Here is a 144,179-nt window from a genome sequence, read left to right as displayed (position 1 = left end):
TCAAAGTGGGGTTGGCAACCCCCTGCTGCAATGCCCTGCCTGCCTTTTAACATGGCTGCTCCAAATTACTTTATAGACTTGACCCTTCACTGCAAAGAGAGGTTTGAGAAATAAGTAAGAAGATCCTCTACTCTTTCCTGCATATTCTGTGGGCTACTATAAACTGCCTTTGACAGCCAATCCAATTCCAGTGAGTAATACTTGACAGAGAGAAAGCACGCACTTGCAGGCTGTAGAATGAGAACAACAGCAATTGAAGCCACACTTCCCAATATGTGAATTCTCTTTTACCACTATTGGGCAAGAAACAAACCATCAGGCAAATAACAAGGTGCATCATCAGTGGGTTTAAGGGGGTTGAGCTGACCACCTGGAACTACTGTTGTTGCTTCTATGGATGTAAGGGACTGGTGTCAGAGGTAAATGAAATGCAAATAGAAAAAGAAAAAGAAAAGATAGTGATTATTTCCCAAATACAATACCGTATCAACCACAACAAGATTCCTATGAGTAAGACAGAAAACTCCACATCCCACAACCAGTCAGGGTTCCTAACCAAAACTAAAAAAAATTCTGGCAGCCAGTCAGCCAAGGTCACAGAAATCCCCATGCAGCACAACCTGACCTGGGGGTTGCAGTTAGTGCAGAATGCTATGGCACAATTGTTGACATGAGAGAGACTCTATCAGCACATACTGCTCTGAAATCTGCACTTGTTGCCGATTTGCTACCAGGCCAAGTTTAAGGTGCGCTTTCCATGTTACGGGTTCTACATAGTACTTGTTCTGCTCGTGTAAGCAATCAATCTTTCAGTGTAGCAGTACCTACGCTTTGGAATTGCCTGCCTATTTAGATTAGGGAGGCACTTCATTGTACTAATTTTGTCACTTTCTAAAAACATTTTTGTTTAGGCAAGCCTACCCAGGCATGTAGAAATGATTATGTTTTTCATCTGTTTTTAACTCATTGTTGGTTTTATTATTTTGAATGTTTTTAAATACCTGTCTTTAACTGTTTTTGCCAAAAGATTTATTGCTTTAATTTCTCCTATAAAGCACTTTGAGGGGTGTTTTTTTTACAATAAAGCAGTATATAAATGTTGTAAATAAAATACATAAATAAATTTTAGAGTCACTGTGGCCCTTGGGTCTCTTTCCTCTTTTAGGCACAAAGGAATCTGCCTTATACCAAGTCAGGCCATTTGATGCCATCTAGCTCAATCTTTATGACATGGACTAGCATTGGTTCTCCAGGACTTCAGGCAATAGTCTCTTCCAGAGATGGAATTGTGGACCTCATGCTAAGCATGTGTCCTACCAGTGAGCTACAGCCTTGTTTAAAAAGTATTTTTTTAATTGTTCTTTTCAATTCACTAACGAATGCACAGCATACTAGGGCAGATCCACACCATGCATTTAAAGCACATTCAATATACATTTGAAGCACATGAATCCCACCTCAGAATCATGGGAACTGTAGCTTGTTAAGGGTAGTGGGAACTATAACTGTGAAGGGGAAACTACACTTCCCAGGATTCTTTGGGGAAAGGCATGCCCTTTAAATGCAAGTTGATGTGCTTTAAATGTATTATGTGGATCTGCATTACTTTATAAACTTTGCATATAAACCATTTTAATTAAATATTAAAATGAAAATAAGCTATAAAGTTTACTGGGTGACCATGGGCTACACACCATCTCTCAGCCTAATCTGCCTCTCAGGGTGAAAACAATGGGGGGGGTGCATGACCATCACAAGGAAGAAGGGCACACTTAAAATGTAAAGGAAATAATAAAAATGATTTGTAAATAATAATTTACAACCATAGTGTGAAATCAGATACATATCGAGACATAGTAAGAAGAAATATTTATATAAGCATGAATGTCAAAGATGTTTATTTACCCAACCTGTAAAGATATTTATAGTGCAATCCTATGCATGTTTACTCAGAAGCAAGTCCCAATGTGTTTAATGGGGCTTACTCAGACAGGCAAGCATGTACAGGACTGCAGTACAGGAACTTCAGTCTCCCAGTCCAAAATTCAGACTCATTACACTTTAAGCTGTTTTGCAACGGTATTATACTTGTTTTATGATTATCGGATTTTAAATGGCTTTATTTCTTCTTGTGAGCTGCCTTGGTTTCCAGCTGTACCTCACAGGGTTGTTGGAAATATTGCACATACACACACACTGGAGATTAAAAATACATATACCCCATATCATAATTTATTGTCAAAACCAGTTGGCCATTGCAGAACATTTTTTTAAAGTATTAGTTTCCTGTCAAATAAAAGCAGTGACACCCTGCCTAAATGCTTTTTTAAAAAAAGGATTGGAGGGGGAGAGAAAGATTTACAACACACCCCTTTTCCATGTTCACTCAAAAGTCTCATTGATTTTCAGCACAATCCTAACCATGTCTACTCAAAAGTAAGTCCTACTGAATTCATTGGGGTTAACTCCCAGGTATGTAGAATTAGCATTCTCCCAGAGAAGCTTCATATTGGGAAGGTTTTCAAAACAAGTTATGAATAAGACAAATAAACTGTCCTCTTCAACAGTAAAATGTAGTAGACTTCCGGGAAGGGTGACTTCGCTTGTGCCTGCTTTTGGGACGGGCTCCCGCCTCAAAAGAAGCTTATTCAGATATAAATCAGTCAGAACATTTTTTTTGACTGACGAAATTTCTCCCGGGCAGGGAGAAACGTAGAGATCAACCTCAAAAGCCTGTTTTTGTTGGGAGGACTGGATTTCATTAATTTATGAGACAAGGTCCAGCCAACAATGCCGGACGGACTTCCGAACAAGCTCTATCTGTTTAAGCGATACGTTTATCTTTTCTTTAAAGAGAGAACGGACTAACAGGCAAGCACCCTTCTTTCTATTATTTTTTTTTACTTGGTCTAAATTGTTGCAGCAAAAGGAGATTTGTCAGATTGATCGGCTTTGGACAACTTCTGGGTGAGCTATAACTCTTCTCTGTTATTCACGAAATTAACAGCTTATCTCTGTTTCTGTCGCAAAAAGCTGTCCTGGAAGTGCATTCTAAAGATATAAACAGAAGAGGGATTTCTATTCCTGATTTCTATTCCGAGGAATATTATATTGTCTGGGACTATTCTCTTTTTGGTCTATTTTATTTTGATGAATCTGCTTCTTCACGACGCCACTAACTGTTTTGATGCTGGGAACTAAATTTGTTTTGCGTTCTTGAACATAGAGAGATAAGGCAGGCTGCTCTGTTTATACTGTGATGTCATCAAGCCTGGAATATTAACCCAATTGTTGCTGAAATAAGAAGTGGTTCTTCTTTATTTTTGTTTTGCTTTGTTTTCGTGGTTTTAAAAATGGCAATCAAGAAAGTGGCTGAGAACCTGGAAGTAACTATGTTTCAGAAAATAATGGATGAGATTGAGATAACGAAACAAACCCTGCGACAGGGTAGTAAGGAGCTGAAAATTGAACTGAGCAAAATGACGCAGGAGCTTAAAGAAATAGGGGATCCTGTGAGAGAGAAGAATGAGATCAGAGATGAGAAAAGAAAAAATAAAGGGAAGATACAAGCCCCGGAGATTGGAACAAATGTGGAATTGGAAAAAGATCTGGAGTTTATGGATTTTAGAAATAAAATCTACTGTTTGGAATTTAACGTTATCTCTGAAGAAATTAATGAAGATATTAGAGATAAAGTTATCAATGGCTTGGATAATCTTTTGGACTGGAATGACGTGATGGAGTTTGATATAGAGAAAATCTATGGAATTAACTGCAGCCATGTGACAATGGAAAAACTCTCAAGAGATGAGCCAGTGCATTCTGTAAAAAAGAAGAACAGAGATATGACTTTACAACAGTATTTCAGCAACTTATTCAGAATGGATGGCAAGAAAATATTTGGGATAGAGGAAATTCCCATCAGACTCTTATTATATGACTATGGCTACGACAGCAAGATTATTATGGAATACTGATAATGGAAGATTGGACACTGAAATTACTGGACTTAACAGGACTATTGGAGATGGAAGATGGAACTAATAGGGATAATGGAATAATGGCTATTGAAATTATTGAACCTAACAGATTTTGATGAGATGGATTAATCGAAATGTTTATTTGGACTATGGTTATGACAATAAGATTATTATAATTATTAACGAGATGGATTAATCGACATGTTTATTTGGAGAAAAATTGATAGATATATTTCTTAAAGAATTGAAACCTCTCTTTGACTTTTTGAGGAAAGAATAAAGTAATGTTTATGAGATTTGATGATTAATTAAGATAACTACTGGAGGAAAGTGATTTTATAATATGATTTAAGAGACAGGATTGTTATATATTGTAGACCTATAACTGATTTGATCTGTGACAAATGGGAAGTCAATATTTTATTTTTTTTGTTTAATTATTTTTGTTTTGTTTTGTTTTTTTGTCTTTGAATGTTTTATGATTTTGTTTTGTATGTTTTATGAAAATTTGAATAAAAATTATTGTAAAATAAAAATAACAGTAAAATGTAGTAAACTTGTAAAAATTTAGTAAACTTCCAGGAAAATTTAAACTTGTTGGACTCCTTAATTAGAAAAGTATAACAATTCAGCATGTACACTTTTTAAAACTTCTGTTCAAAAATTATTTGAAACATAAGATATATAATATGCCATTTTTGCAAGTAATTAAAAAACCTGCATTTTATTATAATTATAACTAAAATTGTTTACTGTGTATGCCCACCACTGTGTATATGATCTTCTGTTGTAGTGCAATCCTATGCCTGTTTACTCAGATGCAAGTCCTAATCCTGTACAGAGAAAGTACTGTTTATGCTGCTGAAGGCTGTATATTTACTGAATTCCTGATATGAGACAAGCAGGAAAAAGAAATTTTTCTCAGAACTTGAAATGGGGTTTAGGTATGGCCTGGGGGTCAACAAATTTTGTCAATCACAACCCTGACTTCACTTATTGGATAAAAACCTGAAAGGGCAGGGATTAGAGCAGCCGGTACTAACAGAAGTTGGGGTGTGTGTGTGTGACATTTTGGTGTATATCTTTTGAACCAGACCACCCCTAGAAACTGAATTTGTTTTAAATGAAAACCAAGAGTCCGGAGACCTGAAGAGGACCCCCAAAAACCGGAGTCCAGGCAAAAACCAGAGATGTGACAACCCTATGCGGAACAGACTTCCTTAAAGAAAGTATCTGCTGGAGGCCTTTGCCTGCAGAGTACTAACTTAGTTATGGAATTTAAAAGAAAACTTAAAAAAAAGAAAAGCCTGTCCTTCTCCAGAAGTGTAAAACGTTAATCTGAATTGTCTGTGTCTTCAGGCAAAGGGTTAAAAATGCAGATGGTGGCAGCTCTGTCTCAGAATGGGTGTCTTTCAGCCTGTCCTAAATTACAGGGGTGCATGGTGCATTTGTTACAAAGTGCAGTACTCTGGCTGTTTCTGCTATATCACAGTGGCTAGCTACCAGAAGAGAAGTTTCATGCATTGCTTTCTCAGAGAAACAGAAATCCTCAGGCTTAGATTATGTACCACATCAGACTATATTATTTTATCACAGTCCCCAGCAGGGCTGAAAATGCATACAAGTCTTCTTTTCATAGTACCAATGCTATTAATTCATTTTCTGAAATATCCCCTCCTGTGACTACATTTCCCCCTCTTTGTTGCTTCTCAGACTGATGAGTAAAAGTGTTATAGATTTAGCAAGGAAAAATATACTTCTTAAATTTTAAATGAATTAATAAATCTTTCTTCACCAGTCTTACTCAAATGATTAAACTATGCAATTTAAAATGTTCAGGCTGACTTGTCCCTTCTGAGTGCAAGTCACTTATTAATATTAGTGTTATTTTGCAAGTGTGAAGAAAATTATTAGAGCCACTTGGATTTGCTTATGACAGAAGTAATTTTTGCTAATGATAAGAGCAAAGATTCCATCTATAAATCTGAGACTAACCCTTTTTGTGCTCAGGAAAATCAAAGTAATTTGGATTCAGATACATGAAAAGAAAGGAGATATATTTCAGCAGAGGCATATCTCAAAACCCGATCATAAATCTCTGTCCAGAGAATCTTAGTCACTGATGCTTTATCACAAAGCAAAAATAAATGCCTCTGCTTCCTTTAAACTTAGCCTAATGATATTTCACCCAGTGAATGAAGCAATGAGCACATCAGCAAAAGCGAGCACTTGAGACCTGTGAACCACACATTGCCCCTCAGGTTATTTGTGTGGTTTGGAAAATACTTGCTACAATCCTGAAAACCACAGGCTTAATTTCTTATGTAAAGTTCTAGTCCTCATTTTTAAAGAGATGTGGATTTGTCAGGAAATTTCCAAGGAGCTCTTCAGTTCCTTTCCCCCACACAAAAAAGGATTAATCAGCCTAGAAAATTTGATAAGATCTCTACTGTCCTCTCTTTAAGTTAGCTAGAACCTCATGCTGCTGCAATGATTAACAGTAAGGCAATGTCTTACTGTTAGGTCATGGGATTTGTTGGGGTACCAGGGTAACAAAATGCTAGTTTCTGGGTTCATGTACTGTCATTGGATTTTGCAGTGGTGGGAACTTGGTGTTAGTCAAGTGTACCTCCTCACAACAAAGATCCTTGAGGAAGTACAGCTGGGATTCCTCCTTTCCTTGTGACATCAGAAAGATAGCTCAAGAACAGATCATTTCAGAGTATTTCAAAAGCTACACCTCTTCCTGTAAGGTGCATCCTGTGGTCCCAAACCCACCTATGTCTTCATCTATGTAGCAAGCATAGTGAAGAAAATGAATTAACATGAAGACACAAACACTGCTACATATACCCACAGACGCACACATTGCACTTCTTAACAAGTGGGTACATAATGACAGCTGAGAGATCAACGAGCCCAGTGCAAGGAGCCCCAAAGCTCTTCCCTGTAATTAAAGAACAAACCTGTTGCCTTTCTGCCATGTCAGTTCAACTGCCTCATTAACATCTCTACTGCACAGCAAGAAATCTACCCCTTGATCAGGGACCTTATTATTTATTTATGATTTTAAAAGAATAATTAGCAGAATGAAAAAGTAGATAGGTGGAGAGGCGATGGAGGAGGAGCCCTGAGCATCTGCTTCCAGAACTTAACACAGGCCACATTCACACCACGCATTTATTCTACTGTTATTCCACTTTAAACGGTAATGGCTTCCCCCAATTCCCAGAGTGGTTTAATAATCAGCCCCTCTTCCCAGGGAACAGAGCTGTTCCCCTCACAGAGCTGCAGCTTGCATAGTTCCCTGGGAAGAGGGATTCCACTGTAGCTCTGTGAGGGGAATATGGTGTCTCCTAAGAACTGTCAGTACTAGGGTTGCTGGGTTCATGGCCTGAGACTAGGGTTGCCAGGTTCTTGGCCTGAGACTGTTCCTGTATCTTTAGGAGAAGAGAAAGTCAGCCAAGTGCAGGTTGCCAGACCCGGCCTCCAAGAGGTCTTCTGTATCTTTAAAAGTTGTGCAGGGGGAAGGGAGAATTCCACCTTGTGGTTTTTCCCGTGACAGTGTTGCAAGAACACCTGCACTTGGCTGACTTTCTCTTCTCCTAAAGATACAGGATCAGTCTCAGGCCCTGAACCTGGCAACCCTAGTCAGCTCCCTTAGCAAACTACACTTCCCAGGATTCTTTGGGGGAAGCTTGATTGTTTAAAGTGGAATAATAGTGGAATAAAAGTATGGTGTGAATGTGGCCACAATTGCAGACAGAGAGCAAAGGCTTCATTCTCAAAGGGCTTGGCTTGGACAGCAGTTCTTCTGATGTTTGAATGGAACTACTTCAGTCATGTGTCTTTCACATAGGGGTCAGGGTTTTAAATACGCATGAAAATACCCATATCTAGCAGATATGCCACCTGGCTTCCAAATCTAATTTCTTCCACTGGAGCAATCACTTATGAGAACCTGCTCATGACTATTGAGAAATAAGCCTAACTGAGTTCAGTGGGACTTACTCCCAGGTAAATGTGTGTAGGATTGCAGTCTGAGTGTATTATTACAACATACTTCCCCTGCCCCCCAAATCCTTTTTTCTCTTTCTGCCTAAACCCTCTTGCCAAATCAGACCAAAGGGCTATCTAGCCCAACCTCCTCTTTCCCACAGTAGCTCAACCGGATGCCTTTGGGAAGCTAGCAAGCAGAACATGAAGGCATGTCTATACATCTCTACTCAGAAGTAAGCCCCACTGAGTTCAATAGGATTTACTCCCAATAAATGCACATAAGATTGCAGCCTGAAATGTTCAGCCCTACAGGCTATTCATCTCAATCACTGTGCTACAGATAACTGCCTCCCTGCCTCCCACTGGTTTGCTTAAAAATATAAAAGTGCAAGATATAAAACTGAAAACTATGCAATCAATCAAAAGTGTTTGTTTTTCCCCTTACATAGAAATCTGTGTATAGGTGGCTCTACCTGAATTGCTTTCTTTTTGGCTTCACATTTTTTCTTTGCATTGACATCTCTCCTTGATGAATCCTACCAAGCTGCTTCACATATTGTTATGGCTGCTGCCTGACCACTACTTTTGTTACATACATTGCTCATTAATAGCTCAGAATGGGCAGGTCGACATCACACCAATGGAAACTAATTGTTAGGAGATTACTGGAAACCCATCATAGAGATTTTATTATGTGTATGCTTTTATTTGGATTCCTGCATTGAGCAGGGGGTTGGACTTGATGGCCTTATAGGCTCCTTCCAACTCTACGGTTCTATGACAGACAGCAGTTTTCCATTTTGTGTGTGTGTGGAGAGAGAGAGAGAGAGAGAGAGAGAGAGCTCATTGAGTAAGCTGACCTGAAAGCATCTTGGGGGTGCAGAGCTTTGAGGATCTGATATAAGGCAGTGCATTTTCATTTTATTTATTTACCTGAAGGTATTTATGTATCATCCTTCCTACAGTTCATTCTTGTGCTGTTGATAGAATTATACTAAAATATACAAAAAAGATTAAAAGTAATAACAACATAATTAGCCCAATAACCCAAATTAAAATAGCAATTTAAACAGGATGTTTTGAAATATAGCATCCTCCCAATATTATTTTAAAATTACAATCCATGACAATGCCTGAAAAAATGAGAATGTCTTAACCTGACACCTAAAAGTTAATAAAGTAGGTGTCAGGCAAGGTCCCTTGGAGTGGGAGTTCAACAAACCAAGGTGCGGCAAGGCCCCTCTCCTGTCTTGCCACCCACTTACCTCTAACAGCACTTTGAGAAAGGACCTCAGTGGAAGAACTTAGTGCTTGCACTGGTTGATAGGTACTGGATGAGTTGTAGAGCTATCTACTATTTACATTTGCTTATGCTCAGCTTTCTTTTTTTCAAAATGCACATAACAAAAGGTTACCAAAAAAATATTAAGTCTTCACTGTTTTCATCCCAAGGAAACCAAACTCTATACAGGAATTCACCACCCAGGGAACCGGGAAGCAGGCAACACTATCTTTATATCAGCCGAGTATGTAACGTGGAATGTAACATCCACATTCCAAATACCTCAAGACTGATTGCCCAGAGTATGGTTTTGTATGGCCCTTGGCTCTGAATCACCTACTGAGTGACCTGGACCTTGAATACAGAACCAGTGTGGAAAGACTGGAAGCATTCAATATACATCCCAATTGCAAAGAAAGGAGATCCCAGGGAATGCAATAATTACTGAACTCTTGCCATAATATCCCATGCAAGTAAAGTATGTGAGGTAGAATGTTAGGTAAAAGCTGCTCTTAAAATACTTGGAAGGAACAAATCACCAGGAACAGATGGCATACCAATAGAGTTGCTACTGAGACTGAATCTGTCCACATTTTGACAAAAATCTGTCAACAAATATGGAAAATATAACAATGGCCCACAGACTGGAAGCGTTCAATATACATCCCAATTCCAAAGAAAGGAGATCTCAGGGAATGCAGCAATTATTGAACTATTGCCTTAATATCCTATGCAAGTAAAGTAATGCTCAAGATTCTACAACAAAGGCTCTTACCATATATGAGCAAGAAATGCCAGATGTCCAAGCTGGATTTAGAAAGGGAAGAGGTACCAGAGATCATATTACAAACAAATGCTGGATAATGGAACGGACCAAGGAATTTCAGAAGAAAATCACCCTGTGCTTTATAGATTACAGCAAAGCCTTTGATTGTGTAGATCATGGAAAACTATGGAATGCTTTAAAAGAAATGGGGGTGTCACAGCATCTGATTGTCCTGATGCGCAACCTATACTCTGGACAAGAGGCTACGGTAAGGACAGAATATGGAGAAACTGATTGGGTGTGAGACAGGGATGTATTTTATCACCCTATTTGTTTAATCTATACGCAGAACATATCATACGGAAAGCGGGATTGGACCAAGATGAAGGAGGTGTGAAAATTGGAGGGAGAAATATCAATAATTTAAGATATGCAGACGATACCATACTACTAGCAGAAACCAGTAATGATTTATTATTTATTATTATTATTATTATTAAATTTTATTTATACCCCTCCTTCCGGCCAAAGGCCCTCAAGGCGGCTTACAAAGAAAAATAAACACAGGTATAAAAATACAATATAAAAATACAATTAAAGCAATGCAATTTACAAGAATTACATTAAATAACAAATAACATTATAATAACAAATAAAATTAAATAACAAATAACATTATCATCATCAGCACCGCCAAGAAAGAGGAGGTGGTGTTAGCGGGGGTAGCAGCTCCCGAGAGGCAGAAGGGCGACAGGCATTCATTACAGTGAAGCTGTCTGCTGTCTCAACATTGTCTTCCTCTCCAGGAGAACAGGAGAGGTGCCGGAGGATTGGAGACGGGCAAACGTCGTCCCACTCTTTAAAAAGGGTAAAAAAGAAGATCCGGGGAATTACAGGCCGGTCAGTCTGACTTCAATACCGGGAAAGATATTAGAACGGATAATAAAAGAGTCCATTGGCAACTATCTAGATGACAATGCTGTGATTAGAAGGAGCCAGCATGGGTTTGTCAAGAAAAAATCCTGTCAAACTAATCTCATCTCTTTTTTTGATCAGGTCACTAGCTTAGTAGATGTTGGAAATGCTGTAGATGTCATCTATCTAGATTTCAGCAAGGCGTTTGACAAAGTCCCCCACGACCTTTTGATTAGCAAACTAGTCAAATGCAGACTACATGGAAATACTGTCAGGTGGATTCACAACTGGTTGGAAAACCGTGCTCAAAGAGTGGTCGTCAGTGGCTCTGCTTCGGACTGGAAGGAGGTCTCGAGTGGAGTGCCACAGGGTTCTGTCCTGGGGCCGATACTCTTCAACATTTTTATCAATGACTTAGATGATGGAGTGGAGGGAAGCCTTATGAAGTTTGCGGATGATACGAAACTGGGAGGGATAGCTAACACAATGGAAGACAGGAATAAAATCCAAAGGGACCTGGATAGACTAGAAAATTGGGCTGAAATTAATAAAATGATATTCAATAAAGACAAATGCAAGATTCTGCATTTAGGCCACAAAAACAAAATGCATGGGTACAGGATGGGAAATACCCGGCTTAGCAGTAGTGCGTGTGAGAAGAACCTTGGAATTGTAGTGGATCGCAAGTTGAACATGACCCAGCAGTGTGATGCTGCGGCAAAAAAGGCAAATGCGGTTTTGGGCTGCATAAACAGAGCTATAGTTTCCAGGTCGAGGGAAGTAATAGTCCCACTATATTCTGCATTAGTCAGGCCTCATCTGGAATACTGCGTTCAGTTCTGGGCGCCTCATTTTAAGAAAGATATAGACAAGTTAGAGCGGGTTCAGAAGAGGGCGACGAGGATGATAGCCGGTATGGAGAACAAGTCTTATGAGGAAAGGTTGAAGGAACTTGGCATGTTCAGTCTGGTGAAGAGAAGGCTGAGGGGTGACATGATTGCACTCTTTAAGTACCTGAAGGGCTGTCACATAGAGGAGGGTACAGATTTGTTCACTGCTGCCCCAGAGGGTAGGACTAGGTCTAATGGTTTTAAGTTGCAGGAGCGTAGATTCAGATTGGACATTAGAAGGAACTTCTTGACAGTAAGGGCAGTTCAGCAATGGAACCGACTGCCTAGGGAGGTGGTGGGATCCCCTTCGCTGGATGTCTTCAAGCAGAGGCTGGACAGCTATCTGCGGGAGATGCTCTAGCTGTGGATTTCCTGCTGTGAGCAGGGGGTTGGACTCGGCCTACAAGGCCCCTTCCAACTCTATGATTCTATGATTCTATGTCCTCGGGCTCACTCAGCTGCTGCTCCCCAGGCTTCTGCTGGTGGTGGTGGTGATGGTTTATGTCGGGGGGTGGCTGCAGCAGCTCGGGCTCGGGGACCTGGCCCTTGCCTGGAGCAGGAGGAGGAGAAGGACGTGACGGCGGCGGCGGCTGTTGTTGAGCAGGAAGCCTCGCACTGGGAGGCCTGCGACAGGGTGTTGTTGGGCAGGAGGCACCAGGCACTTCCCCTCATTCTTTCAGGATGCACCGGATGGCCTGATTAGCTCTTAACACATTTCGGCAGGCAAGGATGACATGCACACCATGGAGTGCAAAAGACTTTGCAGTTTCAAAGTCTATTCCTGAATTTGCTCCAGTGATTATGACCACTTTTCCACTCATATCACGGCCCTGAAGTATTTCCATTGCAGTGGTGTTTCCATCATACTTCTGCTTGGCATTTGGTTTCATTGGATTATCTTCCACTGTAAATGCCAGTCTTGAGTCAAGATATGTTGTCCTTTTGTTTATGTGGTCAACAAAGTAGACTTGTCCATTTTCATCAGTTTCTTGCTCCCACCCATATGACAAATCTCCTGCAACTCGTTTTTGTTTCCCAGATTTAGGATGATCCCACTGAGTTCTCTCTTCCAGATGATTGGCATAATAGACCCAGCCGTCTTTAGTGGTTCTTTCCTCCCAGCCAGGCGGTAGCTCCTCCTCACTGTTGGTGTCGTCCAGCCCCACGTACTTCAGCGCCAGGGCCGGTTCTAAAGGGCGCCCATGTGGGGCACTGGCCCAAGGGCCCCTGGAGCTACAGGGTAACAGGGGGGCCCTCAGCAGCCCCTCTGCTCCCCTTCCATGATCCGTGGTGATCCGGGGCCCCCCATGCCCTCTGCTTACCTGTCTCCTGCCTTTTAATATTGCCCTTAATGAAGATGGCGGCCGCTGTTTCCCTAAAGTACTGAAGCCCCTGCCGCCATCTTAGTTGATGGCACGCACATGTGCCATCAACAAAGATGGCAGCGGAGGCTTCCTCCCCTTAGGGAAACCGCAGCCGCTATCTTGGTTAATGGCAATAGTAAAAGACAGGAGACAGGTAGGTGGGGGTGTGGGGGAGCCACGCGCGAACGCGAATGCAAATACACACACACTGGGCCCAGGGCAAGCGGATGCCCAAGGGCCCTGGCATGCCTGGAGCCAGCCCTGTTCAGCGCCACCATGCCTGCGCCACCCGACATGCTCCACCGCTCGCCGGATCTCTTCCTTTCATTTGAAAGGAATGCTGATGAAAGTTAAAGAGGGAAGCACAAAAGCAGGACTACAACTGAACATCAAGAAGACTAAAGTAATGACAACAGAAGATTCATGTAACTTTAAAGTTGACAATGAGGATGTTGAAGTTGTCAAGGATTATCAATATCTTGGCACAGTCATTAACCAAAATGGAGACAATAGTCAAGAAACCAGAAGGCGGCTAGGACTGGGGAGGGCACCTGTGAGAGAACTAGAAAAGGTCCTCAAATGCAAAGATGTATCACTGAATACTAAATATCATTCAGACCATGGTATTCCCGATTTCTATGTATGGATGTGAAAGTTGGACAGTTAAAAAAATGGATAAGAGAAAAATAAACTCATTTGAAATGTGGTGTTGGAGGCGATCTTTGCGCATACCATGGACTGCGAAAAAGACAAATAATTGGGAGTTAGAACAAATTAAACCAGAACTATCACTATCATTTTTCCATGGATACTTTTCAGCTTGTAAAGCATGAGGATGTGGACAGGATTCTGGGAGAAATGAGGGCCAGTACCTGCTCGCTTGATCCTTGTCCATCCTGGCTAATTAAATCCACCAAATTGGGAGTGGATGGTTGGTTGACATATCTGATTAACACCTCCCTAAGGGAAGGCTCTATGCCAACATTGTTGAAGGAGGCTGTGATTAGACCTTTGTTAAAAAAGCCTTCATTAGATCCTGCGGATCTTAATAACTTAATAACAGTCTCTAATCTCCCCTTTCTTGGCAAAGTGATTGAGAGGGTGGTGACGGCTCAATTCCAAGTTTTCCTGGATGAATCGGATTATCTAGACCCTTTTCAATCAGGCTTCAGGCCTGGTCATGGGACAGAGTCCGCCTTGATCGCCCTGCTTGATGACCTATGCCGAGCATCTGACAGGGGTAGTGCATCCCTGTTGGTGCTGCTGGACCTCTTGGTGGCCTTTGATACCATCAATCATGGTATCCTTCTGAGCCGTCTTCCTGGGATGGGTCTAGCAGACACTGTTCTACAGTGGCTCTGTTCCTACCTGCTGGACAGGACCCAGAAAGTGGTGCTGGGAGACTACTGCTCGACCCCCTGGCCATTGGCTTACAGGGTACTTCAGGGTTCCATTCTGTCTCCTATGCTTTTTAACATTTATATGAAACTGCTGGGAGAAGTCATCCGGAGATTTGGAGTGCAATGTCATAAATATGCTGATGACACTCATCTCTATCTCTCCCTTCCATCTGATGGTGGAAGTGCTCATTCTAAACCGGTGCCTGGAGGTTGTGAAGGGCTGGATGTGTGCTAACAAACTGAAACTTAATCCAGAAAAGACGGAAGTGTTGCTGGCCAAGGGGAAAACTGCCCCAGGGATAGGGTTGCAACCTGTTCGGGATGGGGTTACACTCCCCTTGAAACAGCAGGTCCACAGGTTGGGAGTTCTTCTGGATCCTGCCCTGCTGCTGGAATATCAGGTGGCTGCGGGAGTACTTTTGGCTATCTCAAAATGTTCTACCAGCTGCATCCATTCCTGGAAGCAGCTGACTTGGCCACAATGACTCATGCATTGGTGACATCGAGGCTTGATTACTGTAATGCACTCTACATGGGGCTGCCTTTGAAAACAATTTGGAAACTACAGTTGGTCCAAAATGCAGCAGCCAGAATGTTAACTGGAGCACAGCACAGGGAGCATATCACCCCTGTGCTTTATCGACTCCACTGACTCCCAATTTGTTTCCAAGCCCAATTCAAAGTGCTAGTTTTGACCTTTAGAGACCTATACAGCCTTGGACCAGTGTATTTAAGGGACTGCTTATATCCATATATTCCTAGCCTGGATTTAAGATCATCTGCCTCTGGTCTCCTCTGCGTGCTTGGAATGAAAGAAGTTAGATTGACAGGCATGCGGGAGAGAGCTTTTCAATTGTGGCTCCCAGACTTTGGAATTCCCTGCCCCAAGAAGCCCGCTTTGCTCCCTCCCTGATGGTCTTCTGGAAACTTGTAAAAACTATTTTGTTCCCGAGAGCCTTTGGTTGGGACTGATGGGTCAGTCTGACACTGTTTAAAGTTTTTTATCTTTTAAGTTCTTTTATCTCACTCATATATGTGTATGCACATATATACATGTATGTATGTATGGTTGTATGTGTGTGTATGTGTATGCATAATGCATTTTATGTATTTTAATTGTATGTTATGCATTTCAGTTTACTGTGATGTTTGTGTTTTTATTGTGTATTTTATTATATATGCATGCTATCTTATTGTAGCCGTCCTGAGTGCCCTATTGTGGGCTAGAAGGGTGCGATAGAAATATTTTAAATAAATAAATAATAAATAGAAGCTAAAATGATGAAACTGAACTTATCACACTTTGGACACATCATGACAAGACATGATTCACTAGAAAAGACAATAATGCTGGGGAAAACAGAAGGGAGTAGAAAAAGAGGAAGACCAAACAAGAGATGGATTGATTGCATAAAGGAAGCCACAGACCTGAACTTACAAGATCTGAACAGGGTAGTTTATATCAGATGCTACTGGAGGTCGCTGGTTCATAGGGTCACCATAAGTCATAATTGATTTGAAGGCATATAATAACAACTTACCAAGAAAGCCTTATGTTATTAGTGGGGTAGCCAAGTCAAAAAGATGTCAGGGCTCTTACACCTTTAATTGTTGTGTGGAAGAGTGGATTTCAGCAGGTGTAGCTCTTCTATTAAAGGTGCATGAGTCTTGCCTTCTTTTCCATCTGACCACCCTACTTAATTAGGACTGAAAAGGCTCTGCCCAGCTCCTATGTAAAGTTCTGTTACCCTCAAAGTCTGTCTTCCAGAACTGAGAGACAGACTTTTGCTGTGAGAAGGTAGAACGCTGTTGCCGGAGGAAAAATAGAAATTAATATTATTCACTGAAAAGGAAGACCACATGTACTGTTGGGCCTGCCACCATTGCCCTGCACCACTACAGTAGCAGTTTAAAAATAATTGACCTGCAGAGAAAAAGGCATAATAAAGCCAAACTTAAGTGCCATTAAGTCCAAAAAGGGTAACCACTAAAAGAAATGAAATAAATCACCAAAAAGAAAAACAAACAAACAAGGAAACAAATTTGTATATCATAACTTAATATTTAAGGATAATTTATAGATGCAAATTTAGAAATAATTACTGTTCTTTAAGAGCAATACAATAATTTCACCATAGTCGGGAGGAACTAGATGTCTCTTGTGCCTGGATCACTCTGCTGTCCAGGTGCAACCTGTTGATGAGTGACTTCAGGACCTCTCCTGCTTAGGGTTCTTTGTGTTTAAACTGGACTTTGACCAAACAGCCTTAGAGGTCTCATTCAAATACAGGACTGTTCTCTGTAAAGTGGGCACATGGCCACCCTAACTTCAGATGAGTTCTGAGAAAGAGTTAAGCATAGTTAACTCACAGAAATCAGTAGCACAACCTGAGCCTAAGCATATTTACTTAGAAGTAAGTCCCATTGATTTCAATGGGATTTACTTTCATTTAAGGTTAGAACCTTAAAGATGCTTAAAGCTGGCTGGATCAAGCTCATTCAACATATTTTATTTTATTTGTCAGGCCTATGAATCTTAACTGAGATGATTTCTTGCATTAATCTAAGTGCCATAAAATTAATTGCTAACCTGATTAGATCTTCTACCCCTAAAAAGCCACACAGTCTCCTTTTATTAAACATTGAAATTACCTTCCAAGACCAGACCAGCACTCATCACATTTTATACATAGCATAAAACACCATAGCTTTATTTAACTTTTTGTAATAAACCTTTCAGTTTGTTACGAGAGGTATGCTTAACAATTCTGTATGAAAACATTTTTTCAGTTCAGTGATCATCCAAACATACCCTGTTAAGTGTTGTGATTTAAATGAAAGCACTTTTAATGAGCCATCTGAATTGCTTTTTTTAAAAAAAAAAACCCTTGGTTATCTGAAGCTATTTATGTTAGTGATATCTAGAAGACCTCTTAATTTCTGCCAAGGAAATGGCACAGACAATGAACTCAGGGAGCACATGATACATGCCATTGCTTAATCCAAATACTATTATCACTGTATGCTTCTCCCTATTACACTGTCTCAGTATTCCCCAACCAGGTACCCTCCTGATGTTTAGGACTCAAACTTCCATCAGCCCCAGGCAGCATGGCTAATGGTCAGAGATTATGGGAGTTGTAATCCAAAATATGTGGAAGGCATAGGGTTGCCAGGCTCAGGGCCTGAGACTGATCCTGTATCTTTAGGAGAAGAGAAAGTCAGCCAAGTGCAGGTGTTCTTGCAACACTGTAATGAGAAAAACCACAAGGTGGAATTCTCCCTTCCCCCTGCACAACTTTTAAAGATACAGAAGACCTCTTGGAGGCTGGACCTAGCAACCAAGAGGTCTTCTGTATCTTTAAAAGTTGTGCAGGGGAAAGGGAGAATTCCACCTTGTGGTTTTTCTCATTACAATGTTGCAAGAACACCTGCACTTGGCTGACTTTCTCTTCTCCTAAAGATACAGGATCAGTCACATGCCATGAACCTGGCAACCCTAGGAAGGCACAAGGCTAAAGAAGGATAGACTATTTTGATTATATTTTCCTGCTCTTCAGGAGATATGTTTGTTTTATTTTGAAAATTTATTCACTAATAGGCAAAAAAACTTTGCAGTTTAAGAACATACCTATAGCCAACAGGAATTTCTATTAAACGTTGACCTCCTCTCTGAGATATTGTACTGCCCTACAAATTTGTCAAAATGCAAACACAATTTGGGTTGGTCTTTCACAGTCCAATCCACTTCCTGTGTAGCTTGGAAGAATTTAGTAACATGTGCCTCTGAGCATATGGTGAGGTTACTCCCAGGTAAATCAAATTGGGTATAGGATAGAATTAGGCAAGATAAGGACTGGTTGAAGCTGTACCAATTTGTGGGGGGCGGGACAGAGAAAATATAAAACTCTTTATAGTCAAAGATACATCAATATATGGTTAAGGCAAGTAAAATTTGATGTATGTAATACAAGGACTAACCTGCAATCCAGTACTTGTCTACTCAGGATTAAGTCCCATTAGGTTTAATGGGACTTACTCCCTGGCAAGCGTGTATTCACACTTACCTGGGAGTAAGTCCCATTGAACCCAATAAAGCTTATTTCTGAGTAGACATGTATTGCATTGCAGCCTTAGTTTCCTTTGTTCCCATTTTAATTCTGCCTTCTGTATCTTCACAACAGCCCTGTGAGGTAGATTAGGCTGAGAGTTAGAGACTGGCCCAAGGCAATAAATAAGCAAAACCAATGATGAATAAAAATTTAAAATGTGAAAATGCTCATGCTCGGAGTATTTTTGTCACTCTTTGTCAAGGCTTTATGTGTGGGTTTTTATGTCTGCTGTCTCATAACTTCCTTTTGCCTGAGGATGTCGTATTTCATACTGTTATAGATGTTATTTTTAAAACAAATATTGCCAAAATTCTGTGGTGGTTGGCTTTTTTACTTCTTTGCATGGTTTAGAGGTGGCATTACAGGAGATCAGGCTGTTATGGACAGCTGTGGGGCAGGTAGAAATTAAGTGGAGTAAGCCTTTTTTGTATGAAAATACAATTATGGGAAAAGCTTCACCTGTTAACATTCTATCTGTCAGACATCTTATTACTTGTGTGTGCCCCCATCCCCAGATTTATTTTTGATCTGTGAATGCCATGACCATTGCCATTCCCTCCCCCTGTTTTTATTTGCAACAACCCTGTGAGGTAGCTTAGGCTGAGACAATATATGTACATAAGTGGCAGTTGGTACTTGCAGTTGGTACAGCATTAATAAAGTATAGTTCCTGAAATGTTGAAATGTATTCTGGTGGAGTCCAGTCCTATATATGTCTACTCCCAATTAAGCCTCATTGAGTTAAATGGATAAGTATATAGGATTACAGATTAATTTTTACCTCTGAAAGGAACATAGTGTCAGACATAGAATTTAAGAGACATAGTTTTCTCGATGTGTTTGAAACAGATGGGTAGATGGGAAGGGAGTTGTGTTAATCTAATTGGGTCTTCAACATAGTGCCCTCCAGATGTTGTTGGACTACAACTCCCATCAGTCTCAGATAACATAACGACACTGAAGTTGGTTCCTAGTTCCCAGTTCCTAACTTCCTTGAAAGTTAAAAACACTAAAAAAAGAAAAGTTCACAGCTACAGTAACTCCAAGCCAAAGTTAACATGTCTCTGAACCCCAAAATATATGTTGGGGTGCCCCATATCATATATCACTGTAATCTGGGGACTCTCTCCATCAAGAATAACAACAAATGTATTCAATCAAAATTCTCAGGCTTCTGAAATGCTCATAAATGCATAATGATGTCATAAAATCATAAAAAATAAGTAACTGGGTATGCCCACCCCACAATCTGTTCTGGGCCAGGACAGCTGATACACCCCAGGGAAGGGGAGGGTGTCCTCTGTGAGATGCCAGAGCGTCCCACCTGGCCCAGAGTTTTTTAGGGATAAGGGCATCTATGCACAACTCAAAGTGACAAAAATATGCAGAAAACAATAAGAAACTGGGAGTGCCCACCCAAACATCTGCACTGTGCCAGGCAGTAGTGTAGTGGCAAATTCAGAAGTGCAGGTGATGGAGAATTTTAACCTATGGGATCTTTTGCTTTGGGTCTTTGAAGAAATTTGAAGACACAGGCTTGTAGCAAAAAGGTAGGCCTTTATTCTTTACAAGCATACGCAGGGTCAGTCTCCCTGAGACATCCAGGAGAGAGTGCACTGAGCTTATGGAAAGCATCAGGATGGCATGGGGGCTATTTTCAATTTAACATTGCAGAATGAGAAAATTCCATGCTGGCTATAGAATACAGCCGCGCCTTACAATTGAATTATTCCCAAAGCAGTTTACAACAGGCTGCAGTGATACAACATCCTCCCATTCCCAATATACACCCACAACCAAGCAGCTTTTAGTTGAGGGGTGGGGGGGACCAGTGGTCCTCCAGATGTGGCTGGACTATAATTCGCAACACCTCTGGCCATTGGCCATGCTGGTTGGGGCTAATGGGAGTGACAGTCCAAAAAAATCTGAAGGACTACAAGCTCCCCACCCATGCCTTACTCAATGACTAGTGGATGAAGCCAGAGCATTCTTTCTTTCAGTTCTGCAGTCCAAAGGCAACATGCAGTTAGTCCAGTGTTCTGTCTGGCCGGGGGTGGGGAAGCAAGTTCCCTGCAGTTTTTTCTTCTTTGGCCAATGAATGGGGTCAGGCTGGTCTTCCTCTTGCCGCAATGATCTTCCTGAGAGGCAGAGGGTACAAGTGTAATGCCAAAAATGTATTATTTAATCTCTTGGTGACTTCTGCCTTGTCTTGAAATGTCCAGAAATGCTACATTTCATATAATAAGGAATGAGTAAACTTTTTTTTCCATACAAGTAGCAATATGAATGTTAGTTTTTGTGACAATTTATTTTGATTCAGGAAGCAGCCGCTACCTGTCCTTTAGAAATTAATGTAGCATTGCTGGAAAAAAATAAAATTGTTGTGGGCTTTGGCTAAATGATAAAGTTTTGATTAACTGGAAACTAAAAACTACATGATTTTTTTTGTTGGGAATGTGTATTCATTTACGATAGCTAGAAATCTGTTTTTACTGGCCTACACTGGTCCTTGAATAATTTGTTCAACAATGTTTTGCAAAACTAAGATTGTTTTCTTCATATATGCCTAGCAGTCGTACTATGGCAGCTACATCCTCAAAGTATTAATCAGTTTTAAAAATAAAATAAAATGGTGTTTTATAGCAAGATCACATTGTTCCTGTGCCCCCTAGTGGGTGCTTCCAGTAAATTCAGATGCTTTATTTCTATAAGCATGAATGACTTGTACTTTCATAGGCACTTTCATACCTGAAATATCACTATACTGTTTATCATTTTGACACTTACAAAGCTAATAAAAGTATCAGTTTCAAAGAAGCAACAGCAGGAGTTCCTGACAACAGAATCTTTCCTTGCAGTTTTATATAACTGCAGACCGTGGGAGAGACCAATTGTAACCTGTTCCATTCCAACTTCCTGCCATAATAATTTATATAACAATTTTCCTTGGTGCTTAAAGCACTTCACACAATTAGCTCAATAATAATTACAGAAACTCTGTACTATATGATACAAAAATTGTTTCACTGTATTTAAAATGGGTGAGCTGATGTTGAGAGATGGGCAGAGCAATCCTAACCCCCAGATCTGCTAGCTGAGAATAACTCCATGGCAAACAGAAGCACTAAAAACACATCAAAACATCATAAAAACAGACCCAAAAATACACCAAAACAAAACAAATTTAAAAGGATTTTTAAAAAAAAGCTTTTAAAACATATTTTAAAAAGGGTTAAGAAACATACTGGTTTTTAAAATAAAATAAAATAAAAAGCAATTCCAATACAGACATAGACTGGGATAGGCGTCAACTTAAAAAGCTTGTTGAAAGAGGAAAGTCTTCAAAAGGCGCCGAAAAGATAACAGAGATGACACCTGCTTAATATTTAAGGGGAGGGAATTCCACAGGGTAGGTGCCGCCACACTAAAGGTGCATTTCCTATGTTGTGTGGAACAGAACTCCTGATAAGATGGTATCTGCAGGAGCCCCTCACCTGCAGAGCGCAGTGATTGACTGGGTATATAAGGGATAAGATGGTCTTTCAGGTATCCTGGTCCTGAGCTGTATAGGGCTTTGTACACCAAAACTAGAACCTTGAACTTGGCCTGGTAGCAAATGGGCAGCCAGTGCAATTCTTTCAGTAGCAAGGTGACTTGGCGATACCCTGCCCCAGTGAGCAGTCTCACCACCGTATTTTGCACCAGCTGCAGCTTCCAGACCAACCTCAAGGGCAGCCCCACACAGAGTGTATTACAGTAATCCAGCCTGGAGGTTACCAGTGCGTGGACAACAGTGGTCAGGCTATCCCAGTCCAGAAACGGCCACAGCTGTCTTACCAGCCGAAGCTATGGCTGTTCCTAGACCAGGATAGCTTGGTCCATGCTCTGGTGACTTCCCATCTGGAGTATTGTAGTGTGCTGTATGTGGGGCTGCCCTTGAAGACAGCACCTAGTGTAGAATGTAGCTGCTAGGCTGGTAGGTGGGGCAGTCCAGTACGATCATATATCACCAGTCCCAAAAACTACCAGGCCCAATTCAAGGGGTTAGTATGAGCATACAAAGCTCTAAATGGCTTTGGACTAGGGATGGGATCCACTTGTGGATCATGATCTGTTCAAGTTTTGGTGGATTAGCAGGCCATTCCCTGTTCATTTCCACAAATGTAATGTGTCCAATCCACTTGCCTGGCTCAGAGGAGCTGCTGCTGCCATTGCACCATTCTTTTCTTCTGCCTGTGGGGGCCCTCCTCCCCTGCCGCCTCCCCTGCCACCACCTCTTCCTTTGCTGATTTGTTATTTTGCACAAGGAAAAAATGGTACGGTGGTGGAGGAGGATGCAGGCACATCCTTTTGTTGGGTAAGCAGCAGTGGGGCTCCACGGCAGCAGTGGAAGAACTCTGGGGCCACAGTGGAGTTTTGGCTAGGCTTACTGGGCCAGGGCAAGGAAGTGTGCCCGGCAGTGACAGCTGCAGGCAGGGCTTGCACACTATGTGTCTGTTGAAAAAAAATCTGATGTTGTGGAAAGTCTGCTGCAGCTTCAGGCAAGCATGCTCACTTTGCATGCAGAGCGAGCATGTGAACTATTCAAAATTCTGCTTACAAATCTGAAGTAAGTGGAAGTTTCCTCTATTCCTATTTGGGATCCATGTATCTAAAAGACACTTCCACCACTATCAACCATCTTGGACCCTACAATCAGCAGATGAGGCTTTGTTGGTGGTGCCACCCCTGAGCACTGGCTGGCTTGACCCATGACAGGGCCTTCTCAGTGATGGCTCCCCATTTGTGGAATGCCCTCCCCAGTGAGATGCACCAGTGTCTATCACTGTTGACTTTCAGGAGGGATTTGAAACAATTCATGTTTACCCAGGCATTTGATGGCTTAAGAGAACCACTCTTGGCAATTCGAAGATCACTGGTGGAAGAATACTTTAGCTGTGCTTTTAAAATATTTTAAACTGTTTTTAGAATGCTTTCACTGTGTTTTAGAATGTTTACAATATTTTTAAGTGTAATTGTGTTTAAAATGTTTTAGTCGTGACTTTAGAATGCTTTAAAATGCTTCCCCACCCCCACCCCACCCCCTTGTGCAGTTGTTTGGTTTTTATGTTTGCTGCCCTGGGCTCCTTTGGAAGGGCGGGATATAAATTCAATAAATAAATAAATAAAATCAATGAAAGTCTTATCCTCAGCTGGCAGATGGATATAGCAAGGGGAGGATCGTGAAGTCACAGAGAACAGTGAAGTCAGAGAGAAATGAAATGTAAAGAATTTGTCAGTGTAACAGTGGCATTAATTTGTCAAGAACAATTAACAATGAAGCCCAAGAAGAGTTTTGCCATATGATGAGCTGTTTGTATAGACCAGGGTTCAGTCAAGACAACCCAAGGCTGGACTAAAGGGAGAGGGATATCTGCAATGTAGCACACTTGGTTACCACCTGTGGCTATAAACAGATATGTTCCAGACAACAGGCCAATGGTCACCACCCCAATGCTGGCACCAGTGTGCCTGTCAGTACCTCCTATGGCACCTGTGAGAGGCATCAGTAAATATTTCCACAAAAATTCACTATGCATGAGGGACTGCGATTCCTGCTCTGTTCTTGTTTGCCCTGGCTCATCCTCTCATGCATGCTTCCACAACAGCCATTTTGTGACAGGTGCCCATGACATGTTCTCAAAATTCCAAATGTGCCCACCAAACCAAATATTTGGCAAGCCCTGCAAAAGGCTCTTAGTCCTCCAGAAAGATTTTAATTGTTGATCCAAAATTGAGGAAGGTCTTCATATGTTCCTATGATGGCACAAAGCTTCTATGGCAGTGTCTTTGTCAAGGCTGTATAAGGAACAGAAAGTATTTTTCTAGATAATGAAAATACTTTGGGAACGACGGTACTGAATTCAACAAAACTAAGACCCTATCTGCACTATACATTTGAAGCGGTATACCACTTTAAACGATCATGATTTCCCCCAAAGAATCCTAGGAACTGTAGTTTAAGGGAGCTAAGAGTTCCTAGGAGACATCTATTCTCCTCACAGAGCTAGCATTCCCACAGTTCCCTGGGAAGAGGGATAGATTGTTAAACTGCACTGTGAACTGTAACTTTGTGAAGGGAATTTATTTATTTATTTATTTATTGGACTTGTATACCGCCCCATAGCCAAAGCTCTCTGGGCGGTTTACAGCAATCAAAAACATTAAAACAAATACAAAATTCAAAAACATATTTTAAAAACAATTTAAAACACAATTTTAAAATTCAGAACAATATAAAAACAATTTAAAAACACATGCTAAAATGCCTGGGAGAATAGCGGCCACTGGCTTTTGCTTGGCAAGGAATATACAAAGGTAAAAGATGCACATATTGCTGCACCAGTTTTTCCTTCTGACTTGGCCCATGACTGGCCTGCAGGGCCTGGAAGCTTGCCAGTGGGGGAATGTGACCCTCGTGCCGTACAAAGTTTCCCCACCCCTAAGGAAGCTCATTTGAAGGTCAACTACAATAGAAAGTACCTTACACTTCCAAAGCAAAATAGGAGAAATGCATTTTGTTTTCGGAAATGTACTACCCCGAAGCATCAAAATACTGGGATATTGTTATAGACATCATATATGAAATAATATCATGTAGGTTTAGGAAGGATTTGAAACAAATTTTATTAGGATTCTTTCCAGGCCTGGATGTACAAGAAAGGTTATTTCAAACAAATCTATTAAGAGCAGGATTTGATTTGATTACATTTGATTTCCAGTGTACAATTGGAATGTATTCAAAAACATAGTTTTGTTCAACTAAGTCATATTCAGAGTAGACTCACTAAAATATATGAACTTAAGTTAGACATGTCTTTTAGCTTCAATGGGTCTGCTCTGAGTAAGACTAGCATTGACTACCACCCATAATATTTGATAATAAAAAAGTCTGGTACACAGTAGAAGCAGAGAAATGCCCAAGTACATGAAGGAATGTATGCCATGTCAACTTTTGATGAGTTATTTCTGAGTAGTGTAGAATATTGGAACAGCACATATGGCCATAGTCTGCAACATGTGTTTATATTCTATTAAATGTAATCTCTAAAAAATATTCATGAATACCAATGTATGTGGTTGAGTTTTCATTAAGTTGGTGTGGACATATCTATGGTATGACTGAGATCTTTTGACTTTTCTTGTAAATTTCATATTGTATTTTCTGATCTTCGCTTTATGTGGTAGAGTTTGGTTCATCAACAAATGTAATTTGAAGCAAAATAAACAGTGCTAATGTATATTATGCAAAGAAAAAGAGAGGTTGGAAGTGCTGTCAAACTGTATGATACTTCTTCAGTGCAAAAGGTCACCTTGGAGATACGTGTCTGGAGGCCCAGACATTGTTAGTTCAAAGCGCGGGGCGGGGGGGAAGCAGATAGGCAAATGCATTTCCATTATCTAGCCCTTTATCAATATGTTAGATGCTTTTTATTCACAAGCATACACACATTGCCTGTGGTTTAGGGAGCAGTTGCAGGGTAGTGGTATTGTAGAACACACCATAATCTGCTAATTTCTTGTCATCTTGCAGGACTATGGTGTTTTGGTCAGGTTCCTGCAGAACCAGGTCCTGGTCACAAGCAGAGACGGATCCCTCTTTTTTCATCTCCTCTTTGATCTGCCAGATGGTATAGTAAGGACTGCATAATATAACCTGACGTGCTCCTGTCTGCTCATTCTCCACCTCCACCAGAATGGTTCTGGCTGGCTGGAAGAGAACCAAAATGCTCAACAACCTTTGCCAAAGTTACAAATTTTTAAGCTAGCAGAATCAGATAGCTTGTAGACAAGAGCACTTAAAAACAGGAGACATTAGCAACTCAGTAATTCCATAACCAGGCTGTAATCCTTTGTACAATTATTTTGGAGTTAAGATCCATTGAATGCACTGGGACTTGCTTCTGAGTACAGTACACATGTATAGGACTGTGCTGTTAGGGATGTATGCTACATAGGTGGCTTTTTAACAAACACTGGAGAAACATTCCCAAAAGCTGAATGAAATCCAACCATGTGCAGCATACAGCTATACATTTTTTAATATCAGAAGTTAGGATGCTAAAGGAAGGATGTTGTGACTAAGGGCTCATCTACACGGTGGTTTACTCTGTGTTTGGTGCTACTCATATGTCCTTTAAATTAGCATGGTTCACATGACTTTACTGGCAAACAGAAGCTATCACACAGTTTTACCCCATAAATCCGTAGTAACCCAATCCTCTGATAATACAAAAATGGAAGAAAAAAGGTTTTCAATCCGTATCTCTAGTACTTGCAGACGCTTTGCGCCATTGCTTTTAGGTGGGTGTGTCAATTGTTCCCCTCTCCATGCCCACTATATCCCCCTCTCTTTGTTCGTTTTATTTCCTGTAGGCTGACAAGCAACTTCTGGCTGCTCTCTCCCGTGCTGCCTAGACTTTTTTATGTTGCTGTAAACAATGCCTTATTTTTCTTTTCCCCCTAACTTGTGCGCAAAAGCATAACGCTGCTCAAACAAAGATTTGCATTTCAGCTGTACTGTACAAGTAAAAATACAAATAATCGCACTTCTGGGTTGTTGTTTTAAAATGAAATTTACTGGTAGAACAAACTGAGCATGCTCAGTTGCCAAGTAACCAGAGGGAGTGGAATTGTTAAATTAGAGGGAGTGGTCATTAGGAAACGGCATGATTGATCCTTCCCCTCAGTGGGAACAGAAAACATTGTGTTTGCAGCTGGCATCGAGTCCTTACCATGGACGGTGCAAACAGAAAATGGAGGTAAAAACAGTGTCTTTAGTACAAAGTTATGCTCCTGTGTGGAAAAGCCCTAGGGCAGGACCACAGGTTGAGAATGAGCTCACAGAGAAGTGTTATGTCTGATGCTCCTGGGATGGCTACATGATCCCGTGAGCACTAAGGAACACATAGAAAGATGACATTGGAAAATGTTGTCCACATAATCTTTTTTGGTGTGACCCAGAGCACTTTTTTTTTTAACCTATTTACAGATTTTCTAAAGATTGAACAGAAAACTAAAGGAAGATTTATACATGAGACTCCCCTGTGGGAAATCCTCCATGCAAATATGGCTCTGGTTCACACACTATTTCCTTCATATGAAAATGAGCAAGAGTGAGACTAAGGATTTTTTCATGGGAGACACCAATAACAAAGTTGCTATCCTCAAGGGAGCACCTCTGGAAAATCACACCAATACTTCTATTTTAAATGAGACACGTGTGCTAGACATGTCCACCCACCACAAGATTTGTTTTGGTCCCCAGTGCCCACTTCAGAAACAGTAAGATTTGGATTGACATGCTTTGGAGGTTGTCTGATTTGACTCAGGGCCCGAATCTGAATTCCAATTTGGAAAAAAAATGAAGCTTTATGCCTCCCCCATTCATTATTATGGGGAAATTAAAAAATAGCTATAACTTTCCCCCCTTTTGACAACAGTAGATGAAATTTACAAATATATTAGCTCCTTCTAAGTGGATGTTTGACAAAATTACAGACAAATGGATTCAGGGGTTTTTGTGCGGGCAACCTTTAAAACTTGATTTTTAACAGTAACTTTTTTATTTTTGGCAGGATTCAATTTAATTTGCAGACAGGTGAGCCCCTTCTGTAGGGATCAATTCTGCCTTATTTTAGAAGGATAGATTCAATGGTTTTCTCACAAGAGAGCATTTGCAGTTTTGGGGTGGTTAAAAAAAGATCCACTTAATTTTCCCTATTAATTAGGGACACTACCCCTTGGTAAAAAAATCTGTCACATTACAGACAAATAAATTAAGGGTGTTTTGTTCTAGGCACTTTTAGAGTCGACAGAGGGAAAAACTAAAAGAGATTTGCTTCTCTCCCTGTTGTTTTTGTGGGTAATAATTTTATTATAAAAATGGTATACACTGTAGAGGTGCCTCTGGGAAAGCAACTTGCATCATTTCAGAAGGATGTGGGCATGGTCTTGGGAGTTAGAATGAATGAAAAACAAAACCCAGCTTCAGGCCTGTATTCTACTCAAGTGGCATCAAAAGTTACAGAAACTAAGTGCAACACTGGTTTGACAGGACTGGATGTGTGGGCACAGAGGAATAAGGACATGACTTCTGTCTTGCCAGAAATCTTTCCCTGGCAAACCATCCTTTTAAATATATCCAGGTAGGCAATGAAAATTAACACCAGCTGTGCCAATTAACTTACGTCTACCCAACTCAGCACTACACAAATCTACTTAATACTTTTAATGGAGCAGCAGATATTATACTTCACCATTCAGCTACTGGGAGATCAGTAGAGGTCACACACTCCCTCCTGCATCTAATGTTGGACTGCCGTCACTTACATAGCAAATATGCTTTCCCAGGGGCTGACCTCCTCCCCATTGGTTGTTTCAAAGAGGTCTGCCCAGCCATCTGCCAACCCCAAAGCCCATTTATGGGCTTTCCATCCATCACTACCCAACCGCATGAGTATTTGGCTGGCATGCAGCCCTTCAAGATAAGCACCAGTCATACCTATATTTGGACTTTCTGGGCACATTCCTTATATGGCTCTTCCTGTCTGGCACTGCCTGGTAAGCCCCCACTCCTGAGTCCTGACAGTGTCTATTACCTGGAACCTCCAGCCCCTCCCTATCATGGATGAATGTGTTCCTGTTGGTGCTGCTGGACCTCTCGGAGGCTTTTGATACCATCAGCCATGGTATTCTCCTGGGCCATCTGGCTGGGATGGGATTGGGATGTACCGTTTTATAATGGCTCTGGTCCTACCTGGAGGACAGGTCCCAGAAAGTGATGCTAGGAGACTACTGCTTGACCTGGCCACTGGCCTACAGGATCCCGCAGGGTTCCATCCTGTCTCCCAAGATTTTCAACATCTACAGAAACTGCTGGGAGAGGTCATCCAGAGGTTTGGAGTACAGTGTCATCAACACGTTGCTGACACACAACTCTGTCTCCCTCTACCACCTGACTGCAAGGAGAGAGTGCTCATCCTAAACCGGTGCCTGGAGGCTGTGAAGGGCTAGATGTGGACTAACAAACTGAAACTTAATCCAGACAAGACAGAAGTGTTACTGGTCAAAGGGAAAGCTGTGCCAAGGATAGGGCTGCAACCTGTTCTGGATGGGGTTGCACTCTCCCCCCCCTTGAAGGGGCACGTGTGCAGTTTGGGAGTACTGCTGGATCCTGCCCTGCTGCTTGAGTATCAGGTGGCTGTGATAGCCTGGAGTGCTTTTGGCCAACTGGTCTGCCAGCTGCACCTGTTCCTGGAAGCAGCTGACTTGGCCACAGTGGAACATACGTTGGTGACATTGAGGCTTGATTACTGTATCATGCTCTACATGGGGATGCCTTTGAAAATGGTTCAGAAATTGCAGTTGGTTCAAAATATGGCAGCCACTCCTGCGCTTTATCAACTCCACTGGCTCCCAGTTTGTTTCTGGGCAAATTCAAAGTGTTGCTTTTGACCTTTAAAGCCCTAAACAACCTTGGACTAATGTATCTGAAGGACTGCTTACACCCATAAGTACCTGCCCATGATTTCAGATCATCTGGTTCTGGTCTCCTCTGCATGCCTGGAATGATATTAGACTGGCAGGCAGGTGGGAGACAGGCTTTTCAGTCATGGCTCCCAGGCTTTGGAATACCCTATCCCAAGAAGCCCATTCTGCTTCCTCCCTGATGGTGTTTCGGAGACTTCTGAAAAATTCCAGAGAACCTTTGGGAGGGACTGAAGGTATAGCCTCAAACTGACTTTATTGTTTCCCCCTTTCTAGTTTTACTTCTTGAGTCCTCTTTTAATATCACTCCCCTTGAATCATTAGCTGTATTTTATGCATTTTAATGTTTTTTCTGTTTTTTTATTTATTATGTATAATGGCATTGTGAGCCACCCTGAGTGCTCCATTGTACGGTAGAAGGGTGAATAGAAATCTTTTAAATATAACATAAATTCTAATTACACTGCCTTTAGCCACCCCCTCTTGTGATATCATCCAGTCTTACACAGAATTAACTCTTTACAGGATACAGCTTTAAGGCTTATAACAGTAGCATATGCTTACATCATATAAAAGCATATTATTACACAGTTTCAGACCCTTGTTGAGGCTTCAGATAAGGCATAAATGGATAAATTGCTGGATTCTACCTATCTCAAGGAAATGTAACTTCATTTGACAGTACAATTGCCTAGCATTTTCCAGGCAAGGATCACTAGCAGAATGAGTACAGAAAAGACAAGTACAAGGTGAAACATTACTCCAGCATTGCTTCCCCAAACATTGTTATTGGAGAGCCCTGGTAAAATCATTCCCTCTTATTACAAAGTAGACAAGTCAGTCATAAAAGAACTCTTACTTGCTCCATGCTGGCATTTTCCTTATATGGCAAACTTGGGGAGAAAAGTTTCAATTTTTGCAAACACACAGTCACAGAGCTACCCCCATGGAGACCTCCAGTGTCCTGAAGTGCTTCAGAAGTCTCTGCTTCAGGGACTTCCGGGAAGGGTGACTTAGCCTGTGCCTGCTTTTGAGACGGGCTCCTGCCCCAAAAGAAGCTTATTCAGATATATCAGTCAGATTTTTTCTTTTTTTGACTGATTAAACTTCTCCCGGGTAGGGAGAAACGAAGAGATTAACCTCAAAGCCTATTTTTGTTGGGACGACCAGATCTCATTAATTTATGGGACGAGGTCCAGCCGACGAAGGTGGGACGGATTTTTAACAACAAGCTCTATCTGGAAAAGCGAACGTTCATCTTATCTTCTAAGAGAGAACGCACTAACAGGCAAGCACCCTTCTTTCTATATTTTTCTTTTACTTGACTTAAATTGTTGCTGTTTAAAAGAGATTTGCCAGATTGATCGGTTTTTGACATCTCACTGGGGAGCCATAACTTCTCTCTGCTACTCACTAATTAATAGCTTATCTCTGTTTTTGTTGCAAAAAGCTGTCCTGGATTTGCATTCTAAAGATATACACAGAAGAGGGATTTCTATTCCAGATTTTTATTTTGAAGAATATTATATTGTCTGAGACTACTCTCTTTTTGGTCTATTTTATTTTGACGAATCTGTTTTCTGACGACCGCCATTAATTGTTTCGATCCTGGGAACTGCATTTTGTTTACTTAAGCATGGAGAGATAAGGCTGTCTGCTCTGTTTATACTGTGATGTCACCAAGTTTGGAGTATTAACCCAATTGTTGCTGAAATAAGAAGTGGTTTTCCTATATTTTTCTTTTAAAATGGCAATTAAGAAAGTGGCTGAGAAGCTGGAAATAACTATGTTTCAGAAAATAATGGATGAGATTGAGATAACGAAACAAAACCTGCGACAGGGTTGTAAGGAGCTGAAAATTGAATTGAGTAAAATGAAGCAGGAGATTAAAGATATAGGGGTCCCTGTGAGAGAGGTGACCCTGGAAGGGGTCCCTGTGAGAGAGGAGACCCCGGAGATTGGAACAAACGTGGAACAGGAAAAAGATTTGGAGTCTATGGACTTTAGAAACAAAATTTATTGTTTGGAGACACAGGAGATTAAAGACATAGGGGTCCTTGTGAGAGAGGAGACCCTGGAGACTGGAACAGGGGTCCCTGTGAGAGAGGAGACCCTGGAGACTGGAACAGGGGTCCCTGTGAGAGAGGAGATCCCGGAGATTGGAACAAACGTGGAACAGGAACAAGATTTGGAGTCTATGGACTTTAGAAATAAAATCTATTGTTTGGAACTCAATGTTATCTCTGAAGAAATTAATGAAGATTCTAGAGATAAAGTTATCAATGGCATGGATAATCTTCTGGACTGGAATGATGTGATGGAGCCCAATATAGAGAAAATCTATGGAATTAACTGCAGCCATGTGACAATGGAAAAACTTTCAAGAGATGACCCAGTGTATTTTGAAAAAAAGAACAGAGATATGATTTTACAGCAGTATTTCAGCAACCTATTCAGAATGGATGGCAAGAAAATATTTGGGATAGAGGTAATTCCCATCAGACTCTTACTATATGACTATGGCTTTGACAGCAAGATTATTATGGAATACTGATAATGGAAGATTGGATACTGAAATTACTGGACTTAACAAGACTACTGAAGATGGAAGATGGAAAATGGAACTAATAGGGATAATAGAACAATGGCTACTGAAATTACTGAACCTAACAGATTCTGATGTGATGGATTAATTGAAATGTTTATTTTGACTATGGTTATGACAACAAGATTATCATAATTAGTAATGAGATGGATTAATCGATATGCTTATCTGGAAAAAAAACTGATAGATATATTTCTTAAAGAATTGAAACCTCTCTTTGACTTTTTGTGGAAAGAATAAAGTAATGTTTATGAGATTTGATGATTAAGTAAGATAACTACTGGAGGAAAGTGATTTTATAATATGACTTAAGAGACAGGATTGTTATATATTATAGACTTATAACTGATTTGATCTTTGACAAATGGGAAGTCAATATTTTACTCTTTATTTTTTATTTTTGTTTTTTTTTTCTTTTTTCTTTTTGTTTAACTATTTTTGATTTTGTTTTTTGTCTTTGAATGTTTTATGATTTTGTCTTGTATGTTTTATGAAAATCTGAATAAAAATTATTGAAAAAAAAAAAAGAAGTCTCTGCTTCAGGGTGCTTTGGAGAGTTCCCACATCAGCTTGGACAAGCCCTGAATCTGCCCACAGTGGCCCAACTTAGGTTCTTGATTTAAGATTCATCTGAATCTTTTGCATACTATTAATAATATACTTTAGGATAATTTAAAATCTTTGAATAGCCAACCTGGAAGTGCCAAACATTTTGTCAGAATTGGTCCAATACAGATCTAATTGATGATTTTTTGAGCTGGATATCAGAAGAAACCTCACCTGTCAAGAGGTCTATTCCACACAAAGGGCCTTTCATGTGGCACTACAGGGCCAGCTTTAGGGGGGGTGAGCTGGGCAGTTGGCTGGAGTGCTGAGCTGTGGGGGGGGGAAGGCTGAGCTCAGTGGCCATTTTTTATGTACTGTCTGCATTGAGCTAAGGTGGCAAAAAGCAATTGTCTGTAACCTTTACTTTGAGGTAATGTTACCGAGCACTTCGCACTTCAAAGACTGTAAGCATTATATTAATAATCATTTATATAGAAAGTCAGTGTAGTGGTTAGAGTGTCAGACTGGGACCAGGGAGACCGGGGTTCAAATCCCTGCTCAGCCATAAAGCTCACTGGGTGACCTTGGGCTAGTCACTGACTCTTAGTCTAACCCACCTCACAGGGTTATATGAGGATAAAATTAGGAGAGGGGAACCATGTTCTTATGCCACCTTGAGCTCCTTGGAGGAAAGGTATATAATAATAATAATAATAAAGCTGTAAGAGGTCAGCTGGATACCTTTTTAAATAACAAAGCCCTGAACAACTTAGGACCAGGGTATCTTAGGGACTGCCTGAACCCTTATATCCCAGCTCAATCACTGAGATCATCTGCAGGAGTGGGTTTGGTCTTCTCCAGAGTTGGCAAGGCTCATTTAACATTGACAGGAAATTGAGCCTTCAGTGTCACCAGCCCAGTTGACTGGAATGCTCTTCCAACAGAGGTTCAGCAGGTGCTTTCTGTTTTAACTTTTAAATGCCTGCTGAAAACCTTTCTCTCAGGCATATTCAGTCAATTAAGAAGATGTCTTTTTCCAATAGCTGACCTTTGTTTTTATAGTATTTTTAATGTTTTGTTTTATGATTGTTGTTTAGAAAAAGAAACCTTGCAAACTGCATTGATGTTTTTAACTAAATAGCAGTATACAAATATATTTACAAATAAATAATAAACAACTTTTCTTTATTATTTTTGAAAGATAAAAATAATACATAGTCTAAACTAAAGAATGCTTACCAAAAGATAGGAACTGCTGCAAAACAAAAAATATTAAGAAGTAAAACCTGTGATAGTTTTGCTGTGTTGGATATGAGTTTGAATTTGGAGGAGATAATGCAGGAGCACAACCACCCAATCCCTATTCCCTTATTCCCATGTAAGAAAAAATGAAGCACATCTGTCATTCTGCTTGATCCCAGGGCAAGGAGGAGCTGCAGGCAAGAATTCTCACATGTGGCCCCCATCTTGGTACACACATGCCTGGTCCTTGTAGGGGGCAGCAGCGGGGGGGGGCCTCATCACACCTGCGCCAGGCACCATAAACCCTGTGGGTGGCCCTGCAAAACTGACAATGGGGAGTGGGAATCAAAGGCATTCTATTTATCTTTAGTCCAGCCCTGTGTGGTAGCACCTACACTTCAGAACTCTCTCCTGTTGTGTATCAGACAGGTGCCTTCTCTACTTATCCCAGCTGGTACCTATATTAGATTTGAATTGATTTTAGTTATGTGCTGTTGGTTTTTTTAAACTATATCACATATATAACAGGTTGTTTTTTTTAAAAAAAAGTGTTGGTATATATAAATATTTTAACTGTTTTGATATATGCCGCTGCTTTATATATGTCTTTATTATATTGTAAATCGCTTCAAGATGCCTCATGGGAAGTGATTCATAAATTAAATGATGATGATGATGATAGCAACAATACCTTCAAATCCCAGGGCTGAATAGGCTCACCACTGACTTTCTTACAGCAGAACTGTTTCAGGCAGATGGAAGCTTCCTTGGCCAAAAGATCCCAACCTTTTCCCTTGGCTACATCTCCAGTTGGATCTGCAGGATCCATGATCACAGGACTGCAAACACAAACTCATATCATTCTTTTTAAAAAAAATGTTACATGAACTCACAGAAAAATAACAAACAGAAAATACTCAGTTAATTATCTTATAGCAATAATGCAGATATATATGTATGGATTGGTTATTCCAGTGCATCCTAAGTCTCTTTATTCAATAAGCTGTTTTATGTTTGTCTTCCTTCTTTCACACCAACCATAGTGTAACTTTGGCTATAGGTCAAATTAGGCATCACATTAAGCACATGATTTGTCTTTGCATGCTTGCTTTTTGTTTACTAAGGCTGCAATCCAATACACACTTACTTGGGAGTAAGTTCCATTGAACCCAATGGAGCATACTTCTGAGTAGACATGTATTGGACTGCACTGTAAATAGCATCCTTGGGGTCTCCCAATCAAAATTGGAACAATGATGGGGATGGGTGGGGTGATGGGGTTTAACCCTTTTGCCCCCATCACAGTATGACCCAGATTGCATCCCTCCCTTGCCTCCCACGGCTGCTATCTGTCCTAGGAAGAAATTTGTCACTGATACTAATAGGAGATTTCCTTCCTCAGCAACTAGTAGGGGCAAGAGTGGTGGCAATCTGTCTTAGGGCCACATTAGGGCAAAAGTTAACATTTCTCTTCTTCCACACCATGGCCACACTCCTGTGGATGCTATTTAGAAAACAAAAACCAAGCACCCAAAGACCAGTTGTCTGCTTAATGTCATTTTTAATTTGGCCATAAGTCTCATATTTTGAATAAACCTTCTGTAATGGGGGGGGAGGGCTTTTCTCTCAGCATATGAGCAATTACTATTTTTGTTGCTACTAATAATAGAATTAGAATAATAATCGATAGTAGAATTAAGGAAACTGAAGCCCAGACATATTCTTGAACAGTTCTATGTAAATCTTTCTCCCTCTTAAATTATATGCCTTTATATTTCTCAAATGGTACTCATGAGCTAGCAATCTCATTTGATTACTAGGAATCCCATTTGATTGCACTGAATCAGACCATTGATTGAGATGTTGACTTGAAGTTCAATGGGGTGACTTTACCCCTGAAGGACCAGGTCCGCAGCCTTGGGGTTGTACTTGATTCCAGGCTGTCCATGGAGGCTCAGATTTCGGCAGTGAGCCGGGCAGCCTGGTATCAACTACACCTCATATGAAGGCTGCAACCCTACCTTCCTGTTCATCAGCTCCCACTGGTAGTACATGCCCTGGTCACCTCTCGTTTGGATTACTGTAATGCGCTCTACGTGGGGTTACCCTTGAAAACGGTCCGGAAACTACAACTTATACAAAATGCGGCAGCTCGACTACTTATGAACAGTCGCCGCCGGGATCACATCACACCAGTGTTGTTCGATCTACACTGGCTTCCAGTTGTTTTCCGGGCCCAATTCAAGGTGTTGGTATAACCTTTAAATCCCTATACGGTATCAGCCCAGTTTATCTTACGGAGCGCCTTCAACGCCACCAATTATGCCGCCCGACAAGATCAGCCACACAGGGCCTTCTCTCAATCCCGCCGACAAAAACAGCTAGATTGGTGGGTACTAGAGAGAGGGCATTCTCAGTAGCGGCCCCCACCCTCTGGAACTCCCTCCCACAAGATCTCCGGCACGCCTCTTCCCTAAATACATTTCGTAAAGCTTTAAAGACCTGGCTCTTTCAACAGGCCTTTGGGATTTCCGGGGAGGGTTAATTACTGAGATTGAAATGCCTCCTACCCTGTTTTAATGTTATTGTCTGCTGCTGTATTGTTTTTATACTGTTTTTATATTGTACCATTGTATTTTATCATATTGTGTTTTAACTGCCTTTTACGCCGCCTAGAGTGGCCATTGGCCAGATAGGCGACACAGAAATTAAATTTATTATTATTATTATTATTATTACCACCACAGTAATGTGGGTCTCAGGCAGGTCACATTGCCAGGACATGCCAGGGATTTAACCTGGGACCTTTTGCATGCAAAGCATGTGTTCTACCACTGAGCTATGGCCCTTTACCAAAGAATGGCTGCATTTGTCATTCTTCATATAGTGATGGGCACTATACAACAGGAGACCATGATATGTGTTTAACCACCCTTCTACATGGAAAGTCCAAGAGCAGTGTGTGTGCTAGCTAGGAAAGTAATTACATTTTCCCTACAACAAAACATTGCAGATCAAGTGCTGGGGAACCCCTCCCCAAAACCCCATAATAGTAACAGAAGCATGGGTCCACAGCAACTGTGCATTTGTTGTGCTGAAAGTGTCATCTAGAAAAGCCTCCTCTCTCCCACCTTTAATCCCTGAGACATACCTTCTGGGTGCCTTTTCCTTGGGAGGTTTAGACAACTGCCACCAGCAAATTTTACAATGCCCAAGAAGCAGATCCGGACTGGAGCTTAACAAGGTATGACTCTACTATTAGGCAGAGGGGGGTGGCTGCCTGAGCGAAGGCCTGAGTGGCGGCAAAGGGCTCAGCTCAGTGGCAGAGCATCCCCTTTGCATGTGGAAGGTCCCCAGTTCAATCCCTGGCATCTCCAGGTAGGGCTGGGCATGTCTTCAGCCTGAAACCCTGGAGAGCCACTGCCAATCAGCATAGACAACACTGAGCTAGATGGACTCAACGTTTTGACTCTGTATAAGGCAGCTTCCTATGTTCCTAAGGTGTTGGAGAACACAGCTAAAAGGGCTCCACAACCTGCCCTGTGCTGTCCTTGGGAGAAGGCTATCCCATTGCCAGTGGTGAGATTCAGCTACCAGTCTGATCGGCCTCTTTTGCCCTTTGCCTCAAGCAGCAAAATGGTTTGGGCAGGCCCTGAAACCCCCTCCATGTTGGGCTGGTGATCAGTAGGCATTACTGTCTCTAGTAGTTTTCCATGAAGCCTGCAAGTGTGAAGACGTAACTGTGGTTAAGGGGGAGTTATGTCTATGTTCTGTCTGGGAACGGACTGCCAGGGTCGTTGCTATGGTAGCCATCTGATAACAGCTGGGAAAGTTGTAACAGAGTCTATGTGAGTTGCAGCTCTTCTGAATTATGCCTCTGAGCTGAGAGGCTGTCTTTTGTGTTTATCTATGGAGAGAGATGTACCAGAAGAGGGGTGACTGAAGAATCTCTACATGTATTTACTCTTAAGCCTCTGGCCTTAATGTCTTAATAAAGACTCTTAACATGCTCTGAAGACGTTTTCTTGCTCAACTTAACTCCAACGTAATGTATGCTGTTTCACACAACAACGCACACAAGCCAACACTCCATACACGGAAACTGCATACAGCCTATAAAGGCTCCGGCTGGGCAGTCTTGGGCCTTGATCTCAACCTATGGTTTCCTCTTCTGGTGGGAGATGCTGAGCTCAGGTATCCAAATGCAGTTGTTGCAGATGGCTTCATGTGTGTAGGCTACACCAGTGCACTGAAGAGGAAATAACAGGCAACTTGATGATGTCTTCAGCTAAGCTACAGCCAGTATATGTAAGAAAGGATAATAAGAGAAGAAGAACAATGTTCTTACCGTGGTCCCCTCAGTTTTTCTTTCACATATGGCCCTATGATGGAGTCCTCAAGACTGTAATACTCCGTCCAATAGAGGCAGAGATCTTGAAAATGAACCAACAATTGCATCACTGTGCAAAACCCTTCTGCGGTGTTGAATTGCTCTGCCCTGCATGTCCCTTCCTCCCAAGCATAGATGGTCAACAGCTCCAGGGCAAACTTGTAGGGTAGAGAGGATGATGGGTTCCTTTCTTTGAGATGCTGTTAAAAACAAAAAGATGAGACCCCTGAACTGAATCAGAGAATACTTCATATTATTGCTTTTTCATCCTAATCAGCCATCATCCTACTGACAGTGAGCATTGCACAATATTTTATATCTATATATATGGACATGCACGTGAACAACTGTGTACCCTCTCACTAGCCAGGCAATTATCTCTCTGGGCTTATTGCAATAAGGATTAGGGTGCACACTGGAGGCTGCGCATACACCATACATTTGAAGCACATCCCCTTACAAGAATCATGGGAACTGTAGTGGTGGGAATTGTAGGTCAGTGTGTTGGCAGGCTGGCTATGAGCCTATAAACCTGAGAGACAGTCCGCCCCAACATGGCCTATATGATTTTTAAAATGGCTTCAGTTTGGTTCATTTTACAAAGATGCTGCTTGAGACCTGATGGAAAAAGTAGCTGAAAGAGTTAAGTCTATCATTTCAGCCGAGAGGATGTTACCAGTCATATGCACGGGACATGACCTTTGGCAATCCGATCAATGCAATCCCAAAAGTAATTGTAAAAGTTTGGCCCTCAAAAGTGGAGCCCATTGTTCAGATCTTATCAAGCTAGCTAAAAGGTGAATGCCACCACCTGTCTTCACAAAAGAAAAGCCCATTACCCTGACCATACGACTCATAATAGGTATGGAAATTAAGGAACGACACCTGCCTGAGCCAATCAATTCTGTATTCTCCTTTGAGGCTTTTGTCCAGAAAGGTATAAAAAATTGACTCCTAGAAACATGTTCTGGGTCCTGGTTGCCCAGTTCCACTATGAAATCACCTGCTGAATGGCTGTTCTGGGCTCTGGGTCTTGGTCACCCACCCTGCTGAATATCACTCTACCTCAAATCGCCTGCTGAATCACTTAGCCAGTCAGAACCCAGAGACTCTCCCTGCTCTACCTTCACGGTCGCTGGACCCCTGCCTGCTGAAACAGAGGCTCCTACTTGCTGAAGCTGCTTCAAAAGCTCTTTTCAGGGCTCCACTACTTTTCCTGCATTGCTCTGGACCTTTGCTAGCCAAAGCAGAGATCCAAGAAGCCATTTCAGGACCCCTGCCTGCTGCATTGGCTGTTCCCTGGTGTGACAGGAATCTCAATGGGCTCCAGTTCTATTTCTAGATTGCCCCATCAGGGCTGGGAAAGGTATATCTCGCTCTCTATCCTGTCTTCTGGAGGTCCTTTCCCTACAAATTGTAACCTCCACATCTGCTACCTCTGCCTATCTTTGACTGTGTGCGTGTGACTGTTTCAGAAGCCATGCTCTGGTCCTCCCTGCCCAGCTGCGCATGACTGAGGCCTAGTCTGCAAAGTGAGCCCAGAGAGAGAGAGAAAGGGCAGGCTAGTGTACCTTCCTCAGTTGTCCTGAACTCCCCCCTTCTCCTCTTGTGCCTGATGTACTTACTCCTTTGTGTGTGTGTGTGTGTGTGTGTGTGTGTGTGTTGTTGCTATGTGCCTTCAAGCAGATAATGACTTATGATGACCCTATGAATCAGTGACCTCCAATAGCATCTGTTATAAACTACCCTGTTCAGATCTTGTAAGTTCAGGTCTGTGGCTTCCTTTATGGAATCAATCCATCTCTTGTTTAGTCTTCCTCTTTTTCTACTCACTTCTGTTTTCCCCGGCATTATGGGCTTTTCTAGTGAATCATGCCTTCTCATGATGTGTCCAAAGTATGATAATGTCAGTTTCATCATTTTAACTTCCAGTGATAGTTCTCGTTTGATTTGTTCTAACACCCAATTATTTGTCTTTTAAATCATTGTTATTTCTCCCTCCAGTTTTCACAACTCCTTCATCTTGGTCCAATCCTGCTTTCCGTATGATCTGTGTATAGATTAAACAAATAGGGTGATAAAATACATCCCTGTCTCACACCCTTTCCGATGCGGAACCAATTGGTTTCTCCATATTCTGTCCTTACAGTAGCTTCTTGTCCAGAGTATAGGTTGCACATCAGGGCAATCAGATGCTGTGGCACCCCCATTTCTTTTAAAGCATTTCATAGTTTTTCATGATCTACACAGTCAAAGGCTTTGTTGTAATCTATAAAGCACAGCATGATTTCCTTCTGAAATTCCTTGGTCCATTCCGTTAAAGGTTTGCAATATGATTTCTGGTGCCTCTTCCCTTTCTGAATCCAGCTTGGACATCTGGCATTTCTTGCTCCATATATGGTAAGAGTCTTTGTTGTAGAATCTTGAGCATTACTTTACCTGCATGGGATATTAAAGCAATAGTTCGATAATTACTACATTCCCTGGGATCTCCTTTTTTTGGAATTGGGATGTATATTGAACGCTTCCAGTATGTGGGCCATTGTTTTCCATATTTGTTGACAAATTTTTGTCAAAATTTGGACAGAATCAGTTTCAGTAACTTGTAGTAACTCTATGGGTATGCCATCTGTTCCTGGTGATTTGTTCCTTCCAATTATTTTAAGAGCAGCTTTCACCTCACATTCTAAAATTTCTGGTTCTTCATCATACGGTTCCTCCGTGAATGAATCTGTCATCCTGGCATCTCTTTTATAGAGTTCTTCAGTATATTGCTTCCATCTTCCTTTTATTTCATCTCGGTCAGTCAGTGTGTTCCCCTGTTGATTATTCAACATCCCTACTCTTGGTTTAAATTTCCCTTTCATTTCTGTAATCTTTTGGAATAGGGCTCTTGTCCTCTTCTATTTCTATACAATAACTATTGTAATAGTTCTCTTTGTCCCTATGTAGCAGTCGCTGTATAGTTGCATTTAGGGTTCTGACTGTGTTTCTATCTCCTTTTGCTTCTCTCTATAAGCATTTTAGGAGTTTCTTCAGTCATCCATTGACGGCTTTCTCTCTTTTTAACTAGAGTTATTGTCTTTTTGCATTCTTCCCTGATAATGTGTCTAACTTCACTCCATAGTGCTTCTGGTTCTCTGTCAACTAAGTTTAAAGCCTCAAATCTGTTCATTATTTCATCTTTATATTCTTATGGGATGTTATTGAAATTGTATTTGGGCATTATGATTGCTTTGTTGTTCTTCTTTATGATTAGGTTTATTTAGCTAATTTTCTCACACATATTATTGTTGATGTCCATAGATATGTACTGTTACTGAGCTATTCCCCATTGAAGTGTTAAATGTGTACATTTTGATTCTCTGTGTGTCTATGCACAATAAATATCCCCGTGTTTAAGATAAGGGGAGGGGAGCAAGGGACCAAAGCAAGAGCTGGGGAACCATGTCATCATCCTGATTGTACAGGGGATGGACAGCTCACCTCTTTGCATTTCTTATACCAGTACTTGACCAGCCGCAGCAAATTCTTGAGTTTAGCTGGACAGCGCTTCACAAAATTCCTCTGCAGCTCGGTGAAGCAAGTATTGAACTCACCAGGGTCACCCTTAGCCTGGATCAGATCTCTATAGACCCTGGGACTTGGCTTGAATGTTGATGTTATTTGTCCTGGAGCAGGGAGAAGAAATCAAATGCAGATTTGTTTGTTTATTGATTTGTTGAAATAATTATCACCTGCATTTTCATAAAATATATCAAGGTGGTATACAACATACAAATAAATTCAGTAAAACTATCCATAAATTAAAAACATAGTTAAACATCAACAAAATATTAATAGATACTGGCTGGTTCAAAGAAAGTGCATATTGTGAAGGCCTGTCTAGATAATACACCTAAAAGAAGGCAGTGAGAGTTTCTGCTAAACCTCTACTGGTAGGGAGTTCCACAGGGCAGGGCCCACCACATAGAAGGACTGGTCCCTGATGGAGGCCAACCAAGCCTCAGGAGGGTGGGGAACCACTAGAAGTGGTGAAGGGCCGTAGCTCTGTGGCAGATCATCTGCTTTGCATGCAGAAGATCCCGGGTTCAATCCCCAGCATCTCCAGGTGGGGCTAGGAGAGAATCCTGTCCAAAATCGCGGAGAGTTGTTGCCAGTCAGTGTAGACAGTACTGTTAGATGGAGCAATGGCCTCACTCAGTATAAGGCAGCATCCTGTGTTCCTAAATGCCCCTTCAGAGGTTCTCATTGATCAAGGTGGAGCATAAGCTCTTGCACATGCCCCTTACTGCAAACCTGTTGCACATTATCAGAGCCATCAAGAGCTATGTTGTCCCAGCAATGGCAATTGTGAGTGGGAGGACAGAAAAGCATTTTCCATTTGCCTTCTTGCATGCTGGCTGGAGATGATTGTCTTAACAACATCTGAGGACCCAGTGTTGGAGAAGGCTGTCCCAGAGTATTATCTCTAGATCCTCCCAAGCCCAGTGGCTACTTGAGATCCTCCATTACTGATCCAGGATCCCTTCCCCCAAAATCAACTATTACCCCAGCAGGCTTGTCTTTGCACTGGGAAAGCCTGTCTATCTGTTTCGTTTCTGGCTGCATAGAAAGCGAAACCTTGCAGAGCTAGTAGAGCTTGACTAGACAAAAGGGAGGAGGAACAGGTCACTTTCAAGCAAAGGAATAGTTTTTGTCAACCTTGATAGAACAGATAACCCAGGTAACTGAGGACACTATGGGTGCTCCTAGACTGTCACAATTTTCAGGTGGGATTTGATCACATACCTGCAAATTGAGATTCTACACTTACAGCTAAATGGGAGGTCTTATGTAACAAACCTGCTTCTCCAAAAGATCAGACCTTTTGTAAAAAGGAAAGTGACAGGAAATTGCACTGGAAAATGTGGGATAACATTTGCTCTGCTGAAATGTCATCTAACCTCTTCACAAAAGAATCAGAATGAAAGCTCATTAAAGACTCAACATTGTCTAATCTCCCTGCAGACAAATGAATGCTCAATAAACAGGTCACCTGGAAGTGCTGTGAACGTAAAATTAAGAGATGTACCTTCTCCCCAAAATATGCGGCCCAAATACATTTTGCCTCCCCATCTCAAAGCTGTGCATCAAATTTTGCCTTTAGCACTTGTACCCTGGAGTAAGAGAAATGCTACTAAGAATGCAAGAAATTAAGGTACATACCTAAAAGCTAACCTCTGAGGCCAGAGGAACTAAAAATTAACAAAATTGGCAATGGGTTTTCACCCACTTTACAAGAATATTAAACAATATTGCTGCATTTCTACCAACTTATTTTGACCTTGCTGTGTTTTAAGACAAAACTTTTACAAGATGTTGGAAAATCATTTTGGATGTCTAATTACACATTCTTTCACTAACTCCTTTTTTTCACAAACTTGCTCTTGGAGATGGAGTTTTACTTTGGGGTTATTGGCCAATCAGGCCTGGAGGTCAGGGTTTAGTACAATTTGCAGATTTGGAAGCAGCCAATGAGGAAGTTAGGTTTGAATTTAGTTCATCCAGATGATTTGTTAATTACTGCAGGGGAGAAAAGGATTAACTAACTACCAGAACAGTGATAATTAATTATTACCATTTAGCTGGGCACTTATCAGTCTGGAAGGAAGCATATTGCATTTGAAGACAATACAAGTGTGAGACCACTCTTAGACATCTCTGCTGTTTCCTGGTACAGTATGTGATTAGCTCAATATATTCTCATTGCAGTCTTGGGACAGCTTTATATACAGATAGAAAGGGAATCAAAAGGTCTCCAGAAGTGTTTTTCCATTACATATTATAAAATTCTACTCATCAGATGGCAAGAAATCCAGACAATCAGCTTACCAAGTGGTTTAATGCAAAGTTCTTCAACCTTGAATCCTCAGATGTTGACGGACCATAACTGCCATCATTGCTGACCATTGAACATGCTGTCTGGGGATGATGGGAGTTGTAGTCCAACAACATCTGGGGATGCAAGGTTGAAGAACAGTGGTTTAATGTACAGATTATGTTACCACTCAGCAAATGGTTATCTTTATACACACTGTGCCAGAAACAAAGAGAAGGACCATGATCTGGGCCTCTTACCTAACACATCATATGCTGGCAGGATGTCCACCTCAACAGATTCCTTCTTCTTTCTTGATTGGATGGTGAGTGAGAGTGAACGTGGTGGTCTGCCCATTGACTTTGGGGGAAGTACTTCAACTTTGTAGGCAATACTCTGGCAGTAGTAGCGCAGATTCTTCTCAATGGTGCTGATCACAGACGCGCGCTTCTCTGCCTGATCCTTGTAGCTGGAGAAGCAGTTGAGGAAGATAACCAGATCAGCATCTGAATTGTCATCCAGAGCTGTCCCCTTTGCTGCAGAGCCACCCTGCAACAAAAGTGAAAGTATTTTCTCACTATGTCACAGCATTCAGCCAATGAAAACAGTTGCACTTGTGGAGAAAATTTGGGATAGAAAGCAATTTATAGTGTTCTGTACTGTTTGAATAAAGTTAAGAGTTTGCTTTAGACTTTGCATGCTGAGGTTTGTGATTGACTTCTGCACAAAGCAACAATGGTGAGAAGCATGTGGAAAAGAGAGGGCTGATTTTTAAAAGGTCTTATTACCGAGTATGATCCATCTTATTACTGATCTTTGTAATCCACCCTGGAAGCCTTTTTTGGCTGAAGAGTGGGGTAAAAATACTTTGTTTTTTTTCTGTCAGTAGTATTGTACGTAAAATAAAAATATTGCTGCTTCAGAACAGTGGGGCTTGCTTAGGTTCTTGAAGCAACAAGATATGTTCATAGGTTAGTAAAAGAAAATAGACTCAACAAACCATATATTTTTTTAAATGGCCAGGAAGGGAGTCCCTCTACATGTAAAGGCAACCAGACTGGATGAAACCAGAAGTCCACACAGTCTGGCATCCTGCTTCCCACAATGGCAGCCAGATGCATCAGGAAGCCCATAAGCAAGGTTTAAGGCCATACACCTTTTTCTCTGGTTTGTCTGTCCTCCTTGAGCATAGTTAGAGATAGATTACCTCTGAACCTGGAGAAAGAAAAGTGTCCATCAATGGATATTAGGGCCAGATTGCTGTATGGAACTTCCAGGTTCTGTGAATAAGCTGAAGCTGTGGAGGCTACAATAGGAAAGAGCGCTTAGTCTCACATACTTTGTCTATTCACTGTTAAATGGATAGGTAAGCCAGCCGCCCACAACACACGATGTGCTATGTGAAGATTTTGAGGACATGATCAATGACTTTGTAGCAGCAAAGGCAAGAAAAGGCCAATGATAAGGAAAGGCTTCTGCTTTGCAGAATGCATTGTCATTGCATCTGATATTAGAGACATACCCACTCACAACCTTTATTTTTATTTATTTTTATTCTGTCCTTTTCTAGTGTGTAATCTGCCATTGTTTTATTATGGCAGTGGTTTTTCAGAACTGTACACAACTTAGATATGAGTATGCATGTGTTGCAGTATACAAATACATTTAATAAAATAACTAAATAAACATTAATTCAATAAGGGTTTTTTTTAAAAAAATTATGCATTCTTTTGGGGAAGTGCACCAGGGCCCCCAGCCACCTTAATCTGGCCTTGCTCTCATCTGGACCATTATCACAACCAAACTCTGACTCAGCACATCCACTTCCTCACCTGCAGAAGATGAAAAGGAGAAAGAGAGCGGCATGTCATCAGCATGCTGAAAACAACTCATTCCAAGCCCTGAATGACCCCATTCATGGAGTCATGTTGATGTTAAACAACATGGGGGACAGAACTGACACACACACACACACACACACACACACACACACACACACACAGGGGACCCAGTACTGGAGAACTCACAGAGCCTCCCCCAGTATACACCAAGCTGAACATTAAGATCCTCTGAGGAGGCCCTGCTGGTTGTTCTATGACCAGCAGATTGCAATTTGGTGACAACCCAGAGGAGGACCTTTTACCTCTGTGATATCACCCGCCCTTTGGAATGTCTTCCTTCAGGTTTTGTGAGGCTGAGACAAAAATGACATTTAAATACCTCTTTAAATGGGACGGTGTAAAAACTGGAACAGGCCGGAACGGGCCCTTTATAAAAGAAATTGATGCCAAAAACACTGGGATGTGTTAGAGACACTTGAGAACAACATTTAGGAACAAAAACCATTCCGATAGGATTTTTATTAACCCTTTAACAACCAAAATGCCCTCTGGAATGGAATGAAACAGCCCGGAATGGCGACTTCCCAGCGAGCCAGACCTCCCAAATTCACCAGTCCCACATGACTACATGGGATGCATGCAATAAGACACAAAACGTCCACAAAAACCACGTTCCGGTACCTGTTCCGGGCTATAATACGCTTTTACGTAAAACAGCCCGGAACGGCGACTTCCCAATGAGCCAGACCTCCCAAATTCACCAGTCCCACATGACATCCCATGTAGTCATGTGGGACTGAGGTCTGGCTCACTGGGAAGTCGCCATTCCGGGCTGTTTCATTCTGTTCCGGAGGGCATTTTGGTTGTTAAAGGGTTAATAAAAATCCTATCGGAATGGTTTTTGTTCCTAAATGTTGTTCTCAAGTGTCTCTAACACATCCCAGTGTTTTTGGCATCAATTTCTTTTATAAAGGGCCCGTTCCGGCCTGTTCCGTTCCATTCCGGCTTTTACACCGTCCCTCTTTAAACCTGTGTGTTCACCCAACCTTTTCTGGACTTTGAATCTTAATTTTCATTTCTCTGTTTTGTACATTGCTCAGTTTCATCTGTGATATACAGTTTTCTTCTATTTTTACTAAATGTTATCGAATGTTAGTTTGTATTTTTATTGTTTTTATGTAAACTGTGTACAGATTTTGATTATATTCAGTGGGATAAACATTTTATAAACAAATACATAAAGAAACAACCTAAAAGAAGAATGGGAAAGAGAGTTGCTGATAGCCTCAAGTGGTCTTTCTAACAGAGGTCTTCAATCTGAGAAGGATCATACTTGGTCAAAACAGACTCACCTTTACCGTTTTGATCACCCTAGCATCCATGGTACACCGCTCTTTCAGGAAAGTGCAAATTCTGTCAACAACCTCTTGAACATTATTGCGAAATTCCCTGCTGGGCTGCAGGTTTTCAGCAATCCAGCCATCAAGGTGCTTAGAGGAGACTTGGTAGAGCTCCATCATTGCTGTCAGGCACAGGCACTATATCCCGTGCTGCTTGTGTAACGCCTTGTATAGCTCAGCCTGGTTGATCTTATCGCCCTTCACAGTTATCACGCCCAAGTCGTTAAGGTGGACCAGACTGTGGCATTTTAGGACTTTCCCTAGGCATGCATTATCAACGAATATAAAAGAAAATGATCGAGATAAAATCACCACATTGAATGTTGTGGAGTGGGATGAATGAAAATTTGCAGTCTCTCTGTGTGAAAAAGGTCCTTTGTTTCTCTCCTTGGGTCAGTAAAAAAAACTGTTAGTATAATAAAAAATACTAAATTTGTCTATACATCATAAAATTATGAAATACAATTAAGGTACATTTGTGTTTCTACGTTCTGGAACTTCTTCTGTTTCTAAATGACAACATATCTGCTGCTTCAGGACACTCAAGAAGACCACCTTAAAGTCTTGCATTCCAAGACATTGACAGATTGGGAAAAGATGCATTACTAGCTCTGCAAGGTTTCGCTTTCTATGCAGCCAGAAACGAAACAGATGGACAGGCTTTCCCAGTGCAAAGACAAGCCTGCTGTGGTAATAGTTGATTTTGGGGGAAGGGATCCTGGATCAGTAATGGAGGATCTCAAGTAGCCACTGGGCTTGGGAGGACCTAGAGATAATACTCTGGGACAGCCTTCTCCAACACTGGGTCCTCAGATGTTGTTAAGACAATCATCTCCAGCCAGCATGGCTGATGCTCAGGAATAAAAAGAACTGGGAACATAGAGCTTTATACTGAGTCAGACCATTGATCCATCCATCTCACTAAGGTCTGCACCGACTGGCAGCAGCTCTCCAGGATTTCACACAGGGTCTCCCCCAGTCCTACCTGGAGGTGCCAGGGACTGAGTCTGGGACTTCTGCATGGAAAGCCAGTGGCGTTTGTCCAAAGGTAGAAGGCTACCCAGCAGAAGAGCTGTCTGGCAGAGCAGAAAATGCTGGGCTAGATGGGGGCAAGGATCCTTTTTGTTATATCATCAAATGCCACTTCTTTGCAAGGCATTCCTAGGAGGCTTGCTAAAGGAAAAATTACCATGTGGCTGATATGATACCTAAAATTCCTGAAATTATTTATTCTTCAACTGCAACAGAAACCCAAGAGTTGAAGCGAAGGCCATCAGCGGTAAAATATGACAGGGATTCTCAGCACCAGAACTTTCAGAGTGAAGTCATTCAAACCTCCCCTCATTCCCTTGGCTTTTGTTCCGTGAATATCCCACTTGAAATAGCTGCTCTTCCCAGGGAGAATACAGGCTCTGGGCCACAGGCACCGCAGCCCAGAGCACCAGAGATATTGAGCACACAGTGCAGAGGGTATTGGTCAGGTTGGCATGAGGGCAGACCTGCAGCAATGCTGCCAGAAGGTAAAATCCCTAGCTCTTGCTTCAGGTAACAAGGAATGCTCTCCTGTGGTCTTTTAATCCAGGCTAATGGTCCACCTGGCGCCATCGATAACACTCTTTCTCTGTCAGGTAAAACCATTTATTTCTCCTGTGCTTTTAACAGCTTATGACAGTTTGTTGGATGATACGTTTTGCTGCTGATCTTTATGGCGGCTGTTTTACTGGACCTGTTGTGTGGTGGTTGTTGTACTGCATTGTTCTTTCTTTTGTACTCTTTCTCCCCCTTGTTTCATTTAAGTTATGCTTTATGTTTTTAAAGCTTTGTAAGCCACTTAGACACTTTTTAATGTAGTGACTAAATTGAATCATACATACATGCATACATAGTCAACCAGCTGCTCTCTCCAGCACCTGTTTCAGCTCTCTCTCATGTCCGTCTGCTTCCCTTGCTGTGGCTGCTGTTATGGCTTCAGCAACAGTGACAGGAGCTCTCTCATTCCACTCCCCAGCCAGTGCCTGATGCTGGTACAGCAGTACGCAAGGCACCAGGAGCACCATTTTCTCCAGCTCTCCAAGAAAAAAACATTTCTCAGCACTCCCACCATGAGATTTACTACCCTAACAGTGCCAGGAGGTGGGGGGGGCTCCCTCCCACCCTCTACTGCTAGAGTTGCACCAAGGTAGATGGGTGGCTCATAGATGGGGCAGGGTTTGGAGGTTGATGGGGCAAGGTTGGGAGGTTGATGGGGCAAGGTTGGAGTAAGGATCAGACCATTTCATGCCTTCTGTTGGGGTCACAATAGGATCTTTTGGGAAATGGCTTGGTTTATACTGAGCTAATCCCATCAGAAGGTTTCTCCCATGATTAATGGCTATGCTGTACTATTCTCAAGCCTTATGGGAATATTGAAATAGTGGCATGATTTAGTACTGGCCTCTCCCATTAAATATGAGTTATGAGTATACGTATAGTATATATGTGTGTGTATATATGTGTGTGTGTGTGTATAGTATTTTATGTATTTTAATTGTATTTTATGTTTTTATGTTATTTTTAATTGTATTTTATGTATTTTAAATTTATTCTAATGTTTTTGTGATTTTACTGTTTACCATTTTATTATGTACATGTTTGATTTTATTTTTGTAAGCCGCCCTGAGTGCCCTATTATAGGGTAGAAGGGCGGGATAGAAATATTTTAAATAATAAATAAATAAATAAGTTTCTGAACATGGAATAAGATCCCTTATTTGAAATGAGATCTGGCACTTCGTTGCCTTCTACTTTTTCACAAACTTTCCCCCAGGCCCATGTTCTGTAAAGTACCTAGCACATGGTACACCTACACACACACGTACACACGGAGAGAGAGAGAGAGAGAGAGAGAGAAGGGGGGGAGGGCACCAAGTTGGGGAAGGCTATTGTAGACAGATCCAACGCATCAGAGGGAGAGGGCCACATGCATTTGCAGCCTGTGTGTGGATGCACATGAGCCCTAAAAAGATTACTTCACCAAACATACAATCTGATTACATTTCTTTTTAACTGAAAAAGAAATTATACACGATTGCATCCCTAAAGGTACAGGAAACTAGTACTGGCTGAGAAAGAACACTCTAGTTAGTACTAAGTGAATGTTGCATAGTAATACCCAGTTTTGAGCATTCAGAGTTTAGTTCTATGTTTTGATTGCATAGGATGGGGTATATTAATACCCCATTAACATAAGAACCAGGGTTGCCACGTTCTATCTCCGAGACTGATCCTGTATCTTTAGGAGAAAAGAAAGTCAGCCAAGTGCAGGTGTTCTTGCAACCCTGTAATGACAAAAACCACAAGGTGGAATTCTCCATTCCCCCTGCACAACTTTTAAAGATACAAAAGACCTCTTGGAGGCTGGGCCTGGCAACCTGCACTTGGCTGACTTTTTCTTCTCCTAAAGATACAGGATCAGTCTCGGGGATTGAACCTGGCAACCCTAATAAGAACCTTCATTTTGAAGTGTTTAATTAGCAGATGGTATAGAAACATCATAACACAGTTTAAGTTATACCTCATATGTAAGGTTAGTTTTAAAACTGTAGCAACTTGATGGGAACTGCTGCATTCTCGATAACATCACGTGCTTCCATCATTCTTTTCAGGGCCCAACTTTCTAACTTCTGAAACTGGATATAGGGTAGCAGTATTACACCATCACCCCCCACCCCCACCCGCCTTCCCAAGTGTAATTAAGAACCTGTCCAGATTTTTGAGGCTGCCATTCTGCTGCAAATGTCATGGCGGAAAGGTAGGTACTTCCCCCAGCTCACACCCCAGGCCCTCCTTGGGTGCATTTCAAAAAATTAGCTGTGCAGATTACTCAGGGGTACACTGCTTCTGTGGTCAGTCATGGGACTCAGCAGGGACCAGTATGGCTGAAGAAGCACCTTTACCACTGCCCTTGTCCCAGCAGACTTAAAGGGCAGAAATGCAGCAGATGAAAGGTTTTCTACCATTGTGATCCCTCTGTGCTTCACCTGCTACATTTTTGCTGGTAAAGGTACAGAAGACCCTGCTCCTGACAGTGGCTTGACATTTCGCAAGTGGGAGAAAACTGTTCACCTTTAAGACTAACAAGTGCATTATGGAATAAGCTTTCATGGACTACAGTTCACTTATTCTAGTAATACATAACAACTTGCCTGACTTCTGTGCCTCTAGGTGATAAATGCATTGCTCTGTGAAACTGTTACCTATTGTACTTTGCTTATTTGGAACTATAAATGAAGAGAGTTTGTGCTGCTTCCACGACAACTGCTCTATTTCTGGAGTCAGGATGAAAGGTAAACATTATGTGAGCACCTAAAAATGCATGCCATGAACTTTTCCATGAGGTTTCTACGTATGGCAACCAGACAAAGTTAAAAATTGCTTTATTGTGTTAATACATTCTCACCACACTGGATCCAGCACACTCTATTGCATGTCTCAAGTAGACCCAGTCACTATTAGAGCCGGTGATCAGTGATTCCAATAGACCACCTTGGCTGAAATCTACACCTTGCTTCCAGCAATTCAGTATGTTCCCCATCGCCTTGACCATTACGATTTCCTGTAGAATTTGTCATGGGCAATAAAATCATTTTGGAATGCAATTATATATATCATACAGGAAATGACAGGTCAAATAGTATCTAGAAATCGTAAAACAGTTCTGTGCATGTTCCATCAGGAAGTTACAAACGTGGACTTTCAATTAGTAGCAACTTTGCTCACAGTAGCAAAAATATGTGTTGTCCAACTTTGGAAGAATAACAACCCCCCTACATTGACAGAATGGTTGAGAAAGATCTGGGAAACAGTCCTAATGATAAAAATGACATATAACAGGAATGAGGCTTACCACCTAAATAAGTTCATAGAGAGATGGGCCTTGTTTATACAATTTTGGAACAATAACGTAACAGGTGAATTAGCTCCATTTAATTAATTTACACCAATATAACAGCTTTCCCCCTCTTTCCTGCATTTAAAAACACATATGTGGTTATAAGATTCTTTCTGTATTTTTATTTTTTTCCTTCTTATTCCCTTTTATATCTATATTTGTAAGATAAGTTATGCTTTATAAGCAAAAGCTGTTGATATTACCTTTTTTTTGTATATCTATGTCAGATCAATGTAATATTTAAAAATTTCTGAAAATAAAAATAATAATTAAAGAATTTGTCATAGGCACATATAGAATATATACAGTAGCACAATAATTACTTGCTGAGGACTCCCGTGGCATTTTTCTGATGTCTTTCTTCAGTGTGGAAACCTTCATGGTCAAAATGCTAAGATTCTAAATTGGGATTTTCAGGTCCTACTACATGATCAATATATCTATTCTTCCTGGACATGGGAGGAGAGGAAAGAAGTGGAACAGAAGAAAAAAAAATAGCATTCACTCATGCCTGCCAAATATCAAGAGCTTCATCCACACATTTCCAGGGCAGTTGTTGTTGGTTTTAACAAGGAAAATAATATAGGGTTAGAAGGTCCTGCCCCTCTGCATCACAGATGGAAAGACTGCTTACACTCAGGTGCTGCTTGAGGGCTTCCCACAGGCATCTGTTTGGCCACTGTGAGAACAGGATACTGGACTAGATGGGCCACTGGCCTGATCCTGAAAGTCTTTTCTTATGTTCTCATGCTTATGGCTGCCTTTTAAACATTAAAATGTAATGTTATAGGGTTGCCAGGCTCAGGGCCTGAGAATGATTCTGTATCTTTAAGAGAAGAGAAAATTCAACCAACTGCAGTTTTTCTTGCAACACCGGAAGGGGAAAAACCACAACGTGAAATTCTCCCTTCCCCTGGCACAACTTTTAAAGATACAGAAGACCTCTTACAGGCTGGGCCTGGCAACCAAGAGGTCTTCTGTATCTTTAAAATTTGTGCAGGGGGAAGGGAGAATTTCACCTTGTGGTTTTTCCTATTACTGCGTTGCAAGAACACCTGCACTTGGCTGAATTTTCTCTTCTCTTAAAGATACAGAATCATTCTCAGGCCCTGAGCCTGGCAACCCTACTTTAATGTTATATAGACACCCCCAAATAAGTGTGCCATATCAATTGAGGAGGGTGTACACATGCGTGGCTGGCTGCTTCCTCCTTTAGTATGCAGAAGACTAAGATACAGGAGTCAAGGGGAAATAGTAAGCTATGCATGGCTGCATCCTTCACAACTGGCATGACTTGTGTTGATTTTGCACAATCTCAGATACGACTCTCCAAAGTTTTAAGCATTATATCTCATGAAACCATTTCTCTTAGGCCCCTTAGTTATTGAAAATGGGGTCAAACATGAGCCTCATACTAAATTACAGCTGTTCCCCATAAGAAAGTGAGGAAGATCACAGTGATGACATTGTTTGGTGAGTTTTCCTTAATGTCATTTCAAGGACTTCAGAAATCCTTACTATATTAAGTCAGTAGTGCCCAATCTCTTTCTATCCTGCTAATTTTCTATGTGCACAGAAATTTTATACAGTGGAGCATTCAACCATACAGTTAAATACCTGCAGCCTGAGATAGTACAGTCTAGGGACAGTATTGCCATGTGATTGGCTCTCTGGAAACTCAGCTATGCTCCCACCTAAAGACCTCAAAGGATCTGATCCTCCCCTAACCTGTTCCCCTGCTGAGCATTCGAATTCTCTCCCATTTACTCACATTCCTGCCTTACAGCTACAGCCATAGTGACAAGTGGCAGTTCTCTCCTCCTTTCTCCAGGGTTGGTGCTGCTGTTCCAGTGAGCCTTGACCACAAGTGCTGGGAAATGTAGCTTTCCCAGAGCGCTGAGCAAACTACATTTCCCAGTTCTCCCTTGTTCTTTGTCCCCAGCCTTGAACAATCAGAGGTGCACAAAGGTCAACTTGGAACATTTATTTAGCTACCATAGCGAATAGGCATGAGTAGACCAAAGATTCTGGAAACATGTGATTCACTTCATTTGTTAAATCAGCAACTCTTCTTGTAACTGGGAGTAGGATGGGTCACAATGCAGCAGGGTCCACTTGTAGAATATCTGAGATTTGTTCCAACTTCCCTGGATTTTCTGCAAAGGAATTTTAGACCATACATAGATGAAAGAGAAAAGCCTGGAGCCAGGGTAGCTTTGCTATCTTAAAGGTACAAGGAAATAAAAGGCAAAGAACAATGTATTTAGTTGTTTGTTTATTTTTTAAAAGTCATGTAGTATCAGGATTCATTACGACTTCAAATGGTCTGGTTGTCTCAGACTTTCCTCACTGGTAGGACAGTTTAGGGGCAGCTCAAACCCAAGAACGTCAGGTATAGAATAAGCTGCTGAGAGCTAGACAGGCTACAAAAGCTTGCTTTCCTTGTATTGAACTTTTGCTGTGAATTTAATAACTAATAATTAGTTTTGCTTTGTTCATGAAGACTGTGGGCCCCAGTTTTGTTTTCTGTTTCACTGGACAGCTGCTTTCAGGTTGACTGGGTAGTGCTGACAATACCCTTTCCTACTGTACTGGGCACTACAGAAACAGCTTCTACACCTTAAGTCACAGAGCAGGTCTGTCTCAGCCACTGCCCAAATCCTAATCCAAGACCACAGTGCCACTACCAGGTCAATACCTACAACCCCCTTGGGACTGAGGCCTCCTGTGTCTGTACAGAACAGGAAGCAGCACAAAGATTGAGGCTTTCCCCGGATCTCTATCTCTAAGGGGCAGATTCACTCCATTTGCAAGACCACATCATTCTTGACCTTCTTCAGAGGTGTCTCACAAGGCAGTTTCAAAATGAGTCAAGATTCAGCAGGTCTTTCTCTGAGTGCCCTCAGTGGGCCTAGCCAGGCTTTTTCCAACTTGGTGCCCTCCAGATGGTTTTGACTACAAGTCCCATCAGCCCCAGCCAACATGACCAATGATCAGAGATGATGGGAGATACAGTCCAAAATGTCTGGAAGATACCAGGTTAGGGAAGGCTGCACTAGTCTTTCAGCTATTGCTCCAGCTAGACTTTGGCTCTTGGGCTTGAGCTCCCAGAGCAGATTGAAGCAGAGAACAAAGCTTTGCGGTGGTGACCTCTCTGGGAGTAATCATGGGAAGCAAATGGCTCTAAGCAAGGGCAGATGGTCACCTCCACTGCTCAACGGGATCCTACATAAATCAGTGTGTCATGACCGGGCCTCAGCTTCAATACTTTACCAGCTCCTTAACTGCACTCTGTGCTGCTGACCTGAAAGATCCTTGTGGCAGGGATATTTCTCTTACTGCCCTGCCATTTGAAGGGATCTCAGACCGATGAAGACTCCCCTAAGGCCCATATACAAATAGGTAAGAGTGAGTAGGAGATATGCCAGGGTCCCTCATCTCTTTCCTGCTGTTAGCATCATCATTGCCACATGCAACGCCTTAACACACACATGTCCAGAAAATTTCAGAAATGTACCCATAGTCCTTTGGGCAACAAGCAGCCCTGATCCTTCAGTCAGAGGCTAAATGCTGGTGGGCCACCTAGGGGTGGATTTACATTCATCAGTAAACAATCTGTTAATAAATACATCAGTGGTTCTGCAGTGTCTCTGGAGGCCAAGAGCACATTGCTGCACTTAATGCACACAAGGCAGGTAGGTTGGGTTATGGAAGAGAGAGACAGGAAAGGGGATAGACACCTTGCTTACTGACAGAGCGTTTGGGGCCAGGAATTCAGCTATCATTGCAAGATGCATCAGGGTGGCTGTCCTTTTTCAGAGGAAGATTCTGAGCACTAATGGAAGCTGCAGAGCTAGAGGGCCTCTCAGTCCCAAGCTTACAGTTTGGCAACCAGCAGATCCTTGAGGGAAAATGAAAAAGAACCACATCTCGTAGTGTATCCTGTCTGGTTTACTTCCCACTGTGCAGGGGCACACAGGATACGGCCTTTCGGTTCCTTTGGTCCCTGGAGACTGCTGCCACCATCTTTGGTTGTGCATTATGGAAAAGGCCAGGGGTGCAGAACCTCCCCCGTCAGGTTCTGTCACTTTGTGCCAGGTTCTGAAGAATGGCACCTAAGTTGCTATGATGACAACACTTCCCCTACAAACTACATATGGAGCAGCAGCCTGGAGCATGGAAAGGAAGCCCTCTCCACCAAACCATGGTCCCGCATCCTTTCCCACCCCTTTCCCCACACTCCCACCCTGCTCCCCTCCCAGCATAGAGGTTGTCCAGTTGTGCTCCACGCAGGTCACCAAATGTCAGTGCTCCGGGGTTCCCTTTCCGCACGGGGCACTTCATGTGTTCTCCGGCTGCGGCCTTTCCGTTTTTCCTCCAGGTGCTTCCACTTGTGACTCTTGGCCTTGACACTGAGCGGAAGGGGCAGTGGTGGCTTCTTCTTGGGCTGGTGGCTCTTGCGGCTCCACAGTTGCTCGCAGACCTGGTCCATGGTGCTGTGGTTGGGATGATCCACTAGCTGTAAGAAATCTTGGTACCAAAGCTTGCGATGGAAGGGTTGTGTGGGTTCCTCTTCCCAGGAGAGGGAGAGAGAGTCGGCCTGCTGGGCATGGATCACTACAAGCTGGAGGTCCAGCAAACTCTGGGTAAAGCCATGCTCCGTGGCATGGCAGTGATAGAGGCCAGCATCTTTGCGCTGCACGTGGCGCAACAGGATTCCCCGCTCCATCTTGATGACCCGGTCATCCAACAACATCTGGAGGTTAACAAACCCAGGGAAAGGGATGTGAGAACAGAACTGAGGAGAGATTGTCAGGATGTGTGAGGGACTGAGATGAGAATAAATGATCCTGGAACCAGGAAGGAGGGTGGTCCCCATCTAGGTACCTGCTTAGAGACAGATCCACTCTATAAGAGTGGGGTCTGAACTGTGCAGTGAGGGTGCAAAGAATCTGGTGAAGGGAATGTTAATGGAGATGGAGGCCTGTGTGTCTTGGCCCACGTATCCCATGAACAGCTTTAGCTGGAATGGGGGGCAGGAAGATACTTGTGAGGCAAGGTGGGTTTGGAAAGGGATTTCCCTCTAAAAAGAAGGCTGAACTAGCTTGAAGTATCATTTGATTCTGCCAGCTTTGTTTCTCATTGTCTACATCAGGGGATGTCATCAAGGTGCCCATGGGCACCAGTGCGCCTGACTGTACCTCTTATGGCACCCACAAACAGTCTCAGCAAACATCCCCTCAAAACGCCACAATGCATGAGAGACTGTTTGCTCTTCCTGCTCAGATCCAGTTGTTTGCCGTGGCTCAGCGTCTCCTACATTGAACGTGCCTCCATAAACAAGGCTACATATCATTGGATGCCAGGACTGGACACCCTCCCTCCCTTCTGTTCTGAACAGAGAAGTACAAAGAGCTTCTCTCTGTGGTGTAGATGCCTTTTCCCCCATTGATGGGTCAGCTGATGGAGGCTCCATGGCAATCTCTCAAACTTCCAAATGTGCCTACTGACCTGAAAAAGTCGGTGACCTTGGTCTATACGTATGCAGCAGCCAAGCTCATACCTCCTTCCGGGGGGCGCTGCTGCTTTTCTGGTATGTCCACACAACCTGGGCCTGCAGTGACTTAGGGAGGCACTCCAGGAAAGTGCTGCTGCCTTCCACGCCGTATAGCTTCTTTTCTGGCACGCTGCTTCGCTGGGGATCTGCACAGAAGCAGCAAGGGACAACATAACTTGTAGTAGCTGAATGTGGTTGTCAGATAGGACAGGCAGGAGGACAAACACATGGATGCTTGCCCAGGCCAGAGGTAAAGGAAGACATGAAGAAATGGACATCTAAACTTCAGATCTCAAGCTGGCTATAAAAAGGGGCAAAATTCCTGGCACTCTTGAGGAAGAATATATGGATCCCCCTACCCCCCAAGAATTTAACAGATCTGTGTATGGAAGGAAGGCATTTCTCCATGGGTACTTGGGCAGATTTCATTTCACCCTTAAGTGGATAGCTAAGCTTTGAACCAGTTCTGCTTTCAGCATGGAGTCTGCTCAGTGCCTGACTGTTCCCCTTCCACCATCTTTTAGCATCAAACATTCCTTATCTTTTAAATTTCTGTACGGAAAAGGAATCGGAATCTAGAAGAAACCAGATTAATGCTCATTCATTGATCCAAGTTAGGGTGCACTGACCACAGCTGCAAAGGAAGACACAGACTCTCCCTTTCTTGGTGCTTTTCTGGGTCTGGCATTAAACCTTGTACGTCAGGTGTGAGAAAAGAGAGAGAGAGAATGTGCGGGGAATAATAGGCATATGTGCTGTGGTGGGAAGGCACAAGTTCTACTGCGTCTAGCACTAATTCAACACAGTATTCAGCAGGGTATGTTGGTATGGTGGGTACCCTGAACTGGGTGTGAGTGCTGCAGAGAGTGTGGGGTTTAGCTGCACTCACCTCCGAAGCAAAATGTATTGGGATCCCCATTTCGCACATCCTGGCGCCGGAATCTCCTGCCAGGAGGGAGGGAATGAAAGAGAAATAAAAAGTGAGCCGAAAGGTTTGCCAGGATCAAAAGGAGGGAGCATTGTACTTCTGAGGTGGGGTGGGATGGGTGATCTCTCCAGAAGGTTAATGTACTCCACAGATGAGCCATGTAGAAAGAGAGCCCTAGAGAGACGGGACCCTACAGTGCACATCCCGGATAGTACTGCTCCTGGAGCATTGTGTCTGGGAGCAGTTACATCCCCACATCTGGATATCAGCAGCTTTCATCCTGTGGGCTCACAGGAGAATGCTCTTAAGCAGGCAAGAAGGGAAACTGGCCCTGCCAAGATGGGGTATGGAGATGATGTCAGGAATTAGGTCCATGCCCCTCTATTTCCTTCGGGCACTACTACTGACTCAGCACTGCTGGAGGCAAGCCAACAGGAGATGGTAAAAACGTCCTCCAAACCAGATCACAACTGCCGTCCTGGGCTCCTACTGGGAGGAAGGTGGGATATAAATTTAATAAATAATTAAATTTAATAAATAAACAAACTGGCTGGCTGGCAGCAAAAGAGTGGGTTCCATTCCCCCTCCCTGCCCTCCCATGAAGATGAAGGCACTGCAGCCTGTTTGCCATACCGCTTGGTGTTGTGCATGTAGCGAGTGCAGCTGGTCCCATCCCAGGCACAGTAGGGGTCTCTAGCCAGGCAGCATTCAGCACAAGCTTTGCCATAGATCCCACAGCGATGCAAGGGCAGCTGGGAAATGGAAGTTCTGGAGCCCAGGTAGAGCTGTTGCTGTTAGAAGACATAGCCACACAGCCCTATGAAGGCCTACGCAGTGTCCGCTGCTGCTTGCCTTAGCGTCACCCCCGATTCAGGCTAACAGCAAGGTCCCCAGCCACTTGAGTGCCACAGTCCAAGAGAGGCTTTCCCAGAGAGACGGAAGCCCAGAGCTCTCCTTGGAACAGGATCTAGCCTGGCCAAGGGGGAAATCTAGGGTAGCATGGTGTCGATTGACAGAAGGAATAGAACAGAAAGGCATCCTTCTTTTCTTTCTCTCTACATCTGTCTGCTAGGTCTTTTGCTGCTGCAACATTCTCCAGAGAAGGACCATCTTGTGCTCCTAAATATGTGCTGCTTTGCGACTGTGCATAAAAGCCTTGGCTGAAGGTGTTAAATGATGGGGGAAATCAGTACAGCCAATAACTCCCAAATCACCAAAAAGGGATGCAGCAGAGGGTCCATCCCATCAACTCTGTAGATGGGGATGCATTCCTCCAGGTGCTGGAAGAGCAGGCAAAGTGGTACTTGAGTATAAGGGCTTGATGGATAAGAAATGGAATTGACAGTTACTTTAAGAAACAAGACAATTCTATTGGTTTTGCTGAGGGGGATCCTGCATCTTTGCTGCTTAAACCAACCACAGAGGGATGTGATAGAGTGATATCCTGAAGAGGGGGGGGGGCAGCCACAGCATCATTGTGAGGACTAGACACCACACCAACCTTCTTGCTTGGAAATATGTATGAACACCAGCCCCTGTTCAGATAGTCTCCCACTACAGATATCTCCCAAAAGCCCTCCCTGCATTCAAACAGACATTTGCTCCTATTCCAATTCCAACTCCATGGCTCCTCAAAGCCCTTCTGTTGTACGACATACCCGCTTGGAGGAGATCTGCATGCTGGTAACTGTAGAAGAGTCCTGCCAATGAGAAAAGAAAATTGTGATGTGAGTGAATTGGTGACAATCAGTACCCCAGTTGCCCCTGTCAAGGATTACTCCTATGCAATCAGGAATCCAAGCATTTTTCACAAGGCACCCAAGTTATTCTCTCTGTTTGTCAGGTGAAGCCCCGAAGACTGGCATCAGAATCACAGTTTTATACAAGAGAGGCATAAGAAGAGCCCTGCTGGCCCATCTAGTCCAGCATCCTGTTTTCACAGTGGCCAACCTATGGGAAACCTGCAAGCAGGACAACACTTTCTTCAATTCTCTAGAGCAGCCTTTCCCAACCAGTGTGCCTCCAGATTTTGTTGGACCACAACTCCCATCAGCCTCAGCCAGCATTGCCAATGGCCAGGAAAGATGGGAGTTGTGGTCCAACAACATCTAGAGGCACACTGGTTGGGAAAGGCTGCTCTAGAGTTTAAAGAAACTCTAAAATGATTAGGCTAGATGGAGCCCCTGAGTAGACACCATATTATTACAGTCCTTTCACTATGCTGTTGTGTTTGGCTCAAAGCCACCCTTCTCCTTTGGGTCATGCTTACCTTAAATACCTGCAGCTCCTCCAGCAGCAGCTCCTCCATGTTTTGCCAGCTGTCCTTGGGTACCGAGACGACCTTCAGGACTGTGCCAATGTCTGCCAGGCAGGAGGAAAAGTGGGACAATTTAGCACAAAAAGAGGGTTGCAGGCAGGCTGATGCTTCCCATGGTCCGAAGGTGTATCTGTTGGCTGGCAGCAGCTCTTCAGGGTTTCAGTGAGGATTGATTCCCAGAACTACCTAGAGATGCCAGGGTTTGAACCTGTCACCTTCTGCATGCAAAGCAGATGCTCTACCACTGAGCTACGTGGAGAATCTGAATTAGGTGCAGCTTTTATATGAGCATTAACACAATCAATTCACTTCTTAAGTATGCTGTGAGATCAGCCTGAGCTCTTGAATTGGCTTAGGGATTGCCTAGAGGGCTGGATAGAAAGACCTAGAGGGCCTGAGGCTTCCTACTGCTGCCCTACATACACAAGTTATTGTGGGGGATACTTGGCTCAGCAATACGACATGTGAGAAGGATCTTGGAATTGTCGTTGATCACAAGCTGAATATGAGCCAACAGTGCGATGTGGCTGCAAAAATGCTATATTAGGCTGCATTAACAGAAGTATAGTCTCCAAAACGTGTGAAGTATTAGTTCCCCTCTATTCAGCACTGGTTAGGCCTCATCTTGAGTACTGTGTCCAGTTCTGGTCTCTGCACTTCAAGAAGGATGCCGACAAACTGGAACAGGTTCAGAGGAGGGCAACAAGGATGACGAGGGGACTGGAAACAAAGCCCTATGAGGAGAAACTGAAAGAACTGGGCATGTTTAGCCTGGAGAAGAGAAGACTGAGGGGAGATATGATAGCACTCTTCAAGTACTTGAAAGGCTGTCACATAGAGGAGGGGCGGGATCTCTTCTTGATCCTCCCAGAGTGCAGGGCACGGAATAACGAGCTCAAGTTGAAGGAAGCCAGATTTTGACTGGACATCAGGAAAAACTTCCTAACTGTTAGAGCCATACGACAATGGAACCAATTACCTAGAGAGGTAGTGGGCTCTCCGACACTGGAGGCATTCAAGAGGCAGCTGGACAGCCATCTGTTGGGAATGCTTTGATTTGGATTCCTGTATTGCACAGGGGGTTGAACCTGATGGCCTTATAGGCCCCTTCCAACTCTACTATTCTATGATTCTATGACATCCAGGGGAATGTACTACAAAGAATGAACTAAGTGTTACCTAGAGTTGTTAGAAAGGGCCTTCAAAATGCCATCCATTTGACCCTTGAACTGTGGGCATCTGGCATGCAGTTGTAAGGAGCAGGTGGGAATTTGGGAGGCCTCTTGTATGCCTTCCCAACTAAAGAGGAGGAGTGCAGACACACCTGTGCCAACAAAAAGGACATCATAGTGGCCGTCGGCAGCAGCCACTCGGTCGACTGCGATGCGGGTGAAGGTGTAGCCCACATTGGTTTGCAGGAAGATGGGTCGCTGGCCATGGGGCAATACCGAGTTGTACATTAATGGGTGGTTGCGGGCAAACTGAATCACATCATCAGGGAAATCCTTGGTGGAACTAAATGTGCCAAAGGTTTTGCTGGGACACTGTGAGAGAGAGAGAAAGAGAAGAGAGGTGAATTGGGACAAAAATGCCCAGGCATGTAAACAGCAGCTTCTCCTAGAAACACCACATCACATCCCTCCATGTATCCCGTGTTACTCTCTTCCTATTCCAATCACATCTCACCATTAATTCTCCCTACCCTTCCAAGCAGCTCTGCTGATGCCTCTTCCCTTTTGACCCTCATTTATTTATTTTCTGAAGGCCCGAAGCCTCACAGAATACTAGCAGAACTCTGCAATCCTGACCCAGAACTCCACAGTCATCCCCCCACCGATCTTTCAGCCCACTCTTCGCTCTATCTAGCCAAGAGCACTCCAAACACAGTGCTCTGTGCATGCCTACAGGCACAATCATCATCATCACCACTGTCATCATGCCACTTGCTCAACAAAATGGCTTCTAAGCAGTTTGAACCTTGCTTCGTTCAAAGTCCAAGGAACGTACCATTCCTGGGCGGGGGTAAGGGACCCGGCCTTGGTATGACACCCACTGATAGTTGGTCCCCTCCTTGTGAGCAAAAGGTCCCAAGAAGGCTCTGCGGATGTCGCTCATGTGGTAGACACAGACAGCAGACCCTTTGAAAACAGTGCTGTGGGAGCAGAGCACAGAGAAACATTAAGAGAAAAGATGAAGAAAGAGGCTGAGAGGGAACAGAGGAGTCATTGGGTGGTGTTCCCTCCAGGATGTTGGGGGGGGGATTTGCCAGAAGGTCAGCCCTGACTAGGATGGGGGAGAAATTTGATTCCGCCTGCATTTAAAGCCAAAGCTATCGAATTCAGCCATCATTCAAAATTCACACTTATCCAAATTTTGCAGTGCAGTTCTCCAATCAAAAAATGTTTACGAACATGCAAAAGTGTGCATAAAAACGAATGTATTAATGAAGATCACATACAACAATGCATCATCTTGGGAGAAATGGCTTGCAAAAATTTGTACATTAGTCAAAATGCATACAAAATGAGTTTATTAGGAGAAATTCACACTAAAATGCTTTAGGATTTTCATGAGGATTTTTATAAAAAAAAGTTTGCATTGCTGCAGAAATGTGGAGAACCAAATTTCAGATTGGAAAAATGAGGAAAATTGAAACTGACAAATCTTTCCATCTTAGTCCTAACCTGTGCAGCCTGGTGGGAAAAGGCAGCTTGTCTGAAAGCGAAGTAGGTCGCTGTTATTCTTACCTGGAGGTGGTGAAAACAGCATAGAGCAATGGGTTACGCTTGTCCCTGGTTGGCAGCAAAAAGACATCACCTGAGGAGTGACCAAGCAGAAGAAGAAGAAGAAGAAAAAGAAAAAGGGAAGAAGTCACCGGTCTGCAATGTTCCACCCAGAGCATGTCCATCTCTTTCCCATCCAGTGGAGAGAGTGATCTTGGTTGAGAGTGACCTTTCTATAACCCCCCTACCAAAAACACTCACTGCGGGGAGAGAAATTAAACTCCTGTCGCTTCTCTCTGTTGACCTTATGATAGTTATAAGGCACTAACTCCAATTTAAAGCAAAACAGAACAGACTATAAGATGCAAAAATTCATACTGCCAACCTCTGTAAGGACACAGATTAAGATTTTTTTTCATATATTTAGCAACAAGTCATACAATGGGCCCCTCCCGTTGCCCTTTTTGTTCTGCATTCATGATGATTTTTGCTCACAATGGTGTTGGGACAGTTATACATGATCCCACTTTCAAAATTGTTTGAGCCTGCAAAGGTTTGGGGCTATTTCATTTCAAATTGGTGCATGTCCCATTGCTTCCTGCTGAAATTTATTTATTTATTTATTATTTTATTTATATCCCGCCCTTTCTCCCAGCAGGAGCCCAGGGCGGCAAATGTCATACCACAAATGTTCCAGGGACTTTTTTGTCCTGCTTTTATTGCGTTATAGCAAAAAATAAGTTGTTATAACCTGCCCTGGGACCTTAAAGTGAAGGATGGATGATGATGATGATGATGATGATGATAATGCAAGAGTGCCCCACCAGATGGCAATAATGTGATAACATTGGGGAAGTGTAGCAGAACAACTAATAAAGCAGAATTGTGTGGACAGCTCAGTATAAATGTACAGCTAACGCACTATTATTAAGTCAATGACAGGTTGCAAAATACACCTGCAAAAAACCACTAGTCTGGATGGGCCCAATGACAATACATTCAGAACATTCAAAATGATCCATGTGCAATGACTTATCCCAAAATAAGATCATATATAAAATGAATAAAATGTGAACTATATATAAAATAGGGACATAAGATCATCAGATGTTAAAACTTGGTTATTTAGACTATAGGACTTGGCTGTAATAGAAAACAAAATAGTAACCTATAGAAAAGCCCATTTGCAAACTGACACTCTTCAAAGGAAGTTGTGTTCTTTTGTTGAGTTTTAGAAGATATAAGTACACGGATTAAAAAAGGTAATAAATTTTTGCTTTAGAATAGAAATTATTGTCTAGATTTAGACTGTTTTCTTAGAAATGTTATAATATTAATTTTAAAAGTCACAAGTTATTCCTCTGGAATCATGAGATTGTTTTTAAAACCATCCAGCAAATGTTTTAGCTCTACATGCTCACGTACATGGCTGCATGCATCACTTGGCTACGCCCTAGAACATAAAAGAGGTTACTGTAGCTCTTTTCTATGACCGTACACAAGGGAGCTAAAACATAATTTCAAGGAGAATCCTTGGAATGTGAGATGTAGGTTCCCCAAGATTAGACTCATGATTCCTCCCCAATCGTCCTTCATTCCATCCCCTTTATCTGCTCGTCTGGTAGCTCCAGACATCATTTGCCTCATATAGGAGGAACACAGGAAGATGCCTTATACTAAGTCAGAACATTAGTCTGTCTAGCTCAGTAATGTCTACACTGACTGGCAGTGGCTCTCCAGGGTTTCAGGTGGGGTTTCCCCCCAGCCCTACCTGGAGATGCCGGGAATTGAACTGGGGACCTTCTACATGCAAAGCAGATGCTCTACCACTGAGCTACCACCCCTCCCCATACCAGACCAGACCTCAATCAGCCACAGTCACTCACGGAGCTGGTCAAAGTGGGTGTCACTCCCATCACTGCCTGGCACCGCGCACACCAGTCGGGCCTTCAGAAATGTGGTCCATTTATTCACCAGGCTCCTCTGCCCACCCATGTCATTCTGCAAGTAGAGGAAGAGGCTTATCAAGGAGGCAGCCAGGGGCAGTGGTGCCCTTGGGTAATTTTAGACTCTGGGTTTCCTTGGTCTTATGGGGACCCCCTCCCCCTCTTAGATGGTAATGTGCATTAGTTCACTCACTTTAAAATGTGGTAAGCTGAATGAGGCCCTGGACGTCTGCCCCAAAGACTTTCCCTATATATACCGCTGGCCAGGGATCCCCTTTCCAGCACTGCTCCTGGAGCCCCAATCTGTCACTTCAGTCTTTCTCCAGCAAGAGTCCCAATCCAGCTGGCCATCTGCTGCTACTGCCACAGAGCAAGATCCACATGAGGAACTGACTTAAGGCTCAGCGAGGAGTTAAACAGGCAGAAAGGCCTATAAACGGGGATGAACTCTAATGCTTTACCACATGGATGATACAGAGTCCCTCTGGCCCTGACAGAAGAGCAACTGTCGTCTGCTTTAACCACCTGAGCTCACTACAAGCAAGCTCATGTGTGTGGACCCTGATGCTGGGCCTCTTCCCACTCAGCCAAAGATGGGCTGACTGACACCAACCACCTGCTCTCATCTGCTTGACTGGTAGCCATCTGACCAGACCTTGCCCCAACTCCCAGGTGCCCTCTCCACCCTCCGCACTAGACTGGAGCAGGCAAAGAGCTCTCACCCGGCAGATCTGACCAATGCGGGCAAAGGTGTGCTTGCCCAATCCCTGGCCTGCTTCCACTGCTGTCTCCCGGAAGAAAAAGAAGATCTTGTCATCATCGGGGTTCTCGCTCTCCGGAATCCAGAAGACATCAACAAATTTGGGCTCTTGGAGCAGACAGACAGGAGAATGTAAGTGCCAAGACAAGGAGGAGGAAAGACAATACAAGGGTGACGTGGGAGATCCATGATCAGGATCTTCTACTCAAAATAAGGAAAGGAAAAAGCTGGTAGCAGCCCTGTGCGGATGCATGAAGAGTCAGATTATTAATCCTTTAGCCCAGCATTGCCTACCATGAGCAAAGTTCTTTCACATCACCTCCTACCTGATCTTTTGATGCAGGTGTGGGGAACCTCTGGCCCTCCAAATGTTGCTGAACTACAAATCCCATAATCACTGGCCATGCTTGCTGGGGCTGATGGGAGTTGTAGTTCAGCAACATCTGGAGAGCCAAAGGTTCCCCACACCAGCTTTAGCAGGATGAATTGAAACTGCCTCTGCGCTATGGTCCTTCCCCTTGAGTGTGAGGCAGAATCCGCCCGAGATCATGGCACAGCAGAGGGTGGGGGAAGAGTTAAACCTCCCCTCTGTTTTTAAATGATGATGATCCCCTGAAATTGCTATTAGCTCCCACATGAGATAAGAGAGACAGATACATATGCTGTATTTTATTTTATTTTTTATGTATTAGATTTATATCCCACCCTTCCTCCTAGTAGGAGCCCAGGGCGGCAAATGTCTCTCTCTAGCACGGACTTGGGTCACATCCACACCATACATATAAAGCACATGGCTTCCCTCAAATAACCCTGCAAACTAGTTTGCGAAGGATGTTGGAAATTGTAACTCTTCAGGGGTAAACTACAGTTTCCAGGATTTTGTGGGGAAAACCTTGACTGTTAAAGTGGTACATATGTGCTTTGAATGTATGGTGTGGGTGTCTTTAAAAGCAACATCGAGTCCTTCTCCCAGGGTGCCACTTCCCTGTTCTTCAAAGCGGCCATATGGGACTGCTAATTTGTGAAACAAAACAAAACCTGTATAAGAACCTAATTGCATCTCTCCCACTCCTTGTCCAGCTTGGCCCTTAGCGAGCAGTATGATGGTCTGAAGAAGTTCAGGAAGCTGCCACTAGATGGCAGTCTCCATTCATAAGTAACTAAATAGCGGGAGAGCATGACTCTGAAGAAGAACCAACAAGAAGAGTTGCAAAGAACTGTAGCTTTCCTTGCCACTTAAATCTTCTCCCAGCCCGACAACCAATGATCCATCAGAGAAAGGAAAGGAGCAACAGGATGAGTGCAAAGAAATAATTGGCTATGCAGTCCCTGTTCCACTCCTGAACCGTTCTCTTCATCCCTGGGATGCTCTTCCCTCCCCAATCACTGACCGTTGAGCCATCGGGAGTCGTGCTGCTCTGTACGGATAGAGGGCCTTGAGCCCAGACTGCGGAAGATTGTGAAGTCACGGCCCATCAGGTCAGTAGCCACACCAGAATAAAGTTCTTCACCTGGCCACCATAGAAGAAGGGAAGGTTAAAAGCCTTCCTGGCTTGGTCAGGCCAATACAGTCCTAGCTCCAGCCACGTATTATTTGTATGCGACAGCATGTCCCAGATGCTCTTTCTTTGGCCCGTGTGCAGGACCACCTTCTCTGAAAGGTCCTCCACTCTTAAAACACAGAAAGCCTCCTGTGCAGACTGGCAATCAGCGAAGGAGCATCTGCCATTCTTGGAGCCTTGCGGAGAGGGTGCTTGGAGCCAGCAGGGAATGTGTCACCACCCCCGCAACTGCATCCTCAGATGACAGGAGCTGCCCCCACATGAGATGGAGGAGGGCAGTATCCACTTTGCATACACAGGAAAAGCCTTAGGGACTCTGAGCATTTGGCTGAGACAAGACCAGAGTGTGTCGGATGAAATTTGGACTTTATTGGCATGTCCACATCTGGGTACTGGGCTTACTTGTTTATTTAAAACATTTTTATACCTCCTTTCATTAAAAATTCCAAGGCAGTATAACACTAAAACCTTTTTTGTTTAAGCAAGCCTGTCCAGACATGTAATTATTATGATGTGCATTTGTTTTTAAAATCTGTTGATTTTATCTATATTTGATCATTTTGTTATGTCCACCATTTCTAAAGTATGTTTTATTGCTATTTTAATGAATATTTTGTAAACTGTTTTATTAAGCAGCATATAACTCTTGCTAAATAAATAAATAAAATAACACATAATACCAATGCAGTAAAAACAATCCATTAAAATCCAACAAATCCAGTAAGTGCAACCACCACAGTAGCCGGACAATTCTCAATGGCGTTGGTATTGATGACCAACAAATAGGTTTTCACAAGGCACTGAAAAGCCAGCAGAGTCAGTGTCTGCTTTATTTCAAAGGGGTGGGGGGAGATGATTCCACAACCTAGATGCCACAACAGATACTTAATGGCCAGGGAAAGAGTATAAACCTTTCTCAATCAATGGCACCTCAAGAAGCGTGCATGTGTATATGTGAGATAAAAAGGCTATGGGTTTTATCCAACTAGGTTTTACTCAGATTAGACTCATTAAATTAATGGACCTAAGTTAGCTGTGTTCATTACTTTCAATGGGTCTACTCTGAGGAGGGCTAACATTGGGTACAATCCTGTATATTTCTTGAACATCCCACAGAATCTCTCTGTTGTTCTTATTATTGATTTGTGGGCTTGGTCATTTACCTGCCAGCACTGAAGCAGCCATGTGATGTGGATCATAGGGACTCTTGCCTTTGCCATCCTCTAAGCTCTTCAGGTCCAGTTTAAACACTGAGTCCTGGAGAAAGAAACAAATGTGTCAGCAAGAGGGGCCAGAGAGGAAAGCCTGGGGCTCCTGTAACTCACTGCCCCAGCCATCCCTCATCTCAGCGCTCAATACTCAACCACCCTCAAGCCATCTCTGCACTCTTATGAACCTCTGTGCATGACTCACCTCCACACGCTGCCCCACTTCTACAAAGCCACAAATGGGGTGAAAGGCCCCAGTGCCACAGACGTACAGGTGCGTGCGGTTGAAGAGGTGCAGGATCTTGACAAAATTCATGCACTCAGCCTGCAAAACAAGAGCAGGGCCAGTTACCAAGCATGCCCTGTAGGTGCCTTAAAAAGTGTCTGGTTCCTTAAGAAGAACCTGGTTCAGCATCTTGTTCTCCCAGTGACCAACCAGATGCCTGTGGGAAGCCCGCAGACCCAAAGGCGTGAGAAGCTGCATAATGAGATGGGTGGACGTAAAACAAAGGCAGCAGCAGAGCTGTAGGAAAGGCAGCCAAGGGTTTGCATGGCTGTTAGGAATAAGACTGCTGAAACTGAAAGCAAGTATGATTTCCCCATCCCTATCTATGACATTCCACCCAATGGCTTCAACTTCCCATCCAAATTTTTATTTCAGATGTGCCGCCTCTACTGCCAGAAAGAATGTCTCGCGGGGCAGGCAAAACCGAGAACAGAGAGGGAGAGGCCAGAGCAAGGTGCGTGCAGAATGAAGCGCACAAGCTGTGCTGGCATTTGCTGTGTTAGTCCTTTCCTTGCCTCTGGATAGCCTCCCTTGACATTGCTGAAATGCCAGAGCATGTGGGAGCCTCTCTTTGCGTTCAGAACTCTGTTCCATTTGCCTCAGAAAGGAATGGCAGTGCCATGCTGTCCGTGACTGATTAGTTATTCCACCAGCTCCTTCCAGAAGAGGGCGTTGCAGGAAGCAGAAGCTCTATTGAATTAACTTTATGCAGCTGCAGCAGCGCCTGCCGCCACACGCAAAGACCCCTGTTTAGCAGCCTTTCTCCTGCAAAGCAAGACTCCCCAGCAGACCCTCCCCTCCAGGGCCTGGCAGGAGGTGAACAGCTGTTTGACTTGCTGTTGAGCACAATTAAGCGCTGAGGGATCACTCCTGCACAGACAGCCCATTAAAAAGTGGCTGATTATTTAAATGTCTGGAATAACTCAGGCAGAAGTGATGCCTTCTTGATAAATGAGCCCCTGGGGGAGTGCCGAGTTATGGTGGGAGGAAAGGAGAAGAAAGTCAGGACCCCGTCCAGCACCACCAGGCACCTTGAACAGTCTGAAGGCCCCAGCGAAGATACACCAGTATTGCAAAGTCTTCTCATGCTAATCTCTTGAAGGCTAACTGACAACACGCCTGTCCTAAGCAAACAAATGCTAAAGTGAGTGGAATGGGCTACTCCAAAAACAGCCACATAGGAAACTCTCTTACACTGAATCAGACCATTGGTCCATCTAGCTCAGCATTGCCTACATTGATTGGCAGCGGCTCTCCCGGGTTTCAGGCAGGAGTCTTTCCCAACCCTACCCAGGACTGAACCTGGGACCTGCTGTATGCAAAGCAAATATTCTACAACCCAAGGCAATGCTTCAAGCAGCGGTAGCCAATGTGGTGACTGCCAGATGTTGTTGGATTTCCTTCATCCCCAGCCGGCATGACCGATCGTCAAGGATGATGGGACATGCATTTATACAAAGTGAGTTTAAAAAGGCAAGAAGGATCAGATATTGAAGGGAGAGAGGTGGGACAATGGCCAGGAAGAGGGATATAGTAAAGTCCAGGCTAATCATGGGAAGTTTTCCAGCGGCTTCAAGCTATTATCAGTGACTGATCAGGTGAAAAAATGCAAGTCCTGACATAGCATTAGCCAACACACTGTAATTTGCTTGATAACGTTAAGTACTCAGAGGAAGTGCATGATAATATTAAGTACTCAAAGAAACTGAATTGCTTATGAGATTCTTTGGGGGCTGGGGGCAGGTGTGTGTGTGGGAACTGCACAATGAAAGCAAGCGCATGCCATGAAGCCCCAATGGTTATCCACTGGGAATCATAGCATTTTAGAGTTGGAAAGGACCTTGGAGACTGACCTGGGGGTGGGGAACCTCAGGCCCGGGAGCCAAATGTGGCCTTCTATGCCCATCTGTCAGGCTCTTGGGACTCTCCCCACACTCTTCACCTGCCCTGCTCCACATCTTCTTTAAACAGTGGTGAACTGTGAGGATGCCTCTAGGAGGAGAATGGAGAGCTATGGGCAGAGTTTGGAAGTAATTTGTTACAAGTTACAAATTACTTGTAATTCATTATTTTTTTGTAAAGAACTGTGGAGGTGAAAGATGACAACGTACGTGTGTGTGTGTATATACTGTGTTTGCACTTGGCACACAAAGTGGCCTCCACCACCCTCTCTGGCTACTGTGCTGCATTTGCAGTATTTTAACTTTTTTGCATCTCGGGAAAATGTTTGCTTGGGTGAGTGTTCCTTAGTTGGTGGCAGGGCAGTGTCCGGGAGGTGGTTAAGTGAGAGAGATTGTGCCTGCTGGCTGAGTGGGGAGGGGGAGTCTGCACTTGGTTTGATGTGCAAAGATCTGAGTAGTGGCCTCTGCCTCCCTCCCCACCTCCCTTACCAGCGGAGAGACCACCATTGCTATCTTATGGATAAAAAGAATTATCCTACTACCTCTGTATGTGTATTCTTATCTTTAATGTTGTTTTAGGCTACTTAGATGTGCAGCAGCCAAGGCCAGCACCTTGCAGGCATTTTTTTAAAAAAGTAACTGAAATGTAATTGTAGTGATTACTTTTGAGAAAAAGTAAATAATCCGTTACTTTCAGAGCAATTGTAATTGTAATTGTAATGGTAATTACTAATTTTGGGGGCCATGTAATTGTAACTGTAATTTATTACTTTTTAAAAGTAATCTTCTAAGCTCTGGCTATGGGAGGGGAGAGTTTAGAATCCTCTGCCTTACATGACAGGGATGTAGCCTGTTGAACAGTAGGGCCCTGCTTTGTGGCACTCTGCTTTGCAGCATTCCACCGATACAGCGGCTGTCAATTGCAGAAAGGCCCCGCTCCTATGGTTCTTGTTCCACTTTTACAGCATTTTTCGGGCATCGGGCACCATTTTAGACAATGTTAGTCAATGCGTTCTGCTTTACGGCGGATTTTGCTTTATGGCGGCGGTCTGGAACGGAACCTGCTGTATGAGTGGGGCCCTACTGTATCTGTTGTTCTGCCCACTCAGAGCTTGGAAGTAACTAGTTACAAGTAACAAATTACTTGTAATTCATTACATTTTTGAGTAACGAGTGGGTAATTCCTTTACATTTTGATTGTAATAGAACTAGGAGTAATTTTACTACTTTTGTGAAGTAATTGTAACGTTTCCAGAATTGCTTTTGGGCATTACTTGGGGGGGAGCAGGGGAAGTCTTCTGCTCCTCTGATTTGTGGATGAAAATCATGTGCCTCAAACTGGACTTCGGTGCAATGTCGCTCTTTCCTCATGCTGTGTGGATGGGTAGGAGGCGATGAGGGAGGAGGTGCAGAGTGAGATGGGGTGGAGTGGAAAAAACAATGATTAAAAAAAATGGATAGTGGTGGTGAAGAATGGAGTGGAGGAGAAAAGGATCCGGAGGTCAAGAACATGGATAAAGGAGGAGAAGGAGGCAGCAGCAGAATGGAGATAAAGAACTGTGGAGGTGAAAGATGACGTGTGTATGTGTGTGTGTGCATGTGTGAGTGTGAGTGAGTGAGAGAGAGAGAATACTGTGTTTGCACTTGGCACACAAAGTGGCCTCCACCCTCTCTGGCTACTGTGCTGCATTTGCAGTATTTTAACTTTTTTGCATCTCAGGGGAAAATGTGTGCTTGGGTGAGTGTCCCTTAGTTGGTGGCAGGGCAGGGTCTGGGAGGTGGTTAAGTGAGAGAGCTTATGCTGGCTAAGTGGTGGGGGGGTTGCACTTGGTTTAACGTGCAAAGACCTGAGCAGTGGCCTCAGCCTCCCTCCCCCCAACCCTTACCAGCGGGGGGACCACCATTGCTATCTTATGAATAAAAATAATTATTCTACTACCTCTGTATGTGTTTGTTTATTTTTAAAGTTGTTTTAGGCTACTTAGATGTGTAGTAGCCAAGGCCAGCACCTTGTAGGTGTTTTTTTCTAAGTAATTGAAATGTAATTGTAGTGATTACTTTGGAGGAAAAGTAAAGTAATCAGTTACTTTCAGAGCAATTGTAATTGTAACGGTAATTACTACTTTTTTGGCCATGTAAATGTAACTGTAATTTATTACTTTTTAAAAGCAATCTTCCAAGCTCTGTGCCCACTTTAGCATCTGGCTCCTCCCACCACAGGCATGTGGCCCCTGGAAGATTGCCCATGAGGGAATGTGGCCCTCAAGCTGAAAAAGGTTTGCCACCACTGATCTAGTCCAACCCCCTGCTCAATTTGGGGAAAAACCCCAAGAGCCTCAAACATGAATCACAAACTTAACTCCAAATCAACAAACTCACCCCCTTTGTGACTCTTGCATCAGTCCCACGCAAAACTCCCCTGTTTGCTTGCACTAATTGCTCACTCTCAGGTCACTGAGTGGCAGTTAAACCAGGGAGAATTGGGGGCAGCCTCCACAAGGAGCACAATCCCTGCTTCTCCCTTCTGTAGAAATCAAGTCATCTGCAGCTGAAGTCACGGACATGGCATCAGTGTGTCACCTTGCACTTGTGTCCATTCTACGGTTGAAACTTTCCCATCTGGAAAAACTATTCAGGCACAGGCCTTTCCCTCTGGGGAAGCCAACACCTGACAGCCAGCTTTCTTATTTAGGCCAAGGAAAATTGAAACCCCAGAATAAAATGTGAGATATTGAAAAGGGTTGGCCTCCCTTACTCCTTTAGGCTGTCCAGCTGTGTGGCTAACGGGGAAGGGAAATGACCCAGATGCAATGCTGATGGATCAGTTCACCAGGCTGTCTCAACGGCTGTCCCAGAGACTGTACATGTGCTACTGAGTGTCTCTTGAAAGTCCTTATGCTTGCGATCCTCAAGCCATCTACCACAGACACGAGTCCTAAGGAGAGAGAATGTGGCAAATGGCCCTCGTGGCATGATATATAAGGTATATTAGAGCAAGGTAAGGAAGTAACAGTGGGATGATGAATCTCATGCCACGAGGTATGAATTGGGTCAGGTTACAAGTCAAGTCTGGGTGGCAGCTCAGCAGCAGAGCACACCCTTGGCAAGCCAACGGCCCCAGACGCCATCCTTGGCATTTCCAAGTAGAACTAGAAAGGAACCCCCGTCTGAAGTGCTGCCGCCACTCAGTGCAGACAACGCTGAGAAAGAAGGAACAGCGGGTAGACTTGGAGTAAGATGGGTTCTTGAGCAAAAGTTAGCCAGAGGCTGGGTGCTCCTTCAGACCCTGATGGAGAAAACCACGCCCTTTCAAACCACGGTGGTAGAAGAGGATAGCATCATTTTAAACAACTCTCCACTCCATCCAGGCAAATGTATAACCAAGGCAAGGGCAAGGGCACGTGACTGGGCCGTCTTCTTTCTTCCCAGTGCAAAACATCTCCTAATCCACCACCTCTGCTAACCTCAGACCTGCCCCTTCCCTTTCCCCTCACTTCCATGGTGTCCTTCAACCTACACCCAGAGCTTTCTCAGTGCTGCTAACCTGTTAGCTCCAGCTCTACTTTCCTCTCTTAATTGACATTCCTATTTCCACTGAGAGCTGTGATCTTGTCGCTTATGCTTCGTTAATGCTTAACTTAGACTGCAAATGTCAATTTGTAGCTATGAATTTAAATGAACTTCAACCATAAAGACAGCTAAGCTCCAAAGCGCCTTGGACCCTTTCCCAGTCCTATTAAAGCCAGAAAGCTTCTTCTCTACAGCCTGCATCAGGTTACCAGCATCTAACCAAGTGTTATTCTTAATGCACATGCTCATTTTCACAGCTATAGATACACACACACACACACGTGATAATTGCTCTGCCTCTGAAATTATTTGCACAACAAAAGGGGTTGTCTCCATTATTTACTTCCATTCTCTGCAGATGCCTCCTGTCTAAGGTTTCCTCTCAGCCAGATCTTCCCACACTGTGAATCTGATTTGTTTAATATAGGAATTATATTAGGATTTTTTATAATTATATTATACTGGTTAAGAATGTACTCTGCCAAAGGGCAAATACAGTGGTATTTGTATGGTTAAAAAACTGCCACTCTGCACTTCTAGGTAAAGAAGTGCTGGGTTTGGTACTTTGAGGATTCATTAGATGGGATTGGGGCATGCTCAAAATCTCTCTCTATTTCTCTCTCATACACACACCCACTGATGTCATCTCCAAAGGAGCAGTTGGGGTCTAAACCATTTGCAGAGCATCCCAACCAACCAACTACTGCAGGGCAGATCTTGAGTAAACAGGCCTGGGGCTCTGCCAGCCCTATCATCACTCTTGAGCTAGGCCAGGAAGATAAACAACCTGGGGGCTCTTTGTTTCCCTGCCCTTTTGCCCTGCTGGATAAAGCAGCCTAAATATCAAGAGCTGTTGACAGGGGGAGAAAAAGGAGACAGTGAACCATCACACAGAGAGAGAGAGAGACTCGCCAATGCCTCTCCTCCACCAGCAGTCTGAACTTTCCGGCCAGCTGCTTTTCAGGCTGCCCTGCAGCCCATTTTTGCTCAGTGGAGCATGGAGGTGCTGATCTCCCAGCCCCTCTTCAATGGGGTCACTAGTGCTTGCATCTGAAACAAAAAGCTGAGGAGTGCCTCAACACAGCACTAAGCCCAAGGTTCAGTTCTTGGCTCTGCCAGTGAATCCATGCGGGTGTCAGGCTCTTCTGTTGCTCTTCAGGCCAGAGCACTGCCACAACAATTTTTTCCCAATTTTAAACAGGAATGATGTGACATGGTACAACTCTTGTACTGACACCGATCCTGGCTGCCCCACCCCCAACATCTTCCTGACTGCTATGACTGTGTTGCTGAAAATCCCTCGCTCCACCAACCTTGGACAAATCATTCATCTCTCTCTGGGCCTCTGTTTCCTGTATGATGAATAAGGGTCATATTTCTATGATAGACCATATGCTTCATACGCAAAAGACCCAGATTCAAAGTCCCTATCTGTTCTGAAACCCTGGCGAGCCACTGCTGGTCACTATAATCCAGGGGTGGCCCACCTGGGGCCCTACAGGTGTTATTGGACTCCAGCTCTCCATCAGCCCCAGCCAGGATGGGATTATGGGAGTCAGGGATTATGGGAGTTGTAGTCTGACAATATTTGGTGGGCCTCAGGTTTCACACCCGTGCTGCAGATGCTGTATTTCTGTCACATCAGCTGGGAAGACTGGACTGGACTGAGTTAGCTTGGATTCTGAATGGTGGGAATCAGAAGTGCTGAAACAGCACATGCAGTCTCCAGAAATGCAGCCATCTAGATGTGTCCAAGGTCTCTGGTCCTAAAGCCGTCAAACCTACGTCCCTCTCAACTTTATTGGATCAGGGCAAACCTTGCTTACATAAGCTATTCCAGGGCCTGGAGCAGTACTGTGGACAGAGACCAGCAAACATCCATATTTTGGGGGAGATATGGTGTCCCATTGTCCTCTTGTGCCCTTCAGCATGGGCTGCTCCAAACAGCCTCAACAGCAACATTCTTCCCTCTCCCCAGCTGCCAAGTTCATCAAGCCATTCTGAAAGAAAAGGTGGTTCAAGACTGCTTTCCAAAGTTTGGGGAGAGAAACCCAACAGCTCACAAAGCTCATTTGTCAGGCTTGACACAGCACCACTCCCTCCATGGAAAACCTGCCCAAGACCCTTCCTGCTGCTAGCCTACAATTGCCAAGGAACAAAATCTGGATGTGTCCTGGTTCATCTCTGTTCCTGCCAAAACGGTGGGAACCTTCCTCTTATCTCCTGGAAGGTCAGAATGGGTCATCGCTAAGCAGGAATCCCTAAGTGCACCAACTGGTCCCTCCACAGCAATATGACTCCCAACCTTCCTGGGGCCTCTTCACAGGGTCAGGACATGATGGTGCTGTTTGTGAGGCCAGGGAGAGGCAGAGAAAACAGCAAAATGCTCAATAGAAAGTTAACAGCAATGAAGGGTCATGGGTGAATTATGCTCCTCCTAATATCGAGTATCAAGTTTTTCTCAGCACATCATAGTCCAATGACACAAGTCAAAGAAGTCTTGGTGCCCTGCTCCAAGAGCAGCAACTGACTCACAGCGCATTTCCTGATGCTTCTGATCTCCTTCACTTCATATCCCACCTCACTTATGGGCAAAGCAAAGGGTGTTCCTTCCCCATCCAAATGGTCACTTACATTGATGTCTTTGCCTGCCCAGTTGCATTCTTCCCTCCACTCCACGGGTGCCGGCCAATAAATCTGTGTGAGCAAATATGAGCAAATATCAGGGAGACCATTAGCCAAAAACATTTTTTCCTGGTGTAGTCATTCGTCACACTTCAAGTTACTAAAAAGCTATTTTTAAAAAAAAAAAAAACATTGGTAGTAAAGCATCCCAGTTGTAGTGCTCCTGTCTTCCTTTAATCATGATCCCACCATCTGTCTCCCTACAATTTTAAGACCTGAGCTTCTTCTAGGATGGACATAGAACAATGTACAAAGGCTGCGGTGGACATTATGGATATTATTTATTTATTTATGCTGTTATATATTCAAAATATTTATATGCCACCTTTCAGGGCACCTTGGAACTTATAAAAATAAATAAAACCATATTAAAAAAAATTAAATCCAAATAAAACACTCTGATGACAGCCCCCACTAAAAACAGCAGCAATTGAAAGCAGTTTAAACGCCAACTTAGAGCACTCTTAATAAAATGCAGTTTAAAACAAGTGTTTATGATCTGTTTAAAAACCAGTAAAGATGGGGGCATGTGTACCTCTTTGGAAAGAGAATTCCAAAAATATCAGGCCACTACTGAAAAGGCCCTGTCTCTAGTGCCCACCAGTCTGATGGATCCTGATGGTGGGCCTTCAAGCAGGGCCTTAGAGGTTGTTTTTAAGCCCAGGATAGGTTCATGTGGGTGATGAACTGCAAGACTGATATCCCATGACCAGGATTAAACTGGGGAATACCTTGCATACCAGAAGTCACTGTAACTGAATTGCTTGGATATGTGTGTGCCACTAATCTGCCTGTCACTCCTACTGGGTTTAGCTGGAGGTAGGGTTTACCTCTAGAGCATGCCATAAGCTTTGATGTGATGAGTCTTGCAAATGGGAACAATGGCACAACCATATACACGTTCTCCTCTGTAGTAAGGGGGCAATCTGCAGGTCATTTGCCAGCAGCCATGATGCAAAGCTTTGTTTATGTACAAGATCCGGCAGTTTGCTGTGTGCAAAGAAACAGACAGCAGAGAAGAAAGCCATTTTCTGCCATCTTACAAGAAACCGTGTTGCATTAAGTCAGACCATTGATCTGCCTACACACTGACTGGTAGTGGTGGCTCTCCAGGCTGTTAGACAGGAAATCAGCATTACCTGGAGGGGCCAGGGATTGATCCTGGGACCTTCTGCATGCAAACCATGCGCTCTACTCCTGAGCTATGCCCCCCCCCATCCCAGCTGTACAGGCCAGGAAGCACAAATGCTCCAGGAGCAGAGGGTTGGAGGTGCTGGCATTGTGTTCCCAAAGGGTTTCCCCTGCTGGTCTAGGAATGCAGCTTCCATCCACAGCCCAGCGGTGAGGGCATCAGCAGCCTCAACCAGCCCTCTTCCAACTCCATTAACCAGGGAAGTTCATTATAGAAGATTTCACGGAGCAGTCTGGAATGCAGGATCTGTTGTCATGACGAGCAGGAAAGAGAGCCACTAAAGGCTCCCAAAGGCTCAAGAGCAGAGAAGGGAGTTAAAAAGAGAACATAATATCTCAGTGTTGTTATTTAAAAATTTTCCGTGTTGTCCTGCAATCCAGAATTTCCAGGGCAGTTTACAATAGTGGTGTTGAGTTTGAGAGGGTACAGACAGATACACCTAGGAACTCTGCCCTGGTTTAGGTAGCAAGCCCCAGGCAGCCCAGAGCCGGGCTACCTTCTTGTCCTGCTTGCTGATGTTGTCTAGGCTCAAGGAGGCCAGGTAGTTTTTCCCGCCCATGAAAAGCCGTCCTCTCTCTTCATCCAGCAGCAGTGAGTCAAAGCAGCAGGAGCGTTCCAGCTCATAAGTGTGCAGTCCGTGGCGCATTCGCAGATCTGGAGAAAGGAAAAGGAAGGAAGGAAAGAGGCTGAATGACAATCACAACTGCAGGGATGCTTGGATGTTGTGCACAACTCCATTTGCATTCCCAAAGCCAAGTTAGAGGGAATCTGCCGGAGCCAACTGAGCATAGCGCAAGGCACATAAAGGAAAGGCAATCTCCAATTGTTTTCTGCTTTTTAAATGGTTTTTTTTAATAGTTGCAGATCACCCTGTATTCAGGAACTGAAAGGAGAGCCATATATGTTAAAATAAACAAACAAAACTGCAGACTTGTAAAGGTGACCATTTCCACAAGTGCACTCCAAGAGATGTTAAGATCTGTATGATAAAGTGAATGTCCTTGTACACATTTTCCTGTTAACTTTCATGTACTGTGATGAGTATTGTAGCCCCATGCTGTTGCTTGGCCACCAACTTCATAAGGAAAGTGTAAAAGATTATTATCATTTCCTCAGAAATAAGCAGACTTAAGAAGGTGACTGGCTAGTTAAATTGCAGTTTGCCCTATACAGTTCTCTGGTATCTAATAAATGGGTGCAGAAATCTCCCACAGTGTGACTGGGACACTGACATACTTGACAGTGACCCATGTTCCAAGTCTTGGCTCCACAGATGATTTTTATGTGACCTTGGCCAAGTCAAGGTCCTCCCTCGAAGCCTCTGAACTCTTCACACCTTTCTATTTATTCAGACTGAAAGTGTCTTGGAGGAAGGCTAAGCCCCTTCACTTTGCTGCACTCAGCAGAACAGGCTTTTGAGGGCAGTGCAATCCTAATAACTGTGTCACCACAGTTGCAGAGGGGATAGCTCAATATCTTTGACTGCCAAAGGGTTTCCAATTGCAAGGGAGTGTCAGGAAGATGGCTTTTAAGGATTCCATCTAACGCAACTATGTCCAACCCCCAAACAGAAGCTGGGAGAAAAAAGGTCCGATTTGGTTCTTAAACTGCAGATATGCAGCTTCTGTGCTCCAGTAGGTGTTGCTGCCATTTGGAAACATAGGCTGTAGCAGCCATGATCCCAAGAGTCCTGTGGGCACTCCCAAGCCTGAAGTTTCTGATGACCTTGCTCTGGCTGTGTACCGTTCAAGCAGTTAGCAGGGAGTTGGCTGGGGTGCTGGTCCAGGGGCTTCTGCTGATTTTACCTTCCCACCCTACCCCCAACCCAGATCCAATCTCTGGCCTGCTTAAGACCCGTCCTCTTACACCCACCTTTTAAGCCCCCTCCCTGATCTGTTCCACCAGCTTTAACAGGTTAGCAGCCTTGACAGCAGCATGACATTAATCTCCTAGCACAACAGGCATCTGCGCAGAGAAAGGGCCCTTTCTCTATGTGCGGAGCCTAATCTGCTTTCGGCAGCAGGAACAAATAAGCCATTGTGGTGAAGTGGAAGAAAGCGGCTGGCAGGGGAGCAATCCACCCGCTAATGAGCTGCTGTCCATGGGGTGCACAGTGTCCAGAGGAAAGTCATGGCCTGATCTCCCTCCAACCCCACCTTGAGAATGCTGGGTTTTCATCATTATAACCTTCTGGTCCAGCAGCAGTACTGATTTGACGTAGCCTCCTCTCCCTTCCATCTCCCTCCTCCTGTGTTCTCTGCTTCTGACTGTGCCACAGAATGGACATGGAAGAGCTTGACTTTGCCTAGCTTAGCACAGCCACCTCTCCTTACCTGGCTCTAGTCCCGCCTGTTCCTTCCTGTCCTGTCTGCTTTAAACAAAAAAACAATTTTGTGCTGGGACTGAACCAAAATCTCAAGGTGGTGGGACATAACTAGACACATATCCAAGTTCAGAGAGCCACATAAGAAAGTGGCTCATGTGACTGTGATGTCATGTGATTGTGACTGATGGCTTACAATCATTTGGCTAATTGTGGGATGCTTCTTTTTCCATGCAAATTATATTCTGGCTGCTTTTTGCCCATGAGGAGCTGTTCACATAAGCCTTTCAACATGAGCTCAGAGTTAAACATGATGCCATCACATTGGACATGGACACTTCCCTGGGAGGAGCAGTGCATAGCTTAAGGGTACTCCTGGATCCAACATTTGTCACTGGAGGCTCAGGTGGCCTTGGTAGCTAGGAGTGACTATTTCCAGCTATGGCTGATGTGCAAGCTATGATCTCTTTTGGACAGAGAGGACTTGGCCACTGTACTCCATGCTCTGGTAACTTCCAGACTGGATTATTGCAGTGTTCTGTGTGGGGCTGGCCTTTAAGATTACTCTGAAACTTGAACTGGTCAAAAATGCAATAGCCAGATGAACTTTGAACTCATGTAACACATTTTAAAACAGATGCATTGGTTGCCAGTTTGTTTCTGGGCACAATTGAAGATATTCACTTTGGTATATGAAGTCCTAAACAACTTAGGCCACAATATCTGAAAGACTACCTCCTTCAGTAAAGACCTCCGTGGTGGCAGAGGGACCCCTCTTGGCAGTTCCATCGCCCTCAGAAGTTCAAGGGGTGACAGCTCAGCCGAGGCCATTCTCTGACAGTCCCTGAGTTGTGGAACTTGTTCCCTACAGAGGTCTATCTGGTACCTTCATTATATAGCTTTCATTATATGCTGCACCTCTTTACCATGGTCTTTTACATTTGAGATATTTTTTCAGGATCCACTGTATTCCGTTGATTGTAAATTGTTTTAATTGATTTTAATATAGTATTTTTACAGCGCTATAACTTGCCCTGGGGCCTTATATTGAAGGGAGATTAAAAATGCTAATAATAATAATGGCAATAATAGTGATTGGGTGCATGTTCCCCCACTGAAATGAATGGAAGAGTCCTTGCAGGCAAGGGAGTTCCACGTGTGCATCAAAGTCTCAGGACCTGCAGCAAAGTGCAGGGTTTTGGTTAGAGCAGAAGTTAGTCAGCACAGTTTTCAGTGGAGCAAAAGCCAGGCTATCATGACATTTTTCTGTTGTCAGTCCTGATATGGAAGGAAGTTTCTTTCTCATGCCCTTACATTGACCATTTAAAGCCAAATCAGGACTGTGGCAAGCCCTAGTGTAAATATGAATTGAAAGCGCTCATTGACTTTGACCTTAAAAATCTACGTTCCTGTTTTTATTTGCATACAAGTTGGCACAAGGCTCTGCACTTGGCTAGCCCACAAAGCACCCATGCACCTGTGTGTTCCACTTGTATGTTTCTGTTTCACCTCCAGAAAGGCTCCTCCTCATGCTCTGCAGTAAAAAGGAAAGAGTGCAGAGAGGAGGAAAGATGGTGCAAGAGTGTGGCAGGGAGGGAGACAAGGAAGAGCCACATCTGGTACCTTCTTCAGAACTGGCTTTTAATCACATTGATTTCTGATAAACTGATCAGCTGGACCCCTCTTGCTTTCTCTGTCACCTACAGGAGATTCAGTAGAAGCTCTATATGGAACAACTGGTTAAAAATAAAAATATCTTAAAGAGAAGGGGAACAAAAAAGAAAAGAAAAAGAATCACTTTGTTGTGTCCCCTTGGGATGGAGAGTTAAGGTTTTCCAGTGGTTGATTACAATGGCATATTTTTAAATGCAGCCTATAAGGTTGTTGTTGTTTTGATGATAAAAGATGCCAGTCTCCAGTTTCAGATATTTTAGAGCAAAGGTGTGAAACTGTACCTGGGTGGCAGAATAGATCCTAGCTTCCCCCATCCTCATGGGCCACTTTGACAGGTGGTAGGGCCACCCATCTATCAAGCACTTGATGTCATTATGACGTCAAATGACAACTTTGAAGGGGCTCACTGTCAGTGATAATCAGCTGATTTGTGTTGTCAGTAAGCCTCTCTTTGTTCATTTGCAGGCATGGTTTGTATTCAAACCACTCCTGTGAATGTGCTAACTGCAAAGCCAGTCTGCAGAGGAAAAATGTCTGTTTGCAGGAACAGTCTGAATGCAAATCACACCTGCAAATGGACAACTTTAAAGGTCGCTGTCAGCAACCAACAGCTGGTCTGTGCTGTTGGCAAGCCCCACTTGCCAAGGAACAATCAGGAGTGCTCTTTAAGCTCCCAATTGTTCTTTTGCAGCTGCATACTTACCTGTCCTACACTTGACAACGCATATGACAACAGGTGGGCATGGTTTGGGGGAAATGGTCTCTTGGGCAAGATTAGGGCCCCTGTGTCCTGCCCAGAGTCTGAGAGATGAGACGGAGATGAGACTGGAATTAATTCTTGTTTTATTAGAGTAACGGTTACATCGAAAGCAGTGCACTTCATAGACCTCTCTATGCTGACTCACTACTGACCCTAACTAGGCTACCTAAGCATGCTCTGCAAAATGTGGAGTAAGTTGACTCAGCACCCCAATCAGAGGGGCACCGTCTTAAATAGAAAAGGTCTTTGCCTGTAATCTCTGACTCCTTTGAAGTTCCACCTTCTGAACGACCCGCTTCACGCGGGCCGAGGGGGAGGGCGAGCCCTCGCCTGCTCATCTGACAGGACAGACTCACTACGTGCCAGCTCGACTTCAGGGGCAGGGAACCGTTTGAAGTGCCAGGCGGGGAGTCCTGGGGGGGTGGAGTTCGCGCGTGCACGAGGTCATCCCCCAACGGCTCTGTTGGGGTGCTTGTAGGTGGAGCGAGCTCTGCGTTGATGGGAGGACTGTCTGTGGGAACTGGTGGGCTGTTGACTTCACCCCCTCCCTCAATGCCCTTGAAAACCTCATCCACCTCTGGCTCCTCCCCCTGATCTATCTGGGGAAGCTGGGGCTCCACCGACTCCTCTCCCTGCTCCTCCTGGGGAAGTTGGGGCTCAACACCCTGCTATGCTGAATTAAGTCCATAGGCTGGAGGTTTCCCACCGCTCTTTTAGGATTGAATGGGCTGATCAATGAGTGATCAGTGACAGCAATTACTACCCTTTGGGGGCCTAGGAATCGAGATGTCTGGCGCACTCAGTCTGGTTTTGGTTGGACTTAAAATCAATAGAGTCCCTTCTCCGAGGGAGCTGCAGAGAGTGGCAATGTGAGAATGGGCTTTTCCAATTGATTGCTATCACGTATGCAGATTGTTCTCCCCATGGAAACACACCTGAGGCTTATCCTCATGGGAGCATAACTTGGTGCTAAAGACACTGTTTTTACCTCTGTTTTCTGTTTGCACAATCCACAGTAAGGGCTCAATGCCAGCAGCAAACATGGTGTTTTCTAGTCACACTTGAGGGGAAGCATCAATCATGCAGTTTCCTAAAGACCACACCCTCTAATTTAACATTTCTACTCCCGCTGGTTACCTGGCAACCAAGCATGCTCACTTTGTTCTACCAGTACGTTTCATTTAAAAAACAGCAACAACCCAGAAGTGTGATTATTTGTATTTTCACTGGTACAATCAGCGGCATCACTAGCAGGAGTGTGGGGGGGTGCGGACCTCCGGTGCGCGCCCTCCCAGGGGCATGGACGAGGTGGCTGGGCTTGTGTGCGTGTGCATGTGCGTGCGCACTCGAGGCCAGCCACCCCATCCATGCCTCTGGTAGGGCGCGCGCCGGAGGGGCACCCAGGTGGAGAAGGCCTGGGAACCTCCCTCGCCCCACCGACGCTGCTCCTGGTCTCGCCCGCCCGCCTCCTTGGAGGAGTTGGAGCAGCCTTGCTGGGCAATGGCGCGAGGCGGCTCTGGGTGTCACTCCCCTCATGGTGACACCCGGGTGCGGGCCGCACCCTCCGCACCCTGGTAGTGATGCCCCTGGGTACAATACAGCTGAGATACAAATCTTTGTTTGAGCAGTGTTATGCTTTTGCGCACAAGTTAGGGGGGGAAAGAACATAAAGGCACCATTTGCAGCAACATAAAAAAGGCTTGCACAATGGGAGAGAGCAGCAGAAGTTTCTCTTCAGCCCACAGGAAATGAAATGAAAGAAGGTAAGAGGAAGGAGTGGGTGTGGAGAGGGGAACGATTGACACACCCACCTAAAAGCATCAGAGCAAAGTGTCTGCAAGCCCTAGAGATACAGAGTGAAGACATTTTTTCCTTCCCTTTTTGGATTATCAGAGGATTGGGTTAGTACAGATTTATGGAGGGGAAACTGTGTGATAGCTGCTGTTTGCCAGTAACGTCATGTGAAACGTCATGTGCAAATTAAAAGGGAATGCAAGTAGCACCTGACACACAGTAAAACCCTGTGTAGATGAGCCCCTGGTGCCATCACTGTCAGTTTTTCAGCTAAGATATTCCTATTTATCTGGGGTTTTGGTTTTAATTGGGATGATGCTTGTGGTGTCTACCTTTTAACTGGGTAGACAGGATTCTTACTTTTTATAAAATTGTTGGGTGAGGGTTTTTTAAGGTAAAATTTGTCTTTTATTGTATTTCCTGATGCATTATTTTTAAATGTTTGTAAGCTTTGTGTAGTGAAATGAAGTTGTTTATTATTGTTGTTATTGTTGGAACAAACACTCCCAGGAACCCCAGAATGAGTGCCTGCACCGAAGGAATATTTCGCACCCCTCTCCAAAAGCAACTCATCTTCTGTCTCCTTTTTTGCTGTTCCACATACGCTAGGGATGTAGAACCTGTGGCCTTCTCAATGTTTTTGGACGACAACTCCCATTGTCCCTGCCCATTGGTCATTCTGGCTGGGGCTGATGGGAGTTGGAGTCCAACAGCTTCTAGAGAGCCACAGGTCTCCAACCCTACCATCCACGATGCCTTTCCCCTTCCCATAAGGACAACATGATCTCTTACCCTTCCTCCCTAGTGCATGTGACACACTGCTGAAGGACTTGGCCATGAGCATTCAAGGACTGACGTCATAAGGGGTAGCTCAGCTACTAAAGCTGCTGCCTAGCAAGTTTAGAAATCACTCAAAAGATGAGATGTTCTAACATGTCACTAGATTGGGCCAACTGCCAGAAGATAAGAAAGCACCACAATGTTTTTAGCAGAAACTTCCATAAAGATTGTACCTGCGCTAGTAACTCAGACTAGTGCCCCACTGATACTGCTGCTGCTAGCAGTAGAAAAAGCTGATGCTAGTCTAGTCTGGCTTTCCATTGCTTTGTCATTGTAAAAGGGGCTCCCAAAAAGAACCCTACCAAAATAAGACTTTGGTAGAATCCATTTATCACCAGAACAGGATGTACCCCAGTCTCCATCAGACTATACCATGAAATCTGCTACGTCCTAGGAATCTAACACTTTATTAAAGAAAGCCCTGTGTTTGTAGGAAAACATTTGAAAATTGGAAATCTTGTAGCATAGGCCCAGGAACTAGAGTCTAGTTAAAAGAATGATGATTGACCATTGATTTATGACCACATTACTAGATGTTTTAATAATGAGTGACAGAATTTGTCGGGGATGGTTGTGGACTTGGTCCTCTTTAAAGGCAAGCCAACAAATTAGATGACTTTATGTGGTCCATTCCAGTACAAAATTCTATGATGTCATCTCTGAGTGCATGAGAGAATTTCTTCCCCTCTTAGTGAGAGATGCTTTTATTTCACACAAGCACACGCTTTATTTATCATACTAAAGGACTATCTAATCTCTAAAACACTTCCAGATACTTTAAAAGATGCATTCTCAAGCAGCAACAGAGTATTTTAGTTCTCTGCTATTATTGCTTCCAGCAGACTAATAAATGGGACAAGTTTAGTGGGACAAGGGAGTGTACATGTGTATGGGAGAAGATAGACTGTGGTCCACCAACAGACTGCAATTTTGTGGCTGACCATCTAGTAATTCTTGCTGTCTGCTAGAATTCTTACAAAGACTGCTGAACTAGGAAGACCTTGATTTGATTTAGCTAGGGACTTCTTACGCTTTTAAGCGAGAGTGCATACTCAGGATCACTTAAGCACTGAATTGGTATGTCTTAATGTTAAATGATCCTGATTGTGCTGTCTTACTTCATAGATGTAAAATCCATTGGTGAACCACAGGAGTTCTAGTTAAAAACACCCAGAGAGAAATGGCCCACCCCTGAGGTACGTATTCTGAGAATTTTGGTTAACAGCCTTGAGTATGTCCATTGACCATTGATTTATCTAGCCCTTTTAAAAATATAGTCGTACTGTTGTGCATTATCAATTCTTTGTCCAATTCATCTTGTTTATTTGAAACTTGTAGAGCATTAACATTACCACTTAATCTGCAGTGTTATATAGAAATGAACAAATGTTCGATTTGGCCTTCCTCTGTATATAAGCATATTGCCACAATGTATGGGATAAGATCCAGACCTCAATAACACCAGCACATAAATCTGAGGTAATGTTAAGAACATAAGAACATAAGAAGAGCCTGCTGGATCAGGCCAGTGGCCCATCTAGCCCAGCATCCTGTTCTCACAGTGGCCAACCAGGTCCCTGGGGGAAGCCCACAAGCAGGACCCGAGTGCAAGAACACTCTCCCCTCCTGAGGCTTCCGGCAACTGGTTTTCAGAAGCATGCTGCCTCTGACTAGAGTGGCACAGCACAGCCATCACGGCTAGTAGCCATTGATAGCCCTGTCCTCCATGAATTTGTCTAATCTTCTTTTAAAGCCATCCAAGCTGGTGGCCATTACTGCATCTTGTGGGAGCAAATTCCATAGTTTAACTATGTTGCTAACATTAAGTAAACTTGGTCTCCAGGTTTACATGAGTGTGAAGAGGAAAAGGGTCCAGTTTTCATCTTACTATTGAAAGAACATAATTTCTCCAGATTTACATCAATTGATTGTCCCTTTCCAAATCCCCCATACTTCCTTATTCCTAGTCCAAACTGGAAACTGAGTGTACCAGATACAATTTGGAGCATCAGGAAAATGATGCACAACTCTTCGTGACCTTGTGTGTCTCCGTAAAGATCACTTGTTATGTCATAGAAGGGAGGCAGAGCACAGAGGGAGTGACAAATGGGACATCATAAGATGTAATCACTCAGTACACAGAATATTAGTTGCTGTCACATTTCTAACTCCTGTGCTTACCACCTTCACTCCACAAACATTCTGTCTTTCTGCTTATCGTCTCCCAGTCTGTCTCTCTGAGATTTGTTCTATGAAAATACATTGTCCGTGGCTGCATCCTATTGACGGCCCCATCACTTATGGAGGAGGGCCCATTTGAAACACACAAAACCAATCCCTAGTTCACACCTTCACTGAGAAGTTACAAACTACCTTCCATGAGATGCCCCCTCCCCACTCCTCATCTGTCACTCCCACTGGTTTGACCTCCTCCTTGACCTTACTGTGGAAGGAGAGCTTCAGACGGGGATTGGTGCTGGTAGCCGTGGCTCCATTCCCAGTCAGCAACAGGAGCACCAGTGCCTGGATCATAGCAGCTGCTGCCTCTTCTCCTCCGCAAATGCTGGACTCTGAACCTCTGGAGGCTGAAAGACAGAAAAGCATGAGTGAGACTGTCTGCCAGATCAGGTTACAATAGCAGCCTCGCAAACGATAAATGGGAGAAGGAGGCAGTGAGGGGGAAAATCCTCAGCTGGCCTTAGAAAGGGAAAGACCCATCCAGATAAATCCCCACCCAGACCTACCTGTCAGTTTTCTGCTGTCACACCACACCCAGAAATGCAGCTGAAATGCTATACCTACAGTGCAGGTCAGTGTGGTGTAGCAGGTAGATTGTTGGACTATGACCCTAGAGGCCCAGATTCAAATGTTCACTTAGCCCATCATGCCCAGGGTGACCTTGGACCAGTTATTGTTTCTCAGCCTAATTTGCCTCACAGGATTGTTGTAAAGATAAAGCTGGAGGGAGGGCTATGTATGCCACCCTCAGCTCATTGGAGGAAGAGTAGGAGAAACCTAAGGCCCTTATTTTGACAAGGATTCACTAGAACTTCCACAGCTGCCGCCACAACTTCTTTTTCTACATTTACTTAACTAGTTTATGCCACTCTCTGCCCAACGTCCCACTGGGGGCCATCTTCTTATCGTAATTTTCAGGATGCACTCCTAACCTCCTACTTTTGGATCTGTCCTGCTTGGCACCATTGAAAATAGGCATTGAGAACTACATCTTGTATTTTGGTGGCAATCCAATGACTTCTGCAAGGAAATGGCAATGACAGAGCACCAGAATTGTACATAGAGTACTCAGGGCCATCACTGAATGTGTGCATACTATTAGGGCACTCAGGTTAGTGTCATCAATGGAAGAGAGATGGCATACTACTTAAAACACAAGACTATTTTCCTGTTTTGGCACTAGCAGTGGCCTCCAAAACAAAGCGGCTATATGAGCACTCCATCAAATGGTCAGATGAGTGCTCAGCATGTGGAGAGGTGAATAACATTTCCCGTTGGACAGGAACAAGGTGTCCTTGAGTTCAAAACAAGGCAGAACCTTAAAGGCTTACAAAGTTATTACGGCATATTCTTTCCTGGACTAGAGTGTACCTCATCAGAGTTTCATAGCAAAAACAACAGCAGCAGCGCTAAGACAGGTTTGTGCTTAGTGCTGCACTGCTCTAATGTGATACCTAGCTTCCATAAAACACAACAAGCTTTCCCTGTTATGTTTCACACAGCAAGATACGTAGGCAAATCTGCCATTGGACGCCCAGATTAGTCACCTGATCCCTAAAAATCCTGGATTTTACAGCATAGTTATTCACAGGAATGTAGAGGTGTCGATCATGTGACTGACTATCTGCCCAAGCCATTTACACATGGATCCTGCTGTCAGATTGTTAAAGCAGCAGATTGTGCATCCCATGTAAATGGGCCTTGAAGTTCAGCATTCTTAACTGATACCTAAATTGCCCCTGCATTGAAGAATCCCACTGTTAAGGAAATGACACTTATAGTGAAATCTTACACATGTCTACTCATAAGTAGGTCTTGCTGAGTTCAGTGGAATTTACTCCAACATAAGTAAGTACAGCCTTAAGTACAACACTGGTGGGTTTAGAAGTGTGGTCCAATACATGATGATGGAGCAGTGAAATAATAATAATAATAATATTTAATTTGTTTGTCGCCTATCTGGCAATTAGCCACTCTAGGCGACGTACATTAAAAGAGATAAAATACAATAACAGATGTAATCACATTAATCACAATAGGTAAAATACTGGACAGTCATCAATACATATAAAAGCAATTATAATAACAACATACGATAAATGACAGAATCATGGTGATTTACCCAATGACCTCAAAGGCTTGCTGGAATAGCCACGTCTTCAGGGCCTTGCGGAATACATCTAGGGAAGGGGCATGTCAAAGATCATATGGGAGGGAGTTCCAGAGAGTGGGGGGCACCACAGAAAAGGCCTCCCTAGTACCCACCAACCTAGCTGTTTTGGTTGGCGGGATTGAGAGAAGGCCTTGTGTGGCTGATCTAGTTGGGCGGCATAATTGGTGGCGGTGGAGGCGCTCTTTCAGGTAAGCTGGGCCGAAACTGTACAGGGTTTTAAAGGTTAAAACCAACACCTTGAATCGGGCCCGGAAAACAACCGGCAGCCAGTGTAGGTCAAACAACACTGGCGTGATGTGATCCCGTCGGCGGCTGTTGGTAAGTAAGCGCGCCGCCGCATTCTGTATAAGCTGTAATTTCTGGGTCGTTTTCAAGGGTAACCCCACGTAGAGCGCATTACAGTAGTCCATTCGAGAGGTGACCAGGGCATGCACCACGAGCAGGAGCTGTTGAACAGGGAGGTAGGGTTGCAGCCTACGTATAAGGTGTAATTGATACCAAGCTGCCCGGCTCACAGCCGAAATCTGAGCCTCCATGGACAGCTTGGAATCAAGAACAACCCCGAGGCTGCGGACCTGGTCCTGTAGGGGCAACTTCACCCCACCAAACACCAGGTCAACATCTCCTAACCCTCCCTTGTCTCCCACAAGTAGTACCTTGGTCTTATCAGGGTTCAACTTCAACCTGTTCCTGCCCATCCATCCACTCACGGATTCCAGGCACTTGGACATGGTCTCCACAGCCCTCTCTGGTGAAGATTTAAATGAGAGATAGAGCTGAGTGTCATCCGCATATTGGTGACACTGCAGCCCAAATCTCCTGATGATCTCTCCCAGCGGCTTTACATAGATGTTAAATAGCATGGGAGAGAGGATAGAACCCTGTGGCACACCACAATTGAGAGGCCAAGGGTCTGAAACCTCGTCACCCAATGCTACCTGTTGGCGCCTATCAGAGAGAAAGGACTGGAAAGACTAGGACTGCAATCCTAACACCACTTATCTGGGATTAAGCCCGAATGAATTGAATGGGACCTACTTCTGATTAGACATGGTTAAGATTGTAGCCTTAAATCTTTCTTGTAGCTCATTAGAGTTGACAGCAGAGCAATAGGAACAGCAGCCAAACCACACAAAGAAATAATCTCATGCTTGTGGCCGTGGGAATATGCTGTGCATTTTTTTTCACCAGCCATGTTGTCTTTGATTTTTTTATTTTATTTGCAGACTCTATAGACTTTTGATTTTGTGTCCTTAGATGTCCCCTGTTGGCATCCAAAGGGGTGGGAAGATCATTGGCCAGCTCAGCATCTCTTCCAGTACCATCTATACAGATTCTATGTAGAAGGATTCTATGTATAGATTCTATTTAAAAGAGGGGAGGGAGTAAGAAAACCATTGCTCATCCCAAACAGTGGATGGTGACAGTGCAGGAATGGAGAATGAAATGCTTCATTCAGCATTTCCTGGCAGGGGGGAGGGAGTAGGGGAGGGAGGATGAGGCAAAACCATAGGACAGTTGGGCTTCCACTGGTAAAAAGCCACTTTGTCCCAAGAGGAATGAATATGAGTCAGATAAGGATATGCTGAGAGCCCCTATGTTTTGTTTTCATGTGCAAAAGGAAAGGTCTCCTCATCTCCTAACAGTTTATGACACCCAAGGGTATAAATGAGATTCTGGGCACTTCCCAATGACCTATTTATTGAGCATTAATCTTGATTTGTTTATGACTTGCATCAAGCCAGCGTTATCCCACACATTTCAGGGCATTTTCCTGTCACTTTCCTTATCACCAAAACAAAACAAATGAGATATTTTGGGGAAATGGGTAGTGTTGTGCAAGACCTCCCAATCAACTGAAATTGTGCAACCTGAATTTGCCAGTATGTGATTGAATCTCACCTGAAATAGTGACAGCCTGGAAGTTCTATGCCCAGTTGAGGGAACCCAGGCAATCAGATACCCATCAGTTTCTTACTAGATTTGAAATCTCCTGAGTGCACGAAGAGAGCAACCAACCCAATTTTGTCGTTATTTGGGATCAACAGGCTGTTCTATCTCTTGACCAACATGTCTGTCTACCCCCACACTGGAGTTACCAGATTTGTACCTCAGTTTTTGGGAAGACAAAAGTTACTGCTTGCCTTTGTTAATCTGCTTCCAACTGGAGAGACTAGGCCATTAAAATTATGTCCCAGCTGAAAGTTTAGAGGGGGTGGAGAAGCTATTCAAGGCAAGCAGCTATGAAAGGCATCATGGCCTTCAAGACACTTGATGCCCAAGCATTTGAACTTCACACAAAAGGCTCTGGCAACCTATTATGACAAACAACTCATAAACCAGACAAAAAGTCAGCTCACCCTCCACCCATTCCTAAGGAAGATGGCTTTTCAGAGACAGGGAGGGCTATCTGTTTGCATGGCAACCAAGGTCAAAGTATCCAAGGGCTGTTGTTCACATCTGAGGCTACCTATAGGGCAGCTTCCCATCTTCTCCCTTCCTCAAGGAGATGCAACTTAGATGACTAAAACTGCATATCTATCAAAACAGGAGACCCAAATTCAGACGCAGAATGTAGGCATTTAGGCCTTAGGCAAAATTATACTTTTGTTATGTCACATGTTAAAAATCGGCATGATTCCCTTGTGTTAATTACATCTTCTGGAGCAATGTTTTGCACTAAAAACCTCAAACAGTTTGCTCTTAAATGGGAAGAAAGAGAGCTGAGCAGGAATGCACTTTATTTTATTTATTTATTTATTATTTGATTTATATCCCACCCTTCTTCCCACCATGCGCCCATGGCGGCAAGATAACCCAGGCTTATCTCTTATCCTACAATAGCTGGGGTTGGGGGGACGGACCAGAAGGGCTAAATATCTCTCCAGGGCCTATGAAATCAAAACCAGGTACAAATAAAGCCTCTTCAGAGAGATCTGAAGGTAATTGCTCTAGATCTATGTTAATGTATTTGGGGGGCCCTCCCCCCCAAATACTGTATATTCAGAAATAATAGAAACAGCCAACCTTCTAAACGTATAAGCTACAAGCCACAGGAGTTTTTGAATAGTTGCCCTCTTTTTCACTCCCCATCTCAGCTGCTTGTAGTCCCCGCCCCAGACCCCTAACATGCCCTTCCTCTTTCCCTCCCTCTCCTACATCCTATCATGATTTCACTCTTCTTTCCTCAGGCGCCTAATTTCTTCTCCATCAAGCCATGCTTGTCTTCCCAAGTTCAGAAAACCCAGAAGCAGCCTCCCTTGGACCCTCAAATAACATTCCGTTGTCACTCGTTCATCTCCCACATCCTGAGAGGACCTGTAGTTCAGCAGTAGAGGCCAAGTTCTGCATGTCTCCCAGGTTCAGCGAATGGCAGGAGCAGGAAGCAGGCGCTGGGGGAAACCCCTGCCTTAGAGAGCTGCCTCCTGTTGGAATCAACCACGTTGAGGTAGAAGGAGAAACAGTCTGATCAGGCAGCTTCCTATGGGGACAGGGCAGTATATACTGCATGCATGTGCACTGCGGAAGGGTTTCATCACTGACTGTCTTTGGACACCACACCTCCTCCTCAGGACCAGCACACATTTCTCAGGACGCATCCTGGCAGTCCTCGAAGGGGCAGTTTCCATGTTAAGGAGGGGCTCCCACATGGAAATTAGAGCAAATGGCAACAGTATGGTGGCTTCTCCACATTGCAGGCCCAACAGCTAGTACAGCATCTCCTTGCATTATGCAGGGAATCTGCATCCCAATGCCAGGAACCTTAAGGGGTGGTACGAAGGCTACGACTCGTGGACAGGCCCTGAGATGTAGCACGTGGATGTGGCGTGCATCATCCATAAAGGTGCAGCATCAGCTGCTCCATATTTGTCCCGTCTGCAGGTGCCAGCGCCACCCTCCCCAGCACCCTCTCCAAATCTACATCAGTCCTTTCTTGCAATTGTGTCCATTGTGCCCATATTTTTCCGTGCAACAGAGCTGTCTGTGTGCTTGGGAAAAGATCGATTAAAGTCTGAGACCATTGTAGGTCTGCTGCTGGAAGAAATTGTTTCAGAACTTCAACCTAAAGGCATGCCACAAGGTGTGTGTTTCTGTCACCTACTTCTCACACATAGATGGTGCTGCTACAGCCTGTGAGGATTTCCTTTCCCTCTCTATCAGATACCAAAAGGCAATGCATAACACACAACCACCACCCCACTTAAAACATGTCTGTGTTTGCCAGACTAAACTTCAGTAGCCCCCTGCACTGTGCACATCAACAGAGTGGGACAAATAAGCATAATCACTGAGGAGTTTCTGTAGCTTGTTCTATACTATTACTGACCTAGTTCTTCCCTTTGCAATAACTGCTTTTGATCTGTGAATATTAAGAAATTATGCAGATTCAGCCACTCTGCAGCACAGCAGCATTGCTATGTCAGAGAAGTAGATAGTCCTGTAATGGGATGTGTGGGTTGGGCAGTGGAATGTTTTCATAAATACATTTAGAATGGTTGATGTGACAGCTGAAATTAAATAGTATGTTGAATGTGTGGTGGTTGCAGGCTAATGCAAGTGCAATATACAATATAAGTACAATGTACGTCTACAGTGCTTAGCATTAATTCAATTACATTAATTCATTTTTTGGGGTGGGAGTTGCTGTAGATAGCCACAGTTTTGTTTAGTATATAAAGGCAAGAATGCTGGATACTAAAACGGCTTGGGACTTGCCGGGTTATCTGAAGTATCACCTCCTCCTACATATACCTGCCCGGACTTTGAGATCATCTTCTGAGACTCTTCTTCCGCTGTGCCTGCCAAATGAGGTTTGGCAGATAGCTATGAGGGAGAGGACCTTTTCAGTGGTGGCACTGCAATTGTAGAATGCCGTCCCTAGAGAAGCTTGCCTGACACCTATATTGTGGGCCTTTTAGTTCCAGGCGAATACTTTAAAAACATTTCCTAAGCTCTTCAGTCTTAAAGCCTTTTAGTGGTTTTAGGATCTTTGGGGGTATTTTTGGCATTTAAAGATTTATGACATTTTAGTGTGTTGTGAGCTTTGTTGCACTTATTTTATTGTCTACTGTTTCAGATTTTATGCTCAGACACATGCTCTTCTTTGTTAGGTAGCCACCTGAGCCTGGAATTTCTGGCATTTATGTCCTCTGGGAGGGGGTTCAGCCTCTCTTTCTCTCAGAAGGGGGCTCTTCTGCCATGGGAAAGTGAGACACCCAACCCATGGGTCCTTCCAGGGCAACTTCTGGAGAGAGGCCTGGTGAGGTCTGCACCTGGATGCTAAGGTCTTCCTGATCAGTGCCATGGGGAAGGGGACTTTGTGGGCTCCCTAGTGTCTTGTGACTCTGGGTGGTCTAGGTCTTTGTCCAGGGGTCAGGCCAAGGCCCAGCATGACAGAGTGTGCAGAGATTATTATTGTGTATAAATTAGCACTGCATCTTTGAAAAGCAGGAAATCACTCTTTCAAATTAATGAAATTTTCTGCATGTGTGTATACAAATAAAGCAGAGAAACATTTAAGGAGGGAACACAAATGAAGGAAAAATCAAGAGGCCTTTAAAAGGAGAAAAGAGGAGGGGGTGTCAGACAGCAAGGGAAAGAATTCCTAATGTAGGGAGGAAGGGGAGGGAAGCGTACAGTGACAAAGAGAAAGGCAAACAAAGAAAGCAAAACAATAGGAAGCCAGTAAATGAAATTAATATCCTGGCCTGTTTGAAGTGCTCTGTCAAAAGTTACTTCAGGTGGAATGACTGCCTGTCAAAGAAGCAAGAAAAGGCTCTCCTTTCCTGGCTCCTCAGATGGTCACACTCCAGGACCCGCTGGGAGTCTCTTCAGACAGAAACTAATCCCTAGGACCGATTGCCCCTTCAGGCTGGTGGTGGGGTTTTTTGCAGGTGTATTCCGCAACCTGTCATTGGTGCAATAACAGGGCATTAGCGATGGATTTATGCTGAACCATCCACACATCATTCCATTTTATTTGTTGTTCTGTGATGCTACTCTGGTACTACCACATTTTTTGCCGTCTGGAGAGATCCTCTTGCACAGTAGCACAACAAAAGTAGGAGGGGACAGCCTGGAACATTTGTGATATGAAAAGTTACAGGATTTCACCAGGAAGTTACAGGACAGACACAATGAAAATGAAGCAATGTCTACCCTGAAACTTTTGCAGGCAGCAAACAGTATTGAAAGTGGGATTGTGTATCACCATCCTCATACCATCATGAGCACAAATCACCATGAGAGGACAATAAAAAGAACGTCAGAGGGAGCCCCTAAGCAGATAAAAAGCTTCTGATGAAATTCTTCGTTGTTAAACAAGGGGGGAGGGAATAGCCATAGTCCTCCACAAACACATGCTAGCCAACCTACAGAATAAGGATGCATAAGAAATGGCCTTAGACAGAGTCAGCTCAGCGGTCAGTCTAATCCAGTAACACCAACACTCTCTCTAAGAGTGAACTTTGAACTTGGGTGGTTGAGTGTCCAGCAGGTTAGGAGAGAAATGAAGCCATTCCAGATTAAGGTTGTAGCTTCTACATACTTGGGGGACTCCCTGGGTATGCAGAAGTATGCACATTTGGAAATTAAAAGATGGGGGGGAAGAATAGAAAATGACCTGAACAAGTAAACTTTCAGTCCATAAAAAAGCATGTGCTCTGCTACTGAGCTCTGGGTGTTAATATGACACCGACATTCAGCAGCTCATGTTCCCTCTGCCTTGCTCTGAGTCCATGCCAAGCCCTGTAGATTATCTGGGTTTCCCAGCTGATCAAACAGCAACCAAGGGAAGCTGTACATCTAGTGTCTTGCTAGTTGGCATCCAAATTAATACTATGAAAGCAATGGATACATTAGGGGTGGGAAACCAATGGCCCTTTCAAGATGTTTTTGGACTCCAGATCCCATCAGCCCCAGCCAGCATGGCCAACAGTCATAGGGGTGATGGTAGTGGTAGTTGTCCAACAACATCAGGAGGACCACAGGTTCCCCATTCCATCCTATGCTACACCCTTACTTGGGCTTTATTGATTGAAATAAAGTGCTATTAAATTAAACATACATGTAAATGGCCAATTGCCAAGAAAATCCAACACGGTCACATTTGACTTCAAAAGAGGAAACTTCACAAAAATGAGGGGATTGGTAAAAAGAAAGCTGAAAAACAAAGTCCAGAGGGCCACATCACTCGAAAATGCTTGGAAGTTGTTTAAAAACACTATATTAGAAGCTCAACTGGAGTGCATACCGCAGATCAGAAAAGGTACCGCCAGGGCCAAGAAGATGCCAGCATGGTTAATGAGCAAAGTCAAGGAAGCTCTTAGAGGCAAAAAGTCTTCCTTCAGAAAATGGAAGTTTTGTCCAAATGAAGAAAATAAAAAAGAACACAAACTCTGGCAAAAGAAATGCAAGAAGACAATAAGGGATGCTAAAAAAGAATTTGAGGAGCACATTGCTAAGAACATAAAAACCAACAACAAAAAATTCTATAAATACATTCAAAGCAGGAGACCATCTAGGGAGGTGATTGGACCCTTGGATGATAAGGGAGTCAAAGGTGTACTAAAGAACGATAAGGAGATTGCAGAGAAGCTAAATGAATTCTTTGCATCTGTCTTCACAGTGGAAGATATAGGGCAGATCCCTGAACCTGAACTAACATTTGCAGGAAGGGATTCTGAGGAACTGAGACAAATAGTGGTAACGAGAGAGGAAGTTCTAGGCTTAATGGACAATATAAAAACTGACAAATCACCGGGCCCGGATGACATCCACCCGAGAGTTCTCAAAGAACTCAAAGGTGAAATTGCTGATCTGCTAACTAAAATATGTAACTTGTCCCTTGGGTCCTCCTCCGTGCCTGAGGACTGGAAAGTGGCAAATGTAACGCCAATATTCAAAAAGGGATCCAGAGGGGATCCTGGAAATTACAGGCCAGTTAGCTTAACTTCTGTCCCTGGAAAACTGGTAGAAAGTATTATTAAAGCTAGATTAACTAAACACATAGAAGAACAAGCCTTGCTGAGGCAGAGCCAGCATGGTTTCTGCAGGGGAAAGTCCTGTCTCAGTAACCTATTAGAATTCTTTGAGAGTGTCAACAAGCATATAGATAGAGGTGATCCAGTGGACATACTGTACTTAGACTTTCAAAAAGCGTTTGAGAAGGTACCTCACCAAAGACTTCTGAGGAAGCTTAGCAGTCATGGAATAAGAGGAGAGGTCCTCTTGTGGATAAGGAATTGGTTAAGAAGCAGAAAGCAGAGAGTAGGAATAAATGGACAGTTCTCCCAATGGAGGGCTGTAGAAAGTGGAGTCCCTCAAGGATCGGTATTGGGACCTGTACTTTTCAACTTGTTCATTAATGACCTGGAATTAGGAGTGAGCAGTAAAGTGGCCAAGTTTGCTGATGACACTAAATTGTTCAGGGTTGTTAAAACAAAAAGGGATTGCGAAGAGCTCCAAAAAGACCTCTCCAAACTGAGTGAACGGGCGGAAAAATGGCAAATGCAATTCAATATAAACAAGTGTAAAATTATGCATATTGGAGCAAAAAATCTGAATTTCACATATACGCTCATGGGGTCTGAACTGGCGGTGACCGACCAGGAGAGAGACCTCGGGGTTGTAGTGGACAGCACGATGAAAATGTCGACCCAGTGTGCGGCAGCTGTGAAAAAGGCAAATTCCATGCTAGCGATAATTAGGAAAGGTATTGAAAATAAAACAGCCGATATCATAATGCCGTTGTGTAAATCTATGGTGCGGCCGCATTTGGAATACTGTGTACAGTTCTGGTCGCCTCATCTCAAAAAGGATATTATAGAGTTGGAGAAGGTTCAGAAGAGGGCAACTAGAATGATCAAGGGGATGGAGCGACTCCCTTACGAGGAAAGGTTGCAGCATTTGGGGCTTTTTAGTTTAGAGAAAAGGCGGGTCAGAGGAGACATGATAGAAGTGTATAAAATTATGCATGGCATTGAGAAAGTGGATAGAGAAAAGTTCTTCTCCCTCTCTCATAATACTAGAACTCGTGGACATTCAAAGAAGCTGAATGTTGGAAGATTCAGGACAGACAAAAGGAAGTACTTCTTTACTCAGCGCATAGTTAAACTATGGAATTTGCTCCCACAAGATGCGGTAATGGCCACCAGCTTGGATGGCTTTAAAAGAAGATTAGACAAATTCATGGAGGACAGGGCTATCAATGGCTACTAGCCGTGATGGCTGTGCTCTGCCACCCTAGTCAGAGGCAGCATGCTTCTGAAAACCAGTTGCCGGAAGCCTCAGGAGGGGAGAGTGTTCTTGCACTCGGGTCCTGCTTGCGGGCTTCCCCCAGGCACCTGGTTGGCCACTGTGAGAACAGGATGCTGGACTAGATGGGCCACTGGCCTGATCCAGCAGGCTCCTCTTATGTTCTTATGTTCTTAAAGACTACAAACCTGTTGCTAACTCTTTGGTTTGTAGATATGACTCATTTGGGTACAATCTATAGACAGGGCCCAGCTCTTCTTAGGCCAATAATCCTATGGGATTGCATAGGTGTCATCCATCTCACAATCAGTGGTCTCCACAGTTAGTGCACTCCACTGTGTGGAAGCCAAAAACTACACAGTTTTCTTCCCTGTGTGTGAAAAAATCAAGACTCCCAGCCAACCTCCCGGCAAAGAGAGTGGATTCATCCCCTTCCCCTTTTCTCCATCTCTTTATTTACTTCAGTCCAATTTCCATGAATGAATCTTCCCCAGCCTGTTCTTTTCATAGAGAGATGGCCACCTCTGAGCCCATTTGTCTGCTGCAATTATTTCCCTGCATCCCTGACAATTAAGTGATGCCAGCTTCCTAAAGCAATTATAGAGATACCATGTAAGCCCAGCTGTAAGGCAGGGGGATTTTCTGGTAACTGCTCCAGGGTTGTTGTGTCAACTCATGAATCCTGCCCAGACATCAGGAAAACCCAGGACTCCCTTTCCAGGGAGATCTGTTAAGCTATGTAGTAGAATGAGGAAAAGAAAACAAGAAAGGCCCATCCCCTCACAAAGTGATTTGTTTCTGTCATGGTTTCTCTGGCGTGGGGTGGGGTTCGCATCTGAAACAGGCTCTGGCAGCAGGTCCTGCAAGTTTGTGGGGAAATATTCTTGGAGAATATGCAGTGAATTTTCCAGAAGACTTACACATTCAGGTAGAATTGCCCAGACTGGATTTGTGGGGCCTGGAAGTGGACCCTGCCTTTCAAGAATTCCTTGCAGTCCTGGCCAAAGCCAAAACCGTTTTCAAACAGAACATTCTCCCGGCCCCAGCAGGGAAGGGCTTTGTGCCATGATTGCTGGAGCAGCCAGTCCTCCTTCCCAGCGGATGCCTAATTAGAACATATTAAAGTCACTGCGCTGCAAAGAAGAGGCCGACCAAGAGTGTTCTGTTTCCCCATCCTTCCTCCCCCACACACCTCGGGGCAAGGGGGAACCTCCCTTTGCTCTGTAACAAGAACTCCCATACTATGGGCTGCAAAAAGCAGCTGCCCTTGAAATGGGAAGACATGTGGAATTCTTGCAGGGAAGAGTCTAATGTGATCGGTTCCTATTATCAATCTGGAAGACAATCCAGGGTGCTCCCTATAATAGGGGCAAACAGAAGAATCAGTGGCCATTTTTTCAGTGGCTGCTGGGATTATTGCACAGAATGCTAGATGGATTCATGTCTCATGCGCATAAGTGAGGGTGCAAAGGATGCTAGTGGCAGCAGTAGGGAACAAGGGAGGAGGAGTTTAGTGCAAGTTTAGTGACGCCTTAGCAGCTGCTGAGAGCTCCTGACTATGCCATCTTGCTTTGTGAACTTTAAACACATTGGAGGACCATGGGGATTCTAGTAAGAATAAAAAATTAAGTAGACCACACAAGTCAGCCCACTCCTGCCTTACAGCACAGGGGTAGGCAATCAATATTATGTTCTCAATTCCAAGAGAGGGAGGTGGGATTTAAACAGGTCACAGAGAAGATATTACTTCAAATAGAGCTAGCCACTTTGGTGGCATGGGATCCCATTGTCCTGTAGTTTCATGGTCTCTCTGCACACCTCCCATAAGCAGACATCTCCATAATTTATACAGATTGCAGAATTCACCTTTTCTTAATTGAGAGAATCTGGGTTACCTTAATTCAGGATTTTAATGATTTAAACGTGGCTTTGATTATAATACATCTATCTTACAGATGGAGAAAATAACTGATAATATATTTACTTCCCTACTGAAACTGAATTCACTTGTTGGTGAGGGACAGTAAAAAAGAGGAAAAAAGTACAGAGAAATGTTAGCCTTATCAGTTAGGGTTGCATGTCATTAATTTATCTTTCCTTATATCAAGATAATCTCTGAACTTGATCATATATGGATTCAACCTACAATTATATGAAATTACACAGACACCTCCCCTCCCCGTAACCTGCCTGTGGCTGTGTAAGCACATTGGGTATCTTTATTTATTATTTTATTTAACAAACTTTATATACCGCTTACTCGACAAAAAACCTCTAAGCAGTTTACAAAGTTGGATGGTAGAAAAAGATGCCAGTTGCTGGTAGTGTACAAATCTCCCCTTGTGTTGTTTGGCACTAAGCACTCCCTAAACAAAAAGGGGAGTCCCTAAACTTAGAAACCTTGGCTGTTGCTTCTGATGTGGAATTAACTGAATCCTGAACCTGACTTACAATATTGTCTTCATACAGTTTCTTCTTCTTTTTTTTTACTGTAGCTCAAATAATAATGGCCTTCTTTTACTCCGGCTCGGCTGGACACATCCACAATAGCTAACAATATTAACAGCTGTTTAATAGCATGTTTCTAATATCCATCACTGCCCTCTAGAGGCATGATATTTATCATGACAGTGAAAACGTTTGATACTCAACAGTGTTGATCCATCACTACCTCCTAAAGCAAGGGTGAGGGAGCTGAAGCCCTCCAGATGTTGCTGGACTACACCACCCACCTCCCCCAACCATTGGTCATGCTGGCTGGGGATCATAGGAGCTGGGGCCCAACAACATCTGGAGGGCTACAGATTCTCCATCTGTGGCCTAGAGGATGGAGTTGTGATAGCCAAGCAATACAACCTTTTCAGACAGGCAGGCAGAGCAAACAAATCAGTAATCTCAACAGTCAATGATCTTTAAAGAAGGAGGGCGACTGCTTCAAAGGGTGCTTTTGCAAAGGGCTTTCAGACAGCCTTTAAACATCGGACCAAGCAGGTGAGCAGTGGTGGAGAGGTGCCCCAATGTTTAAAGGACAGGAGGAGGTGGCTGCTTCAAAGGGCTGTTTTCAGACAGACCCTGCACTCTAGTCTGAGTCTCTGGAGGCTCAAATGGGAGCACAGGGGCTGTCTCAAAGCCTTTGCAAGTCTCCCAATGTTCCCCTTTCTAAAACTCTGACATCCGGGTTTTAAAAGGGGAGTGTGGGAAGACTTGCAAAGCCAAGATTGGGCATTTAGAGGGGGAGCATGGAGAGACTTGCAAAGCTGTGCAAGGGATTTTGACAGGTGGGCAGTCCTGCCCACTTGTCAAATTGGACCCGCTAGGCTGATCCTGATAAGAATGTGGTCTGTGGAACCAAAAAGGTTCCCCCCTCCTGGCTTAGCATGTCATGCAAACCAGCCCTCTGCCTCACAAAGTCCTCTACCTACTTACAAAGTCAAAGTGTCCTGGATGTCAGGACTTGCATTTCTCTAAGTGATGCTACTTTGCCAATCCCCAGCACTAAAATGGGGACAGATTTGTTTTCTCTCCTGCTCAGTTTGAAATTTACACACTGTTCCTTTAAAAGAGTCAAAGTTACGATACTGCCAGGGAAGGAAGCAAAGCCAGAGAAACTCCTCAAAGCCTGTAAATGTTTATGACTGTACATGGACTGGGTGACAAGCAGAACAGAAGTCAGCTGGTAAGGCAATACGTCTTAACTGCTCAGCCTCCATCCTCTCTGCAGATAAAAAGATGATGCCTCCAGCAAAACTTGGAGCAGAACAAACTATGCAGCATGCGTTCAGCTTCTGTTATCCAATGTTCTGCATTATAAAGGAACACTCTGTGGACCCCATGAACTTGCCCATATTAGGCATAAAGGACTGAACTGGAGTTTGCTAATGCAAGAAGAAATCCTGGTGTGGGCCGGCTAAACCCAAGTTCAGCTTTTCTACGCTAGTTGAAATTAACTACAAGTAGATTGTTTAACTATTTAATTCATAAGGATGTCAATCTAAAATGTAAACCAAAACCCAACACACAGCAAACTGAACCTTATACAATGTCTGTATGACACAAAACATACGGAGGGGACGGCTAACACCTCAGAAAACAGGAATTAAATTCCCAAATAAACCTTGAAGGAATGAAAAACTGAGCCCAAACTAGCACAACAAAATTCAACAGAGATAGATGTAATGTTCTGCATTTCGGCAAAAACAATCGCAACAATAAAAACAATTGCACAGGTACAGTGTGGGAATGCTTGGCTTGACAGAAGTATATATAAAAAGCATCTCAGAACTGTAGTTGATTGCATGAACTGAAGGGGAATCACAAACGTGATGCAGCTGCAAAAAAGACTAAGGCGGTTGTAGGCTGCATGAATGGAACAGTAGTTTCCAAGTCACAAGACATAATAGTTTCACTTTCTTCTGCACTAATCAGACTTTGCCTGCACTAGTAAGACCTCACTTGGAGTACTATATCCAGTTCTGGATGCCTCACTTTAAGAAGAATCTAGACAAACTGGGAAGGGTTCAAAGGAGAGCAACAATGATGGTCAGTGGTATGAAAAAGAAATCCTAGGAGAAAAGTTTGGATTGTGTTTGTCTAGCCTTGAGAAGAGAAGACTGAGGGAGAGGGGTCATGGTAGAACTCTTCAAATATCTGAAGGGCTCTCAGGCTGTGCACACAACAGAGTGTTAATGTGCAACGGGGTTCAGACAGATCTGATTCCTACATGTGCGCATTTGTGTGTGGTCATCCACACAGAAACACTTTCAACTGAACTCCTTCTCAATGTTTCTTGTCCATGCTAGCGTGCGTTGCTTGATGGGGTTTAACTGCACTGGGTGGTGTTGTCCTCTTCCCTCAATTAGGACTTTCCCACCCTCAAGTACTAGAAACTTGAGGTCCGTTGTAGGCATGCGCGCAGGCATTTGTTTAGCTGTGTGCTGCCATTTTTTAATTTTTGAGATACATGTTTTCTAATATTCAGACTTGCACAAAATAGCAGGCTAAAAAGAAAAAGCCCACTGAAAAGTGCCTCAGCACCTGAAGTAGGAGATGTGGTGATAGATGGCACTTAGCAAGACATCACCACACATGTTTAAAAAAACACCACTACTTCAGTATATCCACAGTTGGGTAATGTGATTTTATGTTGGATTTTTTTCTTTATCACATTATCTATGGATTCAGAAAATCTGAATGAAATGCGGGGGAAATGCTGGCTAACCCTTGGATGAGAATGTCATGTGGACGAGATGAAAGACATGCACATGTGGGATGCATCAAATCCAGTTTAAACTGTGGTTGTGTACCCAGCCTCACGCGGAAAAGGATGAAAACCAGTTCTCAGCTGCCTCAGAGGACAGGAGTAGATCTAAATGCACTTAAGTTACAGAACGGTAGCTTTTAGTTGAACATTGTGAAGACTGCTTGATGATGGAACCTATTACAGAGGATGAACAGCCATCTGATGGGGATGCTCCAGCTTTGGATTTTCTGCTTCAAAGCAGGATGTGGAACTAGATGGGGACTGCCTCCAACTCTATATTTTTCTCTTTTCCCAATAATTCTATGCATCAATTACACATGAAAGCTATAAAACAGGAGAGTTATTGAAATGATTAGTTTTGACCCAGTGATGCCACATCACTTTTAAATCCCAGGCCTTCTCTATATAATGATACAGAAAATTAAAGATAATGCTAACACAAGGAAAGGAAGGAAGCAGATCCTATATTCCTCTAAACCCCCTCTCTTCCCAAAATAATATGCCCTTGTCCCACTGGGGTCTGGCCTCCTTCCACTGAGGCTGGCTCCAGCGGCTTTGCAGGAAGAAATGCTGACTCCAGGAATATACAGTCATTCTCCTCAAAAAAGAAAAAAAAAGACTTCTAAGACTTTAAAAGCACATTGGAGCCAATGGATGCAGGAGAATGGAGAGTACTCAATGCTGCCCTTTCCATCTCTTCTTCCAGGTGATGATAACCAAGGGCTGGTGGTGAGTCAACAGCAGGAGAAGACCTGTTCCTCTTTCTGTCTGCCATGAAAATGAAATGGTTTGCCTTCAAGTCGATTCCGACTTATGGCGACCCTATGAATAGGGTTCTCATGGAAGCGATATTCAGAGGGGGTTTACCATTGCCTCCCTCTGAGGCTGAGAGGCAGTGACTGGCCCAAGGTCACCCAGGGAGTTTCATGGTTGTGTGGGGATTTGAAACCTGGTACCACTACACCACACTGGCTCGCTGTCTCTGCCATGCATGCCTACAAAATGAAAGGCACCCGCTCTTTTGGTAGACACAATGGCTACCCGCAGAACCCCAGCATCCACTTCCCTAGGATTAACCACACTGCTCTTTCAGAGGCAATACATTAGTTTGGAGAGAGCATGAGTTTCTAGTGTTATACCCATCCCCCCACTCCCAAAGAACAAGAGCAGGTCCCCTTTCAGGGCAGCTAGAATCCAGGAGTCCATCTCCTCCTTCATACCTTACAGGCATATTATGGAATATTTTGTGTCTGGGTGTGAAGGGGTGGGCGGGGGAGGGCCCCCAATGAATGACCATTTTAACCTTAAAGTTCCTTCCAGTTGATAACTCCCTGATTCTGTAGGCTTATACACCGTACCTTTAAAGCACATTCAAAACACACACCCCGCAAGAATCCCTGGAACTGTAGTTTGTTATGGGTGCTGGGAATTGTAGCTCTGTCAGTGGTAAACTATGGTTCTTGTGCATTCATTACTTTCCAGAAAACAAACGGGTGCCTCATTTCAGCACCCCGTCAGCACAGCTTGGAAAAGTTACTTTTTTGAACTACAACTCCCATCAGCCCTAGCTAGCATGGCCACTGGATTGGGCTGATGGGAGCTATAGTTCAAAAAAGTAACTTTTCCAAGCTCTGCAATCCCCTTTGTCCATGAGATCGAGGTGATCATCAGAGAGGTCAACAAAGAGTGTGGGCTGCCCACGTTTTCACCGTCGAGTGGAGTGATTCTGATATGAGCTAGTGATGCTTGCCAAGGGCAGAAGAAACAGGGTCACAGGCGCAGTCCACTCCACAGTAATTAATGATAGTGTGCGTGTGTCATTATGTCGCCGAAAGATCCCTGATGCCTAAACGTTGCATGGCAAGCAACATGAGGGAGCAACTCTTTTTCTCGGTCTAACCGGGTACCAAAGATCTTCCGCAAAGTATATTTGCGGGTGGTTTATAACAGATGCTATTGGAGAGCGCTGGTTCATAGGGTCGCCCATAAGTCGTAATCGACTTGAAGGCATATAACACACACACACAACGTCACAACGAAGGAAAATCCCCGCTCACGAGAAAGTTTGAACCGGATCACCCCGACCCCCTTGCACGGTCGCTCTAGCCTAATGAACATTTCCATGAACAGAGGACGCAGAAGGGGAAAGGAAGAGAAACCCACCTGCAGCCCCAGCTCTGGAGGACCCTCACTCGCCTTGCCGTTGCCGCCGAACGGAGCGCCTATCCGGAATCTCGCCGCAGCCAAGGATGGGGAAAGAGTTTGTTGTTGTTATGTGCCTTCAAGTCGATTACGACTTATGGCGACCGATCCCACTAAATCCTGGGTGTCAGATCCCCGCAGTCCCCACTGGGTCTTAGTTCCGTGCGGCTGGCTTCTCTCTCCAGGGACTGGCTGAAGAGTGAGGGGCTGCCCCCCCCACTTCCTCCCGATCGCTCCCCCCCCCAACTTTCCCCAACCCGCAGTGCCGGCAACCAAACCAAAAGGGGAGGAGCTGGCTCGAGCGGCGGATCCAAAGTGGCTCCCGCAGGCGTCAAAAGTTGAAGCCTCCCTGGGTGGGGCATAGATCAATGCCTAGAGCCAGCAGAGGAGAAAGGCAGGAGCGGAGCGCAGGGCCCACGCCCGGGAGAGTGGAAGGAGCGCCGGGGAAAGCTAGCCAGCTGCCATCGGAGCGAGTTCTTGGCGGGCGAGGGCAGAGCCGAAGGCACTCGGTACGCAGAAGTGTCACAGCCACCGCCCTGCCCCACGTGCCCACTCCTAGCTAGCCAACCGACCTCGCCCTGCTGTCACCCGCTTTCCTCTTGCAAGCTCCTCTAGGTTTGGCCGTATCGACCGCTGCTCTCCACGTAAACACGAGTGGGAGAAGGGGGCAAACTTCCACCCTTTTGCCATTTGTAGGCTTTTTAGATGCTCTAACTGTTGCATCGCTTGTGTGTTTGCCACCCAGGGCTCCTTTGGCAGGAAGTGCGAGATATAAATTTAATAAATACATAAATAAAAAAGTTATGGATTGATAGATAACCAATTGTATGGTTAGGATGTCCATCCACGTCCAAAGCCACCCGTTGTGTTATGTGTCACCAGTTTCCCGTAACTAGGCTAGACTACTGCCATTGTGCATTCGCTTGAGAGAGTTTGGCCGGTGCAGTTTAGTGAGTCAGTAGCCCTGTAAAAAAAACGGGACGAACGGAGAGTCAGTGGCCTCGTAATGGCTACCGAGACTGGCAGGGGTGGTTCTCCAAGTGAAGAAATGCTCCAGTCCTACTCTTGAGCTGGAAAACAGGTGCTGAGGGGATGTTATGAACCCTCCAACGGCAAACCGAGGACTATGCCCCCCTTCAAGATAATGTAGTAGGGGGACCACTTATGCATTGCCAAAAAAACAAAAAACAAACGAGGACTCAGATTTGCATAAACGCTGTGCATAGGTTATTTGCATAGATGCAAATATAGGAAAAAATTCTGATCTTTTCCCCACAGTGGAGGACATGTGACCAGATGACTTGTGTGCCTGCTTAGTCCACTGTCTGGCTGATGTAAGTGTTGATGGGCAACTTCAAGTCTCCTGATCTCACTTCTGAAGGTTCTTTATCCTTACACTGGGCTTGGGCTGGACACTCCCTTAAACAGAGGACTCTCCTCTGGCAGCTCTTCGAACAGAGGACTATGAAGTAGGACACGTGGCCACTCCCTGGGGTAGCGAAAGAGAGAAAGAGTAATGAAATTGTGTTGCTTGATCTTGAACAGTGGCCTTTTGCAGAACCTTTGAAGGGAGGTGAGAGATGTCCTGGTTATGGGTATGAAATGTGTAATTATGTGACTGGGATTGGACATATGAGATAGTGTGATGGTTTGCCTATACCTAGAAAAAAAGCCCAGGGTACCTGGGGAATGCTTAGTTCTTCCAGCTTCTCTAGTATTTTTTGTGTGCACGCACATACACAACGCCTGTATATGTGCTTCTGAATGCCTTTCTCACACCTCCTGCCTCTGGCCTCCTCTGCTGGCAGTGGGGGTGGAGGAGATGCACACACCGAAGCAATATTACTCCCAGAAGGGCCTCCTTTTGCTAAAGCTCTATGGCCCCAGTATTTGCCATTTCTGTTGTCCATTCTTGGGCCTCCTTTGCAAGAGGGATGGGGGTGGAACAGGCGCGGGGGCCCTTTCTGACCTTGCAGTCTGCTAACAGAGGCTCAGTCTTTGGCGTGAGGTTCTGGGAAAGTTCATGGCTGCTCATGCAGCCAGCTCTTACTGTAAGGCATTCTCTCTGCCTCCCACTCTTGGCCAGGGTCGTTCTCCTTCTCCTGGCCCCAGCATCTGGCAGAACAGGTTACTGGCTGGTGATTCCCCCCCTCCCTGGCCCTGCAGCCTGCCTTTGCTCAGCTTCCAGAGTGCTACCTGCCTGTGTATTAAACTTTAAAATTCAAGTCTCTTCCAGTTGCTGGAGATCCACAGGGTCATGCATGCTATTATATTTATTAATTAGCCTCAGAGGAAGGCAATGGTAAACCCCCTCTGAATACCGCTTACCATGAAAACCCTATTCATAGGGTCGCCATAACTCAGGATTGACTCAAAGGCTGTAGTAGTTGGGGGGTTCTGTATGCTTATTTTATTTATTTATTATTTGATTTATATCCCACCCTTCCTCCCAGCCCTTCCTTCCTCCTCCTATTTCTGCAGGATATCTCTGTTTGTCTATCTATTTCTCTTTCTGTATATGTATGTATGTATAATACTCTTTTATATATTACAGAGTCAGACAATAGTTCCTACCTCACCCCCCCAATAGTTGCATGTGGTTTTCCAAAGGGATCTTTGCTTGTAATGTGTATACCTGTCCCACTCATGCCTGTGATAAGCAGGTTTTGAAAGTTTCTGAATTGTTTCAAAAGCCTGAAAAACCTGTTTGACAAAAGCAGACAGTGGGACAAAATTAATGTTCGTGTACACCATGGGATACAAAACCTTTTTACTTTCTACTCAAGGGCTGTAAGCACGGTAGTCACCCACAGCAAAGCATTTCCATTGGCCACACATGGAAGGCAAATGGGTTGATCTGCCGATCAGTTGCAAAATCTCTTTGAAACAATTTTTTTAAAAAAAATGCACGCAAGCTAATCCCACCAGGTTTTACAGTAAAAAGGGTTTTACTAGTGTCATGTGCCCCCATTTTCAGAAAAGAGAGGTGGCGACGCACTGGAACTGGCAAAACAGTGTCTCTCCCCTGCGAAACAACAGTCTGGTATCAACTTCCAGAGCGGTAGCTAGGCTAGTCTGTTGTAGCAGAAAATGACAGAGGTTTATGGCACAGTAAGTTGTTTTCTGCAAAGTATGTGTTTCTGTCTAGTTTAAATGTAAATCAATTTTCATGAGGATAACACCCCCTCTTCTCAACTGCCTCTTAAGTGTACATCCAGAGTGGCTTTTTTGGTAAAAGCCAGTGCAGTGTAATGGTTGGGATAGGATCGGGGATACCCAAATTCAAATAGCCACAAAGCTCAGTGATTACCTTGGGCCAGTTGCTATATCTTAGCCTACCTCACAGGGTGGTTGTGAGGACAAAATGGGACAAGAGGAATTGTGTATGCTAACTCCTTGAAGGAAGGATGGTATATAAGAGAAAGAAAGTGAAAGAAAAAATTGCTGCTGGCAAGGTGGCACAGTGGTCCATGCTGCATCCTGTAGTGTCAACCTTTGTATCTGTTCAGCACTACACTTCCACATTTTCTTTGTGCAAAAACTTGAGAGAGAGAGAGAGAGAGAGAGTTCCTGTAATTAGTCTGGTTAGAAATACAGCTCATTTCATCTTCACGGCCTTTGTCCTTCCCTAGCCCCTCTACTGGAATAATTCCACAAAATGTAAAACTTAGTGTGTGCCATTGTACCTGGGGACCAAGGGCTGGCCTTACCATGAAGCAACTTTAACAGATTGTTTGGCATGGCAGACTCAAGAGAGGCAACTATCTTCCTGCTCCTGAATGCCATCAAAAGAGGAGTGTCACTTTTACCTCTGACACCTGACAAGTTACTTCTGCCAATTACTTTGAGCAGAAGCTGTAAAGCTGGCTACTTCCCAGGGCTGGAACTAAGGGCTCACAATCTTATGTCAAGATTTTCTCCCCACTCTTTTTGCTGTACAATTGTTGACATGCTGCATCTAATTTATTGGGGTGCAAAATCATATTTTTGGAGGATGTAACCAAAGCCTGTAATTCTAAAAGGAGACTGTATATATGCCATTAAGATTAGTACCAGGGACTCTGCAAGATGTCTTCCAGTCACTATGGAAGCAAACTCTGTCTCTAAAGCTTCAGCTATAAGGTTTCTTTGGAACACCATATATCTTTGGGATTTGCAATGGCCATAGTGACCCTTAGGCAACATGTGGCAGATGTGTAACACCAACAAGGCCTAGGCTTCACTTCCAACTATTTTTTAACAGTTAGAGCACTTCAATGAACCAGCAAACTGTCTACATACGCTCTCAGTCCAAAAGCATTACAGAGCTTTTATACTGGCGTACCTTAATGTTCTCCCATCATCCGTTTTGGAGGGAAAATACAAGAAACAAGAATCCCTTACTGTGAACGCAAGTGTCCCTGTGACTCTAGAGAGGTTGAATCTGTGATCCATGTTCTTTTGTATTGTCTCTACTATCAAGATTTATGCAAAAAAAACGTATTGAACCCCTCATATTGAAACTGCCAGGACGATTGGATGCATTTCATGTGTCCTCATTTCTATCTGATCAAACCACAGCTACTTCTGTCAGTGTAGCTAAATTCTGTGCTGCAGCATGTAAAATCTGCCAGGAAGTAATTTCAGTCACCTTATAACCATATCTTTTGGAGTTTGTGATTTTAATTGAATTGAATTTCTGTCATATTTCTGTATCTATATCTTGTTTTATCCACTCACATGTTATCTTATTCTATATTACCTTATTTACTTTATTTCATTCTATTTTATATTATGGATAATGAGTTTTATGCTATTTCTGAATGCTGGTCTTTGACTGTAATAAATAAAGATTTGATTTGATTAGTACCAGGAAGCAAGGAATGCATATGAATAGAAATGCAACAACAGCAGTACTCAAGGGGGATAACCTAGTAAATCTATTCAGGTGAACACTCTGAACATTTTCCTTGTTAGGGCTAAAAGCACTGGTGGAAATTTAGATGCTGGTGGAAAAAGAAGAGCCAAGGGATAGTGCAAACCTAGAGTCTCTTTGGCCTCAGATGGAGGGAAGGAGGTTATTCCCACCCTGCTCCTTCTCTTGTACAACTTCTGGTGCAGAGAAGGAGCAAAGATTGCCACAGAGCTGCTTCCTCTACCCACAGGCCAAAGCCACCCATGGTCTTGCATTACAAAAACTCCAGCACCTTTAGCTATTCTTCTCTTCTTTATTTCAAACACCTTTTCCAGATCCATTTTACTCAACAAAGACGAACTGCTTCACTCCTTTGGGAACAAGAAAGAACCTGGGAAATCTAGCTTGGGAGGATCTCCTAGCTTGCGAGATCATGTAGTTGTAGGTCTAAGATTATCCCCTATCTCCTTGTTTTGTCTCCTTGTTAAAGTTCCAGGACATGTGTGGGCTGAAATTGCTTAGACAGAATGAGAATGGTTACTGATACTTGCACCAGCCATGCAGAACCGTCCAAGCAAAGTGATCCCAAGGGCCTTTCTCCACGTCACATGCTTCTCTCACACACTTAATTCACTGAAAGCAAGATTTAAACAAACAAACAAATAGGAGGAAGATGAGAATTCACCACAGGTGAAAGAAGTACTGATGAGAGGCAGAATATAAGCTTGGGCTTTCCAGATCCTCACTGTCCTTTGTCTGAGATTCTGCTTTGAGTATTTCCAGGAATCACTTAATGCAGTCAATTCATGTGCAGTGCATATGCACTGGGAAGCAGCAAATAGTTGTGGCTTTCCAGTGTGTGCATTTAATAAAATATATGCATATACAGCCCCCACATAACTCTGTTTGCAATTGTGACATGGAAGGGGTCCTTACTTAGACTATGGCAGACCCCACAGATTCAAATATGTCATTTAGCTTCTACAATGCTGCAGGTCAGATTGCTTTGTAGATTGTATAATAACTCTTCTGTATTGCTGCCAGATGGGACTTTGCAGGCTGCAGCACCCTCAACAAGGCCTCCCCTGAAGATCTCAAGGATCTACTGGGTCTGTGGGGGTCTTAGGTAGCCTGTCCCAAGTTGCTTAGGCCTTTATATGTTAACAGCAAGACTTTACATGTGGTTTGGTAGCTAACTGGCAGTCAGTAGAGTCCTCTCAGCATAGATGAAACATGTACATTTCCATGTGCCCTGGCTGCAGTGTTTTGCACCAGCTGCAGCTTCCAAGCCAGTCTCAAGGATAGCCCCACAACAGTATGTTACCGTAATCTATTTGCAAGGTTGCCAATGCATGAATTGCCATGACCAAGCAGAGCTTGGAAAAGTTACTTTTTTGAACTTCAACTCCCTTCAGCCCAATCCAGTGGCCATGCTGGCTGGGGCTGATGGGAGTTGTAGTTCAAAAAAGTAACTTTTCCAAGCTCTGTGACCAAGCTATGAAACAGGTAAGTAGTGGACTCTGGCAGTGAGAATTCTAGATTTAGATCAGGAACGCAGCCATAGTTTCACCATGTAGCTTTACTGAAGCCACTATCTCAGTTCCACTTTGCTATCTATGAATTGGGAGTGGTAATGATTTGTCTGAAAATATTGTTGTGGGGATGGTAGTACTAAAAGAAAGATGTTGAGATAATCCAACACAGAGATCTGAAAAAATATGAACGATCTTTCAAACTAAATATGAAGTTTGGAACTTAACATCAAAACTCTGATTTGTATAAAATCATGGATCCTGGCAATGGCTTGACAGTAGTTCCATCTAGAGACCTAGCCAGTATCTGGATTGGAAGGCCCCTGTGTAAAATGCTTGAGAGCCATGGAAGAATAATACGGCTGAAATGTAATGAGCGTAAGAACATAAGAAGGGCTCTGCTGGAGCACACCCAGCATTCTGTTTCCCACAGTGGCCCACCAGATGTCTCTGGAAAGCACACTCGCAGGACATGGAGGCAACAACCTTCTCCCACTGTAGTTCCCCAGTCAGAGGTGCCAGTCCCCCCAACTGTCCTGTTCCAAGTTTGGGGCTCCACTCTGGGGGGGGGTTAATTTCAGCTCTTGTGGTAGCCCCCCATTTACCTGTCTGCAACTATGCACATCAATTTTTAACCCACACACAGTCAGCTCAGGTCACCATCAGCCTTCACGTATCATATTTACATTGACAATGAGTGCCTGCTGCGACCTTAACCAGTAGCTGCTCTTCTTCCTCCTCCTCTTCCTCTTCTTCTGGATCAACATGCCAAGCTGCACACAGTCTACAGACACCAGGAGTGTCAGCCATTGGAGCAGGAAGCAGCAGCAGCAGCAGCAGCAGCAGCAAATGCACACATTTGCTCAGCTCCTTTTGCTGGTGCTGCCTCTGCTGTACTTGTTTGTTTTGTTGTAGGCATGACTGATCTGTAAGATAAGCGCCACTGCTATCACCCAGCCTGCTGGGCCAACTCCCGCCCCCATCCCAGGGGTTCACATGCACACCAATGCAAAATAAGTAGCCAGCCAGGAGCAGCAGGAGGAAGTGGAGGTTGGCCACACACATGTCCTCTGTCTACTTGCTGCTCACTGCTTTAGTTTTGCTGCTGGTGGTGCTACCAGGCCCACCATCCCTAGCTGGCTGTCCCGACCCAGGAGAGGGCCACAGTACAGCAGCTAACAGGAGCAGCACTGCACGCACACATGCACACTGGTATGCACATGGTTCTTTGTATGTTGTGGTGCTGCTATGGTTGAACTGGCTAGAAAGGAAAAAGGATGCGCCTCAGCCTCTCTTCCTCTGCCTCCCGCACAGAACTACTGTGGTCTTGTCACTGGTGTTATGCAGTATGCTTTTCTTTTTTTGGATGTCTCATCCTCATTGCAACAATTCCACCCTCCAAGTAGGGATGGGGAAGAATGTTGACAGCTCTCCTTTTATGTCAGCTGTGCCTGTGTAGGCCATGTCACATGATTCATGTGCTCTTGCTGGGGCTGCTAAAGCAGTGTATAACCATGAAGAAAGAAAGCCTGTACACGCCCGTCCCTACCTCCAGTTTAGCCTGGCGGAGAGGAGGGGACATGGACAGTGACAAGAGCTGCCTGCTGGAAGAGCTCTGAATAGTGTGAGGATAGAAGCCAGGGTGTGTGTTTGAAAATCTCCACCTCCTCTAGTGTGCTCTTCTCCTTCTTCTTCTCCATCTTCTTGCTCTTTAATTAGGATCCGAAGGTTAAACAATTTTAATCTGACTATCTCTGATAGCATTAGAGTGGTGGTCTTTATCAAATTTTTATCCTGTTTTTCCTTCCAGGTGCTCAAGGTGTTGTACACAGTCCTCCCCCCCCCTTTTAATCTGCACAACCGCTCTGTGAGGTATGTTATTTATTTATAGAAATATTTGTATACCACCATTTCATTTTAAAAAAACATCAAAGCAGTTTACTTTTTTTTTTATATAGTTTTTATTCAAATTTTTCCAAAAAACAAACAAAACAAAGTAAGAAAAAACATAACAATACTACAACAAAAAATAAAAATAAAATGGTTGACTTCCGATTTGTCACAGATCAGCTATAAGTATATAATATACATCAAACCTGTCCCTTAATATGTACATACAGAATCCCTTTTCTCCATAAGCTGTCTTAATTAATCATCAAATCCCAGTATCATCATTTTATTTTGATCTTTCGACAAAAAGTCTAAGAGAGGCTTCCAATCCTTAAGGAATGTATCTGTCGATTTTTCTCTAAGTAAACACGTCAATTTATCCATTTCTACTAAGTCCATTAATTTCAGTAGCCATTCTTCCATTGTTGGTATTGATTCCATTTTCCACTTTTGTGCATATAATAATCTTGCTGCCGTAATCATATATAATAATATTCTTCCATATTTCTTTTCTATTTGTTTATCCATAAAACCCAGTAAAAAAAATTCTGGTTTTGACTGAATATTTATCTTTAAAATTTTTTGCATCTTCCTACCTATCTGTGCCCAGAATAATTTCGCCTTTTTACATGACCACCACATATGATAAAAAGATCCTTCTTGTTGTTTACATTTCCAACAAACATTAGAGACATTACTATACATTTTTGACAGCTTTTCTGGAGTCATGTACCAACGGTACATCATTTTATAAAAATTTTCTTTAAGATTATAACATAATGTAAATTTCAAGCCTTTTTTCCACATATTTTCCCATTGATCCATTTGTATGTTATGACCAAAATTTTTTGCCCACTTTACCATGCACTCTTTTACTTGTTCTTCCTCCATATCCATTTTCAATAAAAGTTTATACATTTTTGCAATTATGTTTTCATCATTTGTATACAAACCTATTTCAAAATCAGATTTACTTATTTCAAACCCATACATTTTCTTGTCCATTTTATATCTTTCTAACAATTGTAAATAGGCAAACCAATGAAAACTATATCCTTCCTTTATCAATTGTTCTCTCTCTTTCATTGTGTATTCTCCATGTACATTTTCTAATAGTTCTTGATAAGTTAACCATTTCTCTTTTCCAGACATTTCTCTTCTATAAAACGCTTCTTGACTTGAGACACATAATGGTATTTTCGAATAAAACCTTGGTTTGTATCTATTCCATATTTTCAACAGAGAACGTCTTATAAAATGATTGTTAAAGTCTACGTTTACTTTTACTTTGTCATACCATAGATATCCATGCCATCCCCACTTCAGATTGTGGCCCTCCAAATCCAATAGTCTTTTATTCCTCAATAAGATCCATTCCTTTATCCAGACTAAACAGCAGGCAGCAAAATAAAGTCTCAAATTTGGTAATCCCAGTCCTCCTCTTTCTTTAGCGTCTTGAAGTAATTTAAATTTAACTCTTGGTTTTTTTCCTTGCCATACAAATTTAGAAATATCTTTTTGCCATTGTTTAAAAGGTAAATCAGAGGATATTACAGGTATTGTTTGAAACAAAAACATCATTCTCAGTAATACATTCATTTTTATCACAGATATTCTACCCATTAATGACAGTTGTAGTTTATCCCATCTTAGCAAGTCTTTCTTAATCTCTGTCCATAATTTTTCGTAATTATTATGAAACAGCTTTGAGTTTTTATTTGTCATGATGATGCCTAGATATTTCAACTTTTTTTCTATTGTAAAATCTGTCTTGTCCATTAACTCTTTCTGTTCCCTTAAAGTTAAATTTTTCACCAACATCTTTGTTTTTTGATTGTTGATCTTAAATCCTGCTAACGGTCCAAATTCTTTTAATTTATCCATCAATATATGAATTCCTTCCAAAGGGTTTTCTAGTACAATTATCAAATCATCAGCAAATGCTCTCAGTTTATATTCTTCTTTTTTTATTTTTAATCCCGAAATCCTTTTATCTTGCCTTATATCTCTAAGCAGCACTTCTAAAACCAGAATAAATAAAAGGGGAGATAATGGACATCCCTGTCTTGTACCCTTTTGTATTTCACATGAATCCGTTAAGTCTCCATTAACAATTATCTGGGCCTTCTGTGATGTATAAATCGATCTGATCCATTTTATAAAGTTGTCTCCAAAATCCATTTGCTCCAAAACCTGGAACATAAATTTCCAATTCAAATTATCAAATGCTTTTTCAGCATCTAAAAAAATCAAAGCTGCTTGTTTATCATTTCGTTGTTCTAAATATTCCAACACATTCAAAACATTCCTGACGTTGTCACGTAATTGTCTTTTAGGTAAAAACCCTGATTGATCTTCCTGAATAAATTGTTGCAATATTATTTTCAATCTTTCAGCCAAAATCATTGTAAAAATTTTATAGTCATTATTCAGTAGAGATATTGGCCGATAATTTTTTGTTTTAGTTAAATCTTGGTCCTCTTTAGGTATTAATGTTATATTAGCATTTTTCCAACTATCCGGTATCTTTCCCTCTTGCAAAATAGAATTCATTGTAGACTGTAAGGGTAGCAAGAGTTCTTCCTCCAAACATTTATAATACATTGCAGATAGCCCATCTGGTCCTGGCGCCTTTCCTAATTTAATTTTATTTATAGCTTCAGATATCTCTCTTGACGTAATAGGGCCATTAATAACTTGTCTCTGAAAATCTGTAATTTTCGGCAAATTCTGTTTAGATAAATACTCTTCTATTTTTTCAGATGGAATTTCTTGACACTTATACAATGTTGAGTAATATTGATGAAAAATCTTTTTGATTTTTACATTATCTGTCAGCGTCTCATCTCCTTCTTGTATCTTTAAAATAATATTTTTTTGACGTTCTTTTCTTAATTTATATGCTAACCATTTCCCAGGTTTATTTGCAAATTCAAAAGTCCTTTGTTTAGCAAAATTTAATTTCCTTTCAATTTCTCTAACTGTCAACATTGATACTTGCTTCTGTAACATTTTAATTTGATTTACAATAGAAACTTTAGCTGGATTCTTTTTCAATTCTTCCTCTTTTTGTTTTATTTCTTCCAAAATTAATTGCATTTTCTGTTGTTTCTTTTTTTTTAATTCAGAATTACATTTAATAAAGTATCCCCTCATAAATGCCTTACTAGTATCCCAAACAATATTTTCACTTGTTCCTTTATATAAATTATATTCAAAGAACTCCTTTAATTTCTTCTTACATTCTTGTACTACTTTATCATTCTGTAATAAAGATTCATTTAGTCTCCATCTAAATCCAAGATTTTTTTTTTTTAAAGTTAATATCACAGGATTGTGGTCCGAAAAAGTTTTTGGTAATATATCCATTTTAAAAATATCCTTCGCTAAAATTTTTGACATCCAAATCATATCAATCCTCGAAAATGTTTTATGTCTTTCTGAAAAATAAGTAAATTCCTTTGCATTATCATTTATATATCTCCAGGTATCCACCAATTCTAAATGTTCCATGAGTTCAAAACAAATCTTCGGTAATTTACCTTGTGTCTCTTTGATATTTTTTTCAGAAAGCCTATCAATTTTTGGTGAGATTACCCCATTCCAGTCACCCATGACACACCAATGCTCATATGAAAACTCTGACAATTTTTCCATAAGTCCTGTATAAAACCTTGTTTTATCTTCATTGGGGGCATAAATACCCACTATCAAAATGTTTGTACCTTGTAAAGTAATTTCAACCCCCACAAATCTACCACTATCGTCCAATAATACCAATTTAGGAAGCAATTGTGGGTTAATATAGAGAACAACTCCATTTTTTTTTTTTGGTCCAGCTGAAATAAATTCTTCACCCAAATTTTTACAAATCAAATATTTGGAATCTTTCTTCTGAATATGAGTTTCTTGTAAACAAATTATATCCAATTTTAATTTTTTCAAATAATGAAACACTTTCTTTCTCTTCTGCGCCGTGTTGGCTCCATTTATATTCCAAGTTAGGTATTTGTAATCCATCATTAAGCGTGTATTTTAAAATTTGCCTGATGCTCCTTTTGATCCATCATCTTCCTTCCCCTCCTCTGCATATCCTTGTTGACTTTGTTTCCCAGGAACTATATCCATATCTTTGAGTTTATCTTCTTCCATATCTTTTGAAGCTTTTCTCAAGAAGTCCCTTGCAAAGCAGTTTACAAGCAAAAACCATTCAATTAGAAACAATTTATAAAAATACAGTAAAAACAAAGGTCAGCTACTTCAAAAAGACATCTTCTTAACTGCCTACTTAAACCTGGTGAATACTTTTCAGTAGGCATTTAAAGGTTAAAATAGAAGGTTGAGAGTTGGTGACTGGCTTAGAGCTGAAACTTGCATGTGCTCAGAGTATTGTTTACCAAAATTGGCAGACTGTCTCTTTGTGTCTTCCTGTATACAATCAAGAATTTTGTTTGACTAAGAACGAAGCAGCATATTGTGTGTCTTGCTTTGCCATAGTTTAAATCTGGAAGAGTGTTCATACAACATCTTATTTGATCACACTTTTTGGCTAGGCTACAAGTTTTCACATTACAATGTTTGTTTCATTTTCTGTGCCAGCAGGGCCACTGAGAGCTTGTACTGGGCCTGGGACAAGATACATGAATCGGCTCCCCTCCCTAAATCTTCCTGCAAACCAAATCTTATTACTTTCTTTAAGCAAGTTTTTAAACAACTTGGGTTTAACTTGGGCAAGAAAGACTAAAAATAAATAAAAAGCATTTATCAGAACGGGATAGTTAATAGGCTTATTAAAAATGACACTGTTCACATACCAAAATGAAAATAAATCAACTTAACATTTTCAGTGCTACTACATTACTAAACTACTTAATTAGTAGTGTTAATATATTTGAATTAAAACACACTGTTTATGACTGATTATCAGTATATTTGTCTATAACACATTTCACTTTATGGGGTTTTCTAAACGTTTCAATTAGTTTTAGTTTTCCCCATTACAATGTTGCAAGAAAACCTGCACTTGGCTGAATTTTCTCTTCTCTTAAAGATACAGAATCATTCTCAGGCCCTGAGCCTGGCAACCCTAGTGTACACCCAGGAGACATGAGCGGGGATTTGAACTCAGTGTCTCTCGACTCCCAGCCAGGCTCTCCTCCCCACTGTGCTATATCAGCTGCATTACTTGCCACTAAATTCAGCAGGATTTGCTCTCAACTAAATCTGCAGAGAACTTTAGTGTTAGAACTGTATAATTTTAATTTTGTAACACAAATCTTCACAAATACAAATAATGGTCACAATGGGCTTAAGCAGGCTTGAACACAATAGTACCATTGGAAGGTATGATTCAGCATGGTATTTAAATTCAATTACAAATTAGAAATTACTATACATTGTAAGAAAATGAGCAGGATAAATAAACAGACACATTCTGTGTTCATGAGTGAAATGTTAATAGTGTAGAAAAATCTTCACTAACAAAAATGAGATTTCAAAACTACTCTCCTAGATTTGCCAAGTTTACAAAAACTTTGTATTAGAAACCTGTCAAGCAGCAAAATCAACAGACAATCTTTTGATACCATAAACACTAATGGATTTATTGTGGCATGAGCAGGTTTTCTTTATTTATGGTCACACACTCCTCTAACAGCCTTGGCAAGAGCACATGAATCATGTGACAGGACCAACACAACCACATCTGACATAAAAGAAGAGCTGTCAGTGTTAATGGGCTATCTATAAACTATGGCATTTGCCTCCTGTCTGATCACAGCAAGTAGAACAGTTGCACTGTGGCGATACAAAAGAGCAGAGAGGCCACCATTATAATGGATTGAAAGCATGGATTGTATCCAAAGTTAGCCCTACTTAGAGTAAACTTACTGAAATTAATAGACACGATCAACGTAGATCCATCATTTTCAATGTATTTACTCTGAGTAAAGCTTAGTGTGACATGGCCTATATTTTTTTTACCCCAGTGGGCAGTGGCAGGAGTTAGGGAAAAGAATGACTCCTTTCCAGAAGCTGGCTTTGTTTCTACCTATACAATTACCACTTGCATATAGGACAGGAATATCCTTGTTAGAGCTAGCTGCTAGATGAGTCTTGGGCTTTGGAGACCTGGGTTCAATTATCTGCTCTGTCATACAGCTCACTGGGTGACCTTGGACTAGTCTCTCTGTCTGTCTCTTTCTCTGCTTAACCTTCCTCACAGGTTGAAAGGGTTGTAGTGAGGATAAAGGGGGCATATCTTAGAATCATAAAAACACAGAATCCTAGAGTTGGAAGGGGCCTATAAGGCCATCAAGTCAAACCCCCTGCTCAATGCAGGAATCCAAATCAAAGTATTCCCGACAGATGGCTGTCCAGCTGCCTCTTGAATGCCTCGTGTCGGAGAGCCCACTACCTCCTTAAGTAATTGGTTCCATTGTCATATGGCTCTAACAGTTACGAAGTTTTTCCTGATGTCCAGTCGAAATCTGGCTTCCTGCAACTTGAGCCCATTATTCTATGTCCTGCACTCTGGGACGATCGAGAAGAGATCCTGGCCCTCCTCTGTGTGGCAACCTTTCATGTACTTGAAGAGTGCTACCATATCTCCCCTCAGTCTTCTCTTCTCCAGGCTAAACATGCCCAGTCCTTTTAGTCTCTCCTCATAGGACTTAGTTTCCAGTGCCCTGATCATCCTTTTGCCCTCCTCTGAACCTGTTTCCGTTTGTCTGCATCTTTCTTGAAGTGTGGAGACCAGAACTGGACACAGTATTCAAGATGAGGCCTAACCAGTGCTGAATAGAGGGGAACTAATACTTCACGTCATTTGGAAACTATACTTCTATTAATGCAGCCTAATATAGCATCTGCCTTTTTTGCAGCCACATCACACTGTTGGATCATATTCAGCTTGTGATGAACAACAATTCCAAGATCCTTCTCACATGTCATATTGCTGAGCCAAGTATCCCCCATCTTCTAACCCTGCATTTGGTTTCTTTTTCCTAAGTGTAGAACTTTGCATTTATCCCAGTTAAATTTCATTCTGTTGTTTTCAGCCCAATGCTCCAGCCTATCAGGGTCCTTTTGAATTTTGTTTCAGTCTTCCATGGTATTAGCTATGCCCCACAATTTTGTATCGTCTGCAAATTTGATAAGCATGCTCTGTACCTCCTCCTCCAAGTCGTTAATAAAAACGTTGAAGAGCACTGGGCCCAGGACTGAGCCCTGTGGTACCCCACTCATTACTTCCGCCCAGTTTGAGAAGGAACCATTGCTATGCACTCTTTGAGTATGATTCTGGAGCCAACTGTGGATCCACCTTGTAGTTGTTCCATCCAGCCCACATTGAGCTATCTTGCTAATCAGAATATAATGGGGCACTTTATCAAAAGCTTTGCTGAAGTCGAGATATATCACATCCACAGCATTCCCACAGTCTACAAGGGAGGTTACCCGATCAAAAAAATGAGATAAGATTAGTTTGGCAGTATTTGTTCTTTATAAATCCATGTTGGCTCCGAGTAATCACTGCATTGTTTTCAAGGTGCTTACAGATTGACTGCTTTATAATCCACTCCAGAGTTTTTCCAGGGAATGATGTTGGCCTGACTGGTCTGTAGTTCCCTGGTTCCTTCTTTTTGAAGATAGGGACAACATTAGCTCTCCTCCAGTCATCTGGCCCTTCACCAGTACTCCATGATTTCGCAAAGATAATAGACAGCGGTTCTGATAGTTCTTCAGCCAGTTCCTTCAATATTCTAGGATGCAGTTTATCGGGCCCTGCTGGTTTGAACTCATTCAAAGTGATTAGGTATTCCTTGACTGTTTGTCTATCAATCTTAAGCTCCAATCCTGCCCCTTCTACTTCATGTTTCCAGGGAGGGTCATAGGCCCTTTTTTGGGAGAAGACTGAGCCAAAGTAGGAATTGAGCACTTCTGCCTTTTCTTTATCATCTGTTATCATTTTGCCTTCCTCATTGAGTAGCTGTGCCACCATTTCTTTTCTCTGTCTTTTACTATAGAGCTACCTGAAGAATGCTTTTTTGTTGCTTTTAGCATATCTCGCTAACCTCAGCTCATTCTCAGCTTTAGCCTTCCTGACACCATCTCTGCAATTCCGTGATACCTGCCTGTACTCTTCCTTTGTGGCCTGGCCTTCTTCCCATTTCCTGTATGTGTCCTTTTTTGTTTTCAGGTCATCTCTAAGCTTTTTGTGAAGCCACATTGGCTTCTTCTGCTGTTTTCCCCCTTTTTTCCTTGTTGGAATTGCTTGCCATTGCGCTTTTAGAATTTCCTTTTTTAGAAACTCCCACCCATCTTGGACTACTTTTCTCATTAGGGTCGCTTGCCATGGAACCGTACTTGCAATTCTTCTGAGTTTATTAAAATCAGCTTTCCTGAAGTCCAGGGTTTGCTTCTGTTAAAAACAAGAATTCAAGTATTGTGTGGTCACTTTCCCCCAGAGTTCCCATAACTGCCACTTCATCCACCAAATATATACTGCCGTGAGTTCCTTGGATAACCATACTGTAAACAATAATTAAAATGTTTGGGAGTGTACATTGTATATACAGGTATAGGTGGAAACAGATGCAGGGTGCATGTGTAAAAGTCACCACACACAAAAAAAATGATGTTATGAGGTTCAGGAGACAGTGCAAACCTGTCTTGAAGCTGCAGGCCAAGAGATATGAAGATGTTCCTTAGGAATGTAGGGAGCAATACCTGGTGAAAGGCAATTTGGGATTCGTAGCTGATTGGTAAATAGTATACTACACAGCAGTGGATGCTGGTTGCTCTGATGTCAGTGGGGCACTGAATCTGCTCCGGTTTTTAGTCCAACCCCAAAGCCTGTGCTTTCAGCACCTTGGACAGCTCCTTGAATGTTCAGACTAAAACCCAGAGTGGATTCACTGCCCCACTGACTTGGGAGCCACCAGCCTCCACTGCTACACAGGTTTCCCTCCATTTACACTCTTCCTTCTCAGCTGCATCCCAGATGCCTGGCTGCCTCCCAAACAAATGAAAACAACATTCTTTTGATGCTTCCAAGTTTCCAGCCAGTGCTGCCAAGAATAGCAAGTGGTGTCCAGCTTCAGGCAACTGGCTCTTGGTGCTTTCCACCTTTCTGCTTGTTATCAGCAGAACCAAGAGGACACTAGGTGACCTCTACATTGGCCTTACACTCGCCATCATCTGCACTATTGTGACACAAGAGCTACATGGCCAGCTAAGCAGATGATGCCACTATGTATTTTTGTATTTAATTATTATTTACATTTGTTAATCATCCCATGACATGGTTTGCTGGGTGATGAACAATAAAAGTTTTAAACAAATTCTAAAAGGCAAAACTCCAATAAAAATATCATTATAAAATCCGAACAGCACAGATAAATTATACTAATCTGTCAGTTTCTACATTCAAAATCACCTTTAGCTAATAAGAGCTAAAAACTTAAGAGTTGAGAGCAACATAACCACAAAAAAGCAGAGGCAAAATATCTGTATCCATCTTACATAATGCTAATTAAGAATGAATGGGTGTTAAAATAAAGTTAAAGGGCCTGGAAGAATAGAAGTCTTTGCCTGACACTGAAAAGCCATCAATGTAGGAACCAGGCAAGCCTCCGTAGGCAGAGTATTCCATAAATGGGGAGGGGACACCACTGAAAAGTCCCTTCTGAGCACTCAACTAACCAACACTAGTCTTCTCTCTGTGAATGGCAAAGGAGACTTTCTCAACTGTTTGGGATAATGTTGTAGAAGGGGAGAAATGGTATGCTGGGATTTCAAGAACTCACACCTAGTGTCCTTCCAGACAGGAAATTCTTGTGGAATCTGTGCTGTTTGAGGACATGCTCTTTTTTTACATCATCTACACAACACCATCCTGATCAAAATGGCAGTCCATACTTTTTAAACATTTAATCTGGATTTCTTACCACAGAAAATCTGGTAAGTAAAAAGAGCTTGTTATACATCTGCAGTTGCAGCCAGGGATGGGCAAATATGTCACTTTTGGTTTCTTTCTGTTTTCATTTTTCCACATCAGTTTGTGATTTTTTTTAGAAAAAGTCCTCATGAAAACTAGTGTGAATTTCTCCTAATGTAAACATTTTTGTGTGCATTTTTTCTAATATACACATTTTTACAAAGTGATTTTCCAGAATATAACATTATTTTGTTTGTTGTTTTCACTACCATATGTATTCATATGCACGCATTGTGCTGGAATATGCACTTTGGTGCACTTTACTTGACTGGGGAACCACATTGCAAAGTCTGGAAAAGAGTGAATTTTGAAGGATGACTGTGCTTTGGTTCATGTTTTGTTACGGAAAGGGCAAATTAGGTAAGTTCACCTTTAAATGTGAACTGAAATTGAATTTCCCTCATCTCTGTTAGGGTGGAAGCTCATTAAACCATTTTTTTAAACTGAGTTTGTTGCATTTTGGTGGGTGGCTCCGGTGTCACACCTCTACTTTAATTTGCCCTCACCTGAGCACACCTAGCCATTATGTTTCTGAAAGCCCAAACAATATGAGCATGCCTATTTTCACCAATTGCTGCAAGCTGACGGCATGTCTGAACTTCAACAACCTGGTTAGGAGGAACCGTTATCAACATCTCCACACAGTACATGTTATTGCAGAGACTGTAATTACAGTACATAAATGAGGCTTTTTGTTTTTGTTAAAAAATAAATTTTTAAAAATTAAAAATTACCGAGGTGTTGGGTAAGACCTCTTTTATCACTCTTATATAAACCTTAGGTAAATATAATTCTTGCACAAAACCTCAGTATTAAAAAGAAAACCCAACTGAAATTGATATTGCCACTCACCTCCCACCCCAAGAAAGCACAAGTCTCATTTTTTCACATTGTGAAACATAACTATGGTAGTGCAATGGCAAATTCAGAAGTGCAGGGTCCCTTTATAATTGTCATGCCGTGCCCCTCACAGCCACACCCCTCACTTGCTCGCTTGCATTCCATTGTCATCTCCATACACCTCAGTTCTTTCTGTGTGTGCCTTCTCTCATAATAGCAGACATCCCTAGGAATCAATCAGCATGAAAGAGTCTTCTCAGCATGAAAGAGTCTTCTCAATGGCTGACTCACCTCCTTTTACTCTGATTGGTTCCAATCAGCAGGAAAGGACAAGAAAGCATGTTAGAAGATTCTTCTCAGTAACTAATACACTCCGCTTTCATGCTGATTGGCTCATAGGACACTGGAGACATAGGGACCTTGTTGGGACTCTGCTCCCAAAAACATAAGGGGACTAAGACCCCTCAAGACTGCAGACAACTACACGCTTGAGGCTGGTAACATCTGTTGCACTCTTGTGCACTTCATGGAATGTCTTTTTAACAAAAAATGTACACACACAGAAACACAGGTACAGAAATACCTGTGTGCATGCCCAGAACACAAAAGGCAGTGAAGGGCAGGGGAGGAGCGGCTGAGGAGAGGGACAAAAAACAAAAACCACTTCTGTATACATTCCATCAAGCTCTGCCCACTGGTCTGAACAGCAGTTGGCAGAATAATAAAGAATATCCAAGACTGGAAAAAGTGGGAATATGTGAAGGCTAACATGCCAATCACACATTTAGAAAAATCAGATCTGAATGACCCATCTTTTTTCAATTTTTTAAATTAATAAATTTTGAATGTTTTTACAATTATACTTAACCCTGGATAGGAGATTTATATCTGCTTTGGGAAGAATGAAAAGTGCCCAACTGAGAGGCCTTCATCCAGTTATATTTCATCATCTATTTTCACTTGCAAAACAGGATTAATAATGGCCTTCCTTGTAATACAGTTGTAGCAGCAAGGTAAGGAGCTGTTATTAGTGATCATTAGTCATAGGTCATATCCATACCATACATTTAAAACACATTTAAAGCATATGGCTTACTATAAAGAATTCTGGGAACTGTAGTTTGTTAAAGGTACTGGGAATTGTAGCTTTGTAAATTACAGTTCCCAGGATTCTTTAGGAGAACAATGTGCTTTAAATGTATGGTGTGAGTGTGATCCCAGAGACACAGTGGGCAAGATGCTTATTTTGTTTAAACTGTGCAGCCCACCTTTCAACAGGATATTCTCAAAGCATCTTGCATTCACTTCACAAAAACTCAAATTGTAAGAGCTCCTTTGTGAACAAAATAAACAATCCCATTTTAAAGCAGAAGATCAAAGCAGCTGAGCCTGTTCTTCAACTTGGCAGGCTGCCTGGGGGATGGTTTTCAGTCAGCAATGTTGGACATCAAACCACAAGCTGGTGGTCATGTTAGTGGTTTGGTGGGTCATCCTTCCTAGCAGGCTTTGCCATCAGTCCCTGACTGCCTTGGCAGGTGGCCAAGAGGGATGTTAGATATGGAAGCTGTTTTATTTGGGCACTTGTGACAGCGGTGAAACTATTGTGGAAGCTGGCAGTTCATGAGAAAAACATTGGCAGTGGGGGGAAAACCTCAGTGGTCAACCTGTTTATCTTTTCCATTATGAGTATCCATTTAAAGAAACATTTTGGTCTAGTATTCCCTATACTCTCCAAGACTCACTCTGGTGCCTCATGCACCAGCTTCTTTGATCTGAGGGAAGGATGAGCAACTGCAGCAGTGCCTTATCTCTCATATTTAGAATAGTTAGTGAGGTCATTCTCTCCCAAGCAGAGAGATGTAAACACTTCCCAGCACTTCACTCTCTTGCTGTCTGAGCAACTGTGCATTGTTTAGGCTGTGGGTAGCCTGTTCCTGTGTGAAGGTCTCCTATCTTCTCTCTGCATAAGGGACAGCCAAGGTCAGAGCTTTGAAAGAAAGAGTGGGAGAAAAGAAAGTTATCTAACCTCTCCACTATGCCATAGCATGGGCAAACAGCATCCCTCTGCAAGCTTCAAGACACAGATGTTTTCTCCAAAGCACAACACGGTTGGTTAAGAACAGGCAAAGAATATCTAAAATGGAGGAAGTTACTCCCCATGTGACATCACCATCTTTCCCATGCTGCTGTGCATGTTTGTCATATATATATATGGGATGGGGAGAAATTTGATTCACTTTGCATTTAAAGCATAATTTATCAAATCTGCACTTTCTGAAACAACATGAGAACCAAAACATAGCAATCCTCTGAAATTTGCACTTATCCGAATTTTGTGATGCAGTTCTCCAACCAAGCAATGTTTACAAAAATGTATATAATGGGGAAAGGGTGCATAAAACTGAATATATTAGGGAAGATTACAAAAATGCATTGTATTAGGATAAATTGTTTGCAAAAAATGTGTACCTTAGCGAAAACTGCCTACAAAAATATATTAGGAGAAATTCACACTAAAATGCCAAATAATTTTCATGAGGGTTTTTTTAACAACAAAAATCGCAAATTGCTACAGAAATGTAGATAATTTAATTTAAGATTAGAAAAATGAGAAACGGAGAGAACCAAAATTGACACATCCTTCCATCCTTAATGCACACGTGCAACATTTAAAATGTCAGGTATGTGGCAATAATGACATGGGCAGAGCCAGGGGTCTGAAGGGACAGGAGGAGGAGAGAAGAGATGCAGTTTTGAATCCAGATCTCTCACCTGTTTTGTAGGCATTTTTACACATTTGTATTTGAGATACGAATCAGATTTTACTTCACACACCCTAATGTGTGATTTACACAATCCCCTTCTTGTTCACTATCAGAAATCCTGAATTGTCTGTATGTTGCCTAAATAATATTTTTACTAGGAGACTCATCAATTGAATCGAATGGATGAATGTTCTTAATCCATACACACAAATCCACACTCTTGTATTCTGCATTAACTAGTAATGCAGAAGAACTACCACCTCCATTTCATTGTCACAAGCACTAATGTAGATTAGAATTGCCACTTCATTCACCCTTTTACCACATGATTATGAGAACAGCAGAAATAGCTAAAGGGTTACCTGTAATCTGTTAAAAGGGAATTCCAGAGGAGTAACTTTATTGGCAGGAAGAAAACAGAGCCGCATAGCACCTTAAAGATTAACAGCTTGATTGTAGTCTAAGCTTTTGTGGAGTAGAGCTTGAAATTCTGTCTTCAGCTGCAGACATATACTGCTGCTATAGTATATGATCAGGTCTGGCTATACTGAATCCTGTGAATGGGCAACTGATGAGTGACGTGGAATTTAAAATATTAGTAATATTCCTTGATAGCTGAGACTCTTTCTCCTGGCTTTGGAATCAAACAATGAAAGGTGAGGCCATTCAGCTTGTGGAAGGGAGCAGAGCAATAGTTTGGAAAGAGTTTTGCAACTTAAATTTAGAATGATATGGAAAGTTTTTAGCTAGTTTGCTAAAAGTGGGGTGCAGTCTTGAAGTTGGCTGAAACAAGATCAGTGACTGCTATTTTCCACAGAATCTTTATTTGCTGCCCCCATGGGATGCTTCTGTATTTACAAATTATAGATATTCTAAATATGTGGTGTCTCCTTTGCTCTCTTTCCCAAAATGAACATTGGAAAACCTTGATCTTCTCATCACGTAAGGAACCAGGGGCGCATAAACAGGTATAGCAATTAAAAGTGTATTAATAATGCAGCCAAAAGGCCATGAAATGTACAAGATAATGGTACATCTGCCCTATTTCTATGCAGAGCCCAAATATATACAAGAGAAGAACAGAGTGACCCATTCACAAAAGCAATAACTTAATAATACTGTTATGCAAACCCCAATCTCCAAGTACTGCAAGATTTCAGGGGTGCTGGCACATACCTCAGGTTGGTTTCCTTAGAATGAAAGTGACTGGAGACAGTAGTGTCTCTGTAATATAAGGCTTTACTGACACAGATATACAGGCTGGGCATAAGATGGAAGGGCTCACAACATTTACATTCCAACAGATCTTGCTCCTCCATTAGGCTTCCAGCCCCCACAACCCAAAACTTTGGATTCAGCACAGAGAACAAGTGAAGCTTCAGCTCCTCTTCCCAGCCCAGTCCAAGATGAAATTGGCTCCAGGTCTATTTGTCTCTTACACTCACCAATGATGTCATTTCCAGCCAGTGAAAAGAGAAGGCCTGTCCCTTTTAACTCACATTTTTGAAGCATCCTTAGCTAGTAGTTTCAGTGGCAACCAGTCACCTGTACTTTTTAGTCATGCAAAAAGATACTTGACAGATTTGGCTAGAGCCATTAACTCAACAAAGAGACTGATTTGACCATTTTATCAATCTATCACAGAAGCCCCTCTTACAGATATAAAAGCACAGCTTGGAGGGGTGATATCCAGACTAAGCTCTCAATCCTGTAACAATACTATCTAGCTTTGCTATGCTAATTAAACACCCATGGTAAGAAAGCAACTTACAGTGCAATCTTAGTTTTATCTACACAGATGTAAGTCCCATTGTAAGTGGGTGTAGTAGGGTTACGACCTTAAGAATTAAATCATATCAAACTTGCTGATAATTTCTTATTCAGCCATTTTACACTGAAGCCTCCCTTCAAAGAATGCCCCCTTTGGATTCAGTTTTGGTTGAAACTGAAATGTTCTCCCGTTGGATTCTGAATGTTACTATTGGTCTACCAGTTCTATTGCATAGAAAATAAGCAGCTAACCAGAGTTGTATGTATCCTTTCTTTTATGTTCCCATAGTTTTTACAGCACTGCCACAAAAGCTTATGCCACAATAAATGTGCTAATCTTTAAAGTGCCATGCGCCTCCTTGGTAACCCTCACAGTCAGCTTCCCCCTTCCCCACATATATTGTTTTTTTCTCAGTTTCTCCTCTTGACCTATATCCTTATTCATACAACTTTATGTACTCCGATAAGCAACAGTTTTATACATCCGCATAAGCAACAAAGGACTATACACTGCCTGTTCCAACCCTGTGAAAGGGTTAGAGGCCATATCTGTTTCCATTTCCAACTGGACTTGCAGCCTGATGTTGGAAGTGGGGCAAGAGCAACTCCTGTTTTGTTCTTTTGTTTGTGCTCCAGAAGGGAGTTAGAGCTAGGGTCCTCCAGATAGATAGGCTTATTTACCTTTTTCCTGTGATGCTCTGAGTGACTTCCTTCTGTTGCTAGACTGTTACATCTTTAGGGAAGCTTACCTGCCCCTCCTCCTTCCGCCCTTTCCATTCCTTTGTTCTCCGGCTGTCCAGGAGAGAGGAGACATCCCTTTGTCTCTGCTCTCTCCAAGCATGGGGCTAACTCCTACACCTGGGGGTTACACCTCCAACTTAGCTTGCTAGTTAGAACTAGGTATGCCTTTTCTATCTACTATGTATTTCTATAAATAAAGTAGCTTTTCTTATTTTACTAAGTCTCAAGTCTCAGTGATGCTGATGCAGGGTAAAAGCCTGCTTTCTTAGGTAAACGCACGCACACACTGCCACACTCGCATTTCAACATCTGCTGTTACTGTCTGCTTGCTGTGGTGCTGCTTTTAAATGAAATTAAGCAATTACACACAGCACAACACCTGGCTCTATGCATGCTTACTTAGTACAATGGGGCTTACTCCCAAGTTAAGTTTCCAGGCGGCCTGTTGATTTTATTACATAGAGGTTGTTAGCTACTCTCAGTTCAGAGTAGCTACCACCTCACTCTAATAAGCTTACAAATCCCCCCCTTCAAAAATTAAAGCTGTTTGTTCCCTTACCACTAGCTGTTATGGTTAATGAGTACAAGGCCCTAGAGACATGGTATGGGCTAGATAAGTAGTTGGGCTGAATCTGATCCAACCCAGCAATTTCCTTTAAACAAGGCCCCATTTCAGCTTGATTTGCCACCTCTCCCACTTTCTTGGGGGTAAGTCTGGCTAACCTTTAACCCCTGAGTTAAACATGTACAGTTTCAAAGTGTTCCACAGCCTAACATTGCCCTGCAGTGGATCTTCTCCGAGTCTACTGGGGCAGGTCACTGCATTCATGTACAATCTAAAAACCATATTAGCACACTAAATCTTGTCACGCAGACCACAGTTGTGTGCAATATGTACAATGCATTCCTGTTCCATGTTTATTAGCATCTCTGTGGTAATGAAGCAACAGAAATGAGACAAATAGAGCTTCCCCTTCTCTCAGAAGACTGGAAAGAAAAAGCATCCTGTGTACATCAGCACATAAAGGAACTGCCTGGAAAGTTTTGCTGTGGAAACTATCATGCTTAGAGTCATTTAGGCAAAGATAAAACTTATGCAGAAACTACACAGGTGGAGCAGCTTAAAAATTTCATGCACAACTGATGTGAATCATTTGATGAAGGAATTTGAAGAGACTGTTTCCAAAAGTTATCCTACAGAATATTGCCTTGTGCCAATTTTACTCACAGTAAGTATCATTTTAGGCAAATCTAATATTGCAGTTTCATTATGTGCAAAGTGGCTGTTGTAGAAATTGGGAGGGTAACTAATAGAACAGGAAATGGAAGCACTCAGATCAGTTATATTTCTTAATGTAACATCAGATCAGGGACATCTGAGTCTGAGAATAAGAATTTTTTCAGGCTCTCAGTTCTCTCTCTTTAAATCACTAGAGTCCACTCATCACCTAGAGGTACTGCATCCATGATTTTCCTTGCTTCCAGATTTTCCTGTTCTATCCATTAGGCTACATATTCCTTGTCATAGCCTTGACTGGAGCCCAAAGCCCAAGCTTTGTAGGGCACCTTTAATTTCATTTGCATTGGCTAGAATGTACAACTTATTTAAAGACAATTCTCTCCATTTCTAACAACATACAGGCATACACAAAGCTGTAAAGAGCAAGTGAGCTGTAATGCAGATTGGGTGTCAGATGTGAGAAAACATCCTGAGTTCAAACTTTGAGCACCAGATTTCATTTCTTCATTTTCCTGTTTAACTTACTGAGGTTTGTTGATTCCAAATCAGATGGTGTGTCTGAGCATTTCCAACATTCATGGGATGCACAGGTCCCTACAAAGTATGTACAGAAAATAGTTTAGCGATGACATATACATATAAAGTCTTCCACACATATACTACATCCCAACAAAGCAAAGGAGAAATTAGATCAACAGAGATCTGGGTTCATTTGCCCCAGACCCATTCTCCTTTGCTTTCCCCTGTGCTCGGTGTCCCTTATTGATTTTGCAGAGGCAGGCTTAATCCTGAGGAAAACTAGTTTTTTTCAAGCCACCAACCTGACACAGCTCCAGTATCATTGCCCTTTTGCATGTTTTGGTTTCAAGGGTAGAACTAATCAACTGGAGCATTACTCAAATCTGCAAAGGTGGCAAGGTAGAACACAATGATGAGAACTGACCAGCCAAGAAGGAATGAAGAAGGAGGAAAGCAAAGAAGGGTGGTTTGAGGCCAACCATCCCAGATCTTTGTTGATCTAATTTCTCCTTTGCTGCCCAGGAATGCAAGCTGGCATCCCTATAAGCTCTCGCTTGTTTCTGTTACTGCCTGAGAAATCCTGGTTTATACATTAACACCAGTTCCTTCTGGAACATTCTCTTTTGATCATATGCCTGACCTTATTAAGCAAGGCATTCCCAGTGCTTAATTGATAAAAGGAGAGGTTCTGGGGCTCAAGCCTGGCCTCTGATGTGGAAATTAATTCTCTCCATCCCATATAAGTGGGTGCTGATTCTGAGTACTAATCACTGGGAAGGCAAAGGATCTCTGTCTACTCAGAGCCACACCTTCCTATTATTTCAAATCTTCCAAGGCTCATCGCTGGTTCTGGGACTGAGCCCTGGTTCAAATTAAGCCAGAAGTATTCCTCCTTCTACCCTAGGACTGCCAGCCTGACTTCAGCTATGGTGCCTTTAACAGTTGCACATGAGGCAGAAATTCAACAGTTGTGGCTTTCCCCAGTATAGAGAAGTAGTGATGGCAGAAAATCATATCTATTATATTTCTGCTCTTGTGCAGCTGCAAGTCAGGAGCCCTGCCAGAAAAAAAAATTGGGATCCCTGTTCTCCCTTCCTCTCAGGGACTGAATGGAAGAGGAGCTGTGTATAAAACTAATAATAATAGCGATAGTCATTGTGCAACACTGAAGAATTTATTTGGGTGATTTAGGCTGGGGTGCAAATTAATGGAACAATTTATTTGGGGTGATTTTGATGGAAAATAAACCGACGTCCTTTGCGAAATTTAAATCTGAGTAATTATTTCTAGATTTGTACATACAAATTAGCATATACAAATGTTATGTATGTGTGTCCTATGGGCATGTGCACTGAATTTTTAAAGTACAGTGCCCTTGCTTTCCATAAGTCAACACTTCAAAAACATTTTGTCTTAGGTGAGCTATGAAGCAGTGGGTGTTGGGGTTAATGCAGTATAAGATGCTGAGGAAATTTTTCTGGAGTAGAGGCTTGAATCAACAGATGGGTGGGATTCATAATTGACCAGAAAATAATGTACAGTATCTGCCTGCTTGTGATGTTGTACAGCAGGTGTGGGGAACCTTTGGCCCTCCAGCTTTTGATGAACCAGAACTCCCATCATCCTTGGCCAATTTTGCTGAGGTTGTAGTTGTAGTTTAGCAACATATGGAGGGTCTAAGGTTCCGGAAATACCCAATTTGAGGTTCATTTCCAGAATTTGAACAAGCAAGTGAAGATTTTCAGTGCATGGAGATAAACACTATCACTTGCTAATCATCATCTAGGTAGTGCTAAAGGCATAGCTACAGCTGAAATAGTGGCAACCCTGTAAGGGAAGTGAGTTGGAAGGGATTTTTGAGATCTTCTTGCCTAACTCCCTGGTCAGTGCAGGATCTACAATGCAGGATGCAGCTACAACATCCCAGATAAGCATCCAGCGCCTCTGTTTATTATACACGTCCAGCGAATAAGAGCTCACCACCTCCTGAGGCAGTCTGTTTCACAATGGAACAGCTCTTACCATGACCTAGAAACTGGATCTTCCCACTGTTCCGCCAAAATCGACTTCCCTGCAATTTCCACTCATTTGTTCTAGTTCTTACTCCAGCAGCAACAGAAAACAAATCTGCTCCATCTTCTGCCTCACAGCTCTTCAGATAAACTGAAGTCCGCTATCTCCCCTTAATCTTCTCTTAGGCTAAACGTACACCATTCTTTCCATAGCATCACATCCAGCTCAGCACCCTTCCAGCGCTTTCGGGAACGAACAGCAATACACTGTAAAAATAAATAAATAAACTAGTGCCAACAAGTCCAGTCCCTCATTGGAGGACTGCGGGAGTGCCTGATAGACAGCTGTCTTAGAGTATTTCCCCGACCACTGTCCCCGTTTTTGGATGAAAGAGAGCTTCCCGTCTCTGTGAACTGATCCCGCGCACATGCGCAATGCGACTTCCCGGTTCCTTTTGCAAATACCTGGCAGCGGCAGTAGGACTCATACTGCCGCTCAGTTTACCTCATAACGGAACGGTTTTTTTGCCACATCTACCGCTCCCCAGCCAGTTTTTGTGTAATTGCGCGCACGGGCTCAGGCAAGCTGGCCGAAGAGAGCCAGTAGGCAACAGGATATCGAGCCCGGGTGGTTGGGAGAAAAAAACAAGCGCATAAAATATACGCGGGAGGAAGGAAATTCTCAAGCGAGATTCCAGCGCCCTGGAAAAAAGCCTCGTGCTAGTCAGAGTAGGGAAGAAAAAAGTGCGCGGAGCAAAGGGGTGTGTGTGTGTGTGTGTGTGTGTGTGTGTGTGTGTGTGTGTGTGTGTGTGTGTGTGTGTGTGTGTGTGTGTGTGTGTGTGTGTGTGTGTGTGTGTGTGTGTGTGTGTGTGTGTGTGTGTGTGTGTGTGTGTGTGTGTGTGTGTGTGTGTGTGTGTGTGTGTGTGTGTGTGTGTGTGTGTGTGTGTGTGTGTGTGTGTGTGTGTGTGTGTGTGTGTGTGTGTGTGTGTGTGTGTGTGTGTGTGTGTGTGTGTGTGTGTGTGTGTGTGTGTGTGTGTGTGTGTGTGTGTGTGTGTGTGTGTGTGTGTGTGTGTGTGTGTGTGTGTGTGTGTGTGTGTGTGTGTGTGTGTGTGTTCCCAATTCGAAGTATGGCTCGGAACCGGGGGTGTAGAGTGGGGACGTTGCTGCGAGGTCTGTTTTAGTCGTTTGGGGTCAGGCCACCAGAGTTCAGCCGAGCCAAGTCTCAGAACCCGACTGCAATACCAGAGCACAATCCTGGGGGAAAAACAAAGGGCGTTTTTCACCACTCCAGGTCTATGCATGTGGGATTAGATTAAGGTACCTTTGCCAGGTCTGTGAATATGGATCTTTGTAGCCCCCTTCTTAGATATTAACAACTTTCTTTAAGACTAATAACTAGCCCTTCCCTCAGCCACCACTCATCTCTCTCTCACTCTCTCTCTCACACACATACCTCTTTCTTTGCCCTTTTTTTTACCTTAGGGGGATGGAAACGTTACACATCTTTTCAGTATTAATGACTGCTGATGTATATAATGTATAGATAGTATCTGAGCAAACAAGAGAAAAAGGTTTTAAATAAGGAGTATCCAGTGGACCTAGATTGCACAAAATTCTGAGAGAAAGGTCAGGTGCAGCTCCTGAGAACCGGCTAGGGTTGCCAGGTTCCTGGCCTGAGACTGATCCTGTATCTTTAGGAGAAGAGAAAGTCAGCCAAGTGCAGGTGTTCTTGCAACACTGTAATGAGAAAAACCAGAAGGTGGAATTCTCCCTTCCCCTGCACAACTTTTAAAGATACAGAAGACCTCTTGGTTGCCAGGCCAGCCTCCAAGAGGTCTTCTGTATCTTTAAAAGTTGTGCAGGGGGGAAGGAGAATTCCACCTTATGGTTTTTCTCATTACAGTGTTGCAAGAACACCTGCACTTGGCTGACTTTCTCTTCTCCTAAAGATACAGGATCAGTCTCAGGCCAGGAACCTGGCAACCCTCTTCACCCTTCAGCTTGAGTAATAAACCTTGCCTATACCAGCAATTAGTGGCCCAGGTGGTTAGGCCAACTCTATGCCTGGTAAGTACATTTGTATGTAATGAGCTACACCTGGAACACATAAGGGCAGGAGCTTAACCTATGGCTGTGATCATATCTGTTCTGAGTCCTGACCCAAATGTTCCCCCAGCCTTACAAGAGAATGTGCCTTAAAGAATACCTGACTCCCCATCACATCATCATTATTACCGTAAACAGTTCAGGCCAGTATACAGGATTTCTCCCTCTCCCCAGCACCACCATTTTATCCTGACAACAGAGTTCGTAAGGGAGAGTGACTGGCCATAAGTCACGTCAGTCAACTTTGTAACTGGGGTTGGAGACTGGCCCTCCTGATCCAAGCCTACCACATCATGTACAAGTGGAAATGTATCACTGCTGCCATTGTGTTGATGGGGAAAGGAAGGCAAAGTATATGGAAAATTACATTCCAGAAAATAGGAAGGAGTGTTGGGAATTGGATCTCTGAGAGGCTCACCTTAGCATCCTGTGCAAACTGGTTATTTTATGTTCTCCGTTCTTAGGTTCTGATTTCTCAAGTCAGTCTCTTTAGTAAAGCGATCTAGGCACACTTTACAATAGGGGAACTCAGATATAGAGCCAGGCATTGATCAATAACAAAAACAAGGGTTAGTCCTGATAGAAAAGTATGGTGGTACCCACTCACTATCAAGAGTCCATGCTTTATATTCTGTTCTGCAGTGAAGTCTTGCAGTTATGGCAACAGACACCTTCCTTTTCATGTGACAGGAACAGAAAAAGGAGTCTTGATTTCCTTGAGGCTCCTGCTTACCTTCTAAATAATGTGCCATTTTTAAAAGGCAATTTCTCTACCATAAATTTTATTTATTTAAGGTGTTTATACACTGCATAATCATTAGCATTTCTAAGCAGTGTACAGAAAAATAAACTGCACAGAAAATAAAATAAGTCATCATAAAACCGAACATTACTTTAAAATGCCTGCTGGAATAAGAAAGCCTTTGTTGTGTGCCTGAAATTCAACAAGTAGCAATTTTCCTTTGCATCATGGCTTTACTCTGTCTCTAACTTTTTCTAAGACTTATGGCCATGCTGAGTCATGCTACTACAGATTGCAGAATAATATATTGACAGAGTAACTCTAGTGCTTGGTGATACATATGCAGAGTTGTTGGGGTTTTTTTTGCAGAGTTGAGACCTCTGCACATGAGTCCAAGAATTGTAACTAGGGGAGGGCCATGTGCAGCCACGCAGAGTTCAGCACTGGCAGTGGGTGGGTAGCAGAGGCTGAGGAAGGAAAATTATTTACACGTTTACTTGTGATGAAAACAGATCAAGTTCTATTGGGCAGGATGAGCTACTTATTTGAACATAAGAACATAAAAAGAGCCTGCTGGATCAGGCCAGTGGCCCATCTAGTCCAGCATCCTGTTCTCACAGTGGCCAACCAGGTGCCTGGGGGAAGCCCGCAAGCAGGACCCGAGTGCAAGAACACTCTCCCCTCCTGAGGCTTCCGGCAACTGGTTTTCAGAAGCATGCTGCCTCTAACTAGGATGGCAGAGCACAGCCATCATGGCTAGTAGCCATTGATAGCCCTGTCCTCCATGAATTTGTCTAATCTTCTTTTAAAGCCATCCAAGCTGGTGGCCATTACTGCATCTTGTGGGAGCAAATTCCATAGTTTGACTATGCGCTGAGTAAAGAAGTACTTCCTTTTGTCTGTCCTGAATCTTCCAACATCCAGCTTCTTTGAATGTCCATGAGTTCTAGTATCATGAGAGAGGGAGAAGAACTTTTCTCTATCCACTTTCTCAATGCCATGCATAATTTTATACACTTCTATCATGTCTCCTCTGACCCGCCTTTTCTCTAAACTAGAAAGCCCCAAATGCTGCAACCTTTCATCGTAAGGGAGTTGCTCCATCCCCTTGATCATTCTGGTTGCCCTCTTCTGAACCTTTTCCAATTCTATAATATCCTTTTTGAGATATAATATCCTTTTTGCCATCCTTGTTTAGAATAATAGGATTTTCAAGATATCTTACAGTACAATCTGAGCCAGTAGTAAGTACCACTATTTGATGGGGCTTTCTCACAGATAAATGCACATAAGACAGTTTAGCATTTCATCTATTATCATTGCCTAGATGAATGTCCCTTATTAAATATTAAATGCACAACACCCCTGCCTTGAAAACAGGTTGCCAGTCTTCTGTGTCTGTGAAGTTATTAATGAGAACACAATGGATGCAAGCTATTCTGAATGGCAGCTGGCCCACTAGATACAACTGAGTATTGGGTGGGGTTCTGGGGGTGGGTGGGGCACACTGTTTACGTAGGAGGACAGCAAAGCCTAGTGAATAAGGCCAGTGCCCAGTATGAACTGAATCAGCACCCTACTTGATAAACTCCCAAATCCTGCAATGCATGAGTTCTGTGGCAGACATATAGGGGCTGTTTGACTCAGATCCAAGTGGACAATATACCTGAAAGTAGAAGGTTTGCAAACTACAACGCTATGTAGATCCCTTTCTTTGTCTCTGCACTTCAGGGGTCCCTCCCCGCCTTCCCCCCCTCCGATCATCTTAAATGTAACCACAGACTAGAACACTTACCAACCAATGTACACAATTCTTGTTGGAAAAACACCTGCATTTGAGGAATGAAGGCAGCCTGGCTTTCTTTAAGTTTTGGAGAATTACCCTCAGGATCAGCTGCAATTTTCAATCCCTGGCACGAGACACAGAGAGGATAAGGAAATAGTAGTTGAAAGCAGGCCGCATTCCTGTCCAATGCCTGGTAGAAACTGTGCTATTTCTTGATTTTATGTAGGCCTTATCTCACAATTAAAAGAGTAAATGGTCCCAGCTGAGTTTGGCAATAGGAAATCATTTGCAGGCCTGCTCAGTGTTTGTTATTTTGTGTGTGCACGCAACAGACTTCCAAACAGAAAAGGGGGGGGCAAGGGTCTTAGACTCAGTGCAGTTTTGGGAAGGGTGATCTAAGGGACAGAGAACAATGTGTGGGTTCATCCAAAAAGCACTGCTGATTCTTTGGCTAGAATATCTTATCCTGATAAAAATAAATTAACACCAAATTACACTGACTTTTCATGGGTGAGAACTCCATGAATTTTTGTAAAGACATCTGCCAGAAATGTGAAAAAAGGGGGAAGTAGCCACCTCTCAAACTGTAGCGGAGGTGGATAGCCTCTCCCATAGGGGCATATGAGAGCCAATATGGTGTTTATAAATTGAGTATTGAACTTGTGATCTTAGTACTGTGGAAACCCAGATTCAAACCCCTCCTCAACCACAAAGTCTACTGGTGAACTTGGGCCAGATACTTTTTCTGCCTAACCTACTTTACAGGATTCTTGTGATGTGCATTGGTCCTAACTCCTTGGAGGAAGGGTGTTATTAAGATAAAGAGCAATGAAGGTGTGGGATAGAATTTTTGAGAGGGAAGGCAGGTATACCCAATATCACTCCATGTTCTTTATTTAAGACAAAGCCCAGCTACCACTTTGTCATGCTGTATTCACAACTACTAAGTGGATCAGGCTCCCACATTTTGCCTGTAAAGATCCCGGCCCTCCTCTGTGTGACAACCTTTCATGTACTTGAAGAGTGCTATCATATCTCCCCTCAGTCTTCTCTTCTCTAGGCTAAACATGCCCAGTCCTTTTAGTCTCTCCTCATAGGACTTTGTTTCCAGTCCCTTGATCATCCTTGTTGCCCTCCTCTGAACCTGTTCCAGTTTGTTTGCATCCTTCTTGAAGTGTGGAGACCAGAACTGGACACAGTACTCAAGATGAGGCCTAACCTGTGCTGAATAGAGGGGAACTAATACTTCACACGATTTGGAAACTATACTTCTGTTAATGCAGCCTAATATAGCATTTGCCTTATTTGCAGCCACATCACACTGTTGGCTCATATTCAGCTTGTGATTGACAACAATTCCAAGATCCTTCTCACATGTCGTATTGCTGAGCCGACTATCCCCCACCTTATAACTCTGCATTTGGTTTCTTTTTCCTAAGTGTAGAACTTTGCATTTATCCCTGTTGAATTTCATTCTGTTGTTTTCAGCCCAATGCTCCAGCCTATCAGGGTCCTTTTGAATTTTGTTTCTATCTTCCATGGTATTAGCTGTGCCCTCCAATTTTGTATCATCTGCAAATTTGATAAGCATGCTCTGTACCTCCTCCTCCAAGTTGTTAATAAAAATGTTGAAGAGCACTGGGCCCAGGACCGAGCCCTGTGTTACCCCACTTGTTACTTCTGCCCAGTTTGAGAAGGAACCATTGATAAGCACTTTTTGAGTACGATTCTGGAGCCAACTGTGGATCCACCTGATAGTTGTTCCATCAGCCCACATTTAGCTAGCTTGCTAATCAGAATATCATGGGGCACTTTATCAAAAGCTTTGTTGAAGTCGAAATATATTATGTCCACACCATTCCCACAGTCTACAAGACAGGTTACCTGATCAAAAAATGAGATAAGATTAGTTTGGCAGGATTTGTTCTTTATAAATCCATGTTGGCTCCTAGTAATCACTGCATTGTTTTCAAGGTGCTTACAGATTGACTGCTTTATAATCCGTGATGTTAGGCTGACTGGTCTGTAGTTCCCCAGTTCCTCCTTTTTTGAAGATAGCTCTCCTCCAGTCATCCGGCCCTTCACCAGTCCTCCATGATTTCGCAAAGATAATAGACAGCGGTTCCTAGAGTTCTTCAGGCAGTTAATTCAATACTCTAGGATGCAGTTTATCAACCCCCGCTGATTTGAACTTGTTCAAAGTGATTAGGTATTCCTTGACCGTTTGTCTATCAATCCCAAGCTCCAATCCTGCCCCTTTTACTTCATATTTCCCGGGAGGGTCATAGACCCTCTTTTTGGAGAAGTCTTAGGCAAAGTAGGAATTGAGCACTTCTGCCTTTTCTTTGTCATCTGTTATTTTGCCATCCTCATTGACTAGTTATGCCACCATTTCTTTTCTCTGTCTTTTACTATGGAAATACCTGAAGAAAGCTTTTTTGTTGCTTTTAGCATTCCTCACTAGCCTCAGCTCATTCTCAGCTTTAGCCTTCCTGACACCATATCTGCAATTCCGTGATACCTGCTTGTACTCTTCCTTTGTGGCCTGGCCTTCTTTCCACTTCCTCAAGCCAGTCCTGTTCAGGGTTGTATTTTTAAACTGGCACCTCAATGTTATTTTATTTTGTTTTAAGTATCAGTGGAATCCACATTTATTTTATCTGCTGCTTCAGAAGCTAATATGTTAAAATCTCTTCAGGGATATGTATGTAAACTGATACGCCAGCTGCGCCCGTTCCTTGATTTGTCAGACTTGACTATGGTGACACATGCACTAGTTACATCCCGATTAGACTACTGTAACACGCTCTACGTGGGGCTGCCCTTGAAGACTGCTCGGAAACTTAAATTGGTACAAAGAGCTGCAGCCAGAATGTTAACAGGTGCTGGACTTAGAGAACGTACAACTCCTCTATTGTACCAGCTCCACTGGCTGCCAATTTGTTTCCAGGCACAATTCAAAGTGCTGGTTTTGACCTATAAAGCCCTATACGGCCTAGGTCCAGGCTATCTGTTAGATCGTATCTCCCCTTATGAACCTGCTCGACCTTTGAGATCATCTGGTGAGACTCTTCTCTCTATCCCATCTTCTTCGCAAGTTTTTCTTGTGCAGACACAGCATAGGGCCTTCTCAGTGGCTG

General features: G+C 43.1%; 3 protein-coding genes and 1 long non-coding RNA gene across 7 annotated transcripts; all 4 read right to left on the bottom strand.

The window, feature by feature from the left end:
- Nucleotides 1-12,500: 12,500 nt before the first annotated feature.
- On the bottom strand, nt 12,501-13,492 carry LOC133378791 (WW domain-containing oxidoreductase-like). The gene is made up of 2 exons (XM_061613414.1): nt 13,477-13,492; nt 12,501-13,021 (listed from the first exon to the last, which is right to left on the bottom strand). The coding sequence occupies exons 1-2, from the start codon at nt 13,490-13,492 to the stop codon at nt 12,501-12,503; spliced, it is 537 nt and encodes a 178-aa protein (XP_061469398.1).
- An 11,892-nt stretch (nt 13,493-25,384) lies between these two features.
- LOC133380477 (2'-5'-oligoadenylate synthase-like protein 2) lies at nt 25,385-48,263 on the bottom strand. Its single transcript, XM_061617817.1, has 6 exons — nt 48,074-48,263; nt 45,141-45,429; nt 42,507-42,691; nt 38,979-39,220; nt 35,322-35,469; nt 25,385-26,458 (listed from the first exon to the last, which is right to left on the bottom strand). Exons 1-6 carry the CDS (start codon nt 48,239-48,241, stop codon nt 26,183-26,185), a joined length of 1,308 nt encoding a protein of 435 aa, XP_061473801.1. The 5' UTR covers nt 48,242-48,263; the 3' UTR covers nt 25,385-26,182.
- Nucleotides 48,264-54,181: 5,918 nt separating this feature from the next.
- On the bottom strand, nt 54,182-108,435 carry SEMA3B (semaphorin 3B). Of its 4 annotated transcripts, none has more exons than XM_061617815.1 (18): nt 108,167-108,435; nt 89,522-89,662; nt 80,183-80,340; nt 78,444-78,506; nt 70,258-70,377; nt 70,008-70,101; nt 68,674-68,793; nt 67,245-67,390; nt 66,463-66,577; nt 64,601-64,670; nt 63,861-64,005; nt 63,178-63,397; nt 61,806-61,897; nt 61,195-61,236; nt 60,170-60,327; nt 59,498-59,553; nt 58,615-58,754; nt 54,182-55,207 (listed from the first exon to the last, which is right to left on the bottom strand). In XM_061617815.1, the coding sequence occupies exons 2-18, from the start codon at nt 89,607-89,609 to the stop codon at nt 55,106-55,108; spliced, it is 1,929 nt and encodes a 642-aa protein (XP_061473799.1). In that variant the 5' UTR covers nt 89,610-89,662; nt 108,167-108,435; the 3' UTR covers nt 54,182-55,105. The 4 variants fall into 4 exon arrangements, with proteins under 4 accessions (XP_061473799.1, XP_061473797.1, XP_061473798.1 ...); XM_061617813.1 differs by lacking the exon at nt 54,182-55,207 and adding an exon at nt 55,314-57,807 and having other exon boundaries at nt 108,167-108,434; XM_061617816.1 differs by lacking the exon at nt 54,182-55,207 and adding an exon at nt 57,722-57,807 and having other exon boundaries at nt 58,563-58,754; nt 108,167-108,434.
- A 24,785-nt stretch (nt 108,436-133,220) lies between these two features.
- On the bottom strand, nt 133,221-141,217 carry LOC133382293 (uncharacterized). The gene is made up of 3 exons (XR_009761894.1): nt 141,049-141,217; nt 136,416-136,672; nt 133,221-134,468 (listed from the first exon to the last, which is right to left on the bottom strand). It is a non-coding gene; the product is annotated as an uncharacterized LOC133382293 (long non-coding RNA).
- Nucleotides 141,218-144,179: the final 2,962 nt, after the last annotated feature.

This window comes from Rhineura floridana, chromosome 3 (genome assembly GCF_030035675.1).
Source record: "Rhineura floridana isolate rRhiFlo1 chromosome 3, rRhiFlo1.hap2, whole genome shotgun sequence".
Lineage (NCBI taxonomy): Eukaryota > Metazoa > Chordata > Lepidosauria > Squamata > Rhineuridae > Rhineura > Rhineura floridana.
Note: the sequence above shows the minus strand (reverse complement) of the source record. Positions and strands in the feature narration are given on the sequence as shown.

Bases quoted from the DNA above. Each gene is read 5' to 3' on its own strand.
- SEMA3B (XM_061617813.1), bottom strand. From the start codon at position 89,609: ATGATCCAGGCACTGGTGCTCCTGTTGCTGACTGGGAATGGAGCCACG. The intron at 78,507-80,182 runs GTAGCCCGGCTC...TTGCTCACACAG, and splicing joins TCAGCAAGCAGGACAAGAAG to ATTTATTGGCCGGCACCCGT. The intron at 64,006-64,600 runs GTAAGAATAACA...CTGCTCCCACAG, and splicing joins GCTGTTTTCACCACCTCCAG to CACTGTTTTCAAAGGGTCTG.
- LOC133380477 (XM_061617817.1), bottom strand. From the start codon at position 48,241: ATGATGGAGCTCTACCAAGTCTCCTCTAAGCACCTTGATGGCTGGATT. The intron at 39,221-42,506 runs GTGAGCTGTCCA...TGTTTTTAACAG, and splicing joins GGTATAAGAAATGCAAAGAG to CATCTCAAAGAAAGGAACCC. The intron at 26,459-35,321 runs GTATTGTTGCTA...GTTCTCTTCCAG, and splicing joins TTCAGCCCTGGGATTTGAAG to CCAGCCAGAACCATTCTGGT.